The sequence below is a fragment of the Corvus hawaiiensis genome, chromosome 1 (genome assembly GCF_020740725.1).
Source record: "Corvus hawaiiensis isolate bCorHaw1 chromosome 1, bCorHaw1.pri.cur, whole genome shotgun sequence".
Lineage (NCBI taxonomy): Eukaryota > Metazoa > Chordata > Aves > Passeriformes > Corvidae > Corvus > Corvus hawaiiensis.
This window is the reverse complement of record NC_063213.1, coordinates 31,500,085-31,644,263: the sequence shown is the minus strand read 5'-3', so window position 1 is coordinate 31,644,263 and position 144,179 is coordinate 31,500,085. Positions and strand designations below refer to the sequence as shown.

The 144,179-nt window shown below is 41.1% G+C and overlaps 1 protein-coding gene across 2 annotated transcripts; it reads right to left on the bottom strand.

Annotated features, from left to right (window-relative positions):
• Window positions 1–50,910: 50,910 nt before the first annotated feature.
• STAC (SH3 and cysteine rich domain) lies at window positions 50,911–122,334 on the bottom strand. 2 transcript variants are annotated; one of them, XM_048298712.1, is made up of 11 exons: window positions 121,819–122,334; window positions 98,400–98,673; window positions 79,043–79,143; window positions 76,805–76,886; window positions 75,256–75,371; window positions 70,837–70,918; window positions 66,587–66,651; window positions 65,614–65,702; window positions 62,347–62,398; window positions 62,084–62,221; window positions 50,911–53,943 (listed from the first exon to the last, which is right to left on the bottom strand). In XM_048298712.1, the coding sequence occupies exons 1-11, from the start codon at window positions 121,933–121,935 to the stop codon at window positions 53,845–53,847; spliced, it is 1,215 nt and encodes a 404-aa protein (XP_048154669.1). In that variant the 5' UTR covers window positions 121,936–122,334; the 3' UTR covers window positions 50,911–53,844. The 2 variants fall into 2 exon arrangements, with proteins under 2 accessions (XP_048154669.1, XP_048154676.1); XM_048298719.1 differs by lacking the exon at window positions 121,819–122,334 and adding an exon at window positions 117,106–117,216.
• Between the last annotated feature and the right edge of the window lie 21,845 nt (window positions 122,335–144,179).

Here is a 144,179-nt window from a genome sequence, read left to right as displayed (position 1 = left end):
GGCATTGGCTTAATAAAAAATTGTGGGAATAAACAAATTTTTTTGCAGTTCATTACCTGGGGCCTGGTTACATCCTTGAAGAACACAGAGAAGCTTCAGAAGACAAACCAGACACTCCTGTGCTTTCTCAATATTTATCCCTGCCCCTGTGTTGCAGACATTGCTTTGAGCCATGTTTCTTCTGCAGTTTCCTACACAGAAAAACCTGCAAATATTACTGATTCCCAACCCGTTTCAAATCTTGGTGGATACTCAGTGGATACACTGCCTCATGTGTACAAATTTATATCTTCCTTCTTCTTTTTTTAATGTTAGTTTTATAAATCCTCTGGAAAAAATCCCAAAACCAGCCAAAGCACCCCAACAAAAACAAAATGGACAAAAAACCCCCACCCCAAAATATTGAGAGTAAGAAACTTTTTGAAGGAAAAAAGAAATCTCAACACATAGTTCTGAGGCTTGAGATCAGCCATACTCACAAGTTCACATGAATAAAACTTCAGGATTGGGTCATTTATGTGTGTTAAAAAAGGCTGCCAAGTAGTTTCTGTCAGAGAAAGAGCTGATTGCACAAGGTCAGCAAAGGTCTGAATGAGAGCAGTCTGTATGATCCAGGCGTATTTGGGTTTGGGACTTCATCTGTCTTGCAATGAATGGAGCATAAATGGTTTTGCTTGAAGCTCCAGAGACCCCTAAGTTTGTGTAGGTTTTAAAATTTGAGCTCTGGATTTATCTGCTCCCATTTGAAAAGACACCCGAATTTACATATCTAATCTGACTTCTTTCAGCTCTTAAAAAATAATTTTTAAAAAGGGTTTGAAAGGAATCAAATATAACATTAAAAACAAATCTTCTAGGTTGTTTCTGATTTTGCTCTGTCCTATTTGCTAGATAAGCACTTAAATTCTGATGGGGTTGACTCATAAGATAAAGTTGTAATATGTTATCTTGTATATCACTCTGATTATCCATTATGAGATGGAATGTCACACCTGCCAAAGTGTTAAACATAAAATATTTTTCTATGGCATTTTTCATCACAAAGCTCTCCATGAAGCACTGAAATGGTGCTCTAAACTTCCAGATGATGGGGACAATTACTGCTGGGTGAGTCATGTTTTCAGAGATGATTAAGGATTTGGGATTTGGACCCAGAAGCCTGTTCCTTCTCTTATGTTGTCCCCTGCAACGAGGAAAATTTCTCATGTGTTGCAGGGAACAACTGCTTGGCTCACATGGTTTAAATGAAATCAGGATCAAAGCACTTACAGGCAGATGCCTGTAAATTGTAAACCAACAATTGGTGACCATCAATATTAGCAGCACAACAGGTTAAAAATGGGACTGGATGGTTTCAAGATGATAGTTAGACTCTGTAAATGCCTAAACTTCCTCTTGTAACCAACCCTCCTAACTTTCTGGCAATATTGAACTGAGGTTCATCTGCTGCTGTTACCACTTCTCTCCCCAGTCCTGTAAATTTTCATGCATCTTTCACATTTGATTCCAAGCTGATGCCTTTCCTCAGGTCTCTACAGAATTGCCCATGCATGTCTGTTTGATCCATGTGATCGTTGTCTTAGGCAAACCCTGTTAACTCTTGTTGATTTTTTCCTGGCAATGTGAGTTTTGAGGCCGGCACACTCTCAGCACAGGGTTCTCAGGACTTCATTTGCAAGCACTGTTGACTCCTGCATCCCTTTCACATCACCCCTTGTTATCCAGGTGCAGGCACCCCCATGTTCATGTAATTTCTGCTTCTTCCTAGAACTGGAAGTAAAAAAAGATCTCTTGATGGAGAATTTTAAAGCACCTAAGTGGCCTAGACACACCGAAGCATGTCACTTTGTGAAACTGGGACTCAGGATCCCAAGATGCTATTGACACAGCTGCTCACTGTGATTTTTTTTTAAGCACTCTTTCAGCAAAGAGCACCTTGAGTGAAAAATGCTGTGAGCTCTTCAGCATACATGTAGAATGTGCAGTTTTGGGTCTTGTAATCCTAGCTGGAGGCCCGTCCACCCATTGCACACGTCAGATCCTAGAGCATTTTATGAAGGAATGTAAAGACATTGCCCTCAGAAGACAAACAGCTCAGCCTGGCCAGAGTGCTGCTGTTGGTTTGGGGTTAGTAGAATGATGTAGGGTCCATGTGCACTGTCCTGTGGCTAAAGCTGGGGATGGAGCTGCCTCTGCAAGCAATGATTCATGAAAACCACTAATGACTCATGGAAAACACTCATGGAAACCACTGTTTCAGGTGGCAGAATGACAACTTGTGCACACAGGGAGCCTTGGCCCACATTCCAGCAGGGATGAATTCCTCATGCTGGTGCCCAGTTAGTGGGTTAAGTGTCCTTGCATCTTCCTCAGTGCAGCAAGGAACTGTGAGTGAGATGGCTTCCTTGCAAAATCACTCATGCTCAGGCACAGTGTTTATGAAGCCTGAGGAACAATCAGGTTTAAGCAATCTCCTTACAATTGCTGTATTTTTGAGAGAGAAGTTAGTGTTTGCAGATTGTCTGTGCAGGTGTGCTTGTCTGCGTTTTCATTTCTAGACAGCATGAAGGACACTCTCCCTGCTCTGGGTTCAGGATGCTGTGCCAGAAAAAGCACTGAGCTTTGCAACTTCTTGGGAATATGGAAACAAACAAAATGAGGAGAATAAAAAATGAATTTCCTTTGAAATTCAAATGTCAGGGAAATAAGCACATCTGATATGTGTCAACTTGCTGTGCAGAATTGTTTTCTGACAGGATCCATGGATCCTTGCCTGGAAATTAAATCATAAAAGATACCTATTAAATACAGCCAGTATTGATAAAGCTGTTTAGACACTAGTTCAGTAAATATTAGGCCGCTCTTTTGGGAGTGTATGTTCCACTAATAAATATGCCTCAAACTCTTTAATTTTTGTGGTGCAGGTCAGACCTTCTAAGTTACCTATTTTCCTTGAAGCTACTTAGAATTTTGTTTGTGCTTGAGTAAATCTTTCATTGAATTTAATGCCTGAGATGACGATAAGAGTTCTTAATACCTTTACAAAGAAACTATACTTAAAATCATCCAGTTACTGTGGTTCAGAGAGCCAAGGCTATATTTATCCTGCAATAAACTACTCAGGGGTTATGTAGCTGTGACAAGGCCCTTCCTTGATGGATTTGCCTAATGTCTGTTCTGAGCTTGGGGGGAGGCTGCAGGGGATGAGACATCTCCCTGGTGTAAGCATTTTTCTGTCCTGCCTTGGACATGTGGACTCTCCCATGATGGGAGCTACTTGTGCTTTGTCTTCCACCAATTTTTCTAATTGCACAGGGAAATTCACAGCTTTGCTTCTTTCTTGGAAAAAATGAAGTTGAGATTCTGGAGAATGGCAAAGGAGCTGTTTTCCTCCAGCCTTAGCACCACAGCTGTGCAAAGTCCTCCATGTCCACCTCTTTCCTCCATGTGTTGCTCTCCTTCCACTGTGGGGTTTGTGGCATATGACCTGCTTGTGCAGCCTTCTGGGGTACACTTTGATCACAGTGCTGCAGGCAGGGGTGTCACACACTGTTGACACTGCTTCTTGGGAAATACAAAACTCACTGGCTAACTCTCTTGTATAGAAAAACCCCAGGAAAACTGTACATGGATGTGGAGAAGGAATACCAATTTGTGAGATACAGAACAAAGTCAGAAAGCAGACAACCTGTTTTTTCTAGATTAAGTAGGTTAGAACCTGTATGTCTGCCCCAAACTTGAACTGAACCTAAACATTGAGTGGCAGAGCAGTTCAAGTATTTGCCAGGCTTTGTGTTGCTAAAATGCTTTGCTGAGTTGCTTTGCAGTCCCCAGCTGAAGTTAGTAACAATTATGGGCCTAATCAATGAATGCTTTCTGTGACTAACCGAGAGGTCCTTTCAGAAGACTGTATCTACTTTTTCACTCACCAGTAGCCCAGCAGAAGTGTATGTTTGCATTGGAGGGAGACGTTACCTCTGGGATGCCTGATATCTTCCTGACCCAAGCAAAAGCCATCTCTGCCCATCTCCCTGCTTTCAGGACCTAAACAAACTGGCCTTGTGACTTTGTCCCTTTAATACAGGCTGGGGCATTTTGCAGAGCAGTGATAACATACTTTCCCTGAGGCTAAACTCAGGATGTGCTGTCCGCCCAGTCTTGCTGTATCCTTCTGGGGCTACTAAAGGATTTTAAGATGAGATGCCTAGAAAAAAATCAAAACCAAACACTCTCATTATATCTATGCTATAAGGTGAAAATTGCATCTGAGCACTGGTTGGAGTAGATTATTTGCTGGCTATATTTCCAGCTCAAAGCACATGCTCTGTAAGGAGGAAGAGCCAGACCTGGGGTTAGGCTACTCCTGTACCTGGTAAGGTTTAGTCACTTTGACCAATTTTTCCCCTCACTGGGACTGTTTCATAGGTGGGTTAAAGTAGCACAATCCCCTTTGCTCACCAGGACAGAGGTGAGCAGAGCCCAAAATCCTCAGTAAAAGGACTGGCAGAGCTGGAGATAAAACCCAAGAGTCAGACCTGCAGGACCAGAAAAGCATCCCTGCAGATGAAGACTCCTGTAAATCTGCCATACCTCTGTCTCTTAGGATGTTCAGCCATTACTAACACATTGCGAGGGCTTCTGTCTGCAGAGAGGCCAGTGTCCTGCCCATTGACAGAACAATTTAACTACTAGGGAAATCTGTATTTGATGGGTAGCTTACTTGTTCTGTTAAAATGAATACTTGCAGTACATACAATGACTTGAATTTTGACCTTGATATAAATGACAATTTATGACAATGTGTGTCATTCTGGAAAGTAAATCTGAGCTGGGGATGCTCCTTTACAATCAATTCACCCCTGGGATACAGGGATTTTCAACATATTCTTTTCATGGCAGTCGATACCCTATTAAGGTGATGGCAAACCTTAGCGAATGTAATTTAGTATCAAGTCTGAAGTGAGGTAACCGATTTGCTTACCTAATGATATAATCAATAGGCACTGAAATGGTGCAAGGGCAAGTCTGTGTTTTTCTGCTTGCTGCTGGCAAGACAAGCAGCAATGTAACTTAACGAATTACATGAACTGCCTGTTGTGTGACTTGAGAGTCATTAAAGATATAAGAAAAAAATCACACCTCTCTTGAGAAAGCCACCAAAGTGTTTTGGAGGGCAGAGTAATGTCTCCAGTCAATTACCATTGGCAAACTACTATGTTGGATTTCTTACGATATTTTTGTAAGACAGGTATATAATATATATACTTTTTTTTTTTTCTACCTACCAGTTTTGTTGTCAGTGAGAAACCTGCAGGAAGCTCTCACCTGGCTTTCGCAATGTTGAGAATCTTCCCTGTAGTAGCTAAGCTAGGAGTCAGGGCTTTTTACTTTACTCCCATCATTTTATCACCTATTTTGTAAATTTTATTTAGCAGTCTTGCCAATTGATTAGTGCTTCCACTTTCCATTGGTGCCACTTCTATGCCCAGGGAAGTGGGTGAGCTCACAATTCCAACAATATCATATCACAATAGCTGCAGTGCCTCTAACCCATGCGGAGTAAAATCCAGTCTGCTGCATTTGTCCTTGTCCAAATTAAATCAGTGGAGAGGCACATAAGATTTTGAGGACACCAGGAAAAGCCCAGACCTTTGACACTGAGTTCCCCAGTCCTCCCACAAATGACTCTCGGGTGAGAATGGTTCTGATGTGTTTGTACAAAGCCAGCCAGGTTGACTATGCTGAGGGCTTGCACTGTTTTGAAATATCTGCTGAACAAACTTAAATTAAAGCATCTTAAGCAGGTGCAGCTGTTTATCCTGGGAGTTACAACAGTGCAATTAACATGATATGAGATGGATTTGGGCACACTGATGCAAACTCTGTGACAGGTCATGCTTGAGTTTCTCTCTGTTTTGTCTCAGTTCAAAGGAGAAATATGCTGGTGAAACACTGTCATCACCTATCTTCTCCAGGGGCATCATAAGACTTCAATTAACTTTTTGGAGGCATTGGTTACAATGGCCTTTACCCCACCAGAGTGGAAGGTTGGCTGTAGCATCAATTATGCTGGTGCCCCAGTCCTCCTAAAGCCAACAGGCATCTGACCAGTTGATCCTCCTGAGATATTGACAACTGAATTAGACTCTGTCTGTCTGAAGACTAACAGCAGGGAAAGAATAATGTCAAAAACATGTGAGTATTAGCAAGAAGGAGTAATATTGCTTTAGTATCACATCTTCACAAAAGAGGTGGCAAAAATAGTTGGAAGATTCCATGTTCTATTCCTTCCTTTTATTCCCCCCTTTGTTGGGGGGCTTAGCAATGAATGGAGCAAAATATTTGTCTGGGATGCAGGCAATCACATGCAGTCTGCTTTGCACATCTTCCTAATCTCCTTTGTGGTTCCCTGTTAGCTATTGTGTTAGCCTTCACTTCTGTCTGGATAAACTTGATTGAGCCTGCAGCTATTTTTATAACACTCCCTTGAGGTACCCAGTTGGAAGCTGCCTGTTTGCCTTGTGTTAATGGAAGTCAGGCCCAATTATATGCATGTGGGGGATAAGTTGTTTCCTCTTACTCATAATGAATTCTGACCTTTCCCAGGATCTGTCTTGTCTGTTTATTCAATAACACACTACCCATCACACTAGGGAGAGAAATGGAAAAATCCCCAACCCAGCACAATAGCAGCCATCTGCCTTCTGTTTAAGCAGCTAATGATGATAAAGCACAGGTATGAAGCAAGCAAATGTGACTGTAGAAGTGGGTAGCTTTGACCCTTTGGCAGAAAGAGTATTTCAACTCCAGTATTGGATTGAAGTTCTCTCACATGCAGCCTGGGGAAGCAGCCATGGGCATGGGGTGTTAGTGCTTTTGTTCTGGTCACAGTGGTCTTTCCCTGTAGGGACCAGTCTCTGAGAAGAGCCCATACTCCTGGGCCAGTGTAGTGTGGTTATGGGTGGGGATGTCCCTATATCCTTTGTGCCTTGGGGCTGCAGTGCCAACAGGGGAACTGTACTTCTGCATGATAATTTTCCTAGAAAAGTGTCATGGAAATTCAAAAGTTGTGTTCTTGGGTAGGATGTGAGTTTGTAAACCATACAGAGTCTTTTGAAAATTTTACCCCCTAGCCTTTGTCCATGGTAGCTCTAAGCCCAATTTTTGTCTTGTTTTAATCCCTCTGTGTGTGTGTGTGTGCATGAAGATGAGGCAGCTGCCAGCTGCTAAATTACTGGAACAAAGGCAAGTTTTCTAAAGCATTTTATATAACACTTGTTCCCCTTCATTTGATGAATGATTCATTAATGTCTATGAGATAATTATTACAAAGGCTATAACCTTTTCAATTATTTGAATGAACACAAAACATATAAAATAAAAATTCTGGAAGGACCTAATTCATGTCTAGCAAAAGAGGTGCTGTTCTCAGCAAGTTGTCTATGTGTGCATTAGACAGCAAAATCATATTTACCACAAGAGCTGCAGAGCAACAAAACCTCCCTAAATGTTTGTTTAAGCTGATGCATTTTTATTGATGTTTAGGAAAAACCTTCATTGTTTTCCTTGGCTGCTCCTGGATCTGCCAGGCACAGCTCTGAATAAACCAATGCAGTTAAACCACTAGGAAAAGTCAGAGGCCTGTTCCAGTGTGTGACCATCAGAATCTGTATTTAGTTTCTGTAGTTTCCCCCTTCCTTGCTCTCCAGCCCTAGCAGTAAAAGTTTGCCCTGTGAAAGGCATGATATGTTATCCCCCAAAAACTGGTGAGTGGGAAGGGGCTGGCATGGCCCTACAGTCTGTAGCGGGGAGTGAAGAGGGACTGACCAGACACAAAAGAGGAGAGAGGGGAGAAAAAACAGGTCAAGAAAGAAGAGTAAAGTTACTTTGGTAGCTGAGTGTGTGCTGCAGCCTTCTTCCACTGCCCTGGGTGAAGCATGGTGCATGCAAAGTTCTTGAGGTACAAGACTGGTCCAGTGATACTACCCATAGCCAAAAGGTCATGACCGTCTAAAAGAGGATGATTTGCTCTACTTGTAATATCAGCAGTCAGCAAGAATATCATCTCTACTCTGTTAAACCTGGGCTGGGCCACTTTATTCTTTATCTTTGTTTTGTGTGTGGATTTTCTGCCCTCACAGGAATCTCAGGGAGAACACAGAAACTTGCTTTAAACACAGTTTTCCCAATGGTGTCCTGGATATTTCCTGACAGTTCAGTTTGAATGGTTAGAAATGTTTTGAAACATTCATATCCTAGCCAGTTGGAAAAATGTGAGATGGTGGCATCACTTTTCAAAACCTTATTTGAGGATAGCGCTTTCTAAACTGCAGCACAATTTTGCTTGTTTCCAATAAGTTTCTCAGCATCAGCTCTGATTAACAGATTGAAAGGACAGAAGGGCCATTGAATTGCCTAAAATAAGCCCAATTTCAATTTAATATTCCTTGAATTCATTATTTTTAAGTACTGAAGCCTGAGGATGACAACATCATTTTTCCAAAACCACAATTTCAAGAATTCTCACAGATAAACCTTGTGTCCATCAGGTTGTTTTTATCACTTCATAGAAAACACTGTTACTAAAGTGTAAGTAACTAATAGTTTAATAAGAGTTTGTCGCGAAAGCTAGTAATTTGATGGATTGCTTGTAAAGTTGCCTCATAACTGTGCAGTAATAACAGATAGGTATGTTACTGGCAACCCTCTAGCAAATCAGTAGGTGAGTTTAACAATGCATGGAGGGCAGTGTGAAGGCACTCCCCATCAAGCTGCAATGAAAGGACACTGTCACCTATCAACAAACTCCCTGGGTAAAACTTCATGGGCAGGATTAGTGTTCCCAGCCGTGGGAGCACTGGGTGTTTGCTCAGGCAATAGCTCTGAAGAGATCAGGCTCGGGAAAATACCTTCCTCTTTTTCCTTCTTAAGCATGATAGTTGTGTCTCTAACTGACAGCAGCTGAAGTTTCCTGATGCAACAGGATGTGGTGGGGAGGAGGAAGGGCACAACCCACTTTGTGAAAGGGTTCTGTAAAGAAACCGTAATCTGTCATCCCCTTTTTCTTCTTTCTTTTTTTTTTTTTTTTGACAGAAAAGTCATTGAAAGTACATTATCAAAAAATAATGATTTATTGCACATTTTTCTCCCTGCTGGATTGAAACTTTCCATGTATGCCTTTCAGCACCTTTTATTTACTCAAAAAATGGGAGCAACTGAAAGTTAAAATCACCCACGTGCACCTCTTGTTTCCAAACTGAAATGTTTCAGCCTAAACTCAAAGCATTTCTGGAACACCACTCATTGCTACATTACAGCCATCATAGCTCCAAACTCCTCGCCAGTGCCACAGTTATTCTCTGGCTCCCAAAGCTGCTGTGTCATTGCTATGATCTCAAGTCCCTTTAGACCAGCAAGAGATACTGTAGGGAACCTTGGGAGCTGTAGCTTGATCCAGCCAGCATAAGCTCTGAGAGAAAATAATGGTGCAAAACATCCAAACCACAGTTTCTCCTAGGCATCATGTGGTATTTCAGTTGGTGGTTTAAAAAAGCAAAAAGGGATTTATTTTGGATTGTTTTTTTCTTTGGTTTTTGTTTGTTTGTTTCAGGTTTGATTTATTTTTTTTCCTTAGCTAGTGGGTTTGTTAATTTATTTAATCTCTGTGAGTGTGGTTTTATATGGAGGTACTTGTGGAGAACTACCTTAATTAAGACATAAAAATATACATGTAGAACTTTGCATTTGCCGAAGGATGACAAAGATACTGGGGAAAAATGGGCAATGATTATCTTTGACCTTAATTCAATATAACTTTCCTCTGATGAAGGCTCCAGAAATCTCTATAGAAGGAAGAAGATCCCCATACACCTCTCAGAAGGGAAGGTTTGGAGACATCCTAGTGTATTTGCTGTCTGTACTTTCTTGTATCTTTTGGAACTGGATTTTGAATTGAAAAACTAATTATTAAAATAGTTTGGGAGCAAGAAAACTGAGAAATCGATTGTTTTTTAATGAGGAGCTATGTATAAAAATTATGTTTTTACCATTGTTCAAGCATAAAATGGAAGGAGACACAAGATGCAATCTGCCAGCTGATATTTTAATTCCTCCTTTGCACTGATTGGAAGTTAGCAAGTTCTGCCACTGCTAGTCTATAAGACAGGATTAGAAATGGGTGAACCACCATGCCTACACTGTGAACCAGTGTAGGTTGAGAATTATGAACAAAATTCTAAAATTTTCAAGTCATAGCAAAAAGAGGTTTGAGGTTTTCTTTCCTTTTAACAGTTTTTATTTCCCCCCCCCTCCCCCCCTCCTGCTTCTGTATGTAATGTGTGAATGGATAGGACCAAAACTGGGGAAATTTCACAAATACCTTGGATGTAGAGAGTTTCTTGTTTCCACTTTTATCTGAGCATGGGTAAGCCTGAGGAACTGGAACTATTTCCTAGAGGCTAGAGAGAGCAATTTCTATCCTTCCTTCATCTCTTCATGTGAGATAGATAAGGAGGAACAAAGGAATCTTCCAGCCTGCTCCTCACATGCAGGGAAAGATTAATTTTGATCTTGTGTAATAGAGAGGTGTTGATCCCATATTGTACTCTGGTTCAAAAATATTTCCATGTGCCCCAAGGATGGGATTGAGAACAGGGATGGTTCAAGTTTGTTCCTAGCTCTTTCAGAAGGGGAAATCAGACAACCTCATTTGATGTTTTTATGCCTCTTCAAAATGGGGAAAGATACATTATTTAGGATGAATAAAGATAATTTGTTAATATCTGAAAGGAGTTTAAGTTCTCTAGATGCGAAGTATTGTAGAAAATGTAAGAAAAACAGAAAAGAAACACTATTGTGCTTCAGTCAAATCCTTCCTTCACCCCATCAATCAGCTTACTTTGCACTAAAATGCCAGTGAAATGTATAGTACCTTAACAACTTTAAGCCTGAGTGAAATTTTAACTGGGCTAAGTCATCCTTGCAAATTGACCTGTGTTCTTTGGAACAGAGTGGCCAGTGAGAGACAGTGATGTATGGTGTGGAGTGATGCGTGCTTGGTGCCCTTGGGGAAAGGAAAGTTTCTTAGAATAGTCAAAAAGTTTTCTGGCTTGTTATTTCTCATCTGGAAAGAATGGAAGAGAAACATTGGTGACAGGGCTAACATAGAACATCCCTGCACACATTTCTGCCTCCTAGCATTATTCCCGGTCAGTTTTCACAGGCTTGGCTAAATACTGAAAGTTCCTGAGGAAGAAAGGGAAATGAATAAAAGCCTCACTTCCCTCACATGCTCACTGCAAATGCTGAGCATGTCTCTGTGCCTTGCAGAAGGGTAACAGACACAGGTCCCCATAACAGCTCTGCACAGACACGTGCAGTGTGTGTGCTTGGACACTCCCGGTCAACAGCTCTGTAAATCATCCATGGGAGCATCATAGAGGGCTGTGAACTGGCTTGCTGCTACTGGAGGAAACAAGCTGAAACAGCATGCAGACAGTGCCCTGATTTACAAACATTTCCTATCTTGGCCAAGGACACCTCCACCTCTACTCTACCTCTAACCTTACCTCTACCTCTAGAAGGAGCTGATTTCTTTTCTGTCTACTCTCTCTTGCCTGTAAAAGTGCCAGTCATTAGTAGCTCTCATTGCTCAGCTCCTGAAATTTGTTGTCATCTCTGTGATGCAGCAAACCCTGCAGACTTTTTCTACATATTCATGTCCTGAGCAAAGACAGAATGCACTGACACTTTCTGCTCAAGCTGTGTCTGCATCTGTACATGCACACAGTGTTTTCTGTGACTCCTCACTCACACCTGTTCCAAAGCTAACAGGAGTCACTGAGAAGTTTTTTTCAGTGAAGGGAAACATTGACTCAATTTTCTCAATCTTGTCTTACACAGCATTGCATTAAATAGAGCCCCAAACCTGCAAAATTATGATTTTAAGGGAACACTCCTTCTAGGACTGGCAGGTCCAGTGAAGGCAGGAGGTTCAAAACAAAAGGTTATTCTTGATGGCACAAACCTGTCTCTCCTCTGTGTTTTATGGGTCACATTTTTTTCTCCATTCTCTCTAATGTGAGCCCATCTGACACACTGATGCACAGTGAACATCTTCACTTTTGAGTACGTTTGCTCCAAACCAAGGTCCACTGCAGTATAGTTGCATTTTTGAGTGTTTTTCATCAGGACTGGTTTCCCATTTTCATACTGCTGGTTATATTGCAGGTATGGAGGTCATGATACTGCCCTGTAGTCTGGTATAAAGGGAGTCTTTTTAACCTTTGCTTTGTGTCAGAAATGCGGATGAATGAAGTAATCTTCTATAAAAAAAGACTTTTAGAAAAATCCACACACCAATTAAATCTACCTGAATGTACAAATGGACTGATGATCTGGTGCACACTGCCTGTATGGACAGGAAATTATACTATTGATGAATTAGCTATACAGAGAATCTGCACATGCTTTGATTAAAATGTCACTGATTCAATTCTGGTGAGACAAAAGGTACATAAAGAGGTACAACTGTGCTGAGGATAAAATGATGCTAGATGGTGGCTAGATAAATCAGCAAAATATCAAACTATATGATCCTGGTTTTTTTAAAAATTTGTGTGTCTGACCGTCTCATGGGGGAATTGTTAGATTCAGGATATGGTGTTAGCTAGACTTTTGGTCAGACCCAGTATCTTTGTTCTTCTGTTTTTAATAGCTCCAGCATAGTTGTTTGCACTTCTTGTTTGAAGAAGACTTGCAGAGTGTGAGCAGTCTCAGGCAAACAAAATGTCTGTTGCTCAAGAGCACAGTTGCATTGTTAAGTTAAATCATCTCAAACAGGGTGGGTGAATTTTTTTTCCTTCCTAAAGGTAAAAGGGAGGCACTTTTGAAGAACACTGGCAGAAATACATAAAAGGAGTGGCATGAATTGCATTATGGAGATGATTTTTTGTCAGCTATGGAAGGCAACCAGACAGCTGACTTAAAATAGCTGTCTAAATTTTAAATCATAAAACTTAAGAGAGATGATTCTTTTTTTTTGTAGTGACATTTGTCATCTACTCTCTTTTAATGGCAGGGAAAGATCCAGCACTTAGATCCAAGATCTAAGCTGTACCATGTTATAGATACAAGATGAAGAGTATGCCACTCAAATCATGGTTATCCTGTGTGTATCTGGGAAGTATTTCTGGTTAGTTTTTGCGTTATGTCAAGTATTGCTCTTGCCCCAAGGCTGAAATTTGCTGAACCGCAGTAAAGTGTCCTTGGATATATCTCATCTGTAATGCCATGCAGTGAACGTCAGTGAGAGGCTGATGGTTGTTTATTACCCTCTGGGAAATTGCTCAGGCTAATTTATGTGTGGAGCTTTGCTAGGTGGGTAAGAATGCAATCCCATCAGTCTCGGTGTGGAGGGGGAGAATTAAAAGACAGCCTCATCTGCCATGACAAAACTTCTCACTGACATCTGGACCATTAAAGTAAATGACAGTTTTTACTGCAGTGTCCATCTCTTGGAGGGACATTGACAATTTGCTGCTGAAAACCCAAGTCACAGCAGAGCACTTAGGTGACAACAGAGATCTTGGCATCAGCCAATATTGATAATATACAGCACAAACTCAACAGGAAAGGTGGAAAACGGCACAAGACATGCCTTGTTGGAGTAGATCAACAAATAATGCTTCCTTCTCTGCTGTCCTCCAGGGAGAGGACCTTTTTGCTCAGTGCGTGCTAAAGACAAGGAGGTACCAGCTTTGATTCTGTTTTTATTTATTCCTGACAAATGTGATTTATGAATTAGAATACTTGCTTCATTACTGAAAGGATCTATCTGCTCAGTGCCCTGACACAGTGATTTCCTTCTAAGATTTTCTGCCCATGCATTTCCTAGCCCCATTTGTACACTGTCTTGTCAGCTCAATAAATCATTACAGATAAGTAAATCCTTCTCTTAACCTTCTGGGTTGATAGCATTGCTAACGTTTTCTGAATGTATTAGCCCCAGCCTTTCTAAAAGTAAAGACATGTTGCTTTGTTGTGCAGCACAATAAATACAAAAGCACACTTGTTCCCCTTTTGGGTCAAATTGGTAGTTTTTAACCCTTTGCATTGCTTGTACACAAAGTCTTTTAAGTGCTCCACCAAAGCTTTGAAACTACTTTTGAAGTGTATGTGTGCATCATCATATCTGAGTTATTTTATCACTGAATACAGATATTGAACAGTGCATTAAGCTTCTTAGCAACTTCACAAACTGCAAAAAAAGAAAAAGGAGTCTGTATTTTTAAAGCCTTTGAACTCCTCTCTCTGCTAGCAGAGTAATTTGGTGTACAGTAACATGTCATTCAAATTGCTTTAGGTTTATCATAGTTCTTTTGCCAAAAAGCTACAGGTTTGCAATGTGATTCAATTAATTTGACTTAGAATAAGAAAATAAAGCCTGGAGGTTAATGGAGACTCATATGGAATGAAAATGGAAGTCAAACTGGACCGCAGAAAAATTGCAGCAGAGATGAAAACATTCTGTTTGGGAAAAAAAACCCCAAAAGAAACATCACATTGTCTAAATAACCTTTTCAATATTTCTCAAAGAAAAAAAAATGTTTTGGGGTTTAAAAGGATTTTTTCTTCCAAAATGCTCGAGTGCTCAAACAATGTTGTGATACAAGGATTCTATTTTCCTACCTCACTGAAAATAGGCACAACTTTCCTCCTCTGTTCAGAGAAAATATAACTTGTTTTAATTTCATTTTTATGACCATTTAGCAAATATGCAAGACAAATCTCTCTTGCCCACCTTTCACAGTGATCTCTCAGCCCCTCCCTTCAAAGTTTCATGTCTCCTTTGATGTCTGTGAGTAGCCAGCTAACCAAGCTGTGACATGAGTCTGTGACATGAATTTATTCATGGAGACAGAAACAAGTCAGGAATACAGACATTCCCTTAAGCATTAGTGCTTTATCAGAAAGCCAGCCATGAGTTTATCCCTGACAGTAAGCTGAAGTAAGGCCTTAGGTATGTTGATTACCTCTTCCTTTTTGTTAGGGACTCTTTTGCAGCTTTCTGGGCTCAGATGGCCCACTCAGAGATGTACTGCTGCAGCATTTTCCTTTACAGCAGGAAGCCCTTTCTAGTGGAAATCTGGGGGGACAGGATGGCTTCGTAGCTAACCAGGGGCCAGATTCTGCTATGCTTTGAAGGTGTGAGGACTTAGACTGAGGTGATTTAATTAATTTCCCTGGCTTGCTCCAGTAACAAGATACCACACATTGTGAGCACAGGTCACCCATAACGAGAGCAGTTGCTATAATTAGCTGTCATCATTCTGAAATATAAGCACTAAAAAAAGCTCTCCAGGCAGGATTTTTTTTCTCTTTCCTCCTTTTTTGGCCTCACCCTTCAGATGAATAGGTCTTCCCTGAAATACATCAAAAGACTGTCAAGCTTTTTTTTGTCAAGGTAATGCAGCAGGTCTCTGATAGCACTGGACTTTCCTAGCAGTGAATCTTTCAACCCAGTGCATTTTTTAAGGCTGTGACACATCACCTTATCTTTTCTCTTTCAAGGTATCCCATCCATATCTAATGTTTCCCGGTACTTCATTTGTGTCCAATTTCCTCTGCATGTCTTGGTCTAAGTAGTTGTCATGTAGCTGCCGTTCACAGGACTTTTATTCTGTTTCCTGGATTTTCTAGTGTTGGGTGTGCCAATGCTTACATCTGGGAGCGAAATTTACCCAGTGGTGTCCACAGAGGTTATGGAAATGATGTTTGATGTACCCCATCTCTATTAATCTAATTGACTGATGATGAGTGATGAATGTAAAATATGCGATGCTCGCATCTTAGAGATAATGGAGGATGAGTGTCTTGGTTTTGAAAGACAGGTGTCTGCTGAGGAAGGCAGAAGCCTCCCTTGAAGTGGCAGATATAACCCCTTTCCCTCTGAGTTATTATAATTTTGAAATCAAGGGCCTTTAGGCAAAGATGTGGGAAATAGGAATAACAGTTCTTTACTATATATATATATATATATATATATATATATATATATATATATATATATGTATATAACCGGTCAAACAAAACAACAACAACTATGGCAGTAACAGCAATCACAAACCCAGTGCCAGCCTTCTCAGCTGTCGGGCCCTTTCCCCTCGGGTGCAGTTCCGCTCGCAGCCGGCAGGGGCGCTGGCGGCTCCCGGTGAGCAGGGCAGGTGCGATGGTTCCCCCGCGGCTGCAGGGGGCGCTCCGGAGCGAGCTCGGGGAGCACGCGGCACCGGTGCCCTGGGATCCCGGGAAGGGATGGAACAAAGGCTTCACAAACCCCGGGGCAGCCGATCCCGGACTCTCGGGAACAGCAGGCTGGAACGGCAGGCTGGAGCGGCAGGCACAAACACAAATCCCGGGTGGCAGACGAGATGTATCCAAAAGGGGAACCCCCCGGAGGTCCAGGCAGGCAGGGAGAGCACGGCTACAACGCAGCGAAAGCTCGAAGCAGCAGCAGCGGGGCAGGGTGGCCACAGCCCGGCCTCCAGCAGGGCAGGGAAAGCGGCTTTTTTGGGATCCCGGCGTTGTTTCCAGCAGAAAGAAAAACGGCCGAAAAAAGGAACCAGCAGCTCCTTTCTCTCCAGCTTCTCTCTCTGGACGATGAGAGCGAACTGAACCCACACCCAGGTGAAACAAAAGAGTGGCCAGGCCCTTTTGTCTTCTCTTAAGCACCCAGCGATTTATCATCTTAGTAACAGAATAGGGGAAAATTCCTTTAACAGAAAAAAACCCTAGATCTCTTAAAACCCCAACAATGAGTATACTTACAAAAAACAAAAAAAAAAGAGCTAGATGTCTGATGCCCCACTGCATAGGCATCAGCCTGTTCCAGAGCTTGTTGGACTCTGGGGCAAGGAAACTTAGCATGTGGAAGCTGCTTGGACTGTGGTGTTGCTTTTGCCTGTGATCTGTCTACCAGGGAGAAATAAGCTTTGGGTGCTTGAGGTATGTGAATATGTTCATCTCCAATGGGATGCTGCCAGACAATGCTCCTGCTTGTCAGACAACTAGCTAGAGCAGAGAAGGTATTTGACTCTATGACCTGTAGCTTTGAGCAGTAAACATACATTTAACTTTCTGGTGGTGGATGAGATCAACCTCCATTGAAAACACAGGTATTTACAAACCTTAATGAAATTGCAGCAGACAGAAGTCTGAATGTAGTGTAAAAAGTGCTCTTTACAAGGAACAGCTATCCATTCTGCCATTACCCATAACTAATTATTGGTTGTATTTTTCCCTTTGAAGAGAAAAGATAAAATGAATGACAACAGTATCTGATTTTGTAATCTCTAATGCATGAAGATATCTGCATGTGAATCCTGCTGAATTTTACTGGAAAAACCCCAAAAGTTATATAAGGCAGAAGTAAATTTGGAGAAGCATTAAATCAATGACATCCAATGACAGTTACTGCATACTAGTTTCATTGCCCAAGGACAAATAAGAAATAGAGATCTGTTCTGCACTATCTGGGAAGGTCAAAGATGCACAAGGTTGCAGTTGTGCCAGCCACAGTCACAAGTCAAGAGATTGCTTGCCAGTGAGGTAGCAGAGGCATCTGGCAGGTGCCAGCAGAGTTAGAGAAGGGAATAAAGCTGCTCTGTGGAGGTAGGTACCCAGATGTTAGGCAGTGAGACCTGGATTCCCCTCCACAGCTAGAAGGAAAGAGGATGAAAGGATGAGCTGGCAAAAGAAACCTCCTGGTGTACAATGTGCCTGACACCTGTGTGTTTCTGAATGTGACTGATTTAACTGCCTGCTAGACACTCTCCACCTCCTTCCTCTGGGTAACAAATCAGGTTAAGACCTGGTTTGTACTGCCAAAGACTGGAGTGAGAGCATTTGATACTGGTACCAAGAAAAAGAGAGTTAAACACCATTTAAGTTACAGTGATGATTTTAGATGGTATATTTTTTTGATGGTGGTAACCCAGATGTCTATTAAAAAGTAGAATATAGTGCTCTCTAAAAATACCAAGTAGTCAAAACTATCACACTCACTGAATTACATTACTAGTAGCACCCCACACTACCATTACAATACTTGCCACGAAGCTGATCATACATACACTTTAATAACTATTATTATGTCTGCTACTGCAACTCTAGGCACACTGTGCTTACACTGGAGTTTTTTAATAAGGTTAAAGAATATTTGAGTCATTCAGAGCAGACATTCTGTACTAACTGCGGAGGAATTTCTAATGAACTGTTTCCTGATGAAACTTGAAGGCTTCTAACAAACAGACATTCACACTCTCTGACATAATTTTATAACTCCTCAAAACTTCTCTGTCATCTAGGCAATGGAGAACACGGATCTGGTAGTGTTTGTATTCTTTATTCCTCTCCTAACTGAATCTTCTGGTACCCATTTCATCTTATTCCAACTCTTTGCTTTTTTTTTTTCTTGATATGTGAATGGAACAGTCCAGGAAAGCCCCAAAGATGGATCTTGGGTCAGGCACATGCTCTGATAATTTTGGTACTGTCAGTAGTATTGTGAACATTTTATGCTTTTCCACTAATGCATCCTAATTTACTGCATGACTGACTTAAACTCCTACTCTCCACCCTCTGTTGAGGTCGTCAGTAGGACTCTTCTTTAGCACTGGTTTTATTCTTATTAGCTGGCAAAGTCTAAAGTTCAAGATTCCCTTTTGAAAGATTCCCTGATGTTTTGTAATGATAACAAAAGCCACTTGGGCTGTAGAACCAGAAGATTATGTGACAACGTACAACAACCCAGACCCAGACAAGACACTGGTCGTTGCTCTAACAACATCTGAGACTCTCTTCCACCTCTCCAGACTGACTGTGTGGTCTTACATAGCATTTGTTTCACTTATTCCTACTAAAGACCCAAAGTCAGATGTATTTCTCTCAAATGCAAAGCATTCAAAACCCTTGGGAGACTAAATCAGGGATCTAATTTGGACACTGAACACAGGCCAGTCAGTGTTGGGGTCTCCTCCCCCGCCGTGTAGCCCTGGGAGAGGGGCCCTGAGGGCACAGACACGGGGTTTCCCTGCCCTTGCTCAGCCTCGTTCCCATTGGTTGGTTTGTGTTCCCTGCGCGGGCAGAAGGACCCTTGGTCCCGTGACTGGAACAGTTCCTGGGCAGAGCTCCGGCCATGCAGCTGGAGAAATAAACATCTCTGAAACATCTAGCAAGAATCTGTCTGTCCATATATATTTCCTTTCCACGGGACTCCTGGTTTGATATATGCGTGTTGCAGGATCCCCACTGCAACATAATGGTGGTGAATGCGGGCAGAACGATCCCCGATCCCTAAGCGACTGATTTGTGTGAGTAAACCCTGGAAACTTTGGATTCCTCTTCTTGGTTTTGCTTTGCTATTCCATATCTAAACTATGGAGGAACCGTGGGAAGACTCTTGGCTCTCAGAGCCGCATATGGACATTTATCTTAAACTCAAAATGATTCTTGAACAACGATTTGTAAATTTTAGCTTGATTCAAGCTCAAAAAGAACTGAAACACTTCCTGGCATGGTTGTTTAAGAACTTTTTCTATGTTTCTTGGGATTTAATTCTTACCAAGGGCTTTTGGAAAACCGTTTGGACACAGTTAATACTGGAGTCAAAATATATGCCGATGGAAGAATATTTTCGTGAATATTATTTAGTTACCGAGACTGTTGAGCAATGTCAGCTGTGTCCTGGCGAAGGGAAGCCTGGCGCAGGGACCGTGCGGCCCAGGCCACGTGCACCGAGCGCTCTGCGAGCAGCAGCGAGGCAGTTCCCGCGCGTGGGCGGAGCCACGCGAGCCGCAGTGTCGGTGCCGGAGCGAGGAGCGGCGGGAGCGGCGGGACCCGGCGGTGCCCGCACGGCCCCACGCAGCGCGTGGTGGAGCGAGCCCCGTGAATGCCCGGCCGAGAGGGGCGGCGCGCGGGCGGCGGCTGGCGGCGGTGGCGGTGGAACGGAGCCGCGCCCAGCCGAGACGCGCGCTGGAGCAGGGCGCGGGGGAGTCGTCGCTCGGGGGCCCGGCCGAGACGTGGGTGCAGCGCCTGGCATCGGCAGCGAAGCTGCAACCAGAGGAGGCGACGCACGGAGAACTGAGCGGCGCGGCCCGGCCCGCACGGCCCCGAACGCGACCCCGGGAAGAGCGCGCAGGCACCAGCAGCTCCGACAATTCCAACACGAGAGCGACCGAAAGAGAGAGCAAAGACGCAGCGAGACAGAAAACAGCAGCCACTCGGAAAAAGGAAAAGATCATAGTAACTAAGACCTTAGGGATAGTAAAATGGTATAATGTTAAGCAAAATTATGGTTTTATAACAAGGTGTGACAACCAGCAAGACATATTCGTGCATAGAACTGCTATTAAGAAGAATAACCCTGAAAAATGCATCCCAAGCTTGGGAGATGGAGAAGTCGTGGAATTCAAAATTATACGAGGTAGAAAAGGGTTACAAGCATCGCAGGTCACTGGGCCTGATGGTGTTTCTGTGAAAGGCAGTATATATGCTAAAAATCGTAGTCATGTTAGACAATATCTCCATTGTAAGCCCCCCTACAGTCTCCCTTTCCTAATCCCACCTTTCCCTTTTTCCCTATGTCCTATTACCCCCAGTGTATTCCCAACCCGTTTTTTCACCCATGGTTTCCCTCACAAAACCATGCTTTTGCCAATTGTTTCCCCAAAAATCCCTTTCCAATGCCGAGTGGGGGATGAAAAGGGGGAGGGAAGAAGTTAAACCCTCTCCTGCCTCAGTTTCCCCACAAAGCATGCTCAGAGAGTCCTGTCTCCCTTCTGTCAGCCCTAAGATGTTCCACAGAATCTGATTGGACATTTAAAGACTCAGGAGGGTGGCTTGTTTTGTTTTGAAACTGTTCTTGTTATGTTTATCCAGTTGTTTTCATTCTCCTTTTATTAAAATAAAACGGGTGAGGTGTTGGGGTCCTTCCCCTGCCGTGTAGCCCTGGGAGAGGGGCCCTGAGGGCACAGACACGGGGCTTCCCTGCCCCTGCTCAGCCTCGTTCCCATTGGTTGGTTTGTGTTCCCTGCGCGGGCAGAAGGACCCTTGGTCCCGTGACTGGGACAGTTCCTGGGCAGAGCTCCGGCCATGCGGCTGGAGAAATAAACATCTCTGAAACATCTAGCAAGAATCTGTCTGTCCATATATATTTCCTTTCCACGGGACTCCTGGTTTGATATATGCGTGTTGCAGGATCCCCACTGCAACAAGTCAGAGGAACCATTAAGTAAATGTCTCCTCAGCACTCCATGGAACCAAAATCCAGCAAAGATGATGGAGAAAAAGTGTTAAAAAAAAAGTCTCTGTATTTCTTTTATTGGACCTAATTCAATGTCTACTTTTGTTTCCAAATTCTAGGTTAAGACAGAAGAAACAGTAATGTGGGTGTGGATAAAACTCCAGATTTCCCTTTGTTCCAGTGGGTACTCAAGCCTGTTTAAGACAAAGTTGTTTCCACAAAACACTTATTATATGCTCCAATAATGGAGCAAATACAGCTGCATTAGTGTGGTCCTTTGTCTGGGTGAAATAGTTCTGCCAAGATTAGCTTGGGATCATATAATTTCAGTGTTTACTGAACCTGGGATGAAGGTAGGAAATTGCCTCCATGCTGCTTCTTTGCCCTGTATGGCCTTTGAGTTGTGCTCTGTCTTCAAGCTGTAGCAGCTTCAGGCTCTAATTTCCCTTCCTGCCCTTGCTTGACTAAAGCTTGGCCCTGATTTAAACAAGGCAAGGTGCTGTCATTAATGCAGCTGCCTATTGATGTCGATGACATGGGTAGTTTATTCTGCAGATGGTATTCAGAGTGGCATTGACTTTTGGTTTGCTCTCAGCACCCCATCCATCAGCTGAGCACTGCATCAGCAATGCTCTGACACTTACTAAATTTAGAGCTGTTGGGATTTTTTAGACAACTTCATCTATTTTGGTGGCTTACAGAAAATATGCTTTTGTCTTACCGACAAAACAACTACTCTGTTTTTGTCTGCTTGAACATCTTTGGGAGGAGGAAAGGGCAGGACAGGATTGCATTCTTAGGCAGAAGTACACAGGCCAGGTGAGTGAGACAGAAGCCAGATTAGTGCACCCATCGGTGTTTGCCTGTCTTAAGGCAAGAGGATTGTGGGGTAAAACTTTTAGAAGGTCTGAATATATCTCTTGATGACTTGACTTCAAGGTGAAGAGAATTTTCTAAAAACTGAGGAATGGAAATAGATGAAACCAGGCAGATGCAGAGATGTAGTTTGCTAAGCAAGGAGAAGGGGAGCAGAGCATGAGAGCCTTTCCTGTAATTTGAGAGTGAGCTGAACTGGATCCTCTGTCTTAGGATGAAGCCTCCCAAGTTACTCAGTGACAGCTTTGCACTAGAGATGCTCTTCTTTCCATGACTCTTTCTTTCTTTATGTGCTTTCCTTATTTCAGTCAGAAATGACCAAAAGAACAACACAAGGTCCCAGGCAAGTAAACCCTTGAACAAATCTATGTGCAAGGCGGTACCTGCACCCCAGCCTGCCGTGGCACTCCTGGAGCTGCATCCATGCTGCTCCATCTGTTCAGCTGCCCTCTGACAGCCCTTCTCTCTTCTCATGCTCATCCTCCCTGCTGCTCAGTGGCCTCGCATCTGTGCTGTGTCGGTCCCGCTCTCACCAGCAGTCCCCCAACAGATGTTCCCTTTCCAGTTTGTTAGCTGGGGTGGGGAAAGGTCACTGGTGCAGCAAAGCAGGGAGGGAGACAAGGGATGTCATCTCTGACAGCTGTCCCTGCTTCTTTTCTCTGTGGGGTCTGGCCAGTCAGGACAATGGGGAGAGCTGTGCATCTGGGATCAGGCAGCCAATCCACCTGTCCCTTTCTCTGCCTTGAACATGGGTTAGCTGAGGTCTAGGAGACAAATATGCTGTTGGTGCAGGCACTGGGATTGCTGTGAACAAGGAGGTTTGTGGATTTCCTTGCATGTGCCAAAGCAGACAACTGAGTCATTTCTCATCCTGACTTCTCAGCCTTTTTCTGCCCCTTTATTACATATTTTGTAGGTTCTCCAAGCGGCCAACCTTCTTTGGATATACAGGTTGATGGGATGGCATCACATTCTGGCTGCAAGTGCCTCCTATCACAAAGATTTGCCCTCTTCAGTTTAGTCCCTATGGAAATGAGCCTGTGTGAGCACACTCTCAGAGGATGTGTCCACCTACCTAAAAATTCTGTGCCAGCATCAGTCATATCTGACAGAGGTGTATTTGTCTCAAAGATCAAAATGTCCTACAAGACTTACGAAAATGTCTTGTGGAGGAGAGTGATGCATTCACAGAGGAGAGGCTTGTGCTACACTGGCATCAGAGATACACTAAGGTAGAGACACTGGCAACACTGTTCATGGAAATTACTTCTAGAGTGGAGTCACTGCCATTTAGGCAAGAGGGGATATTTCCTGATAACATGCCTACTTTCCTCTGCATTTATTTATAATATTGTTTATAGTAGTTACTTTTGTTTTGGTGTTACAAGGTGGCAAAGATGGAAGAATGCATTTTCAGTGCTGTTCAAACACTAAAACCAAAGCACTCATGGGCTAAAGTAATACAGGCCTTGCATGCTTCCTGCAAAGGCAAGTTTGGTTTAATGGAACATTCAAACCATGTTTGGTGTGTTTTATCTAAATACAGGAGTTCTGCAAAGGAGCCCACAGACTAAAGCACGTGTATAACTGGGAACAGCTTGAACTCAGAAGCTTGTGGATAGCCCCCTCTTGCATCTGTCATCTGACCGCCAGTTCTATTTTTTCTGTAACATATAAGGTGACCTACTGCATTGTGGGTTAGCATCTCTTTGACTTTTCAGGTCATCAAAGACCTCTGCCAGCACCTTTGGATTATATAGATGAACCAGGGAGCACATGAGCCTCCTGGTGGCTGGTGCTACAGAGCAGTCATGCATTAAATAGGAGATTAATGGGGTTCCCATAGTCTGTACCAACATGCAAGAATGTAACACTGGCTTTCTCTGAGTGCTTTGTGCATTATGATCTGTTATTAATTTTTCCATCTGCCTGACTTACCCTCATGAGACCTCCGGCTCCCTGGCCCTCCTCCCTCCTGTACTGCTCTCTAGCCAAGCACTGACTCTCAGGCTGTGCCATGTGGGATCATGTCCACCATGAAATTGCAAGCATCTGGGCCCAGCACCAGGGTAGGAAGGTGAGGACTGAAGAGGAGAGCAGGACAGAAGGCTGTGTTTCACTCCTGGCACCGGTGCAGATGTGCTGTGCCTCCAGTGACACATTTTCTCCTTTGCCTTGCTGGGGAGACACAGTGCAGTGAGTACTGCTACTGTCTCTGGGAAGGAAGATGTGGCTCCAGGGATGTCTGATCCAGCTGGGGTGAGGATCCACAGGGAAAGTGAGAGCAATGGGGAAATGAACTGCAACTCCAGCAGTGCTCAGTAGCAGCTCAGAAGAAGCAGGTTTTCCTTCTCACATAAGCTGCATACGATGTGTGCCTTTCCTTTTGCTAATTGTAAAACAAACAGAGAAACAAACATTGGGGATTGCACTGATTCTCAGTTTGACAAATTCCCATTTTCCAATAGAAGCATATATAATTCCTAGAATTTGTAACCAGCTGCACTGCTGTCTGCTATTTTCAATTTCCTTCCCATGATGTGGAGGTGCACCCTGCAGATGTGCTTTCATCTATTCCTTAAAGTGGGTGAGTATATCTCACTGTAAATTAGCCAGACTTTTTGCAATTTGTCTTTTGGAAATGATCTTTAGTCTTTTATATGTGGCCCTTAGCTGCAAAACACTCTTAAATCTTTGTCAAATAGGTAATAATGAAGAGAATACATTTTTATGGAGCATGGACCTTCTGACTGCAGCACACAGTTATCTCTTACCCTCCAATGTTCCTGCAGTACATTGAGCTGTCAATCATCAAATGACCTGAAGAGAAAAAGGGAGACAAAGAAGCTGAGGAAAATTCTGATACATCAGTGAAAAATGTGCTTAATGGCAAACTAAATTAACAGTATATGCTTAATTTGGATCTACTAAAATTGATGTTTTCCAAAGACATAGCCCTGCATTGAAAAATTCACATGCAGTAGAATCTTCCTTTTTTTAGCTGTCTCTACAGGTGTACACCTACATCCTTATCCATCTCACAGCTTTAGTGTCCCCTTGGACATTGTGGATGCTGTGGTACCCGTGGAGAACAGCAGTGCACATCTCCACAGGGTCTGGGCACCTGTGTTGCCTTCACCTGAAGAAGGTGTTGCAGGTGGGAGAGGCACCAAAGGGGATGTACAGAAGTCAACAGCAATGAGAGCATTCATTGGTGTTGACCAGCTGGTGGCTGCTGAGGACTGCAGCAGCCAAAGTCAGCTGAGAGCTGCTACATGTGGGTGGGTATTGGGGCTTTGGCAAAAGCATGAGGCAGACAGATGCTGACAGAGATGTTGAGAACAAGCATGGATGTGCCTGTTTCTGACAGAACATAGATTTTTAGAGGTATTGCAACTGAGCTTCATTTCCAAGCACCAGACTCAAGGTAGTCTTATCTCCAAGTTGTCCAAGAAGGACTTTTGCAGGACTGATTTTGGCCAGTGAGTGGGGCAAATGAGGGGTGTTGAAACATCCCAGAACAGGTTGTTTGTTTTGGCTCACATTAAGGTGCCCTGCTGTTAATATGACGGGTCATCCCACACCTTTCATGTCCTACTGGGAATTTCACTGAAGAAGCTGTGTTTCTATGAAGATGAGCTGACCATAGAGCACTTCAGACCCTGTCTTGTGATGGATGCTCATTTTCTGAGTGTCCACAGAAGACAAAGAACCTCTTCATGCTCCACAAAAGTTCTGTGCTGGAATTACCCTCTTTCATCTAAACCAGTCTGATGCCCTCTTGACAGGCTCCAGAAACAACCTGAAGTCCGCATCTGGTCAGTGAAAAGGAAGATCAGCAGTTTCAGTCTCCAGGTCTCTCAGTAAGGTGCACAAGTGGGACTTATTTTTCTCTTCTCAAAGTGTCATATAAAATGTTTCTCATTCACATGCAGTATTTAATACATAACTCACAGTTTGTACATATGTCAGTAACCCTTTAGATTCCCAAAACTGAAATACATCTTCTTTTTCTGACAATGTGTGCTGTCGTCAGTACCCTATTTTAGTATTGTAGGATTCCTCTGAAGGATCAGGTCTGTGGAAAATCTGGTTTCTGTGTTTAAGAAATCACTGAAGCACATGCTGTGAACGTGCACACATTATTTCATGGGCAGGAAAACAGGGAAGGAAAATATTAGCTCACACTTTGAGTCTTGTAGAGAAGTCTGCCTGTGGTTTCCTTCTCTTTGCTCATGAACCTGACTCATCTGTAAGTACAAAGTTAATTACTGTCTTTATATGGACAAGCCTCAGATCAATCTCTCTGTTCCAGACCCATCTGCTTGTGTCCAAATGAAATTTCAGCCTGTCTGTCTGGCATTTCCTCTCGATGTGTCACCCCCGGCTCCAGTTCAAGAAAGCTAAAACTCAGCTGTTCATCCTTCATCACAACTCTTAGCTGTTATCAACAATCTCTCCCTCTTTTGGGGCAGCTCTGCTGTTTGATAGGTTGCCCATATCTTGTATTTTTCCAAATATTTTGAATTTTCTGCTTGTTCTTTCCATCTTCACATTTAGAAGATACTTCTTAAGCATCCAGAAAAGTGATCTTTAATCTTTTGTTGAATCTCCCAATAAAACTCTCTTTTGTAGGAGGCCAAAAAACTCCTCAAAAAACCAAACAACAAAAAAAGGCAAGCACCTCATGAATACCTACAATTACTAGTGCTTTCTTTCCTAAGCTGAGGCTCAAATTATTCAGATTTTTTCCTGAAATTTGCTAGTATTGCTGTTTGAGCAAGAAGCTGGCACTTTTAAAAGCAGTGTGGTTTGGAATGGAGAACAGTCCCATGATTTTTACTGTAAATCCAACTACTGTTTTGATAGCAAGAGATTTAATTCCTCTTCAAAGGCCTCCCATGGCAAGAGTTTTATGGCAACAAAACCACAAAATCAGAGTGCAGAAAACAACAGCTCCCCATCTGAAATCAGTCCTTCAGATCCCTGCACTGAGCTATGATTTGGCATCCTTCTCTAGCTGGGCAAGGGAGCTCTGCAGTTGTATTAGATCTGTGTCGCATGCCTCTGAATTTGTATGTTTTTTCCTTGTATGGGGCTTTGTGGCTACAGCTATAATTTGCAAAGATCAGTGTTTTCTAATTCACTAATTTGCTTGTTGCTGTTTCCATGGTGCTCTCATTTGGCAGGCAGGGAGCACTCTTAACAAGTGCACTGAAGTCAAGCTGGAATTAATTTCTGCTTCTCTCTGTTTCCTTTCCTTATCCCTCCAGTGGAGAGGTGTGGAAAGGGTCAGCAGAGTATTTATTCCAGTTTGATGGGAAGTAACTGAAGCTGGAAAAGGAGCACTCCTGCCTTCGCCAACACATCCTGTCTCCCATCCTACAGCAAGCATGTCCTGGGGTAAGAAGGAGGGTGAACCTTCCCACACTGACCTAATCCTGATGGATGAACTCTGGTGATGGAGAGGGAAGGCACAGCAGAGGTGGCAAGAAACATGTCGATGAGGCATAGCAGAAAGGTGTGGTGTTGACCTGGAAAACAAAGAGGTGCGCCTGTGAGCACTGACTCAGGGCAGGAAGCGGACACAAGCCCCTGCCCCCAGAATGTGTTTGTGCATCTTCTGGGTCTGAGGTGGTCCCCCATGAGTCTACGGAAAGGCAATTAGACAACCTGGTTAAGAAACCTGTTTCATTCCTACTGTTGATGTCAGAGCATTTACCCCTTGCAAAGGTTATTTTACTAAAATGGACATGAAAATAACTTTTTGCACACGAATCCTGAGTTTTCCAATTACAGAACAAAATAAGGTGTAATGCTGTCATACTGTCAGAACTAAAATACCCACTGGTAAGACAACTGCAACAGATCTAAATCCCTGTGCTTTCATTCTGACCAGTGTGTGTATTTCTCCTTAAGTACTCTTTGCTCTGTTTCCTCATTGACCTTTTTTCCTTTTCTCTAAATCTGCAAATACCATTTATTTTTTTTTCAATCAAACTTCTAAATTCACTTCTGTAGTACACTGCCACAGTGTCCTGGCTCTCAAAACATCAGATATGGGCAGAATCTGGCTGGAAATCTGTCTAATGGAAAAGAACAGCAGAGCCAGGGCAGCGATCATTCCCTTGCACTCAGAACTGGTGTGGCCTGACTTTGAATCCTGTGTCCAGTGCTGGGCCCTGACTACAAGAAAGACATTGAAGTGCTGGAGTGTGTCCAGAGAAGGGCAACAAAGCTGGGGAAGACTCTGGATAAAAAGTCTGATGAGTAGAGGTTGAGAGAGCTCGGGTTGCTTAGCCTGGAGAAAAGGAAACTCAGGGCGACCTTATTGCCCTCTGAAAATACTTGAAAGGAGGTGGTAGTGAGGTGAGGATCTGTCTCTTCTCCCAAGTAACAAGCAACAGGACAACAGGGCATGCAGCTTGAGGTCAAGCTGCACCAGGTTAAGATTGGATATTAGGAAAAATTTCTTCACTGAGAGGCTGCTCTGACATTGGAGCAAGCTGCCCAGGGAAGTGGTGGAATTGCCATTCCTGAAAGTGTTCAATAAATGTCTGTCTGTGGCACTTAGGGACATGGTTTAGTGGCGGACTTGGCAGTGCTGGGTTAATGGTTGACCTTGATGATCTTAGAGGACTTTTGCAACCTTAACAATTCTACAACTCTGCCATCTCTCAGCTTCATGTTTCTGCTTGCTGTCGTCACCCAGAACTCACAGCTGGTTTATCAAGTTTCTGTCCAGGTGACAGTGCTCACATCCAAAGAAATTTGAACTGACTTTAACAGTGAGATTTTGCGACATGGTATTAGATGCTTTGCAAAATCACTGGATATCAGAGTTGCTCTTCTGCCATCTTTCATACAATTTTTTTTAAATATTCCTTTTTATCTACTCTCTTCGTTATTCTATTTGCCTAGGGTCTTCCTTTCCTTCCTTTCATTTTTCTGAGACCTGCCTTGAGGTTTTTGTAAGTGTGGATTCTCTGCCCCTCCCTTCTGCCTCCCTCACTTGTTTTAAAAGAGTCAAATAATAATGACTGTGTTATGTTATAACATGTTTATTTGTTTAATAAATATATTAAGAGAATTTGTTAAATACACAGTACATGTTGCTAAGTCAACTGCACACCTTGTAGCACAATCCTTAATTATGTAAATAATCACCCCACAAATAGTCCCTTTGGGTTCAACAGCAGTACATGGACAACGGAGGATTTCTTATTAAACATTTAAAATTGGGTCCAATGCACAACATAATGAGACTGTATTATGGTAATGATGCCTGCCAAGGTAAAAATAGGAGAGGCAGATGGTAGAGGAGAGAAAAATGCTGAATATTTTTCCCATTAACAGTGTGAACCAGTTTGAGTCTTAAAATGAGGGCAGGGAGAAACAGCATTGTAAATCCTTTTCCTTGAGGGGATCAGTTTCAGGTTTTCTTGGTCATTAATGGTCATTAATTCCAATAGCAGCAGTATGTCCTCTTCTATTATGAATAATACCACATGAATGCTTACAGTTTCCTATTTTCAGTTTAGTTCCTATGATCAAATCTCTATTCCAATTCCATGTACTTATTTCTATTAAAAAAAGCAAATCAACAGTGCAGGTAACTGAAGCCTTCCATTAAGAAGCTAGCAGTATAGCCCTTTCTCTAGCAAATTTGATTTTCTTGATAGCAATCTCCATTCTGCTGCTCCCTTCTTGAACAGAATTCTTCTGGGAGGTGGAGAGGAGCCAGAGAATGACAACTCTGTTCAGGTTTTCACTTTAAGATCTCATTGAAATGGGATTTGTGAAGTTTATGAGATCCTCAGTTAATTTTCTGGGTTGACCAGTGTCACTCTGCAAGTAATGTGGTCTGTCTAGCCAAGGTAATTAGTTCTCTGTACAGGGAATGAATATAAAACTTTGAAACCCAAGCTCTAAGCGGAGTGCAGGATCACTGTGGAAAGGAGCAGTGGGGATATATCATTTCACTGGACTGTATTACTTTGACAGCATCGAATAAACTGATGGTGAGAAACACAAGACTGAAAATGGGGTAACCTCATGGTATCCAGATCTCAGATGGAGAAGAGCAAGAATCTTGCCTTGTTTTCTTTCATGTCTTCATGAACACTCAGACTCCTGGTTCTTCTTTCTGTTATCCCTTTTAAAGTGAGTATTTGTTGTAATGCTAGGTTTAGTTTAGCAAGCTGCAGCTTTCCCTGACAGCTCAGCAGAGCTGCTTAGAGCAGTGCGACCATTTTCGCCCTCCCGCAGTCCATTTCGGATGGCTCCACGGTTTTGCTCCAGCAGCTATCAGCCTTACAACACAGTGATGGCGAAGGAGGCGAGAAGGGTCTCCCCATGAGGGTTTCAGAGGATCTTTTAATAGTTACATCTTGTCCCAGAGACCCCCAGAGGCAGAGAGATCTCTTAGTCGGGGAGCAGGGGGGTTTTCTCAGGGCCCAAGGCTGGTGCATGGGCAGAGTTGGGGTACAGGAACCAATAGGGAGAGCTCAAGGGAGTGGCCAGGGCTAGGGGCAGGGGAAGGTGGTGGTGGGGGGGGAAATGTGAAAGGCATTTAATAAATTAATCAGTGTGAAATACAACACCACAAGTCTTCTCCCACCCTGTGATTATTGAAGAACTGCATTGCCTTGTGCTGCAAAACGGGGAAGATCTAACCTCTTCTGGTTTCTGCCCACCATTCCTGGTCAGTTCTTCCCTTTCAACAAGCCAAGTGGCTGCAGTGTGACAGAAGCCTCTGACAGAGCAACTTTCGAGTCTCCTTTTCCAATAGGACTGCTTGGTTACCTCTATAGAGTTTGTTCAAGGTCCAGCAGGTGCAAGACCTGTTAAAGACAGAGGATATTCACCACAGCACAGTGGTTTAAATCCAACAGTCACAATGCCTGAGAAGAATTGATGTGAAAGTTTTACCAGGATTTTGTCTGAGCTAAAGAATGTGAAATTGAAGGGGAGGACAATTAATAGGTGTTAGGAGCATTACAACAATAATTAGAAATATTAGAAGCCCTGTACAAAATAAATGAACTGACACTATATCAAAGATTGCTTTTTAATCAAACTGTTTCTGATTAACTATATTTTAAAATGTATCATATAGCAAAAAGTGTGAATCTGATTATTGTATAAGTGCCATAAATAACTTCCAGTTCTTGAAAGCTGCTCAGTTTCCTTAAGTGAAGTATTCCCACCTTATTTCAGGAAAATAACGGTTTCCACTTATTTTTTTATCTCTTGCTCTGTAAGCTAGATTTCCTTCTTATTTGTGCAGATGCAGGTCTACTGCAGTCAGAAAGGCTGCATTTTATTCAGAAGTATAAAACAGTTGCATTAAATGCACTTGATAGTAAAAGAAAGCTTCTGCCGTGCCCTGTCTGTTTCCATTATCTTACACTCTCCTCTCTATGGTAAAATAATTTCTTGACTGCACATAGATTATAAATATCTAATATATTCTGCACTAACTTATATTTTCAGGGATGTAATTTTTTTCCAAAAGCATTTTAGGGAAAGCAGGGATGCAATTAGGCATACAGTTTGATTGTGACTGAGTGACTTAAAGTGGTCAAATTTTACAGTACCAAATGTCTGTGTGAGGCCAATCAGCCCTAAATTAGTCCTTCTGTGGGACCTTTCATGCCAAGATTAGTCTTAGAGCAAGTATTTATTTGTTCCTGATCATCTAAAAGCTTACGTGCTTTCTCAGTAGAAGAGGCCAATAATGTTGTGGACCGCAGCAAGGCATGACGTTTGGCTCCCTGAAAGTGTCTGGGAAACTGGAGACTTGGAAACTTTAAGGTGAATTGCTGGTTTAGAATTTTTTTCAATGCCTTGGTCATTTGAGACATCACTTTATCTCCCTTGTTTTTTTTAAATTTCCTTTAGTCTCCCTCTCTTTCTCTTACATAAAAGCAAAGGAAAAGGGCCACAAAGGGCTATGGCTCAGTTTCTCGATGAGGCAGGTTGGATTAACAGGACAAATGAAAGAGCCTTGTACCTCGTTCCTCCTTTTCATAAACAGCTGAAAATTAAATCACACGTATTCTTGGTTTTCAATAGCCAAACCTGAATTGACAGATTTCCATCAGGCTTAGTTTGTTTACTGGTGCATAGACCACAATGTTTGGAGATCATGTTGTGAACAGACTTTGCCTTGAAACTGATGCGTATCTCACACTCACTGCTTCTTTACAGTGAAGAGATGGAAGATCAGCATTTGAATTGAACAATGTCTTGTATTTCAAGTAACCCTACCCTGCAGAGAGTTTCTTGTCTGTATTTCAATAGGCTGGTTATTATTATTGAAGGCTGCCAAGACAGTAAAGTTTGTGGATGTGCTCCTGCTTGTCAGAATGAAAGAAGAGGACCATGTTCCGCTTCCATTTTTCTAGGCTTGTTCTATGGCTCACAGTGACACGGACACAGTGACTGAGATATTTGGAATAATAAAATAAGAGGGTGTCAGCGCCAGGTCACTGGGGGTGGGAGACTGTGTTGCTGAGGGGTCTTATGTACAAATTCAAGCAAATGTTAAGATCTGAGGAGAGATGCAAATATGTACTCGAGATCTGTGTATGACCTGTGGCATGAACTGAGCACATAAAGAAAATTCATGTTATAGTTAAGATCCCAAACTCACTGTTTACCTACTACATGCCAGCATGCTAAATGTTTATTTGCTATTTGTATGCAAATATGTGATAGAACACAGTGGTGGAAGCCCATATGATCATGGTCTAATTGTTGTTAGTCCAGGGTCTCTAAATCTTGTGAATAAAACAGGTTAAGTATAATTTCTGTCTAATTGTTTTTGCTGTTGCCCCATGAAGTAGCCTCTAGCAGCATTAGGCTAATTTGTGCTATCTCCTATAATGGACAATGAAGTAAATTTATGGGTAGAAAAGCGGTCCTAGTTCGACTTCCCTTCCCTGAACGCAACATTCATTCTTCCTCCCTCTCAGGAGTGAAGAACAAAGCACTGTACAGCAGCTTCTTGCTGATGTCAGAGCTCACAACAGTTACATCTGCAGCCTAGTGAGGCAAGTTTTTTGTCCCATTTGCACAAAAAAAAGTAAATCCCAACTACTAAGGAAAGGTAAGATAATGCTTTAATTATTTTTATGTTATATTCAGAAACACCTCTGTTAATAGAAACATCAGTGTAGGTACTGCAAACTGAGCCAATGTGATGAGGGAGATACAAGACAAGATAAGCCTGGTAAGTCACAATGATCTTGTTTCTAGTCATGTTTCAAAGATTTCTGTCACTGTGAACCTGAAAAGACACATCTATGCTTTCAAAGGCTTTGGATAAAGGTCGGGTCATGATGTCAGAAATGTGTGGGTGTTTCAGGGAACCAATACAATTCAAACATTAAATTCATACATTAAAACACATTTTTAACCATGTGGGACCTGCTTCCCCATTCCCATATGTGTAGTAGATCAATATTAGCTCCTCTACAGTCAATAGAGCTCACTGATGTAAAACTGCTGTGTGCATGCTCTTAATGATTCATCGTTTTGAATCCTAGCCAGTTCTATAATTCAACTCTCGCAAAAGCAAACAACCTCCTGCCAATCTGCCCTTTCTTCTCTCATCTTGTTATTTGTTAGGCATCTGTAGCCCATTAGCTGGCTTACTATGGTATTAATAAGTGATATAATTATTCATAGCCAGATCTGCTGATAAGAAATCAAAAGCTCTGGTAAACAACTGACTATTTTTTTTCCGTGACATCAACAACAAAGTCAAACAGGGTAGTGGAAAAAGGATAATTCCCAGGACCATGCTAAAAGATTGCACAGTTATGTAGAGGAGGAGAAAAGCTGCTTTCAAAGCATTGATCAGGGATGTTCTGTGTCGTCTCCAGCAGAGACACGCCACTGTGTCTTCTGCTCCCACCAATGACATATAAACTCATATGGCTGATCACTCCATGTCAGGTCTGGCCAGCAAGGGAACCTGTCTGATCCCACCAGCTTTTCCTCCATAAAACCAGTGCCTCAGGGTATAGGAGAGTACAACTGTCTGCTGGATTAATTTCTGGTACTTCCTTCCAGTGCCAGTCTTTCAAGTGCTTGCTGCCCCTCCCTGGCTAGGAGAGTGCATTTTGGGGAAGCTCTTTGCATATTACAGGACTGGCTGAGCAGGTGTCTGTCAGCACCCAGGGCTGCTTCTTACAGCCACTGACTCATGTGCCAGTCATGGTGTCATGGACGCAATCCCCACAGTTAGAATATGTGTGGTTTGAAATATGTGTGTGTTTTACATCAGATGTGCTTTACATTATTGTGATTTCTCTGGTTTTGTTAGGGTTGTGTCACCAAACCCTTCCCCTCCTTCCCTTCCTTTCCCAATGACTGCCTGACTATTAACTGGTTGCAAGGATGAGATTAACTGTGGTTAGACAATTGAAAACTGTGGTTAATGCTGGTGTAGCGGGTCCAGTTCGTAAACTGGGCAGAAACACCAGTTAAGTGTAGTGGTTTGGTTCAAAATATCCATAACTTACTTATTTTCCTTCTGTGAGATAAGAATTAGGAGAAAGCAAAGCAGGCACAAAACTTAAAAGAATATAAAGTTAATTAACAGACTTAAAAGAGAAAAAAAAATCAGACCACACCTCCAGAACACCTCTCCTTGCCCCACCTTTCTCCCTTCTCCCACTGACAATGTAAAAAGACAACCCTTGAGATTTTCAGTCAGTTTACCACCTCTATAATAATATCTTTTTTCAGTTCACTTAGGGAGAGGAGTCTCTCTTGCTCATGCTATGGAGACATCTCCACAAGAAACAGTTCTCTCATGGCTTCAGTGTCACAATGAGACAGCCGCCTGGGTTGGTTCTCTGCTCGCATGTGAAAGTCCCTTCCCTTGACTTACAGCTTTTCCCACAACTGCTTTCAAGGGTCCAATCTTGAGCTAATGGGGTACCATTTTAAGGATGAGCTGTTCAGAAGCAAAAGGTTCTCTTCATCTATCTCTGGGAGCGTCTTCATCTCTAGGAACAGAGGTCTTCTCCTTCCCTGGGAGCAAGGGTCTTCATCACTTTCATCTCTCTCTGTTCAAGCTTCTCATCAAATCACAGCTACTTCAACATTTGCTTGTTTCAGCACAGTTACTTTTGATCACAATTGCAATTTGAATGCTCCACCCCCCCATGCTTTTATGATACTAAACGAGTACTCTGATGTATCATAGTCCATCACCATAGCTTTACAACAGAATTTCAGCTTCTAGGCTTGAAGCATCTCCTCTTTCTCCTCTCTCAGGGTTTCAGCTCTTCCTTCTTCACTGACTTTGGTGTCTTTATGGTGTTTTCTTCACGTGCCCTCACCCTTCCTTTTCTTTTGACTTGGGAGAGGATTGACGTCTGCAGGCTTCATCTGTTCTGGAGGAAATTTACAACACTAAAAGGGTTAATCTCACCCGGGCCCTGCAGCTGGAATTCCCTTATCGCTGTTGCTCACATGATCTTTGCAGGGCAGCGGCCTCAGATAAATTTCAGCCGCTCTGGGTGAGGGCCGGCCTGGCCGAGCTGCGCTGCTGGCCGTGCTGCCTGCATGGAGCAGGGCTGCGGGGGCCGGCCTGCACAGAGCAGGGCAGCAGATGGAACAGGGCTCCGAGGCTCCGGGGTGGCTGTCTCCCGGCCGGCCCGACCCGCACCGAGGGGGCTGCACCGGGTGTCCAGCGAGCAGAAGCGGCTGAGATCTTCAGCCAAGCCGCGCCATGGCCGACCTGGCCAGGCTGCCCCGAGCAGGGCCCGGCCTGGCCCCGCTGGGCTGCGCCGCGGGCCCCCCAGTTACTTGTCCAAAAGCTGGAAGCAAGAGAGCTTTTCCGGGCTCTGTTCATTCTTAAATGTGGATCACAGAGGCATGTCAAGCTTCTTAAGTGGCTTTAAAAAAGTTGCCAATATTCAAACTAGCCAGTTGATTGGTTCTATTGTGTCTAGAGGAAACTGTAAGCACCTCTTTGCAAAGAATCACTTCTGTGACTGATGGAGCCCTCTTTAACTAAAACCCCAAACTATGCTAAACCATGGCAGCTGGGCACTCTTGGGCAGCTTTTCTTGACAAAGTAAGTGCCATTTTTAACATTTAAAATCATTTAAACTCCTTGTTCCTTTTTGCTTCTTTGAATGCTCTGAATAGCTTAGTGCAAGGACACTTACAGGGAAACACCTCTCAGTGACTGACTCCCATTTTATGTTTCAGGTTAATAACAGTGATTTTCAATAATAGGTCAGAGGTTAAGTTCTGACATGACCCTTACACCATCTGTCACATTTCCTGGGTTATTCGTGGTCTTGCAGTGTTACTGTTTTTTTGAGGCTAGTAGCTTCTGTGCAGAATGAAGGTAGTTTTCTAAGTCTTCTCTTTGTCAAATTCTATCATTCTTCTGCCATCTTTTCCAATCAGTCAGTTACCCTTGCTCCTCAAAGCATAGGTCTGAATTTTTCTCATCTTTGAGTTCTTCGTGCTTTTTATGTCTTCTTTGGATGAAAGAACTTGTCACTGGCCTTGGCCTTGCTCTCTGAAAGCAATAACACCAGGTGAAAAAAATTACTTAGAAACCATCTTTTTGATGAGTTTCTGAGTAACTGTCTTGCTGAAAGTAATTTTTGATGTGTCTGGCATCATTTTTTATGCCTTTTCCAGCACTAGGTTTTTCAGCACCAAAATTGTAACTAGTTCTGTAGCTGGTATTCAACTTCTCTCTGTTGCCTGCACAGGTAGCACAATCTCCCTGACAGCAGGTCACATGCTTATTTTTCAAATGTGTCCTAGGATCTGTTATTAAATCCTTAGGGCTTCCTGCTCAAACTTCTGTTTTGCTAGGTGGGAAACCTGTAGAACTTACATTCTTTTCAGTGAGTTCTAGGATATGACTGTCCTGATCTGAAGGTCTGTGGTATCTCTAAAGGTATGTCTGGGAGACATCTTGTGTCTGTGGGCATGTTTGAATGGGTCTGTTTCCAGGTGATTCACCTCCTTGTGAGTATCTTTTGTCATGACTTTCCAAAAAGATTAGAGCTGTATTTGCCTAGTACTGAACTGGAACTTCAGCATCAACATTAGCAGTTCTTAATAAAACTTCTGTTGAACAGACGTACTCTGAAAACTCCTCTCTCCCAATCCTGACCATCCTAGATCTTAACCTGGTATCTTCAGCACAGAATTTTTATTTATAGAACATAAAAAATGAAAATCAAAGGATAAGGAGAAATCTAGAATAACTTTTTAGGTGTTGTAATTTGTTCCATGTCAGTTTCTACTAGTTTCTAGTTCTCCGTCTGTTAATATCAGCAAGTGCATCCTTTATTGGAGAACCAGAGGGAGTACTTAGCAAAGGATTGCTTTCACTTTGTTGCACTAGAGTACCTCCATAAACAGGGACAGGGATTTGATGGTGTCCTTGGGCTGGCATCCTTTTTCCCCAGAACATATCTTCTCCCATAGACCTGACTTGTAAACGCATTCTTCTCTAGTGACAATCTACATAGCATCACCCTCACCCTGGCTGTAACCTCTTAGGTGGACATATATGAACTTCATTGGGTACAATATGTTTTTCTTTCAGGAATACATACATATGCATTCACCTTAAACATTCTAATTATTAACGATGATGTTTCATTAATGTATCTCTTCTCGTCTTGAAATTTTAAGCTTTTTTGCAAATGCATGAATCTCCATCTCTTCCTTCTCTGCCTCTTCCATCGTACCTTCTTTGAAAAATAAATTTCTTAATCCATCTTGTTTAATTCTTGCTCTGCTCTTTAACTCTTTTCAATGCTATAACACAGGCAGTGAGAGGTCAGATTCTATTCTCTGTGAGTCTTTCAGCTGTCATCAACAGAAGCAGGATTAGGACCTGTTTAGTCTGAACCATGACAAGTAAAACTTTTGCCTACACAAAACCCCGATGGCACCTCTGGGACTTCACTCAATGGGGATGAAGGCCATCATATTAAAAGTAAGGATGGAGCACAAGTATTTAATTTATTCCTCTCGGATTCAACTCTTCAGGAAAATAGAGGGCATTGTCAGTGTTATTTTGCTCTCAGTTGTTTCAAGGGTGATCAAAGCTGAAGTGCTATATGCACTTGCTCAGAGAAAGATATAACTTGTTCTGTGGGCTTTTCTGTGGTATTGATTTAACAAAAGATGTCTGTCAAGTGGGAGGGTGAGTGGGTGGGCCAACACGAGATGACTTTCCTGGGCACATATATCCTAGCATTTCTGAGAAGAATTTTTGCAGCTCATTTCTGAGTATGGAAAACAAGGCAGAATGAAAGGGCATGTGGCATGCCCAGTGAAAGGCATATATGGCTAAGGATAACAAACAACATGTGAGTTGCCTGGATTTAGGCTTCAATGTTGTGGCAATTTGGGTGTGAAATCTTATCAGCTCTTACAATAACATCTGATTATTTTTTTCTAGAAGGACGCTTATGTTCTGGAAAAGCCATTATGAAGTTATTGTTTTATTTTAATTTAATTTAAAACTGTCCACCCTTTTATAAATCAGCCTCTGCATCTTACTACTGAGTGATAGTCATTTGGGAAAAAAAAAGAGGCCTGATAATTAACTTAGTTTTGTGTGTTTATCTACAGAGCCAGTACAGCAGCAAGAGATTTGAGAGGACTGTTCCTTCTGTTTGTTTGCCTTCCAATTGCCAAATGTGCCATCTCTTCTGTTCTCCAAAGGAAGCAGCAGAGGCGGTAAGTCATGCTCTGCTCAGCTCCTGCATTGTGCTCTGCATGTGTATTCCATTCAGTATGAAATACTGGAAGTAAGAAAAAGTCTTTTCCTTCAAACAGGGCAAAGTTTGCACAAATATTTATTAGTTGTAAGCAGTGCTTGAAGTCACGTGATGCCATAAGAGACCCCACCTGACAAATAGGAAGTTCATAGTAAGAACTTTGAGATATTCAGTAAAAAAACTCAAACAAAGAAACTATCAAAAAACAACATTAAAAAAGTTGTGGTACTTGTACCACAGATGTCTTTACTGTGGGGGCAAAGCTGGACTTTGGCTTTCCTGCCAAGGGAATGTGTGTGGCAGGGCTTGGACCCACTACATCCAGAGCAAACAGGAGGTTTTCTGGGTGGGAATGGGTTGCAGTGCTGAGGCCTGAATCATAGTGGAGTTGCAGTGGGTGTTTGTCCTTGCAGGATGCAGGTGGGCAGAGCTGGCTGGTAGTCTGGGACTGCTTATCAGAGGACTAAAGACAAGTGGATGGTGGAAAAAAAATACAAATCTTAGATCCTCAAGTACCAGCATACCTGCACTTAGTAGCAGGTGGCCTCATGCTGCTCTTTAATTATTTGACTCTTCCTTGAGGATGCTAGAAAGATAAAGCATGTCCACAGCCCACTGCCAGGGGTTAGACAACAGGCTGAAACTTACCCTGAGACATCTCATTTGTATGCTCCAGCCTTGTCTGTCTATTGCATTATTTATTCCTGTGGCTTTTCCCCTTTAATTTCACTTTTCAGAAGCTCAATTTTCTCTAGCTATCATTCTGTGTTGTGCTATATCATGAGTCATGCCCCATATACTGAGCAGTAATAGTGCATGTGTGTCACAGGTTAGCAAGCATAGTCCCGGAAGGGATGTCCTTGCTAAGGGGTGCTTACAGTTTCCTCTGGGAGCTGATAGAACCTATCAGCTGGCCAGTTTGAATATGGACAATTCTCTAAGCCACTTAAAGTTGTGACCACCTCTGTGATCCACATTTAAGAATAGGCAAACTCCCCTCCAAGCTCTCTCTCGTTTCCGGCGCTGGCACAGGTGGCTGCAGGGCCCGAGCAGGGCCCAGTGGGCCCGGCCAGGCCCTGCTTGGGCCAGGCTGGGCCAGGCCACGGCCATCCTGGAGCCGATGGATCTGTTCCAGCCATGGAACCCCCCCCACTGCCTTGCCGTGGGCAGCCGGAGCGGCTCGGCTCTCCCCCCTCTCCACTGCGATAAGAAAAATTCAACATTCCAGCTGCAAAGCTGCAAGGCCAAGGTGAGATTAACCCTTTTATTGCTGTGAAGAGCTGAAACCCTGAGGGAAGAGAGAGAGGAGATGCTTAAAGCTGAAATTCTGTTGTGAAGCTATGATATATCAGAGTATCCTGTTGTAATTTCATGAAGATATGGGGGGTGGAGTGTTCAACTCGTAAGCAGAAGCACCTGCGCTGAGATAGGCAGACGCTGACGCAGCTGTAATTTCATGAGGAGTTTGGACAGGGAGAGATGGACCAGATGAGGACTTTTGCTCCAAACAGGAAAGGAGAAAACCTCAGTCCCTAGAGATGCTCCCAGAGATAGTCCTAAAGATGAAGATGATGAAGACCCTTTGCTCCCAGGGAAGGAGAAGGGCCTCTGTTTTTGTTTCTGAACGGCTCAACCTTAAAATTGTACCCCAAAAAACTTCAAGAGTGGACCCTCGAAAGCAGTTGCGGGAAAAGCTGCAAGTCGGGGGAAAGGACTCACATGCAGGCAGAGAGACTCCTCTTCCTAAATGGACTGAACAATATTTGGAAGTGGGTGGCTGTCTCGTTGTGATACTGTTTTCATAGCATGAGCAAGAAGAGACTTCTCTTTCTAAATGGACTAAACAAGGTTATTATGGAAGTGGTAAACAGACTGAACATCTTAAGGGTTGTCTTTGAACATTGTCAGTGGGAGAAGGGAGGAAGGTGGGGGGAGGAGGAGAGTTCTGAAGGTGGTATAACTTTTTTTTCTTTTTTTCCCTCTTTTAGGTCTGTTAATAAACTGCTTTATATTCTTTCAAGTTTGGTGCCTGCTTTGCATTTCTCCTACTTCTTATCTCACAGCAGATAAACAGTAATGAGTATTTTGGACCAAACCACTACACTAAATTGGTGTTTCTGCCTGGTTACAAACCGAACCCGTGACAATGTGAAGAGAATTGTACCAGCCAACATATCCGAAGAAAACATCATTTTTGAAAAGTGGAATCTGCCATGTTGCAGCAGAGCTAGTTTCAAGCTCCCAATCTTAATGAAATTGCTACCTGAACTTTTTTTCCCTAGATTTATTTGCAGGTCTTTGAGATTTATTTCCAGTTCCTGAAAATGTGATACATGTGATTAGAGCAGCCTTAAAAGACATCACAGATCATTGCAGAACAATTCTTCTCTGAAGCCAGCAGGACTGTAATTTGTATAAGGTCCACTAAATGACAGCCCAGTGTGTGTGAACCTCAGTCACAGCTGTTTTGGGTGTTATCACTCTTTCAAGACTTAGAATGAGCCAAGTCATGCATAAATGGTGTTTATCCTTGCAGTGCAAATATGTCTGAGAGCTTATGATGAACTTCTCTAATTTCCTCAAGATGGATGCTTTAGATCAACCTGGCTCCACATGCTCTAGCCTAGGAGCTGAACAGGATATTTATGCAAAAAATGATTATTGCACCAAATACTGAACTTTGAATAGAAGTCATCAAAGATGGATCAAAATTGGTCTTTTGTTCAGCAGGAATTAAGAAGTCATAGCTGGATTCTTCACACATGTAGCAGAGGAACCTCTTGTCAGCTCCAAGAGGTGGGTGGATGCCTTTTTATTAAGCCATTCACAACTCAAAGGGGACCCTTTCAGTTGCCTTTTTTTTTTTAAATGAAGGTGAAAGGGAGAGTAATGACTAATTTACCTGGAAACCACCACTCTGGGACCAAAGTCTGCTCCAAGAGGTAACTTTCAATAGGCCCTAACCTTTGATGGTTGCATGCAAGGATTCACTTAGGGATGCACATTCAGGACACGATGAAGATGAAAAGATGAACACTTTGTCGTGGTTGCCTCTACCCTAGTTTAAAGACTGTGAGTTATTCAGTAACAGGCAGGAGAGAAATTCTGAAAATGTGGCTGCCTCTGAAATAAAATTTCAGTCCTGTTTCCTCCTTTCTTCTAGTTAGAAACAATTCATAGTCAGCCGATAATATTAGTGAATTTAATTTTTCCTCCTGGAAACCTTTCCCTTTCTCAAGTTTCCTCTGAGACCAAAGGGGTTTTTTTTGGCAGCTGCTTCAATGGAAAATTTGGATTGTGACTGCAGCATAGTGTGTTTTCCCTGTGTTGCACCAGACCGTGGCTGAAAATTCAAATAATCTTCACAGGAAAGAATAGCAGACCCTGCAAACATACACCACCTAACCCTGTAGCCCTACAGCATCTTTAAACATCTAAGTATATAAGAAGCAACATCCATTGCCATGTTAATTTTTTTTTAATGCCATGTTCTTACAGAAATGGCACTTTGTAGAAGCTGAAGTTGGGATTTTTTGAGCTTCCAACGGGAAATTTTTTGCATTTTGCAGGGGTATTGTACATCAAGTTTATGTAGTAGAGAATGTATTGAGCTTAATGAAGAGGTAGAAGTAAGCCACGTGAAAACTGATTGCAATTAAAATATTGTATGCTGGTCAAGTCTTATCTCCCAACGACTTTTATGAATGCAGGCTTTTAATTGGTGAACATGGTAAAAAGCATTTAATCCCCAGTTGTTCTTAACGTAAGATTTTTCAGAGGAAAGGCCTCACAGGAATCTTTCTGGTATTTTTAGATTGTGGGCAGGTTTTATTGTGTTGTGTTGGCTCTTCAAAGCAGTCTGTTTCCTCAGTTTTTTGGCACTTCCTTCAGAAAGGACATAAAAGCAGGAGGTGTTGCAGTCATTTTGCCTGCCCAGTAAAAACCTCACTTTGAGTCTGCAGCAAATCTGGGAGAGGTGAGTGGTCAGCAGGAGCTGCCCAGTGTGTCCTTTACACAGAGGAAAGCTTGTGTGAAGAGAAGGATGGTGGAATTGTTGGCAGCTGTGCCAAAAGCACAGGATGAATAAAATCAGCAAAAGATAAAATGAGAGCTCGTGCAAGTCAGCAGCTGCAGAATTCCAGGATATATACCTGCAGTGTCTCTGGAGTCTAACTGGAAGAGAAAACTTTGTCACAGACGTGCCTAATGCAATTGCTACCTGAAACATTCTTCTTCGGGAGCCTCAAAATGCTGCTGTTTGGCTCCCACTGCTTCACCTGTGTAGTACTGACACAGCTAACATAATTAGGAGGAAAGGCAGAGCCAGAGGTTTCCAGCTGAATGAAACAATAAATAAACTGGGATTATCACTATAAACTTTTTTCTCCATTCTTTTACTGTGTTTTCTTTTTAATTTATAACTAATTTTCTACTTTCCATCTTCATCAGCTAAGATTCCTCACTCAATTTTTCTTAATACCAGTCCAAATCTGTTGCCTATCACCTGCTACTTACTTTTGAATGAAGAGTCTGTCCTTATTTTACTCATTTCAATTAATTGTCATGCTTAAATGATCTTCTCCAATCCTCTCTAACCCCAAGGCAACTCCTATCTGCTGTCTTGATAGGTGATTAATGACTTTCCATTTCTGGAACCAATGTGAAAGACAAAAGAGAAATAAGACAACCAAGAAAAGACTCTCTTTTCTAACCTTTCTTTCACCTCAATCATTTCAGGAAGGAAGACAAGAAGGGTAATAAATGTTTCACTCTTCTTCAAGGAACATCAAATCTGTTGGTGCCCAGTGTTAATTAGTTGAAAAATATTTAAATGAGGGAACACAGCTTGGAAAGGTAAAGTTCTTTTCTCTTGTCAAGTTGGACTGGTGGCACAAAATAGATTTCTGTGCCTGTTGACACTGTTAACACCACCTTCTTTTAAGCTCTTATGTTGCTCCCCACAATCCAGACAAGCCTAAGAGCAAGAGCAACACTTTTTGTGGGTGTAATTTTAGAGACAATCTAATTCAGTCTACAGTGATTTATAGAGCACTAGTTGCTGCCCAGTCTCTGTCTTGTGGTAGCACTTTGGACTCTAGAGGTACAACACTCAAAGTGCTTTACAGTCTTAACTCACTTACCTTGTCCCATGTTCAATGGATTTCTTATCACCCTTGTCCACAGCCTTCAGTAGCATGGATGAACACAGATCCAAACATCACACAGAATACAACTGTTGTTGTGATATTCCACACAGGAAGCAGGGAATTAAATTGATCCATCAAGTCTTCTTGCTTCCCTTCATCTTCTCTAGGGCAAAATCAAGCACCCAAACAAATCCTGCCTATTTTAGTGATGACCTGTTATGTTGGGTATTTTTGCAAGTGCTTGACTGTGATTTGACAATCACCTGTGGCTTTTACACACTTGAAGGCTCCTTGTTCCGTTCCCTCTATGGTGAGAGCTGCCTACCTTCCTCAGCACCACATAATCTGATCGGCTGAATGTCAGCTGGGCCGTCCTTCCTACAATAAACTCAAACCCACGGTTAACTAGCTTATTTCTCGGCCTGCAGATGAGCAGAGAGTCACCATTCCCCAGCAGCTCTGTTGTCCTGGGGCGATGTTATGAAGCCACTTTATTCCTAAACCGCCCGCTCACCGCCCAAGGCCGCTGTGCCTTTAGATGGGCCCGGGGGGTGGGGCCGTGGGACCGAGTGCGGGGCACTTTAATGGCTCAGCCCAAGGGCTCGGGGGGCTCTGGGGCTCTGCGGGGCTCGGAGGGAGTGCGCCGGGAGCGCTGTGCTGCTCTTTGGGTTTCTTTTGTGTTCCGCATAGCTGGGAAAAGGTTCTGTTGGGTTTTTTTTTCTTGTTCTTTTTTCCCTTCTCTCTCCCTTGCCTCACTGCCTCCCTTCCCTCCTAGCCAGTCCGGGGAGCCTGCGGGGTGGCCCCGGCTGGTCCGAGCCTGTGTGTCTGTTCCCTCTCCGGGAATGTGTTGTATTTTGAAGTTTTATTTTTATCCTGTTCTACCCTGTTTTGTTTGTGTGTTAATAAACAGTTTGTTTTTTCCTACTTTCACTTGCTGTGACCCACTTGTCTTATTGGTGGAGGAAAAGGGTAGGCCCTTTTCCCTTCGGAGCAGTCACTCACTCTGGAGTGTTTCCTCCTGAAATTTTGTCTCCAAAACTAAGACATCTTTGCAAAACTGGTGATTCTGATTTGAGAATAAGGGACTTGTGGTGATGTAATATATTCAAGACAGATTCTCAGGAAGCCGGAATAACATACTTACTTTATTTAAGAGCCATTTATGTCCCTGTTTACAGTTCCTACCACTGTGTAAGGGAAGCCTCAAGCATGGCTTTGGTATCACCTACACTTATTTGATTTTACTCAAAACCGTTCTTTTAATATTAGTCTGTATCTGGTGTGCTAAGGGGTGGATGACATAAGCTAGTTAACAGGTGTCACTAATAGAAAAATGAACCCTAAAAGTAACATCTGTCTCATCCTACTCAGGCTCTCAGATGATAATTACATCACCTGCTACATATCTCATTAGCACTGTCAGCTCTTCCTTCCTTGGCTCCCAAGACAGTGGGGGTGGGGGGGAAGGCAAGGCATTTATCCCATCTGTGTTTGGATTTCCACTAAGCGGGTGCTGAGTCTTTATCTTTTTGTAGGGAGACTCAGAGGCTACATTACATTGTATGCTGCTCTGTCTAATTGTCAGGTCCTTGCTTGACTGGTCTGAGATTAAGACCACAGTGACGTTGCTTAGAAGAGGGTGAAATCTTACTTACAAAAGGGCAGTGTCTTTGAAAGCTGGCTATGAAGGGCCAGGGGGTATCATCCTGATCTTTAAGTTAAAACATGCAAAGACCACTACCTGCTGATGCCTGCTTTCAAAAAAGGACTTTCAGGGGCTGAGGATGATCTGGTTTAGTCTGGAGGTGGAACCACCATGAGAGCAAAAGTGACTATTCCTACTCCGTTTACCACCCAATGCTGCACTGATCTGGCAGGCAGAGTTCACTCACAGAGACAGCACTGAAGGCGAGAGGCTCCTTTGATGCCTCTGGCCTGCTGCAGATTGTTTCATTAATTGCTAGCATTAAATGTGACTAGTGAGCTAAATCTATGAGGGGTGTAATTGGAGCACTGAAGCAGGAAGACTTCTTAAAAAGCACTTAAAACAGAAGAAATTAAGGTGCTTCCTTCTCAGTTAACAGACTTCATGTAACTGAAGTTTGAGGGGTGAGTACAGTGCAGTCAGATAAAGAACTGTGTGTCTGCTCCAGCATCTGATCTCTCAGCTGATGTGTTATGGTAATTGGGTTTGTGTGTTGGGGGGTGCATTATGCAGAGAAGCAGACTGTTTTTACAACTTTTACTAATGTCACATGAGCTAACATAAAGGCCACTGGGATTTTTGAGAAACCAAGCTATAGCATCATGACCTGTGAATACAATATGGGCAAACCTGAGTGGGTGCTGCCTGACCCCAGACTGGGAAGTGGTGCTTTCTGCACAGCTAATTGACCCTGCACTCCAGCCCTGCTGCAAGGTAGCTGAGACCTAGCCTACAAACAAGGCTTTGCATGTAGATACAGGTAGGCCCAGCCTGCCAGCTTTTATTTGAACAAAATGCGGGTAAGAGTGCAGGATACAGAAGTTGTCCCAGTTAACATTGCATGCAGGCTTGCATGTCCCATTGCACTCCTGGTACTTGGGTGGAGAATCAGCATAGGTTCTTTGTGGTGTCTCTGGGGTCTTCAGAGGGCAGAGCCTTGCAAGTGATGTGGAGGATAGAAGTGCTTTTGGTGCTGCAGTCTTCAGGAAGAAATGTCTCTATTCCAGTCTGGGTATGTGGGAGCTTTTGCACTCCCAAGGAAAACTGTAAGAAATGCCTTAGCATCCAATGAAAATTTAAATACAGGAATGAAACTAATTTTCTGTTCTTTCCATAAAACACCTGTGAGTTAGTTTGGGATGTCAGTAAAGCAGATATGCCTGCCAGTTGTACTAATAATGTGTATTACAGTAACCTCTAGAAGCCACAGGACTGTATGCATCTCTACAGGAAAACTACAGCAGGCAGTTTAAAAGCTGCAGGTATAAGATGAGGGATACGAGTAAGCTATTAATTTTGTCTTGGACTATTTTTGTGTATTTACCATTATATTTTTGTGTATTTACCATTATATTTTACGTGGTAAAATGCTACAAACTATATAAATACCAATAACACTCCCCCCACCCCTCCCTGCTCCAGTGGGTTTTTCTAGACTGTCACACCACAGTAGTAGCTATCAGTTTAGCTAATAGTACTTGGATGAATTTGTCCATATGGCTGTGCTGGCCATATTCAGCCCTGGCTGAGATACAGGTACACCAATGGGGCTGGATGATGTCGCTGTACCTTGGGTAATATATGCAGACAGCATCACCTGTGGCAGGAGGAGAAAAGCCAGGAGGGGAGACCTTTGCGAGACTGAGCAGAAAAACACAAGGCAACAGCTGATTAGAATGTGGAGTGAGTGAAGGAGAAAGCGGGAGAGGTTTGCATTCACTTTGCATTTCTTGAGCCAAGATGTGGACATAAGTACTTTTTAAAGAATGAAGTACACATAAAGAATGTGGATGGGCTAAAAGCAGAAGTTGTTCTTCCGTGTTTACTATGACTCATGCAATGCTTCGGCTTAGAGACACAGACTTGTTCCAAAGGCTCAAAATAAGGTAGGTTTCTCCCTTCCATCCTTCATCATGTGGAAATGGACCCTGTCCATCCCCTGTGCTGGTGGGGATGGGGCTCACAGAAGGCCCACATCCCTTTGAAAGATGCTTTTTCAAACGGTTCATAGATGTCCATGTGGGAAGGCTGCTGAGCCAGGGCCAGTGCCAGACTTGCCTTTCTTGGGACAACTAGCTTGACAGCAAATATTTAACAGAGCAAATGCTTTGGATGGGCCTGACAAGTTTCTCCTGGCAGGACAGAGTGGGACTTGGTGGGTGTAAAATGAGGATGGCTGGTGAGAAAGGTGCTGCAACCTGCCCAGAAAGAGAAGGACCAGGAGCAGAAGAGGTGAGTGACACATCTCAGGGAGGCACAAAGAACCACCATTTTTTGCAGTGCAGTTTGCAATACAGTAGGGGTGTGCAGGAAGGCCAGACTCCAAGGTTTTGGAGACTGCTGCTTTGTTTGGCTCCTGTTTTCCTTGAGATTATTATTATTATTATTATTATTATTTTCTTCTGCCAGACACAAGGGCAAGCAGTTGCCAGACAGCAACTGAACTGGCTTGAAATGAAGAGTGGCTGGAAAGACAGTGGCTGAAATGAAGAGTGGCTGGCTCAGTTGGGGTGGATAGTCTGGAAAGAGCCCAGTGGTCTGCTTTGTAATTGTGCTCATGCACCTGCAGTGCTGCCCTTGGAAGAGAGCAAGGGGTGGGATCTGCTGCTGTGGCCACCCCGACTGGCCCTGCTGGGGAGAGAGGGCTACATGGAACAGACAACACGCATTGAAGGGTTTGCTTCAGTACCACTGCTGCACTGCTTCGGTTAAACATTGAATTTTACCTACAGCTATGTCTCATTCTTTCCTGTTTGTGATGCAAAACTGAAACAACTCTCACGGTCTCTCAGTTTTGTGTTGTCAGCCTCTGACCCCGTCAGCAGGCAAACTGCTGGTAGCATAGTAATTATCCAGACGTTGATTTACTTCATTCTAACAAAGGTAGATTTAGGCGTGCTTCTCACAGTGTGCATGTATGACTGATTAGCACTTTTTAAGGCCTCCTGGCTTCCTCTCCTTCAGGCATCCCAGGAGAAGTTATTCCTTATTTTCAATATCTCATTATTGTGAGGCACCTGGGTCAAAGCAGTATGATTTACATGATGTTCTGACAATGTTTTCAGGCTGCCACTTTGTACGTGATATGCAGTCCTCTCTTTGCCTGATGAACGACGTGCACTTCAGTGAGCATCTAGACTCTGCTCAATGTATTGCATTATTTCCAGTTCAGCTGCTGCAATTCTGGCTTTCTACATTATCTACGTTGTCTAAAACAGATAAAACTTCTAGACTTTGTCCATCTAGCTGCCTGTCTCAGTACTTACTGGGCACCATCCACCACTTTAACTTGGTGCTGAGCATAGTAAGATAAGGAAAAATTCATGACATATTTTTTAAGGGCATGTACTCTTGCAGTTGGGTTGATGTTAATGAACGTAAGATACACGTGTGTATTTACACATGCATGTGTTGGTTTTATGTGCATGAATAAAATAAGAAATTAATTTAATCTTATTTGATTGAGCAAATGACATTAATGTAGGCAAGTTCTGTGTGGAGTTTCTTGGGCCACTCAGGAGATGGACGTACATGCTGACCTGCAGCAGTCCTACTAAAGTTTTTCAGGGCCTCTTTTGTATCAACCCTGCCAAGTGTTCATTCTCTAGGCACATAACCGTTTTCTATATAAAGGATGGTTTTAAAAATAACTCTCATGTACCTCTTAGATCCAGCTGCTCTTTTTAGCCGTGGAAAACTCAACATTGTGATGACACATATTCCCACTGGGGAAAATATTTATTCTCCTTGCTTCGCAAAGCGTAGTGTGCAAAATATGGATGATAATTTGGGACCACATTTATTATGAAATGGCTCAAATATGAAATGAAACACTTGTGTTGGTCTGATCCTATTTGTAGTAGAGCAAAGTACAGAAGGAGTATGCATGGGAATATCATTCACACTCTTCCCTCCTTTTACTTTATGTGTGTTATTTAGGAAGCCACCCTTACCCACCAGCCAGTAAAGGAAATTCTATAGAAAGAAAAAGGGGGAAAAATGCACATCTTTTCTTATTTCTAATAGTAATCATGACCAGTAACTTCAGAGGTACTGTAAAAAATATGAGATATATGGTAGTCAGATGTTATCTGGTACAGATATATAACTAGATCAGACAAATTACATCATAGATTTTTGGGAGAACAGTAACATTGATGAACCTTTTGCGAGATAATGATCTTTAGTCCCTGTGGCATTCAAGGATTCTTTTTTCCTTTGGATTTTAATGGGATAAGATTGAGATGGCATACTCCATTTATTCAGCATCCTTTATGGAAAGAAAGATGTCTTTTAAATGCTCAATAAATCAGACTTGTCTGCACGTATTTAAAGTAAATGAGTTGGGTTCATTTTACAAAGACATCTGTCTAGTTCCATTTTAGAAAACCTACATGGTCTCCAGTGGCTTCTTTAGAAAGTTGCAGCTCTTCCAAATCTCCCATGTCACTTTCTGCTGACCCTGTGCAGGTTCCTCTGATGGCACCGAGTGCTATATCCAGTCAACTGAATCTCGACAAATAATTAGAGAAAAGGCCTGTAAGCAATTCTAAAGGTATCCAATGTTTGTAGGCATAAGTGTGGTAGTTCCTCTGGGGCAATGAATCCACAGCTGAATGGTGTTGTGCTGCAGCACTCATCTGCAGATGGAGTGACTGAGTCAAAATGGCCAGGTGTAGAAAGAGGTCATAGCAAACTGAGATACTGTGTTATTTACTGATGGGAGAAGATCATGATTCAGGCAGCTCATTCTCAGTTCACATTGGTCAACTGTTCCTAGCACTTATGAAAATGTTCTAGAGCCAGTTTTATGCTGTGATGAGATGTTGAATGGCTAAAACTACTTTCTGATATGCCAGAAACAAGTGTTCAGGGTGGCCCCCACCACACAACTTCCCTCTGAGTCTACACATGTTACATACAGTGCAGGAATACTTTAGAAATGGTTTGCTAAATGTGGCAAATGCAAGTGCTGTAAATTTTAAATGGAAATGCTCAGTAGCAGCTATTGCTGATGGGTTTAGTGAATGTTCTTCAAGGTGGGTAACTGAAGATTCTGTAGTCTGATGCAAGAAAGCTAAGACACATACACTTCTATTCTCCTTCCAACCATCACATAGTCTTTATTGAGCAGAATATTAAATTAAATCTGAGCAGCATTTATCTCCTAAAATTCAATTTTTCTGAGCATATGTCAGATAAAATCCATTCCATCTTCTGTCTGATTTTCAACTGCTTGCTAACACAGTACCTACTGCAAACTGCATATGGTAGTAAAAAAAGTGATGAGATACTTGTCTGGATTCAGAGTAAGGCATCCAAAATAAATTTGAGTAAAATGACCTTAATTTAGCAAAGTACTTCAGCTTTAAGCATGGAAATAGCCAATGAATCACATGCTTAAAGTAAGACTCATGTATGATATGTGCTTCTTGCTAAATTAGGCATAAATTACATCTACATATTGAACAGCAGCAAAAGCCCAGTAAAAAGACAAAACCAACCAACCAAAACCACAAAGAAAAGACAAACATGAAAGCTTTGGTTCAGAAGCAATAGTTCCTCAGATATAATGCAGTCCACATAAGGCCTGTTTTGTTTTTACTCAGTCACTTTATTATTTATTGCTCAGTATCAAAAGGAATCAAACTGACATTGATTAAAGGCCATCGTGATTTGTAGGTAATATTCATATAATTCTCTGAATAGTATGATGCACATTGTAGGAATAAATCAAAGTCATAGAAGACTGAAAAAGGGGGAATCACAGTATGATGCAATCATGTAAACAGTAGCACGTATGTATAGATTAAAATAGATTTTCTTTTGTCCACTTGACAGGCCTGATCAAAGATAGGAAATACTTTAATTGTAACAAACACTTGAGTTTTTCCTTTGAGCGGGTGAATATATAAAAAAAATAATCTTATAAAGCAGAGTGGATTAATACATCTCTCCTGCTTTTCCTCTTGATCCTTAAATCTTATCAGAATCCTCTCCCACTGAGTTTATTGGTTACTTAGGAAAATGAGCTGAGCAAATGTTGCTTGAAGTGGAAAAAAAGCCTACTGATATTCCCACAGAAGATATGAAATCAGATACTTTTGATCAGCCAGGAATTTGTCAATAATCGGTATGGACCAGTTACATTACAAAGGGCCATGTTTCAGGAGCTGACAGCCCTGCAACTTCTTCTGCAATTAAATCATACATACATAAGAGCTGCAAAACTTATCTTTAAGAGGCTGAAGACCAATCTGCTCTCAGAACTTCTGGTCAAGGGTAGAGTTCCCCTGGATTTTATAAGGCTTTGAGCAAGATCAGCTATTCAAATAGGGCAACTCAGCTACTGAGATCTGGATTATTCAACACAGATTCCAACTGCCTCAATATATGGGAAAAGGACCAGTAACTGCTTTTTTTAGAAAGAGCATCAACTTTGCAAAGGCCTATACTAGCCTGGCATGCAGTATCAGGATTTAGGACACCAATTTGTGGTTAATCACAGAAAAGACAGGCATTCAGTTTCAAGCTAGTCAAAGAAGGCATGAATTCAGCAGGGAGCTTTAGGATAGGGCTTAATCTCTACGTCATAATACATGCTAAGCTGTTTAAGTGTATTTGGTGCAATTACATCCAATTAAATACTTGGAAATTAGGTTCCCTGTCTTCAAATATCATAGGGTGCCTGCTCTACAGCAGAACTGGCACTGACTGACTTGTGTAATTTGGTCAAGACCCACAGGTCTCACAGACTGCTCCCCAGTACCAAAAGGTTCCTGCGCCCAAAACGCGTTTGAAAATGGGGGCTTATATGGACAAAACAGGGATGTCTGCACAGTCTCACTAGCATGGAAAAGACTCAAGGGATGATCATGGTGGTTTATGCCAAGGAAAAATTTATGTTGGTGTATTTACTGCTGAATATGCAAAACTTCTGTTTAGCAAATGGAGAAGGGAGCTCTGGTGTGTGAACACACCACAAAGACACTCAGAGCCTTTCTGTCAGGAGTTCTGCATTTTGATAATTACAGACTTCAGTCCTGTGTGCAGCCTAATGTCCTTTCCTAACATTTTCAGTCTTCCAGTGGGTTAGATAACTGTTTCATTTTTTATAAATAGGATTAGTATATAAAATGTTTTAAGTGCAATAAACACAGAAAAATATAAAATGTTTCAAGCTTGTGGCTGTCTCCCAGCACTTTGCCCATTTTCTGTATCACCAGATAAAGGTGAAGGAAACAGAGAGCGATGCTTCCAACCAGGCTTGTGAATCCAAGGACCAGCTATTTTTGTGACCTATGAGAGCAGCCAACACACACCCAACATACGCTGAGAGCTTTTGTTCATATACAGAGAAAACAAAGGACACACACGTTCGCTACTCTTTCCTATGGGAAGATTGCACAGAAAGTTGCCAGCTTCCAGGGCACAGTGCATTTCTCGAACTGACATTCACACGGTGTATCCAAACTGATTTGTTATGAGACTAAACACCAGGACTAAACGCTTAAACTCGGTTGGTATTGGGGACAAAACTGTAGAACCACAGCCACACTTTACTACAAGCATTGGACTGTAGTACGAGGACAGTTTGAACTGTATTTTCCCCCCTCCCCCAAAATACACACTTCAAACAAGAAAGCAGTCCAACAGTTTTCTAAGACACAAGAATAGGACGCAAGTTTAGTCCTTCAGAACGAGCTGTCTGTCTCCATCGGGGCTGTAGCAGCCATCTTGCACCAGAGATCAGCCCAGGCTTTTTTCCCCCCCTTACCTTATTCCTGTTAGTATCCAAGGACCTCTCATTTCCCTGGTGTTTTCTGACTACGTTTTCTTTCAAACATTCAACTTTTCTTATTTTTAGTGTTGCTGTGGCAGTCTAAATGTCTTTTTCTTCTTGTTGCTGCAGTTTTCTCACTATTTCCCTGAACATCTGCAAGACAGCCCATCTGGGTTGACACAGTGTGAGATGAGGCAGACAGGCATTGCCAACAAAGGGCTCCTACTGCAGTGAGTGGGCTGTTGGAATCAGATGTTTTCTAAGACATCTATGGGAACAAAGCCTTTTTTCTTCCCGCTGTATACTTTGATAAAGCCATCGTGTTCCTTTTCAGAAGTCACACAAATCTGAATACAAAAAAGATATGAAAATGTTAAACTCTTTGCCATGATCAAAGAGACAAATTATTCCAGGGTATTTATCAGGTAGGTTAGACATCCCGCTAGTTATTTCTGTAAGTAGAACAATCCCTGTTGGACTTTCACTACTTTGATAAGAATCTCAAACTCATATATTTAGAGAGTTACCTTTTCCCCGTCTCCCTGAAGTGCCACATATACATGAGAGACATTAAAATTGTAAAGAACTTCGTGGTGGATAAAAGATTTTGAAACTTGAATTATGACTTCAGCCTACTGTAATGATCATGCTTTAGTTTGTCTGTTTATGAGAGGAATGGGTTTTTCAGATCATGAGCTATCTGACTCCCTCAATACCTGGTGGCAAAAAGTAATTGTGTGTCACTTCCAGCAGCTGATCTGAATGCAGGCATATTCTCTTTTGCATGTTAAAGGCCTCGGCACTTCTCAAATGAGCAGAGGATTATGTTATTTACTCAGCCCTTGCGCCTACAGATGCCTGTTTTGGATACCAAAATGTGTGACCTGAATCCAGCTCTGTGAGCGTGTTTCCATAACACCTACTCCACAGGGAAGCAGTTGTGAAATCTTTATAATGTGGTCTTTATAATAGCACAAATATTACATTGTGGTAAAGGTTTACATTTCCTCATGACCTTTGTGATTTCAGGCATTTCCGCTTTAAGGCCCTTCTTGAAACATCTGGTAATGGCCGAACCATTTGGAAGCCTAGTGGCATAGGCACTTTAGACTGGGCACAGCACCACACCAAATAAAGAATTGTTTTCAAATGTCTGTGCCAAAGAACTATATATTTCCTACTAGTCAAACACGGTTAAAATATAGCTGGAAAACTGACAGTCCTATTGAGACCACTCCACAAACTGATTTCTCATGATGTCAGTGCCAGCCCTCTATCTGGACTAACACTCATCTCTGTCTGATAAGTATTTGCAATGTTTATTTACAATAATTCAGAGGATATGAAATGAACAAAAATAGCTCCAAAGTGTTCCTGGATAAATCCATTTCAGCATGACTATTATGGGTGACACCTAAATACCACATCTGAATTCTGGGCCAGCTTGTCCTGTTGTTGCGTACATAAAATTTATTAGCAACACTAGTGTTGCCAGAGGGAAATGAAATGTCATAAGAAGGAGGTGAAGCTGCTTCATATTTGTCACCTCCAGTATTTGGAAATAGAGAGGTTGATCTCTTTACCTGCAAAGAAAGTTTTGGAAAGTAAATGGACTCATTAATTTTCTTACTTAACCTGCCTACTCAACACTAACTGAACTGGATCCCTGGGGCAGAATGACTGAGCACACCAACAGGGCTGACATGCAATTAGAAAGAATAATGTATTGTTGTTTGGACTAAACCACATGGAAAGCGTGGGAGCGGTCTAGAATTGATGCTGTCTAGTTTAGGTTCTGTTGCAAAACAGCCCAACTCAGTTATGTCATGAATCCCCAGCACAGCATCTGCTTCCTCTGCAGTCACATCACCATTCAAAACAGAGAGGTGCAAAGCACATGGACATGGAACGGTGTTTCTAGCTACTGCTCCATGTTGGTCTCTGTCTCTGAGAAAGACACAATGAGAAAAGAAAGCCTGCAAAGAAGCACAAGACTAAGAATGGCCAAGTATGGAAGACTATCCAAGAGTGGGAAAGAGCACTAGTTGAAAAGTTCCCCTTCTCAGTTGATTCCTACTGCCGTGTGCCTTTGCACCTTCTCCTGCACCTAGACCTGGCTGGTTAATAGGAATGATTCACTCCACCACTGTGTTTTTCTCTTAACTGAAGATGTCTGCAAGATATCTAGCTTTTTGATAGGATCCAAAGAATAATCACATCTCCAGCAGGTCTACATTGCTCACTGACCCTGATGCATTTTTTTGCTTAACCTCTCTGGTGCTGTGCAGAACATATTGGAAGAACGGAGTGCTTTTCCCTGTTGTCTCATATTGTCAGCAGAATGATTTGTGGACAGAAGAAAAATACCGAGTTTTCTGAAAACTGTTTTTCTTTGTTTTTGTAGTGAAAATTTCTCCTTTTTTCAGTGGTGTGGGGTATTATTATTATTTTTTTTTTTTCTGTTGATGGTTTGAGTGCTCCTTGGATATCAATGAGGGTGCTTTGCTACAGCAATACATTTAGATTTTCACTGGGCATGAGGAGTACAATGCCTTTATGTAAGAACTCTCACTCTACATACCAATACATAGGTCTGAATTCTCCCAAATTCCAGCTGAAATTCTCTCATACTAAGACACGAAGCCTTTCATGTGCCAGATCCCAGATGGCAGAATTTTTTCCCCACTACTTTCCAAGGAAGGGGAGGGTTCAGGGGCAGAGTAAGCTTGGCCACAATATGCCACACTTTCATAATCCCATGTGACTCAGGAGGTCTCCTGGGTCTGTGACAGCTGCTGGAACTTTGCAAAGCCCTGGAGCTGCTCCAAATTCTGCAGTTTTCAGAGCAGACTGAATAAAACACCATCTATGGCCACTTTTGCTCTCATCCCTTTATGAGTGCTGCCAGGGATATCACCCACAAGTTGTAGCCTGGGGATTTGGCTCTTGAATTTCTTACATGGGTGTAAATCCAGAGTAATCCCAGATGAGGTATGGTAGCATCCAGAGTTTTGGATCCCACCCAATGAATCAGCTGTTGTTGAGGATCAGCCCTGATGAGAGATGGCAAAGATGATGGTTGTGAAGGCATGAGGTGCCACACGTACTGACAGGTATAAAGTTGGAAACTGCTTAAAATGGCAGCTACTCAGGCTGGCATGTTTTGTGGGGCAGGCCACTGGCCTGACTAGAAAAGTGAGCCAGAGCAGCCACTCTCCTGTGAATTTGGTAGGAACACAAAGGGGGAGAGTTGGGTTTTTATCCCTGCACTCTGGCTCAAGAGATTAGTAGTGGAGTAAGCCACAGGATAAGAAACCACAATTCAGGCTATTTCTCACTCAACAAGTTATCTTCAGAACTATCTGAAAGTGGGATCTAATATTATAAAGTTACTTCCCCATTCTTTAGTCTAATTTTCTTTAAAAAATACTCAAAACACTAAAAACAAACCAAACAGATGTTCAGATTATGGCTGTTGTCTGAACTTGTCAACATCTTCCCTGAGAATTTTTTATCTGTCAGTCAGCCTTGAAGCAGGTGGGGGAGATGAGCAATTAGGAAATTGTCTTTCAAGCTGTATGGTCATTAATACTTTCCTGTTCTTCTAAGTCCTGTGCTTTGAATTTGGGCTGAAGTGGCCAGTTCTCTTTTTCTGGGAGTAATTTTGAACTTGCTGTAACTTTTTGCAGCTGTCTTCTTTCCTCCACATAATTAACCTATCTGTCAGCCACAGACTGGTTCTGATGAAGCAGGACCTTGGTTATGAGGGCAGTACACTTTCAAGAGCTGTCCTGGAGCCCGCAGACAGTGCCAGGTTAAGAGGTCTGCAAGATCAAGTCTTCTGTTTGCAAGAATGACAGCACAGGGACACTGTGAGCTTCTACATCTGCTGCTGCCAGTGCACTGAAGTCCTTGCCTATGTGACCCTTGTGGATGGAAATGTTAAGCAGTTCAGTTTCCATACCCATTCATTTATAGTGAAAACGATGATGAACGGTTTTATGTCAGTTGTTTCACTGGCTTTTGGACCAAGAACACCGGTTTGTTTTACCTATGTCACTTAGGATTTTAAAGAAGACCTGGACTGAAGTGCATGCATAATGATCTGTGCCCTTGTTTTGGACTCTTGCAAATCTTGTGTGCCACTTAGCATCCCTGAATGAATGGAGACACCAATCCCTTCTCAGTAAGACTGATGTCAATAGAAATCAGACATAGCTGGAGAAAGACCCTGTTCCTTTTCATCCTGGCTGTGAAGTGCAGCACTTTGAGCTGGGGAGCACATGCAGAACTGCAACATCGCTTTCAGTGCTGAGTTTGCCTTTTAAGTGATTTAATTTGAATGCATAAGTCACTGTGATGAAACTGGTTTTCAAAGGCAGCTGAGTCATGCTCTTAGAATCTCAGCTTCTTTTACAATATCCCAAAAATATGGGGACATAAAGTAACTCCTAGAAGATGAGGTGAAAGGCCAGGTAGCAACAAAGCATCCAGGCTAATCAGAAAACCTGAGAGACGTGGATTTATGAGTCTGTAGACCTATTCTCCAATCCTACCTTATTAAGCCTAGTCTTGTGGATATGTGACATTTATAAAACACCCATCATGAAATGGATCTGTTGCACTGACTTTTATGTAAACTCACAGTGCATATCTGGATGAGGCAAAGAGTTCCTGATTCCCAGTTTGTTACAAATGCCACAGTTTGGGGTAATTTCTGTTGCCCATGATCACTTGTGCAATTTAAAATCAATTGTGTTTAATTACAAAAAGCCCATCTCTAAAGTAATTTGTATTAGTGGGACTGTAGATGTCAGATGCAGCCAGGAAAGGGTGTGAGTAGCTATTTTTTTCAAAGTAAAAGCAGACATTCAAACAGCAGATTATTCTGACTTCTTTAAAACTGATGAACAAATACCTTAAAGACATTTTAAGAGATGCTTTTCTAACTATTGATGATGTATTAGATATTGTGATTTTTTTCTTTTGTGAACAGAGGTCAAATCAGAGCCTGCTGTCATGCAAAGAAGTATTTGTATAATGTATGGTAATCAATTTGGGTAGTCTAGGGCAGAAGTTACAGGCTGGAGAAAATGTTATCTATACAAGTGATGGTAAATCAATCAGAGTTGGAAATTATGCAGTTCATATTGTTTTTGAGACAGCTTAAAAGTGTGGAAGGCCACAGAAATTGGCGGGGTTTGGTTTCCTTATTGATAATCTTGCTTTACTTATGTGAAGGACTATGCCTGCTTACCTCCTACAGATCCCTGATTGAGCCCTGTGGTGCCCAGTCATCTTCTGAATTGGTTTTAAGTCTCAAAAATCTGTCAGTGAACCCTAAACTCCAAGATGTTGGTGTCTCTGAAGCAGTACACTTTTTCTTCTCCAGGCTGGGTTTCATATTGCATAGTGAAATTTTCAAGGGATCCTTTGTGAAGACTAGCTCATGCACATTGCTCAAGATGGGTGAACAAATTGTGTGGTTATTCTTCAGCCCTCTCCTTGAATATTGGCTTTGCCAAAAAGGTTTACATGAAGCTGAAACTCCAAATGTTATTTCCAAGGCATGAAACTGCCAAACGATTCCAGAAAAAGTCTCACTCACTGTGCTTCAAACTTTGAAAATATCTCTGCTTGTCTGAAACGGCTTTTCTTCGGGTAGTCATGTGGCTTTGTTGGTTAATGTATTGCCTCTTGCCTTATGAGAGTAGCCACTCTACCCAGAAAAATTCATATAGGGCATAATGGGGACAGAGACCTGAAGGATAAACCATGGAAGGTATCAAGCAAAATAAAGAAAATTCATATTATTGTCACTGGATTAGTTTTTCTGTTAGTATATCATCCTTGTCTTCGTTGTCAGAATGGTTCTGTACTCTTGTTAGACCACACGGAAAGCGACTCAGTGAAGTGACTTTGCCATACTACCGTCACAGGAATTTATTAGACCAGTTAATGAGTTTTTCTAGCTAAAGAGAGATTTGACAGGAATTAGTAGTGACGAATAATCTCCCCTTCTTGCTGATCTGGAAGAAGTCAGTGTTTTGCACATAGTAGATACATTGCACTCACAGCACTCTGAACACTGTGCCCAGAGACAGGTAAAACGGCTGATGACATCCCACAGAAATTCCCAATAGAACAAAAGACAAACAAAAAATTCTGCCAAAGTTTTCCCACAACTCCCATTCAGATGACTTTTTCATTTCATGCCTTCCCCTATTGCACCTCTCTTTCTGCTTCACATGGAAAACAATGGAGAACTAAAGGATGGAAAATAAGAGAAATGGCTGAAGAAAGAAGAAAGGAAATTTGACTTTGGAAATATAAAATAAATTTTTAAAGTCAAAAATTCCCAATAATAATTAAAATGTTTTTCACAGCAAGAGTTTTTCCACAGTGAAGGCAGAGTTGTTCTCTTATAAGAAAAATACAAAAAATTATGCCCTATATGGAGAGACAGCAGGAAGCAGATGAATGCCCGTGGCCTCACTGTGGCCATCCCATCTGGAAATTACCCAAAATGGCCTTCGAGCTACTTAAATGTTCCCCTTTTGCATAATTTGTGTGAGAGTGGGGCAGGGTCTGTTTGCTGTGCTACTTTCCTCTCATGTCTCTGCATTCATGTGTTTGTGCAGTCTGGTCTCTGCCCCCTGTTTCACAACAAATATTTATTTCTTTCTTCCACTGTAGCCTCTCCCACATCAAATGAGCACCTGACAGCATTCATATTCAGCCTCAGCATTTCTGTGGGCTTGAGACAGAGATGAAAAAGTTTTCTAAAAAAAAGGAGATATTAGAGAGACAGGATAGATTCATCCCTTTCTTTACCTCCTGTCTTCCCAGAGACGATGACGCACCCCTGACTACGAGCTCCCTTTGTGAGGTTATTATGAAATAGGGACAATAGGAAGGTCCTTATGTTTAGATGAAGCTACCAGACCTGCCCACTTGGAAACTGTGGTTTTGTGAGAACTGAGGCAAGAAAATGGGCTCTCACTGCTTGCAGCAGTAGCCACGCTGACAGAAATGATCTGGTATGCCCACTAATGAGAAGTGGTGCAGATCTTGACCATTCCCTCATGCTGGCATGCCATATTCCAACACTACCATTTCCTACCTTTGCCCTTGTGTATTGCTTATTTTAGAACACAAAGCCTCCAAAGGCTCTTGTTCTACTTTGGTAATATTTCTTTTGTCTGTGTGCACAGACAGAAAAAAAATTAAAAGAGATGTTGGGTAAAAAGAATGTAAGAACTTTCTTTCTAGCAGCTGCAGGGCTGCCCAATGTACTGTGCGTACAGGGACAGCTAAAATATATTCTGGTCACTGTTTTTGTGTGCCTTCCTTAAAAACTGTGTGTGTGCACCCAAGGATTGTTAGCACTTGTATGTTTTGCTATGCCACAAATCAGCAGCAGCAAAGCTGTAAGTTAATCTTATCCTCCAATGGAGTGAAGTGTTAAAGAAGTTCTGCATGGAAAAATCCATGGCCCTGAAGTCCACACTGGTTCTGGCTTCTTCTCTACTTTATTAAAATCAGTGGCTGTCCAGGCACTGTAAGGCAAACCATTTCTGGTGATATGACACAGTTGTCACAGGAAAGGAAAGACCTAATGATGTGGAAGAACATTAGGCCTCACAAGATGCCTTGAAAAAAATCTTTTTACTGCATCCAGGTGTCAGAGAACTCAAGCTGTGCATCACCCTTAGAATGTCATCCTCCTATTTACATTAGCTTATGCCACAAATCTGTCCCTTAATGCATGTTTTGAGTCTTGGCTTGTGCCTAGTGAACCCACCTGAAGGACACAAAGTAGAAGGAGCTGCTCTAAATACACCAGGGTGAATGGACCCTGCAAGTCCTCATTGTATGTGGTGTCCTTTAGCTCACAGGAGCACTTATAGTTTAGGATGTAATATGGCCTGTAGAGAGGGTATGGAAGTGGTGGCACAAAAAATTAAGGATTAAATATACCTTGCAACTGGCGAAGAAGAGTTACAGTTAGGATTTACAGCTTTGTGTGATGCTGTCTTAACTCTGTTCCTGTTGAAGCAAAGACAACGGGCTGTGTTTAGATCTTTAGGTAAGTTAAGGTCTGAGGAGGGAGCCAGTGTCTTTTATTAGATTAGCTCTAATAGTGAGGAGAAAACCAGATCATTTTTCAGGCACACAAGGTCTACTGCTAAGACTCTTGTGTTAATCGCTTTTGAAGTCAGGAAGAGAGTGTGAAATATGTAAAGTATCACTATGAATGTCCGTGACACTGGAAATTCAGGCTGTGTTAGGAATTGAGTATGTGTTTGCACAAGGCGACCACTGCTCTTAACTGGCTACTAGACACTGTTACCATACAAATAATAAATCTTGCAAAATTGCAGTGAAAAAATCTGCCTGTCCTCATCTTGCACAATTTTCCCTCCAGTTATTGGTAAGACTGCTGGATGCTCTAGTCCAGTGAGGGTCCAGCACAGAGGATCTTACCTGATTCTCTTTCAGAGTTATCTGTCCCTGTTCCTTGCAGCCAATGAATGTCCTGATACACCTGTAAATCTTCTCATTTTGTTGCACTCTCTGAACAAAGTTAGCAGGAAAAAATCCAATTCTGTCATCAATTCTCCCCTGTGAAGGAAACATATTGATAGTAAAAGATTGTTAACTGTAGCAGCTTTAATACAAATTCAGTATTGAAAACAAGATATTTTTCCATGTGGAAAGAAAACAGATAGAAAATGACTAGCACATACCTTCCACCAATCTTCATTAGAGTCTTCCAGAAGAGTGATCATATCCCCTGGCCTGTAATTAGAAGAGGAATAGTATGTAAGTTGACTCTTAATTGTCATGTTGAATCAGCTTCCAAAATTCCCTTCTAATAGGAAGGCAGTCCTTCCATGGTTATTTTGTCTGAGCATTCACGGCAGGTAGGCTCAATAAGGTGGCAAGGTGTACTTCAGTCACACATGGTAATGTAGAAAGAGAGCCTCTGTGTCTTGGGGCTGGATCTTTATTTTGAGACGACATCTGTGAACTGGAAGTTTTGCTGCTTGTTTATTAAGAGGCTGTTTAAAATACAGTCCCTACTTGTTAAAGGCATTATGGCTTGGCTTTAAGACATTTCACACTTTTGGGACACACTACTTCATCATCTGTGTTTTCAAGCTGTGATTGCAGAAGGAAGGCAGCAGGAAAATATTTTACTGACAAAGGCAATTAGTCAGCAGGGATATAATTCTGCCCAAGAATGTATTTTTGATTTGAATGGGACATATTTACCTTTATAATGTGTGGTGCTGGGTTGTAATTGCTAAGTATCAGCATCCAGCTGACTAGTTCCAAAGCAGACCTAGGAGGATAATTAGACTGGAAACACTAATAGCAAAATTTGCTAAGCTGATTTTGTGCAGGTAGTTGAACAGTTATTTGACCTTTTTCCCCCACTGCTGGCACTTCATCAACTTTCCTATGTAATTATTATAGTGGTATGTTGTAGAAAGTAAGTGGGAGACCATTTCCAAAGGGATTAACTCCAGAAAGGTCTGTCTATTTGATAACAGACATTTCTTGGATCTTAATAAAATTAATTGACCCCTATTTATTCAGCTTTCCCTGTTAGGCTCACTGTAGTGTTAAGGTATCAGCAGAAGAGCCTGAAAACACATCTGAAGCATATGATGGATAACAGGTCTAATTTAACATGCTCTTTAAGAACATGCATAGAAAACGTGGCTCTTTCTAGGACATCATTGGAGCCCTTAGACTGAAAGGAAAACCACTTTCAACAAGAAGGATTAAGAGAGCCTTGTCCACCCAGTACTCTTCAGCCTGGTTGTTAGAAAAATAACCCAGAAAATATAAATTCATTTGGCTGTCAGAGAAAGATGGCAACTGAACCTAAAGTCTCTCCCTCTCACTTGTCTGAGCACTGAGAACTGTAGATTGAAGACCTGCTGATTTTGCTGATTTTTTTTTTTCTAGGAGAGAGCTGATATTGATGTCTTTATCAAAATAGAAATCCAAGCTGGACCTGTTATTCTTGCTGCCTAGATTTAGGCTACTAATCCACTTGATTCTTTCTATTGGTTGAAATCAGTCAGGTCTCATCTTTTTCTTCTGTAAATCACAACCCTGGATAAATTGTCTGCTCTGCCTCAGTGATCTAGATTTGAGGAGGTGGCAAGATAGGTGCTTGTGTAGGTCCTTTCCAACTGTTCTGTTCTGTTCTGTCCTATTCTATTCATTGCAGTGTCTGAAACATGGGGTTGCTTGTCTTCAGGATTCTCTATTGTAATAATAGGCCATCTCTTAGAATAAGTGTATTACTGCAATGCCCTACTTTACTTATGCCAGAGCATTGGAAAATCTGACTGGCTCCTCCTGCTGTTAGGGAAGAAATCCAGGTTGTGGTAAATTCGAATTTCAGCTGAAATCAGGGCTACACACCTCCGCTGCAGTAATCTGACACTCACGGTATCCTCTCAGAGATGAGCCGGGAACTGCAGAAATCTGCCCTAACTCTTCCTCTCAACTCAGGTCCTTCCCCTGCTATTTGCCTTTGTTATGATGGAGCTGATCAATGCCTGGCTGGTTACCAGCTCAGGTTCCCAGGACAGTACTTGTCAGTCTTGACAATACTGCTCTGCAGAACCCACCTCCAGCACCTCAGCTATGTTAGATGGGAACTCCTGCAACTGAGCTGAATCCTGCCTCGCTCTGCAGTAACAAAACAGCGTTACCAGCTATTGGGCATCCCTTATGGAACAGTGTTAACACGTACATTACTGAATTTCTGACCATGGGACGACAAACAGTGGTGCTGTGGCTGAGTAATGCCAGTTTAAAACCTAGCTGGTATCCCCGGAAAGAGCCTGGTATCTCCTGAAACAGCACATTTCAGACCACAGGCTGCTTTTTCCCCTAAAATGAGGGACAGGAGAATTTTGAAGGATGATGTATTCTCTGGATTTCTGTGTCTGGATGAGGATGGTAGTCCAGTTCAGGCTTGTCTGAGAGGTGTTCTATTTAATAGAAGAAATGTGCAAGATGGAATACACTCCTAAAGAGCAGGATGCAAAATGGAATCCCTCAAGCAGAATAGCTGGCAAGTTGCACTAAAGGTTACCATATACTGTGGTTATTTCCTGAGGAGCTGACATTCCTGAAATAATGATCAGGAAATGCCAGCAAAGCAGAATGATAGGAGAACTTGTAATTTCTTACATCGCACCCTTTAGTTCCAGAGCAGTGAGAAGGCACAGCTGGGAACAGGAAAAGGACTTTCAGTGTTGCAGATGCTGAGGAGAGGAGCATTTCTCTGGCAATTCCCTAAATTTTGTGGCACACACATGATTATTTTGATAGAGAGGATGCCTTGAAGATAGCTGACGTTTCACAGTAAGAACGCTAGAAAGACCATTCAAAATGTGAGTAGCATGAGCAAAATAATTTCAGTGAAAGAAAAGCTGTCATTTTCCTTCAGTGGGCTTGGATTAAACCTTGTAATGAATGCAAGCAACTGATGCAGAATGGAGGAAGTAAGTGCTAAAAATAGCAATTAACAAGTTTATTTTGCAAAACTCTCATGTGAAAACACTGCCATCCAGCAGCTGGACATCATTCTTTTTTTTCAGACATAATTGAATAAGAGGGAGGATCAAACAGGACTGGTAAATCTTTTAGCAATAGCATGAGACCTGGTGGAGAATTCCTAGCTGAAAACTTCTGATTGAAAAACAAAGCAACTGAAAGCCAGAACATTTTATAGCTGAAAGCCATCTTGCTCCTAAAGTGATATAAGTGTTTTTGAAACTTTCAATCTATTGTATCCTTGCCAAAAGAATTGGTCATCAGTTTTTTTAAACTGTGAGAATATCTTTTTATCTGTAAGTGGTTACCTCTATAAAAATGTGTATTGAAAGTGTCAGAAGAAACCCTCCCTTCCCCAAAGTCATATATAACCATATGACCATCAGTGCAAATGGGTCAAATCAACTAACAAATATTTTGGGATTTACCTCATCTCCAAGTCTTCATTTTCTTGTGGTACAAATTTGTACAAGGCAACATAGGTGTTCATTTGTAACGTGCTTTTATAAAATGGTCCCTTTAAGAAAAAAGAGAAAGAGAAAATTTAAGTATTTGCTCTGTAAAGGAATTTGGTTCTGAACCTGATCTTACAATAAATTAGCCAGAATCATCTCACTGTTTCACAGCTTGGAGGACCATGGCCCAGGTACATTGCAGGCCATTAAGGCAGTAACTATCTTAATTTAGAAATAAGATTATTTGAACTCCAAGATCAAATTCCAGGCTTCCAAGGAACACAAGCAGAAATTTGCATAGGCTGGTCTTTGGGATGAGGTATTAAAAATGAGTCTGCCTTTTCTCTCTCTGTGGTATGTATGGCTCTTATGAGCCCAGTAGTGTATTATTGGCATTATATAAGGTGTCTAGTCTACAGTCCTCATTATGGATGGAGTTAGAATTGTACAGTGCACAGGTCCAAATTCAGAGCAGGAGAATCACTTTCTTAAAGTGATTTTAATGTGTGAAAACTTTTTTGTGCTGGGTTTTCAACGGAGAAGACTGGCTACTGTTTCTCCTCGCTTTTTCCACTATTAATCTGGGGGAAAAAAAGAAAAAGCAGCTAAAACAAATACTAAATAATTTTCCAAATGAAGTCTGTGATTTTTGCATTACAGCAGTTCTATTGTAATTACTTGGCCTGCACACTGGATCTTTTGTATTCCCAAATCAATTTGCAATAAGCAGAAAAACATAAAAGTGACCACAAAGGATAAACCAAAAGCCATCTAGTACTGTATATTGTGCTCAGCTGTGGCCAGTGTCCCAGAAATGGTATAAGAACACAACAGTCAGGTATCAGTGGTCCAACAGACCTACTCAAGGTCCTCAGCCAGCCATAAAAACAAGAATTTTACATGACTTCCCATTACCATTGCATCTTCACAAAATGTATGCTCATACCGGGGAATGTATGCTTTTTGGTTCTTCTCCAAAGTGCTCTGTTCCATTTTCGGAGTACGTAAACACTGAAATAAACAAAACACATGACATTTTAGGAGTAGTTAAAGACTCTTCACCTTAACAGGATCCCCTTGATTTTGTTGATCTCTTCCCTTTCTCCCTTATTTTCTTTGATTTCTTGTGGTCTCCTCTGAACCCTTCCACACCCAAAAAAACCACGTATGCCTTTGGCACGTGACACAATCTCTGTCCTCAAGAATTTAAAAGTGTAACAAATAAACCCTTTTGATCAGATGAATATACACAAGTACAGCACTACAAACAGAACTTAGGTACTAGAAGTGCATTACTATTTAAAGTCCAGCTATTTAAAATGTGTTGTTCTCACACTGAGTACTGTATTTTCATGTTTAGGATAAGCAGTATTTCCATGTTAAAGCACCTGAAAAAGCTGATGATCATATATGAGCAATACTGGGGAAGTTTGTATGCAAAACCCCTTCCTTCCCCTCTTTATCTCTAAGTGTTTGATAGCGTTCTTTGGTCCCTCTCTCCGATAGTCCATGCCTGGGGTGCGCTGGATACACTGCTTCTCTCTCTGAATTTACAGGAGGTACCTGAATTGCTTTTAAATCAGGATGGGTTAACTCAGACACAGGCCTGTAGACGCTGAAATTTGTTTTTAAGTTACTAAATCAGAAACTCATGGAATGAGACAACAGTTACAGCACCTAACACACCTGATAGATAACCAGTTACCCGCTATTGTAATTGATTCATGAGCTGACTGATACCTGTCCTCAGTTATCTCCCAAGAAAAAACACAGTGGCTTTATCATTTTGACTGAATTCCCCCTTCACATTTTAAGAATTGCCCAGTGTTATTTGCTTCTGGGTAAAGTCTGAATATGATTTTAATAGCTGGAGTCTTTGAGCAGCTAGAACCATCAGTGTCTTCTCCTACCATTTACCTCTGTAGGTGTTTTGAGCAGAAGCTGGACTTTGTAATGTCTAACAATTTGGAAATCTCCAAAGTGGTAGTATCAGGCTGACTGGGGGCATTTTCTTTTTGTTTATCTGTCATGCAGTTACATGCATTCAGGGGAAAAATATCCAGGGAAAACCAAACTGCTGAATTTTGCTCCTCTGCTCTTTCACTTGCTCATCCTTTCTTTCATTAACACGTATTTCTGGGACTAGTCTACATGGTAGTTGACAACCTAACAGTCTGTGGAGAAGCTTTTTGAGGGAAATAGTAAGGTTCTTTGATAGTAGAGAGTTGTACCTGGATATTGAAAAACAAGACACTGTTCTTGTAACAGATAAAAGACAAGTGAAATGGCAGCTGCAACACACATGAGAAAGATTTTGTACAAAGTGACAGGCATTCATGGGCACACACATCTTCTCTGACAAAATATAAGATAATCTTGTAGTCATAAAGTTCAATGTGTGAATGTGAAGGGAGCATGTGAGCTGATACCTGCCACATTTAACCTGAAAATGTCACAAGCTCTGTCTGGCTGTCCTGACTGCAGTGGACCTGGGGCCTCAGTATACTCCTCACCAGCTCCTGTTGCAGAGGGGCTCTCACCCTGCAGACTGTCAGATGTACCAGAAGGAAAAACTTAGAAATAAACCTAATTTCCTGTATCATTAATGTAGGGGTATATATATGTCTAGCATCGGTATGAAGGGCTTTAAAGTGGTGCTATTACAGCTTGGCAGTGTTCAAATCCTACTCAAATCACTATGCTTTGTTTTTCATGTCCAGAGGAAAAGGAGTTAGGAGGCAAATTGAAGACATTCTGGTGAATACTGAGTTGGGTAATTAGGAATCTTTTGGACTTGCAAAAAGTCATTCACCAAATGAAGTAAAAGTACTTCAGCATCATGTCTGGAGTAATTCCTGTTTGGTGACAGAAAATAAAGCAAGTTTCTAATGTGCAGCCTCATGAACTGTGGAGCTGACCCAGCACATGTGGATGGAGCTGAACTGTACCCTTTTGTGGCTGAGAAGTGCTCACCAAAACTGGGTTTGCAGGGAGGACATCCCATATTTGACTCAAGGGGAAAGTGCTCAAATCATTGTTGATAATAGGCTCATAGATGTCACCTAAAGTGCATTTTGGCTTTTGGGACTTCTGTTACAGATGGCAATTCATAGCAGTGAAAGAGTGTAACTGGCTTAGAGGAGGCTGAAGGGCTGGAAATTAGGTATGCCATCTCACAGTTGTAAACTGGGAAGCTTTGCTTCATAGGATTTACACCAGGGCCTGAATGAAAGTGTCTCCCCTTGAAGTTGTTGTCATAGGAGTTCTACATGGGCAATTACATGGGCACACATGTGCTGGGTCCTTTCACCCTTCTGCAAGCTGTCTTTTCTGCTGTTCCCCTTTACTGAAGAGCATCAGACATACATTTTCCTAAATAGTTATTTGCAGAGGACAGTATTTTAATAGGAAAAAACCCAAAGAACACAAACCCAACTGGAATGGACCTGAGTCATCAAAGCATTAATGTGAAACTTCCTGATAAAAAGGCAGTGGACAACTGAGGAGAAAGGAGTCATGAGTCACTCTAACAATATTTTGAATGTACTTTGTTAAATTTTTAATCTATGTTTAGTTCATGGTCTCTGGATGTTAATAGGAAGCACTTGAATCTGAAAGCCATAGAGGTATGTCGTTCATATCTCCACACAACAGGAATCCATCTATTTTCATATTTGTTTGTCCTAGCAGCAGCAGACAAAAAAAAAAAGTAAAAACCAGGGGTTTTTACACTCTGAAAAGGATTTTACCATTTCCATAGCTTGTGCAAACAGTGCAGGCAGTTTATTAAAAATCTACCAAGAGGAAATTTTTGGAGTGACTGATGCATAATTTATAGCCTGAGCCTCTGAAGGATGGATTGTAAAAAAGCCAGTGCTGATCAAAGGAATCGTTAATGTGCCGCAGAAGTTATTTGGTGGTTTGACACATGCCAAGTTTTTAAACTAATCTCTTTAAGTAAGTTCCTTGAATGCCTTTCTGTGCATTCAGTGAATACAGATCTCAGAGAAAAAAAGTTTCTTTGGGTTTCAGAAATGAAACTATTGACTTCCAAAGAAATAAAAACTTATCTGAACACTCAAACAGGGTCGATTTAATCTCAGGTGGGTGGGATTAAACAATGTGGTACAGACTGAATTTTCTTTAACCAGGTCAGGTCAACTTGCACTTGCAAGACAGAAAACCTAACAAAATTTTCAGGAGAAATCAGATAACATGGATGAGATATTCACAAAATGAGAGGAAGGAAATGACTGAACACAGTGAGGAGAGGTGATAGGACCAAGAGGGGAGGAAAGCAATAAGGAGTTAACATAATATGTAAACAGAGAGCTGAAGCTGGCATTTCACCTACATGAATTGGTAGCAGTACGTAAGGAGCACGGGGGGTGGCACGAAGAAGATAGGTATGCTCAGTGTGGTTTGTTTTTGTTCTGTATATCTTGTGAGATTCAGCAAAGCAGATTTCAAGTGCTGCTAGAGAAGCTGCTCTGATGGTTTGGGCCTGAAGTTGTGCTTAGCAATAATATTTTTGTTTATGACTTCCTCCACCATGACTGAATTCAAGAACAGGGTAACAAACACCAACTCTTAGTGGCGGAGATTTCATTACTAAGATCTCGATGCTATGATGGTTTTCAAATCTCATCATGCCAATGCTGTAAGAAACATTACTTTTGTACTGCAAATCAAACAAAGGAATTGGGCCATTAACATTACTGGGCACATACTACAGTTGTACTGAGAAGTTGCAATTACAGTCAAAATTCATTGTGTTGTATATTTTACAGACACACAGATCTTTTATGATTTTTCTCCCAAAGAGATTGTGATATACAAAATCAAGTAGAAAAATCAAACATATGGAAAAGAAAGTATTACTTTTGTTCCACTTTGCCAATGTGGAAGTGAAACATGTTAAGTCTAGAGTTACAATCATGAAGTAAAGACAGGAGATAGGGAATGGACCTGAACCTTGTGCAGTGGCAGCTCTGGACACAGCAAATTAAGAAAAGTGGTGGCTTCAATTTCATCTGAATGGCAAAAAGCATTCCCCAAATTCTTGCACCAACTCACCTCCTGCTTTGAAAACCAGAATGGCTGCTACAACATGGACATGCCAAAACCCCCCACGTGAAACAGGCAGTACACAGGCCTTTACACCTGAAGGTGCTGTTCTGGCTCGGCATCACTCACCGCTGTTGCTGCGTTTCCTGCTCATGTCAAGGCTGCCTGCAGAACTATTGCCTTCCTCCGGAACTTCTACCAGGTCAGCTGTCTGCAGGGACAGAAACAGCAAATGAGATGGGATAAGCCAGAAAAAGGGACTGATGAAGTGAAATAAAACTACAGCAAGGGTCTTTGGGAAATGTGGTACTTGAGTGGTGTCAGAGCAGAGCAGAGTCAGCCTGATGGGACGGAAGGAAACATTGCGTCTGGTGATGCACAGGACATATCTACTGCACAGGGAGCAGAGAAAGCCCAGAAAAAACCACCAGACCAAGTTTACAGTCTGGAGCACAAAAGATTTCTGCAGTATAAAATAAAGTGAAAGTTAAGGAAAAAAGGATTATGCTAAGCAATGTGGTTCTCTGTACAAAACAGAGAGGGCATGAGGGAATTTGCAGGTTCTGCAGGTATACTAAATAGCTATCTACCAAGGAGACTGAACATTAGTTGAAACTACTGACTTTTAATATATTAGTCCTGAATACATTATTCAGTAAGATAACTGTAATGTAAGGATCATTTTCATTTTGTTAAAAAGCTGTAAAAGAAAGAGCTGGAGTGCAATGGAGTTGATGAAGTGAATCTTTAAATATCTGTCCTCACTTTCTTTTTAAACAGTCATCTGGCCAGTATGGTTAGGGAAATTGAAACCTAAGTGTTGCTTTTAGAATTAGTATGATTTCTTCTTTGTACCATATTAATGTCAATCATGATTAGGGACCCAGTGTTCTAGGGTATAGGAAAACATGGGATGACATAATCTTAAGCCTCAGAAGTATATCCTGCATATGGCACCAGATTCCTAGGCTGGGTAGTCAGCTTCTCCTTGTATAGCCCAACAGGAATGAGGAGCTGCTCCAACAACTCTGTGTGAGTCTGACCTTAGCAAAACTTCAGTTACTGAACTCTCTACGTTTTTGATAATGAGAAAAAACCCAAAGATTGAACTCGAGTCAGGTGCTTTCTCTAATTTGAAGAACTGTGAATACTTACATTTCTCCTAATCTTTATTTATTTCTAGTTATAACTAGTAATATCTAGTTAAATCTAGTTATTTCTAGATTTGAAGTAATAAGAAGGATTTAATGTTATTGTATGACACTTTACAATTGTACTGTACACATAGCTCATTCTATTGTTTTGCAGAGCTTTGCCTGCATCACAGGAACATTCACTGTTTTTGTTCAGGGAGCAGAATCTGAATTGCTTTACAGATTTTATACGTTGGGGTTTTTTCCTTTTACTAGCGTTGACAAAAAGTTGTTTTTAGAAAGTACTTCCACAGTTTTATTTCTCCTATCTAGTACTTTCCTCGCTGCTTCTCCATCCAAGGAAACTAATGAACAAAGAGGTTGAAAGTAGATTTGTACCATAGGTATCTTGTGGCTGTCTTGCTTCCCTTGCTATTTTAAGAACCCTCTACTTTGCTGCTCTGTTGCTCCTTGTTTTTAGACCCTGCCTTTTGCAGCAGGTCATGTTTGTCTTACATCTTGCCCAAATAGGTCACCCAAGGATGAGAAGGTACTGCAGTAGCAAAGTTTACACAGAGACAGTGTAGAGCATATCTATGGATTCTGGTTGCTGGGTGGAGAAGAGAAAGACTGGCTTTGTTGAAAAATTAAGTCCCAGCTATGTTTCAGCTCATTGCTACAACATATTCCTCGGTTTTCATGGACTAGCTTCGTTATTGCTGATTAGCAGCTAATGTCATTTTGTTAGGTTCTAGTGCATATGGGATGCGTTCTGACTGTCTCTTCAGTATATACCTCATCCAAAACCTTCTGAGGTAACCTCAGTTACCCTTAATGATTTTTCACTCAAGGGCTACGTGACAAATGGTCTAATAGAAACGATAGAGGTGCAAAGGTGCTTTTGAGAGGAGCTGATCCACAAAAAGCTAACAAGAACTAGATTCACATTTACATCACCTCAAGTGCCTTTTTGTTTAAATGTGGGTTGCAAAAGCACAGTTTTGAAGCAAGCAGTAGGTAGTAAATCTGGAGCATATGGCCACTTTCTTTTATGGGAAATGCAGAATCCGGGCGGAAAAATCAGTGAGTACGTCCACACAGCTCAGTCGTGTTAAAAATACTTTGGCTAGTTTAGAGGAAGGTGGTTGTCTCTACTCTCTGCAGAGACATGAACTGAGTGCAGTATGGAAGCTTCATGGCTTCCTAGGCCAGTCACCTATGCTTTTCACCACCTTCAGCAGGAGCAGCTCTGCTGTGCTGACCTGGAGCAAAGCCTCCGACAGCTTGGACACCACCTGCAAGGTGAAGTGGTATCCCACGTGTCCCTGTGTCCCTGGTGTTCCTGGTTAGGTGATATGGCAGAACCTTGAAGCACACACCATCTCCCAGGCCTGGGACGCAGCACAGCCTCACAGCTGCATTGCTGCTTCTTCTTGGAGGGGAGCAGAGCAGCCCAGAAGTGAGGATCACTGGGGAAAGGCCTCAGTCCCTCTGAGTTACTAACTACACGTGCTTCTCAGGCCCCTGTGCCACATCCCTGTGGCAGCCACTGGTCAGTACCCATTCCCAGGTCACAAGTCAATTTTAAACCACCACGGCCCCATAATTTTGTTCAGGGTTGTGTCTAAGCTGTTTTTTATCCCTGTCTCAATCCACAGTCTTGTGCTGGCAAAATTTATGGTTTCTCAAGTCTGTTTATTCAATTCTATAATGTTTTCTATTTCCTGTATGCTGACACATTATATTCTCTCTCAGCTTCAATACCCTGGAGAAATTCCTGTAATGAACTTGCATTCTTAAATTCTACACCCACACCTCACCTAGTTATGATCAGCTCCTTAGGGTAAAATGACACAGCATTAGTGATTTCTATGCTTGAGTTGTCATTTATAATTCAACATAAAATTTATTGATTTAGAAAGCAATAATTACATTTGTAGAAATTTTGTTTCAAAGGAAATTAAATAATTGAAAGAAATAAATGTAATAACAATGAGGCAGGTGGTAGAGTCACTTTGGGTTTTAAAAAAGAATGAGAATTAGCAAATTCCTTTTAAGGCACAAATAGGGGTGGATAGAGGACATGTGCCTTAATAAATCCCTTGCAGATTTCACTTAGTTCTTGCTTAAATTAATTTGTCTTCTTTCCCATCTGACATGAATTGATGTCTGTTTAGAGTCCACCTATACCACCTGAGATTATAGGTCAGCAGTGTGAGTGAGAATGCATTTAAATGCCAGGGAAATGTGGTAACAAACATACACAGATATTAGCATGACTTGATATTAAGCATATAAGTATTTGCTTTGAGACCTGGAGACCAAGTCTTGTCATGTCTCTGTGCCTAGTGATTTTTATTCTGAGATGAGTGCAGAAGAGATTGTCAGATACTATGGGTCTGATTTTTAGAGATGACAATCAGCTTTAGCCTCCAGTGGATTCAGGTGTGATTTTCTTTTTTTGGTTATTATTTTTTGGGGGTGGAGGAGTGGTGGAGTGGGGAGGATCTCTTGGGAATGGAAGAGAACCCCAAACATAGGCATAAGTGCCTGTTTATGAGAGGCTGAGAGGGTGGGAAATGTTCTTTCAACACCATGAAGGAGCTCCTGATCTCACGGATCCCAATACTGAGATAAATAACCATTTCTGTAAGGATGAAATTGGCAATTGTTACTATTGAACAGGGTATGGATATAGCAAATGCAGGATATAGCTTCCCTTGTTCTTCTCCACTTCTCCTGTCATGGTCCTGAAGAAAGTGACTTATGATTGGAGAGAGCGAATGACAAACATTAGCGTGAAGGCTAAAACATCCCTGTCTGCATACAACAACCTGAGCACACCTGTCTGTATTTGGGGTTTGGAGAGAGAAGCCCCCATCTGTAATACCTCCCTCATGATTTTGCGCTGGACGGGGGGGAGGTCCCACTCTATTGCCTTATGGCAGTAGCAGTGTCTTAATTTTGTCTGGGCTTGTACTGGGGTCATGCACTTTTAAATCTAGGCTCTGAGGACTCCTAACTCATCATTATCACTTCTGTGAAGGGCAAATGGCCACCATCAACAACAGGCGCTATGCATCTACTCCAGCCTGACAGTTCCATATCTCTGTTACACTTCTCTATGGATATGCAAAAAAAAAAGATTACTATTTCCTTTCCCAATCTGATGAAAACGGCTTACTAATTTAATTAGTACTCTTCTCTTTTTTCCAAGAGTCATCTAAAAGATACATAAAACTTGAATTTGCAAAAATAACAAGTTTCTGGTCTCTGTATGGAAGCTGAGAGTAAGATTTTAGGGTTTATTTTACAGTTTTAAATACAAATTTTGTGAACTCTGATACACACTCATGTGAATGAGTATCCGTTGCTCCTCCAGAAAGAAAATAGAAGAAAGATGTGGGATACTTACAGAGTTTCTGTTGGGAGAGTCAGAGCCACTGCCAGAACTTCCCTTTTTGGTTTTCTGGGCTAAAGAAGTCCCAAAGCGGAGAGTTTCATACACGGGGTCAACCTTATTTCCACAGGCTGCAACAGAAGGAGCAAAACATGCATCAGTCAATACCCTTGAGGGTATTTCTTTTCATGTTCCTGCATAACTTGGAGCAACACCTGCCTCTACCAACATGTACGTATGCTTAGACACAAGTTGAAAGACTATCCTGATAAAAAGTGAGTGTGGAACTTAGTGGAATTGCTATCAATTTTCTGTTGCCTCTCTACTCCCATAAAGATCATCCTCTTCTCATACTGGCTCTTGAATTCTTGGCCATCACCTTGTCTCTCTTCATCTGTCATTCTCTTTCCCTAATCATCACTTGTGCTGCCTGTGTGGAGGTAGGAAGACAAAGTACCAGGAGGTTCTAATCCATGTTTGTCTCTACAAGTGACTTCTTGGATTGCTCTCAAAAGCGGGTCTCCCTCATAGCTAGCCACAAAAATCATCTCCCATGGAAGAGAAATGGATGTCTTCAAAGGGCATACGCAAATTCAGTCCAAACTGTCTTCTATATCTTGCATTCTTAGACCTCAACCTCTCTTGTGACACAAGGCAGTGGGCATGTAGAATACGGTACCTTTGTAGCACTATGTAGGAGAGAAGTTTTATCCAAAATCTGAGAAAATACAAGAGATTTTGGATTTTGATTAGAGCAAAGCACACCTTATCTTTTAGCCAGAGTTTATTCAAAATGTTTCTATTCTGATAAAAATGATGGGTGTTTTTTAGAAAGAGAAACTTAGATGAAATCCTTATAATCAGTTTTTTTTAAACTGCTGACAGTAACAATGCAAATGTTATCAGACAAGTAGTTTTAAACTGCCTGCCTAGTTTTAGCTTTCATTTTTTGTACTTCCAGCTTTGCCTGGTTAGAGTACTGGTGGGTAAAAATATTTACAAGAATAAACTTAACTTCTCCATTTCAAAATGTTTATTTTCAGAAGTTTGGTATTACAGTGAGGAAAAAGTGGTCTCTCAAGTTCTTAGACAATGTGTAGACATGATAAATAAGGAAAAATATGAGGAAAGTAAAAAGTGTGGATGAAAAAGGACAGGAACCTAGCAGCATCCCTCAAAAGCCAGACCAGTGATTTGAATGCCCCCTGCTGTTTTGATCTCCCCGTCTTTTATTGATTTCTTCCCAGCTCTGACCTTCATCTCAATATTCCAGTGTTTCTCCCCTTCCAAGTTCCTACCTTGATCTCAGGTAGTTGTTATTATAAACAGTATAATTGCTAAAAGGTATGTGTACAGGGTTTTGAGTGAAAGATACAATAGACACACCCTCTCCTCTTCCAGCTTTGTATCTTTGAGGTGGTCCTTTCCTGAGATGGAAGAAGGGCATCCAGTCACCGAAAGGAGCTGGAAGGCTGCTGAGGGTAAAGACCAAGGTTGGAGTCTGCTGCTGCTGTTGCAGAGCCCTGCCAAAAGAACACTGAATGGAAAAGCAATCAAAACCTACCAATAGGCATCACTTCTTTGATGCAGCCGAACTGTTCATGAATGAGTAGTGGTGAGCTGTAGTACCGTCGAAATCCCTTTGGCTGGAGGGAGAAAAAACAAAACCAAGTGAAGTGCATTGCATGCCTTGATTGATGAAGTAGAAATAGCCTCAGCTCTTTGGTTAATGGTGGAACATTGTGGTCAGGCTGGAAATTTGCCTCCTGTTGTTCAGTCACTGTGAGGTTTAGAGATCAGAGATTTATTTGATTTTTCTCCTAGAAAAAACACAATTACCCATATTTATCTGGGAGGAGGGGCTCATTTTCAGCTCCCCTTTTTCTTTTGTCTTACACAAAAGCAGCACTCATTAATTACAGCAGAAGTGCTGAATCATTAGAGGTTCTGGGAAGCTTCCCTCTCCCTATCTTCTTATATAACGTGAATTTCATTGTGTTGTATTAGACATGTGATTATCCTTCCCCACCCTAACTCCAAATCCTCATGTTCCCACACAAGCACTTGTGAAACCCAAGGAATTTAGAACCTTTCTATAGGCTTTTCTAAGGTTTACTGCTGTGTGACTGCAACTTCCACTGCTTTATTTTTTTTCTGTCTTCTAAGGTCAAAAAACTCTCCAAGCTGTTACCAGATATCCCCACAGTGTCCACTTGTAGAGAAATGCACTGTAACAACTCAAGCTATACCATTAAAGAATACCAAAATATGGCAAATAATAGTGGCCCATATCACTCTAAAAACATATCTCAATTCAGGCAAATGCTCAGTATTCAAAATGAATGCCTTTGAGGCACTGGAGCTTCACAAATGGTCTCTCTGATTTCTAATGTCTGCAGGCTGTGAGAACTTCTAGTCACAGTGAGAAGCGGGGAAGATTCACAGAGATACGCGTATTTTCCATATCCTCATTCCAGTGTACGTCAAAACCTGATAGACAACTAGTTCTTTAGGTAATGAGCTGCAGAAAAGACTAAAAAAGAATGAGATGACTGATAAACTTGGAGTCTTAGAGGAATAAGTTCCAGATTCTTTGGCCTTGGTTTACCTCCAAGCTAGATTGAGACAGAGTATGAGCATGAGCTCACAAAACTTCTGACTTTGCTGACAACTTCCTGATGTAAATTTGGTCTCTACTCTTCTGTTTTTGTAAACTGGTAACCACAAGAGCTGAGGCTGGAATCAAGAAATGCATGAATCGATTAACATGATGTAATATTTGCCTTGTCCAGGGCTTGTCATTCAGCTCTTCACAGACCAACTGTTTATACCAGAATGCCTCACACTAGAACTATGATTATGGTTTAGATACCTAAAGACTTGCCTCAGGGATATAAACAACAGTAGCTTTCAGTGAACACTCTTGGAGAGAAAAGATCTTTCCAGTGAAAGGTGGGGTTTGTAGCCCTTTTGAAGTCAATGCCTGCGTTTTCCCATCACTTAACATAGTGAAACTCTTTGGTTTTAGCTCATAGTTGTCTCAAGTGTCTTCAAGTTGCAACAAATCTGAGAACATCTGCAACATGAATATATGTATTCAGTTTTCACATTCCAGCTGGTATTTTTCCAAGTTCCTTTTCCAAAAGTAACCAAAAAGAACCATATTCCCATAACAGTCAACACGGTGGGTTAGAATTATCTCAGACACAATGTGCTGCCATTGCCAGTCATGAGATTTTGCTGCTCAGAAGGCAACCCAGGCACTAATGTGCTGTGTCCATACAGAGGCAGGCTCCTCCCAGCCCCTCCTGCTGAGAGATTACTTCAAACTCTGTAGTGTCTTACTGTGAAATATCCTTTGGTTTTCTTTTTAAGGTGAATTATGTTTTTTTATTCAAGCTCTAGCAGTGGAGAAGACAATAAAACATAATTTGAAGGATTTTTGATTTGTTAAACCCCACTGAAATACTATGATTAATTTATAGCATTCTTTGAGAGGTTTGCAGCAAGCACAGTTGAAATCAAGGTAATTAATTCTGTTAGCTAGCTAAATTTGTATTCTGTAACTGTATTTTCACATCCACAAAGCAGACCAGATTTGTGCTTTGGTTTTGTTTGTGTTCTTGTGCAGCAGCAATTGCCCAAATTCACAACAGGGCACCCACCACCTGTCTTCACTTTTCCCACCTCAGTAGAGTGATCTGGTGTGGGTTCTGTTAATGCGGCAGCTAAAGGCACACGTGGAATTCAGGCACACACAGGAAGTGGCTCCAACACAAGCTGCCCTGAGCTGCTCACTTACCAGCTTGCCCATGCAACGCTGCTGTCCAATACTGTCTGCACACTTGTGGTGGATGCTCATCTTACAAGCCTTACAGCGCAGTCCGTGCTTAGCGTTCATCCCTGGGAAATGCACGGGAATGATTGAGTTAGACAAAATCAATAGTTTCCATCCATTTAAGCAAGTGACCTGAAAGAACTGATGAGGTCAGTTGCAGTAGAGCAAATATTGACAGCATTCTTTGCCTTACCTACTTTTTAAAGTGCACATTTGTACACGCATTTTCTTTACAGCCTCTCCATTTTAGCCATTTGTCCCCCAGGCTCTTTCCCAGGCTGTTGGTGCCTTTAGATACGTATTAGATTATGCTCTGCTATATGATAATCTGACCAACAGTGTCTCTGCCTCATGAACACCAAGCAAAACCCCTTTGTTCTTTTGAAAGATCTTGGCATGGCTGTGCATGCCTGAGGGAGCCACTGAAGGAGCACCCAGGCTCTGGGGAGCCAAGCCATCAGTGGAGGCCCAGGTTGTGTGGGTGAGAGGTAGCTCCAGGGGTATGTGAGAGGGTTAAGCCAGCTCCCTTGCCATTGCCCACCCACAGGCTAACACATTCCTGTTTGTGTGGTTTCTTTTTCCTGTGTGGTTACACTGGATTAGTGTGCTGTGAGGATTTTTTTCAGTTCTAGTTTCTTCTCAATTACACATGCTCAAAACAATACTGACAATTGCTCCCAGGGACTGCTTCTCTCACCATCCTCTACTCAGAGGATGCAGGAAGGGCTCCTTGCATGTCCCTGAGTGGGGCAGTGAGGGTGCCATGAGTTTGACCGTGCTCTCCTTCCTTGCCAGTGGAAAAATTATTTGTCACGGGTAGGGGAGCTACAGGAGAAATTTTGCCTTACAGATGCAGATTTCTTCCACTTGGCCAACAGAAGTTCTGCATTATCTTCAGTATGGACCTACTTCTAAACGACAGACCCAAGACTGCTTGCTTGCAGTCAGGAACAGTCACTTTTATTCATACAGCCAGTGATGCTGCAGTAGCTCTTAAATCCCTACAGGACTGTGTAAACAGAACAAGTAAACAGCAGATCTGTTCATTAATATCTAATGTGAGAGTGAGTATGAAACAAAGTAGTAAAAAACCCCCAAAAACTCTCAACATTTTAACCAGCCCTCATTAGTCAGACATGATAGGAATATTAGTCAGAAGGATCCTGCATCTGAAAGTACTCATGTAGCTCATTGGTTATTTGAGTAGTCAACACCACGTACATGCTGCCAGTTTCATTCAGTGAAGTGCTACCTTCAAAGACAAAGAAGCCCTTCAGGGAAGGTTTCATCAAGTTGGTGCCAAACCCCAAGCCTTAAGTTCCACTTTCAGAGGAAGGGGTGTCTGAAGTGGCCACTTTCAATCCAGATAAGGCAGGCTGAGGTAGCCATAGGTGGTTTCAGTGAACCAGGCTCAGGTGTTTCACTTGTGTGCTTCCTGTAGGGTAGGGAACCGAGATCCTCCCCACCTTCTTATAGAGACTGCTGGAGAGATAGGGACTGAATGGGGTTGAGTGTGGGGTGTGCCCTAGGGACTTCCATAGACTGGGGTCAGTGCCTACTCCCCACTTGTTGCGCCTTTCAGCCACCTCTCAGTGTGTGCAGACATCCTTTCTAGCCTCTTTTCTGGGGTCTTTTTTCCAAGCTTTCTTAGAAGAACACATGCGTGTTCGTTTGGTTTCTTTTTCAGCATGGTTGCACTTGGATTAGTGTGCTGTGAGGATTTTTTCAGTTATAGTTTCTTTTCAATTACACATGCCCAAACCAATATTGACTTCTGTGGCTTTGTGCTTTTGTTACTGATGATGAAATGATGAATCACCCTTCCTGGTGATCAACAATTGGCACTAAGAAAAGAGTAGTTCCCTCACAGTTTTTCATTATAATTATAGGGCAGAATGAAAAAACGGAAAATGACATCACAGTTGGCCCAGTGCTTACACTGGGTCTAATTCTCCTCTCATGATGGTCTGTAGTAGCATAACTCTTACTTGCTGTACCAAAAGACTCTTAAGATTTAGCTGTGTAAAGGCAGACAGTCTCACAGTCCTTCCTGCTGACTGTGTTATGCTCTTCCAGCCATTTTAGTGTTAACTTTACAAGGTGCATATTGGTCCTTACATGTAATAACCATGTGATCACAGAATATACACATTTGTCAAAACAATTGTGTGTCCAAATGATGAGCAAAATGAATGTGAAGCATCTGTGCTGCTTTCAAAAATCAGACCCCAACTTCTTCAGAATAATCTGTGGTCATGTGAAAATGAGTAAGAGAATTACAAAAGAGCAATACTGTATTTCCATTGCTGAATGCCATATTTTTTATGTGAGTAGCTAAGTAGTGGCTTCAAAGAGAAGAAAAGTATTTCAGTCACACACTTGAGTCTACAAGAAGTTTTTGTAAATCAAATTGAAATCCCTGTAACTACCAAAAGCTCCAATATTCAATCCATTTTCACTTCTAACTACTTGGCTTATGGTGGGACTAGCTTGGAAAAAAATTTCCTTGTGTCTCCCTGCCTCTCACTGAGGAATAACTAAGGAGCTTGGAGAAGAAGCATTTATGCTGTGTTTACACTTCACCACCATATCTCAAGCTCTGAAAATGGCATTTCTACAAGACACATCTTTTTTTTCCACAGAATAATTTTTTCTTCCATTTCTTATCCCCATTACACTAAATAAAACCACCTCAGAGAACCATGGCTAAGCCAGTGTCGAGACCAGTGCATGCCAGGAATCAGACAAATACATACTGGCAGTGTATCTGACCCAAAAGCTCCTGAGATTCAGAACCGAGGCACAGTCACAGCTCACATCATGGAGAAGAGATCACATTCAGTACAGGTGCAAATGAGACCAGGGCTTGACTCATTGAACCAATTTCTGGCCTCCCATTTATGCAGATGTCTGAATGGGGCTGGTTTTGGGAGACATCTGGGTAGTTTGAAATAGGAGAAAAGCAGACAGAACATGGATCTTGCAAGGAAGTTATTTAAAGCTGAGTGCATATAGTGAGGGTTCTACAGTCATGCACCAGTATAAGAGAGTTATTTCATTATGTGTAAAGTAATGGCACAGGATATAGCAATGTGTTGAAACATTATTTTCCAATAAATTCCCCCAGAGAGCATAAGAAAGTTAGGAATTTGGTCTGAAACATACATTAAATAATAGAAAATAAGTGGCATTAATGACTCATAAAGGTAAAAAAAAAAGGCAATGACAAAGATAGTAATAATAATAGCAATAGCTACAACAGCACAATAGGGCAGACTATTTGAGGATAATTTCACTTCACTGCCATAGGGTACCAAGCCTTGTTTGAAGTTGAAAGCCTTTCTGTGGCATGCTTATTCCCACGGGGTTAATCTTCCCGTGTATTGAAGCATGGGGCAGAGGAAGGGTAAGGAGAGAGTTCGTATTTAAGCTGGTCACAGGACTGTCTGGAAGGTGCAGTGTTCCAATTAGTGAAGTCTCAGACACTAACAAAGTCTCCTCAGGGACTTCTGCTGAACACACACTGACAACCTGCAAGGCTGACCATCAGTCTCTAGGTTGCTTCCTGACCCCCTAAATAGCTGATGGCTTGATTGCAGCCTACTGTTTATTCCCACCAGCAGGTATTCCCCTATGCCAACCTTAAAGCAAAGCTGGAAGCTACTGATACTCACATACTGTACTCACTGCTATGTCTTAGCCCACCTGGAATAATTTCCGTCACTGGTAGATCAGAAATACAGGAACTAAAGGCTTAACAATTAAGCTCCACTTGGAGTAACCTAACTACTTTTGTGTCTGGTTTTCATTCAAAGGGGGAATAGACTAACAGCTTTGATGGACTTTTTGCTATTACCTTCAAAAAGTAATCCCTCCTACCCTCTTTTCCAAAGACCCTGACTAAGGTTGCTTAAGCCAGTTGTTAAATACTGAGCAGGACAGAGCAAAGTTCTGCTCAGTCACTTTTTGGTTGCTGTCTGGGGATGTGATTTTCACTATTTTAATTCAAGGCACAATACCTTCATTCACCAAACAGGACAGACAGTGTTTGGTGAATGGGCAGTTCTATTCAACATTTCTTTTTTACTTTCCTCAGTCAGTGTGTGTCTTTAAGCAACATCTCTTGAGTACCACATTAGCCTTATTCTAAATACAAAGTAATTAAAAACCTCATGAGCTTTCTTTTGGGCTCACTGTCTTTGTCTCTTGCCAAAAGTTGTATGAGATGGTTCTCCTTTGAGGGACTAAGGGGTAAAACTGTCAGAGGTTGCACTAATACTATTTTGGCCCACGTGCCAATGTTTAAGTTGTAAAAATTGCAAACTCCAAAAGTGAGGGTTTAGAATGGAAAGTACTAGATATGTTTAGATGACTTATAGTGTCCATGAACACTAAACATGTCCTGTTCAGTGAATGAAGTAGTGTCAATGTAGTAATGAAATTCACATAGGGAAAAAACCACACAGATGTTTGAACAAATGTCCTCTGTGTTCTATTCATTAATGTATTATTTATCTCCCAGTCTGTAGAGGCTGATATTTCTTTCTCAAACAAAAAAAGCCAAAACTGACAAAAGAAACAGTATTTCACTGGAAAAAAGAAAAAAAAAAAGAGGAAATTTCATGTCAGAATACCCAAGTAGCTCTTAAATAAACTTACAAATGAGGCTCTCCCCAGTCATTTTCTTCAGATATCAGCTAATGTATCCAGGCACCTAGGTCTGGAATGATGCATTGTTTTGAGAAGCAGGTCATGTTTAATAACACCTTGCCAGAAATACTCTATGACTAGGTTAGCTCCCATTTGAATATCTAAACCAGTGGCTAGGTTTTCCAGAAGAGTCATGGAAAATTGAATCTTAAACTGTTCTGATAATATGACCTTAAATACCACTAAAAGGACACACTGCATCACTTTTTGTAAATCTAAGTCTTTTTTGGAGGAAGCCAAAATGGAAACAGAACACCTCAATATAGGTGAATGGAAATATTTGAAGGCAGAGAAAGGCAGAGGGAACAGGGCAGAATTTGATTCCAACTCTTTATGTCTGTGTTTCCTACAAAAGCAATTTAGTAACTACTGTGCATTTCAGGAAAGTCACATTTTTCCTAAGGAGTGCAAATGAGAATCTGCTTGTCACACACATGCAAAGGGAACCTGTATCATCCTCTTGGCCAGCACAGCTATGGTCCCAGCACTGTTGGATGATGCTTTTTGCCTGTTGTTTCAAGTCTCAACATAAGATTAATAGCTGGAGAGGGAGAACAAGGCCTACAGCCTGGAGAAATTTCAAAGAAAACTGCAAATGTTGGTAACAACATGATGTTATACTGGCTGTATAAACATAACTATATTAGGCACTTACGCCAAAGTGGGGAAAAAACAAAAAGGAGAGGATTAAAAGGTTCAAGTCTATAAAAGAGAGAAAGAGGAAGGGAAAGAGACACAGAGAGACTGTCACCTCCAGCTAATCCAGCTGTGACCACTATTTTTTATCATTCCACCTGAGAGGAACATACCAGTCAGAAATTGTTTTAATTTAAAACTTTCAAAACCAAATACATTTAAAATTACATAATTTCCATAAAACTTCAACTTCTGCTGTGGAAGGCTGATAAAAATAACAAGTGTCTTGCCCCTTTCTCCCTAAATGCATGTACAGTTGTCACCAGAAACCTGCATCCATGCCAAAATTTATGGGAAATGGAGAATTTTAAGCAAGCTGGGCCAGTATTGCAGAAGTGAAGGGTTTAGGATGTGACCTTAAAAAGAGGAAATCCCCAAAATGGGACTGGTGCCTCTGCAGTTATCTCTAAGCCTTTGTGCAGTCTCCTCTCATGCCCCCTTTTTAGTTTTTAATTAACTGGTTTTGCATAAAAGCTCTGATGCTGAAAGTGATGACTATTTTTAAAAATTCCTCTGTAGCTGCTTCCTGCCCCTGTGGCTGGCTGCTGCTGGACAAGCGCTCCTCCTTCCCCTGCTCTATCTCAATCAGAGCTGTGAGAAGATCAGAAAATGGCATTTTCTACGTGAGACATCCAGATCTTTCAAATAAAAATCTTGAGCCTAATTCATCCAAACCACTAGGTTTGTAAGAATGAGCTGGGAAGTCCTTTTCTCACCCCTCCTTGGCCTCCAGCCTCCCCAAGTGTTTCCTGCCACCTTGGGAACTACCCTCTGTCCTAATGCCTGGCACCCTTCTGATTATTTTTTTTTTAACTGATGCTGTCTCATCACTTGCCCCAACTGACATTTTGGAGAGTACAGAGGTGCAGATCCTCAGCTGGTCATCAGGTGAGCTATAGATCAAGGGCTAAACACGGATTTCCCCAGCCACCCTAGAGGGCTGAACACTGGAAGTCATTGCTGCCTGATGCCTGATGGAGAATTCAAATTGATGGACACAGAGTTACTCTTTAGTAATGAGATTTTTTCTTTATTAAGGTTTGGGTTGTGTTGTTTTTTACAGTTAAATCTGCTAGTTCAAAATGTACAGAGTTCTGGGTGTGTTAAATCAATAATTTCTTGGGATGGGCTATACTGTACAGGGACATCCAACAACATGTTGGAGCTAGAGGAAGAACATCTGAACTTGGGCCCAAGCTGCCAGGTCTTGACCTGATGCCTTGACTGCCTGAAGTGTCCTGTTCCCTTGAGTCCACCTTGTGTCACTCTAAACCAAATGGGGTGTGGAGAGAAGCTGGAACTTGTATATTTACGTTCCGTAGAGTAGGACTTGATATCCAAACGTGGTACCTATTCTGTCAAATGAATAAATTTTAGATTATATGTCACTGAGAGGTGTGGGTCCATTTGAGTGCCTACCCCAGTTTCTCCATAACAATATCCAATGTTTAAATAGCAAGAAAAGTTGCCTTGCATGTAGGCAGGCTACAAAACAGTGCATAAAATTAGAACTGACTTCCTAGTGACATAGTTTTCTTTAGAAATGACATGCTGAGAAAAAAATGAGGCAGTAATGGGCAGGTTTTTCTGCAAGACTGTTATAGAGATGAAAAATATCCCTGCTAAAATAAAGTCTTTTAAAAATTTGGCCACAAGAAGTTTTTTCAAAATGCACTTTTCACATATTCAGCAGCTTTGCTATAAAAGTCTATCCCTGAAAGGAAATATCCACCTCCGCACTTCTTAAAATATCATCTCAGGTTTTTGATCATCTAAATGTTAATTAGGATGCTGGAACGCCATGGTAAATAAACTAACAGCTATTATTGAAAGAAAAAGTCCCAGTGCTCTAAACACACTAAATCATGTCTAACGTTCTTTGCTCTGAACTAACTGACACTGATATATCAACATCTACTTTTCTAGATAATTTTCAAAATTGATGAGCCTGTGCTTATAGGTCTTTGCACTGGGCTGCTTTGCTGAGAAGGAAAATAGTTCAGGGAAGATAGGCATAGACTTGCCTATGGGAGGTGTTGGTGCCAGAGCAGAACAGGACAAGGGAACATGGAGAAATTAGGCTTTATGCATTATCTCAAATGAGGACAAGCAGAGATGAATGCCTGATCTTGGTCTCTGCAGTATTAGTAAACATAGCATCTTAAGTAACTCTTCTTGAGATGAATGAAGATGATGAAAGTCAGATTTCAAACAAGATCTTGGTTTTGACAGGCTCAGGTTATCTGCACCTGTGTTCTTACATGTGTTGAAATGAAAAGTTGCCCAGTTGCAGCCTTTTTTTTCCTGTGTTTTGAAATGCTTTGAAAAAGCAGTTGAAATTAGTAGGGCTGCTCACATGTGCCAAAGCATTTATCTTCCAAAGGCCTTGCACCATTACAGAGGAGTTGGAAAACAGAAACCAGAAATCCGAGCAAAAACTGTGATGTGAAATGAAGACCAGGACTTTGAGCTTGCTGAAAATGTGGGAAAAGAATTACAGAACAAAAGAACAGTCTGTCCTCAGCAAAGGGATTTAATGTCCTCTCTGCTCTGCTAATGGATTTTCAACATAGCCTGTTGCTTATGTGGCTCCATCGTCATCAGTGGGCTTGAAATGAGAGACTGCTATTTGCCAGAAGATCAGGAAAATCAATTAGAACTATAAAATGTTTAGTTAAAAAGCCCAAAAAGCCCCATGGTATATATATAGCCAGTTGTTCACTGGCCTTCTGTTATTTCAGACTTACTGAGGGTTTTGGCTCTTTCCTCCTGCAGTAAAACCACTCCCTCACCAGCGCAGCCTCCCAGTGTTGTTGCAGGTCTGTGTTAGCACAAACTGACTGGCAGTGCCTGCGGTAATGGGGCAAAATACTGAAGGGTGACTTACCAGGACCACTCTTCCTCCCTCTTTTTTTCCATTTTACAGTAACTAGTGATGGACATGGGAAGTGGAACAACAGAAGATAACTACATGTGGCTAAAATCTAGTGCTTGGTCAGGATTTGGCCACATGGACAGATTTCTGTTCCAAACCCATTTCTTCCCTTGGATCACACATAGCTAAGGAGGACCTCATCAGAAGCTACAGGTGTAATCAACAGCATGATTTGCTTGGACTAGAGGGAGTTCACCATAAGTAACTGGGTAGTTATACCAGTTTGGTGGGATCAGTTTTCAGGGAAGTTGTTTCTACAGTTAGCCACAGTGTGCTTCTACCTTTCATAATTTTACAACCACATTTTATAGCAAAATGTGTTTCAGTTTCTTTTCCATGTGGGAAATATGGAATCACAGAATAACAGAATCAATTAGTTTGGGAAAGACCTCTGAGATCATCAAGTCCAACCTATGACCTAACACCACCCCGTCAACCAGACCATGACACTGAGTGCCACATCCAGGCTTTCCTTAAACACTTCCAGGGACAGTGGCTCCACCACTTCCCTGGGCAGCCCCTTCCAATATCTAATCATGTTTTCTGTGAATTCTTCCCAATTTCCAACCAATGGAAAAACATTCAAGTGAAACCTTTCACACCAAGTGCCAGTTGGGGTGGGGTGGGGGGAGGGTGGGTGGGGGTGGTGGGGGGGGTGTGTGTGTGTGGAGGAAATGAATATTTCTTTTCCAGAAATAGTTACTGATTTCAGTGAAATCACACAGGTTGGGCAGTAAAAACACTTCATTAACTACTGTCATCTTCTCAAAGAGGCAGTCTCAGCCTTCACTGTTATGGTCTGAAAGAATTCATTACTTGACACATAGCAGTACTGGCCTAAAGCACACCTACAGGTACACTTCCATGTGGCATCAATTACTAATTAAATGAGTAAGAAAAACTTCTGTCAAATGATTGTACAGAAGTTTATGTAGCTCAGCAAAGCAAAAAGAACATTACCTACCCAAGGTTCAATCTGGGGTGTGAAAAAACCAGGGACATTAAGCTGGAGCTTCACTCTATGTCTAAGTATTTATATCATTAAATCAAAACCACCAAAAATCTTCTTTTTAGGATTTTGTCTATCAACAGAAATAATTCAGTGCATTACCTATAAGCTGTCCAAGGCTAGACAGTATTTGCATTACCTGAATTCACCCTGGATTCCCATAGGAACAAGCCAAACCAACACAAGCCATACATTTTCTCATCTACAAATGTGTTTTGCACCAGCATGGATACATGGTTTGTTGTCCAAAAACCTTAATTAACATCAACCACAATTGTGCTACCACTATCAGGGGTAAGGAAACCCACAGGAGTAGCAAAAGTCTCGGCAGCTGTATCAGTCTGTTGCACAGTTGTGCAGCATACAAAGCTATAACGTATACCAAAAGTCCAGCAAAAAGCAGATCAGTGTGCCAGAAGGTACTGGCACAAAGCTAAATGTCAATACAGATACTAAGATTTAGGAGCTGTCATAAGTAAAGAACTGCTGAAATTGTGAACACGAGCAGGCAGCAGGTAACTGCTGTGTAAGTGTGTGGGTGAATGTATGAAACGGAACCCCTGAAACTGAACCCCTGAACTCTCAGGCAGAAGGCTGCTACTTGCAAGCTGCAACCACTCTTGGCTGCTGGAAATGTTGATGATACGTAGACTAAAAAAAGCGGTGTATCCCAAATCCTCCAGTTAATAAAGAGACAGGAGACCAGAGCACTAGTTAAAAGGCTGATCATGTGCTGTTCTTATGCCCATATATTATTTAGACTGGAGGAACTGGGAACGTGGTTTCCAGAAAGAAGATTTGGTCCCAGGAGATGAATTCCTGAAAGGAAGAAGTGGTCTCAGAAAGCAGAAGGAGGCCGAAGAAGAAGGTGAAGATCCTGGCCTTGGGAGGCATCTGGGAAATGCAGGAAGATCCTGAAGATGATGGATATCAATGTTGTACATCAGTGATGGACATCAATGCCAGGGGATGCCGAGGGACTGTGTCTGAGATGGGCAACTGCAAGCGGCATCACAGCAGGAACAAACGTGACTTTCTGTCCAATGCCACTAGTAGTGACGCCCCCTGCAGGGAAGGGGAAACTTAGGGAATGAAAGGGTGGTGGGGAGGGAGCGAGTTAGTGTGAGAAAAAATAAATAGGGTAAAGTCTGTAATGTCATTGTTTCTTCAATAAAACCTGGTACCCAGATGCTCCCCACGTTGGAATTTATTACAGTGTAATAAACACTGCAAGACAGACAACATCTCACCTTGCTGCTGTAAACAGACGTGCGGATAAACACAGATCACTCCCTGCATATTATAAAGGAAACTACAATGAAATCATAATTTTCAACTGCATGTCATTTTTAACAGACCATGTCTTCAGAATTAGAAGTCAGGCCATGTGTTTGCAGCATCCTTCAGTGTACAAGATAAACTTATGTCGAAGAGGAAAACAGCTCTGGGTTGTGTATACCTGGAAAACTAAAATTTTGGCAGTTCAGAGAAGAGCATTGGTGAAGTTGCAGTTACTTGCATTCCTATTACCAAAGCAGCAAAACATGCGATGCTCCATGTGAGCCACAAGGATCACTGCTCTCTGAGACATCCTTCTATATTAAGGACAGCAACAAGCAAATGTGGGTAGGCATTTTACTCTACATGATGGCAGTGCTCTACTTCTTGCAAAAGCATTTCTGTTGAGCGCCTCATTTTAAGACTTCTGCAACTCATAGTAAGGTAAAGCTTCTAATAATTTTGCTTCTAGATAATGCTTTTGTCGGCTATTCAGCATTATAATTATCCACATAACAGTGACACTCTGATAGACAAGGGCTCTAAAGAGAAAAATAATGTTCTTACAAGAAGGTCAGCTCTAAAGAAGATGCACTTAATTTCCTTATCTGTAAACACCTCATGTCCCATGTGAGCTCTGGAAAAGTACATAGCAGGACATTAAAACCCCACTTGCATTCTGCTTCATTACTTGGCCTTTAAAAAACCTTGAGCTTTCCATTATGTTATTCACTAGAGTTGATACCAGGAGCAATGGTACCAGGAGCCTGCTCACTACTGAGTAGGGTGTTTGGTGGTTTTTTAATGTACTTTTTGGTTAAAAACCACCATGGCTAACATCACATTTAAATACTAATTGTAGATGTTCTAGAAATGTTTATTGTTTTCCACCTAATTAAACAGCAAATGTTGGTCAACATTTTTTAAAGTCTCTTTTGACTAAGGATTAACTGCAGTTTCATATTAATAGCAATTTCCCCCAAATTAAAGTGAGCTTGAAAATTATCTAGTAACAAATGTGAAACATGTTTGATGCTGTTCAAGGACAAATTAGAATTTAAAATATATTTCCACCCTCTTTTCTCAGCTAAGCAGTTCTTGATTATCCAATTTACTGATAACATTTTTGCCTCATCTCAGAGGAGGAAGCCCTCCCAGAGGATAAAGAAACTAAATATTTGCTTTTCAATATTTGCTTTAAAGTGTGTTTAACTCCTTGTTAACAAAGCAAAATAATTTAATGCAGGGATAATGTGTAGCCCCCTGTAGCTTCTCTACAAATGTGGGGCTGTGCGAATTGGATACTTTTTGTCATGTTTATCAAAAATAGGAGTAGAAGTAGATGGAGTACACCTGTACTGCGCATACCATATGTGTTTCTGCATCTTTATATCTGTTTATTACCATTTTATTTATTTTAACAGACAAACTATCCACTGTTTGGAAATTTTGGAGAGTCCAGATGACCATGTTTTTGTTTGCCCTAAACCTTAATACAGCAGGTCAGAGATTACTTAAGCAATTCTCACTCATATTGACTCTGAAAAGAGTAAGAAGAAGATTTACGTGCCCAGAGCTATGCATTGTCATATACTGAAATGAAGTCTCCTAAATACAGGAGTAAATTTAGTGGAGGGAATGAGGAGGTAGAGACAGGGATTGTGGATCATTTAGTAATATATGGGATGGCACCTGGTACCAGTTATTGAAAAGGTTATACAGTGGCGCTTTTTCAATGAATCAGGCTGACTGGGATTGGAAGTGACATCTGGAGATCATCTAGTGCAATTCCCTGCTGAATCAGGTTCTACTAGAGCAGGTTGCACAGGATAATGGCCAGATGAGTGCCTGTTGCCCCTTGTCCTCTCCCTGGGCACCACTGAGCCTGGCTTCATCCTCTTGAACACCCCCTTTCAGGTACGTATAGACATTGATGAGATCCCCTCTTAGCTGCCTTTACTCCTGGCTGAACAGACACATCTCCCTTAGCCTGTCCTCTAAGGGAGGTGCTCCAGGTCCCCAGTCATCTTTGTAGCCCTCCAGCAGACCTGCTCTAGGAGGTCCATGTATCTCTTGCCCAAGGAGCCCAGAACTGGACACAGCATACGTGGCCTCACCAGGGCTGAGTGGAGGGGCAGGATCACCTCTCTTGCACTGTTGGCAATGTTCTTCCTAATGCACCCCAGGATGCCATTGGCCTTCCGGGCCACAAGGGCACTGCTGGCTCGTGGACAGCTTGTTTTCCGCTGGGACCCACAAATCGTTCTTGGCAGAACTGCTTTCCAGCAGGTCAGCTCCCAGTCTGTGCTGGTGTCTGGGATTATTCCTCCGCAGGTGCAGGACCCTGCATTTGCCTTTGCTCAATTTCTGGAGCTTCCCCTCCGTACAACTCTCCAGGTTGTCCAGGTCTCACTAGGTGGCAGCACAGGACTCTGGGGTACTGGCCACTCCTCGTGGTTTTGTAATGCCAGTGAACTTGCTGAGGATGCATCAGCCTCTTCATCCAGGTCATTGATGAATAATTTGCACAAGACTGGACCTGGTACCAACCCCTGGAGAACACCACTAGCAGTGAGTGTCCATCTAGACTCTCTGTCTCTGCCATTCAACCAGTTCTCAATCCACATAAATGTCCACTCATCTAACACTTCCTCAGTTTGCCTATGAGGATGTTAGGGGAGACAATGTCAAAAGTCTTGCTGAAGTCAAGGTAGTCAACATCCACCACTCTCCCCTCATCTACCCAGCCAGTCATGCCATCACAGAAGGCAGTCAGATTGGTCAGGCATAATTTCATGGATTTTCCTCACAAGCAAAACAAAAGGAGTCTGCTTTTGAAAGCCTCTTTCCATGGGAAAAGTCTTAATAACAAACACCATTCACACAGAAATTGATATAGTAGTAGCAGTAGTTTGTCATCCGGAAAGTAGATGTGGGAAGGCTCGGCTGTGACTACACAAGTCCTGCTCCAGGAGTATGTCCTCCTCACTGGAAGTTCTTTACCCTTCCCTGCAACTCCCATACTGATGAAGCTCTTCCCTCAAGATCATCTGTGTTGGGAGACGCTAGAGAGACTGGGAAGAGTGGAGGGCAGGACTGAATAAATAACATTATTTTTTCCTTCATCCTGCAAGATAAATAAAAATGCCCTTTTTTGGTTTTGGTTTTTCCAAGATCTCTGTCCAAAGAATCTTCCAAACCACCATAGCCTTGGGAAAGCAGTCAGTTAGAGTCACGCTTCCAAGAGTACTTCTACTTTGTCTAGCTGCCAAGAAGTGGTGATCCATCTGTGACTGTTTACTGCACCTTTGTCTACCTGGATAATGCTGCATATAGGCAGGTTTGGACCAAACCAGAATGCCTACTTAATGAAGTGAGGCAGCAAGCTTAAAAAAATTCAAGCGTATTTTTTAGGAGTGAGCTGATCAGACTGGAGGCAGAAAGCACTGTGTCATAGTTCCTGTGAAATTTTTCTATATTTAATAAACATCCACATAAATTACAGTTATATAAACACTTCCTCTAACCATGGAGTTTTTCCAGTACTTATTAGTCGCAGTTACTGATAGTCTAAGAGAAGAAATTCAAATGCAGGATCTAATACAAAAGGGGAACCATGGCTTCAATCCAGACCTCTTTCTTTCCTTTATTCCTGCATTTGAAAACCTTGCCAATTTATCAGCTTTGAGCCTAACTTTCTGGAGGATGTTTCAATACAGCTTTGGGGATAAAAGTGGTTGAAAGTTCTAGCAGCCACAACTGCACAGAGAAATAAAGAAATACAGGCGGCTTTTAAAAGATGAAGTGAGAAAGAATTATTCATGGTACTTTTTTGGCTGTCTGAAACTCCAGAATGACTGGCTAAACCGGAACAGACGGGTGATAGGAGTGAGTCAATACTGAAGGGATAACAAAATTTCACTGCTTAAGCACTATTGATTAATAGACTGAAAGGAAATTATGCTACAGCTATATTTTGGTTTTATCTTTTTTACTAGCTTATTTGTTTTCCACAGGTTTCTCTAAGTGGAATTTGGTTAGTTCCCTGAGAAGGCAGGTACTGAGTTATTTACCTCCAGAGCTGCAAAGGTCCAGAGAATCTGCATCCAAACCAGAAACCTGGTTGCCCTGAGAACATCTATACATGCATATATCTCAGGTACCTAAGCCAGGGGTGGCATGATCCAGAAGGACCTGGTTTTGACTATTACTGGGCATTGCAGACCACAGTTTTTTCTGGTCTTTCTGCAAGTTTGTTCCAGGCAAACATGCTCTGACAGGTATGCCAAAACACCAGGTGTCTGGTTAAAATTCTGTACCATAGTTAAGGTTAAGAATGGAGTGAAACAGCTAAGTACACTTTAGAAACACAAAGAAACGTGTGATGTTATAAATGAGCATCTATTTCTTTAAAACACAGCTTTAAAAGATTGACTTTAAAGCAATATATTCTTAAAAGCAAGGCGCCTTACTTTTTTTCTGCATTACTTATATTTGACCAAGATGGGAATATATTAATTACATGTAATATTCTTGGAATATGTGGAAAATAACATTTTTTCCATGTGAATCAGCACAGGAAATGATCTGGAAATGAGTAAAACGTTGAGAAGTCTACAGATGGAGGTTTTTCTTAAAAAATACACAATGTTTTTCAACTATAGAGTACTGACATCATGTTTTCTTCAACAGTGAAGTGTCACAGAGATGATTGATGACACACCAGAAACTGAAGAAGAGCAAGAACTTGCTTCTGATCAGCACAGTTTAAGACTGTAATCTGATGTAACATTAATTTAACAGTATCTATTTTTGCTGGTGCCAGGCAATTTTCCTCCCCTAACTTGCCATTGCCAAAGCTTACCACATTCTTGCTAAACACAGAAAGTGGTAGATAACATGAAGCAAACTCAGAGGTATTCTGACTTGGTTTTCTTTTCGCTGTGATGTGAAATAAAAACCCCATAAATCCAGTGCCTCCTAAATGATGATCTAGTAATGCATTCCACAAGACACTTTGATTATCAAAATTTTCCCTTGCTGGGGTTAGATATTAAAATAGTAATAAATACTACTACTAAACCCAGTAAATTAATGGTTTTCTAAGAGACATACTGTGAGAGGATGTTCAAAGGTGGATATGTTTAGGAAAATATGTAGCCCTCCATGGAGCTGAAACCTCAGTCCTAAACTAACTGATGCTAGGCACTCACGGCAGCAAAACAGTGAGTGGGAGAGAGGAGTACAGAGTCTGCTCCAACACACTATTGATTTGGTCTGAAATTATGTGAATTATTACTGTTGAATTCATTATTAGAACTGATGATTTTACTGGAGTATTAGATGCTGTAAAATGGATTCTGCATGCACTCTTCAAAGCTCCCTCAAATGGGAAATTTCCTCATTATTTAATTTGTCAGAAAATTACTGCTTCTGTATCAAATTTTTCTTCTGTTTACTGAGGTGGAACTTGAGTTCCAGTCTAGTACAGTTAGTAGGAACACTCTGACTCCTGCCTCTGAAGTGAGGTATGAAGCACACTATTAATACTCTTTTTTCTTTTTTGAAATCAAATCAATAAACAGATTTTCTTGTGAATATGTTGCATTGCACTCTGGGATGCATGAAAAACATTTGAAAGAGTAAATTTACTGATATATATATATATATACTGATTATACTGCATCCCAAAGGCAATATTTGGCTCACAGTATCCAGGAATCAAAGACGGTGCACGTATTTTTTTGTAGTAAGATAATGTTTCAAATTCTTTCATTTGGCTGGGAAAAGAGCAGCATAGGGAACCTGCTGCCTGTGCTCCAAGTGTCCTGTTCACTCTGAAGCTACAGAGAGATTCTGTCGCACGAGTGAGACTGAAGCAGTTGGTGCACATTCATGCTGTGCACTGTTCATTACACTGCCGCGTACCAAACAGAGCTGCTTAGTTCATAGATCAGAGAGCCATTTAAGGTGAACCTGGAAACATTCTTGGTGGCAAAATTGAAACCATCTAAAGTCAAGACACAATTTTCCTGGACTCTTTCCTCCAGTCTTCAAAACATGTATCTGTCTTTGCCTTTATTCTCATCAATGAGGAATTTAAAGTCATAGACTCATTGTTCTTAAATGTCACTGTCTGTGAAAAATAAAAATGGAGAGAACAAATAGGCTCCATGTTTCAAGCATAAATTCAGAGTCCCTGAACAGAAGTGAGGCTTTTTCAGTCTGTCTTTGGGAGCAGGCTTGACAGGGTTTCCTGAAAGCTGCCTGTTTCGTTTCACTATTCCTATAACCACAGTTGCACAACTTATATGGATTAATTGAACAGCAAACAGTAATATCTAAATCTACCATGCTGCTTAAAATACAATACAGCAAAACTACACATGACTGCAGTAAGGATCAAAGAGAGAAGATTGCAGGAATAGAGAAGACATTTGTCTATGAAAATCAGGGCATCTATACTCTAAGGCATTACAAGGTAAAACTCTCAACATCTTCTCTGCCTTACCTCCAAGCAAAGATGAGCTGGAGGAGGTCAGAGCAATTCACCTGACTCAGACTGCTACCACACAAAATAGGTCACATTAGTTTCTGCAGCAATTATAAAAGGCCTCTTTAGCTATCGAAGTGGCTGAGATACAGAAGAGAAAAGCGAAGCCCTCAGCAGAGAGAACAGAAAAAATTTCAGAAAGCATGGGGGGTTAAAGCTGATGTTTTGAAGCTTAGGGCTGTGCTTCAGGACTTTCCTATTCCAGGCGGACACAGATTGCCCAGCAAAGGAGAAGGGCATGGGTGTTTATGAACTGGATTTACTCTCTGCAAAGTTTTCTGCCAGCAATAATCTGTCATGAGCAGCAGTATTTTGAAACAGTACTGCTGAGTCATGCAGATTTGTGATGATATTAATCTCTATACAACTTCACAAGAAGCTGCCAGAAATTCAAAGAACTTATATTTGCAGGATATATTTGTGAAAATAAGCTTTGATAGAACATCCATCCACATTACTGAAGGAGACAAATTCTGGGCCTTTTTCCATATATAAACTAACTGCTCTTCCAGACTTCCTGTCAATCTCTGGACTGTGAACTTCCCTGATACTGATACTTTACTGCTTCTGTCTTTCATTTATTTTACCACTTCAAGTAGAAAAAAACCTTAAAAGACTGGAAAATTACATGAAAAATTTGGGATTAAAATTCCTCGGTTTCCTTGGATTCAGTACAGCTGTGGTGCAGTGAGAATATAAGTTAATTTATGGAAGCAAGATTGTCTTGCATGAGATGTAATGTTCTGTAGACAGCTGCCTTTTCCAAAGAACACAAATTCCTCACCCATGTGGGGAACACTGAGCACCCTCATCTGAAAAATCTTGAGCAGTCCGTTCAGCATCTTTCAAGAACTTACCATATTGTTACCTAAAAGGCAATGACTTCCATGCTAAGGGACATAAGTTTCTTACAGTAAGCTGTAGAAATTACTGGCAATATTTTATACCCAAAGACCTGTACTACTTCTACATGAAGCTAAATCAGTGTTTAACTCCTCGTCCTGCCTAAAAGCTTGGAAATCGTGTCACTCACTTTCACATTGGTAAACTGCCATTGAATTTATTCCTGCTCTACTGTGCTGGGACAAATAGATGGTAAGTAAGCAAGAAGACCAAATCACGTGCACAGCACTATCCATGAGGATGTGAGTTTCTAGGATCAGATTTCTGAATAGCAACTCCTGCAGCTTCCCACTGTGGTGGCCATGCACATTCTACACCTCCAGGCGCTTGCACTTCTCTCTTGACATCTCCTTGCACAGCCCCATAGGTTATCTGCATGAAGGCTGGCTTTTTAGATCTTCACACTGCACTGAAAATTACCTTACAAGAGGGGCTCAGCATGAAGTTTTTTTCTGCACACTGGAGACAATAACAAAATTAGCTCCTCTGTGTCTGTCACTCAGTCCCTGGCAGGAACTTACATACTCATGGACAGTTTCAGTGAGCAGAGAGGCCTGTCTTTCAAGGGTATAAAGTTAATATGAGGTTTTGTGCAGAGCAGGCATCAGGTAGAAGAATCCCAAGAAAGTTTGCAGTGTAAATTCAGCTGTTACATTTGGGTTTTGACCCGGTGTCCCAAAATATTCCCCCTAGACAGCCAACGCGTGCGCACACACACACACTCTCAGATAAGAGCCTACCACCCCGAAGATGCTACTTCTTGTCCCTTAGGTCATATGTGGGACAGCTTAGGAAGGTAGGCATGGTCACCACAGTGAAAGGGAATTGGGGGCCATGTGGGCTATGAGGGCAGACACGAGGAGCAAGAGAGTTTAAATTACTGGTGTGGAAAAGAGTGAGGATAGTGGACATATTTGCAATATGGATTTCTGCTGCTTCTAGTGTAGCATAAAACAGAACTTGTGCTTGGTGCTCAGTATAACCTGAATGACAGAGGAGTTTGATTCCAGCTGAATCCCTCACCTGTAATTTGTGATAACAATATGTGTCTACAAGGCAAGACATCGGTCAACCAATATAGAACTTGTGCTAGCCTGTGGCAGATATGATGTAAGTCCAGAACTTCTCTGCACGAATATTCTCAAGTAGACATCTGGGCTCACAGAAGTTAGAGAAAGGTCACCCTGCAAGTTCTAGCATGGACACACAATGAGATTTAAAAAAAAAGGTTTCTTACCAACAATCATATGATTGCAGATATCACAGAAGGTTGGTTTTTTGAAGATGTGCTCCTGGAAGATGTGAGTCTTGTTTTCTGGCAGCTGCTGGACTCTGGTGGGTGAAGACACATGGGTCTCTGAGTTGGGGAGCTGCCCAGTGCTTGTGCTCACCTCAGGCATCAAGTCTACTTGCAATTTCACATCACTATTAGTCCTCTGGAAGAAATTGTCCGCACTTTTACTCCGCAAGCCTTTAGTCTTGAAGGAGAGGGATCGTTTCAGTTTCTGCAGCTGCAGCAAATAAAACAGTTATAATCACAATTTTTTTCTACTTTAAAAGCAATGCAAGGTTGCTGGTTTTGGGGTGTGTTGTTGCCAAGTGAACCTGGGAGCTACCATCAGGCCTTGAACCACCTGAACAATAAAATTTAGAATTTAAATTCTAATTTAATAAAGTTTAGAATTTAACCAGCAATTTCTGAGCAAAAAAAGACATCCCAATCAGAAAACAACCTACCCTACATATATTTTCTGATGGACAATAAACTTGATAGCACTAATGAATGCTTCTTTTGGTCTCTATTTGCAGGTATGAAGCAAAGAAGCATTGCTGAAAGTTGTATGCATTGGAGAATATATCCTTTGTATTCAAACATATGGGAACTTAGAGTATTATTCACCCTCTAACAGTACTTAAGCAGTCTGTAAAACCATTACAGGAACAGCTGTTATACGGTGGTACACGCCAACTGAATTCAGTAAATATATTTGATATACTTAATTTTTTTGAATTTGGCAGAAACAAAGATTATATGCATTTGATTAGCTTTGGCTAAGAAATTCTACTTTCATTTATTTTTTTTAAAGGAAAGAAGTCTTAACAGCAGTAAGAGTGTAATTAGCTGTCCAATTGATAGCTAATGCATTAATTAATACTAGTTAACACACATTCACATATGTTCTTGTTTATTGTATTGTGTGTTGATTGTCAGATGATCAAGCACCACAATAAAGCATTACTAACTTAGAGCTGTTAGCTCGAACTCTTTATCTGTAAACTCTCTTGTGCCATATTAGCCATCCTCTCATCCATCCTCCTCCCCAGTTTGGTATAAGGCTGCAAAGGGCACTGGATGAGGCAAAGAAAAGATTAGGAAATTAGCCACACAAATCAGTGGGTTTGTCAGCTCCGACATCCCACAGGGAGAGGCCAGGTAAAAGGAAAGCCAGCTCTGAGTCTGCTTCTTCTGAGTCTGCTATTGCCCTCTCTGAAGTGCAATAATTCTGTATCACCTTTCACTCAGCATTATTCAAACCACTGCAAAATAATTTCAATCACCACTGCTATTCTCTGGGTGACTGTGATGTGACAACTGAAATTTTCCATGCCTCTCAGGCTGTCTGTGGTAACCAGCAGGAATGGTTTATATTAGAAACTGTTTATGTTAGAAGCAATGATTATTTGGAATCATAATTCACACTAATATAAAGGGAAGGAGTTCACATGCTTTCCCAAAAAAGCATAGAACTGGTACGTCACACTGACTTAGTGGCCTCAGAGCACTTGCTCTCCCTAGATTCTGTTCCTGATCCATCTGTTTTCTTTATGATGTGGCTGACAGCATGCTGTTGGAGAGGAGAGTCAAGACACTCTGGGGGGAAGCCGCTCTTCCACCTTCAGAAACAAGTAGCTTGTTCCTGGAGAGGGAGACAACAGCTCTCTACCCAATGTTTCACAATAAAATCCCAGAGTCAAATAAATGGGCAAGGAGCTGCCATTGCCTCCAGTTAACAATGTTTGGGTTTGCTACATGGAAGTAAACTGCATTCTACTTCCTGAGTTGTTCCTCCACAGTGACTTTGGGAGTAGGGAGGCATCAGAGCCTGGAGCCCATCCCACATGCACCTACCTCACCCACAACTCACTCTGGATTCAGGGGAGGAGCCCTGGATCCAAATGAAGGAAATACCTATTTGCAGGAAACTCTCAGTCTCTAGGGCAATGCGAAAATAAGAGCAATTAAGTAATTAAATGCTAGCTATGAGGTAAGTGCAGTTTATGGTTTCTGATGCTCTTTGATCTGGAGTCTGAGACATGGACTGATTGAGCCCAAAACTCACTGTAAAATGCACCATCAGAATGTGAGATCTTCCCTCTTCCTCTTGAATGTTAAGTTACAGGCTCTTGAAATCACTGAGGTTATTCAGTTCTGAGATTACTTCATCTCCCCAGTGACAGCCAGGACACAGCAATAATTCACCCCCTTGCTCCTGAAATGTTTCTCATTGAAGTCAGACCTAATTAGTGCAGCAAAACACAGAGAATTACAACACCACGAGGTGACTGAAATGGCATCCATTATTGATTTGCCATCCATTTCTACAGTCCCACATGAAGCTATTTAAATTTCAAAATGCTGCTCCTGCCAGAGAAGGAAACCTAAGCTGTGCAATATTTGTTTTATCATGAAACAACAGTCCTGCTAGTTTGGACCATGTATATAGTACATTCTAAGAAGCTTTGCATTTACTGTCCTTATCCCATTCTCCTGTGCACAGCTATTTACCAGTTGAGGAATCTACTAGCAGCCTTTCCTCCCCCAAGCAGAAAAGTCAAGTTTTCCAAGGAAGAACAGTCCAGAATTCAGGCCATACATGCCCAAACATGAACTCTACGCATAAACTCTACGGTGAGCATGAAACTGTGCATATTCTGTACATTCCCTCACAGAATGTACATAGGACACATATCCAAGAATGAGTTGAGAAAGTTACCTTCACAGATTTGGCAGGCATCTCTGCACAAGCTGATAGCCCTCTCTGAAATTCTTTGAGAACCATCCTGTTTTCATGCAGTTCAATAATTCCCAGACAAGATGGGCATCCTTGTCTTTAGCCAAACACAGATTTCATGCCCATTTGCATTCAGACTGGAAGACACCTACATGTTTGGCTTGCATTGCATACTTAAAACACCAGTGGAAGTCTGGGACTATTACATCCCAAATAGGTTATTTGTATACAGAAGTGACTCTGAGAAAATGAAGAATATTGGCAATATTTAGCATTTTGCACTGCTGATTACACACTTACTGTTAAAAATACCTCTCAGATCAGCATGTTTTGTGCCCTTCATGCGTAAGAGAGAGTATACAGGGCCATAGAAGATTGGCATCAGGTTTTAAAATCGGATCCAACTTTCCTTTCTCATATTAGGCTCATGAAAGAATTTGAAATAGGGTAATGGTATGTGATTGTTTACTTAGGAAAAGTTGGCCCAAGCAAGCGCAAGGGCTGGTTGTTATACATATTGTATAAACAATAAAACCATAAAAGCTTAAGTAATTATTAGGCTATAGCTGAGCAAGCATCACTTCCCTTACTTAAATAGTACCATCTCCTCATTTTGAAATTTGGTGTGGATTATCCCCATTCTTTTATTGCAAGATTTCAAATGTATGTAATAGGCATGTAATATAAATGTCTGATTTTGGTCTGCTGTAAACTGAGTTAATGCACTTGTGATGCCACAACTCCTAATAGAGCGTTCACCTGAGGTGGAAATCAAATCTTTCAATAAAGAGGAATGTATGCAAATTTTATTACTTATACTTTATTTCTGCAGAGTGAATGATTTCAAAGTTAAACCTTATGAAGAAACACTACAAAACTTTGGAAAAAAACCCTGCAGCTAAGGTTGTCCTACACTCAATACTTCAACTCTTCAGTGAAAAATCATGTATTGAGACTGAAACAACCCCTAAGCCAAGCACAAAAAGGCTTTAAGAAACATATTTGAAATAAATCTCTTAAGACTTTCACATTTTCTCCACTGTAAGCAAGGCTGCAATTTAGCTTTCACTTAAATAAAAATAACATTCGCAGAAGCACAGGAGGTTTTCTAGACTTGTGGTAGCATCAGGAGTCTTCACAATGTTGACACTTCAGAAACATGAATCCTTGATATTAAAGCCAGGATGTTCCTGTGGTTTGAAATTAGAGTAAGGGGAAAATCTTTTTTTCTAGTTAAAGGCTTTTTATCAGTCACACAGACTCTCAGTGACTGCACATACTAACCCCACAGGCAAGGTAGAGATAAGTGCAATAGCTCAATCTCAGAGCTTGATTAACCTTTTTTCCTGTATCTTGCAGCACAATCTCAATTTTCCTCCAAGTCACTGAATGTTCAAGCTTCAAGGGATCTGGAAGCTCTGTTATCAGCACTCCTCCATTCCTAATTCCCCTATACTACAACTCTTTAGCTGCTATAAGCAGAAAACAGGAGGCAGCAAAAGAACAGTTATTCAAATTCATTCTGCCTTTTCTGTGAGTGGCAATTGCACCTGCCCTCACCAGGACTTTATTTGATAAGCACCCAATGCTTTTCTACAATTTCTGTTTAAGAACTTCCCATGAAAATCAGAAAGATGTAAGTGATTTGAGCTGTTTTATAATCCCTAGCTTTGCAATTACAAAGACATGTGTCCTAGTTGCAGAGTACTGTATTCAGGCTCCTAAGTGCTCCCTGGTATCCAGGAACAATTTTCCCCTTGATTCTCCAGCTTGTCTACATTGGCAGTCAGCAGGGCTCAGTAGAAGCGGATGGGAAGAATGAAGCAGGGGCTGCTGAGCCCCCAGAATGCACACATCAGGTAATTTCCCAACATGCTTGGTCTTGGTGCTTTCTCAGACACTATTAACCATCCCTGACAGCAGCAGAGGCTCCTGTGGGGCCGATGAGGAGATTGGTTCTGTACCTTCCCACTCTTAACTATTTTCCAGGAGAAATGAACAAGTGAGACACACTTCTCAACCCTAATTCACTGACCGACCATATAACCAAGCCCTCATTTTCAGGCATCAGTTGTTTGCTATATTGTTACTGTGCTAGCAATAAACAAAAAAAATATTGCTTGCTGTTCTCTATCCCTTTTTTTACACTGGTGTTAACGATATTATTAGATCTACTACAAGTAATACAGGGTATTAACAGAGTTGGAATGAGCCATCAAGCCAGTTTGAATCCCGCAAGCCTTATAAAATGTAGCTATTTTGTTTAGTATGCAGAGTAAAACTGCTCTGTCAACAGATTTCACTCTGCTGTGAGATAAACATCCACCTTCTGTAAGGAGCCACTTCTTTTTCCTTGCAGTTTCTTATAGCAAATTTCCAAATTATTTGACTCTAACATTTCTGTAAAAGAAGGACTTCAACACACCTAGCTCAGATGATGTGTAGATTGGCTAGAGAAAATGTCAGGTACAGGGGATATTACCAAAAGGGACTCAGACCAAAAGCATTTCAAATAAGGGAGAGAACAAAGCCTTGATGAATGGCATCTCCTCTACTGAGTACAGTCCATTTTCTGGGTCAAAGAACATTCAATTTGTATTAGCAACTCTCAGAACATACTTCAGTTGTTTACTAGCATTGTTGAAGGACTGGATGTTACCAGGGTGTAAGATACCCTGGCGGTATTTCTGGGCTCCAGCTAGCTGTGCTGGTCCAGAGCCAACAGGGAACCAGCTCAAATAGGAGTGCTTACTTTTTGTGAGCGTGAAGGCTAATGATTTTCTTCTTAAAACTGAGAGATACAAAAGCAAGTGAATTTTGAGGACAGACAAGAGTGGGTTTTTTACTTATTTTGAGTTGAAAATGGTCTGCCTTGGCATTTTAATGAGCAAAAATAAGATTATAACATGCCTAAAGGCAGTATGCAATTTCATAAACAATATATGTGTTTGCCTGTTGATGAGAGGAGTACCATGTCTTATAACATTAACAAGATAAAAGGATCTTTCTAATACTTAAGGAGTTGTATTGTTTATTGGCAAAGCACCCATGATAAAATTTGTAAACAAAGCTGATTTCTACCATCTTCTTTCTAAATAATAAATAGTCAGAATACTCTGCTAGTACAATTAGCTAAACTGACTTCAATTGCAGATGATTTATACAGTCTGAGAATCTGGCCCTATCATGCAGTTGTGTTTGCTCTAGTCAGCTCTCTTGGAAGCTGTATCCTTTTAATCCACTACAGACAAAGAGGGAGTGTTCATTATTGCAGAATCTGCTACGTATTATATTTGTGTATTTTCCCAAAGAAGATTGCATAGCTGGCGTTAGAACAAATATGTTTTTTATTGTTGTAAAAAGCAAATAATTCAAACTTTCTGGTTGAATATTTTACTGAAATAGTCAAAGAGGAGACATTTTCCGTAATATCTACCAATAATATTATTAGTGATTCATTGGGTACCTACAACTACTCTGTTTGGCTCTTGCAGCTCTGATCATCGTCCTCAGATTCTCCTCCCTGTCTTATATTACTTTTTAAATCCACTCACGGATTCTCAGGCCTATTTAGAATATAATCCTTTCCAGGCAAGGCTCTTTCTGTGATTTTGCTTCACACACAGAGTCCTAAACTACAATGAAATGCTCTGATTGACATGACAGAGTGTAGCAGCAAAAATCCTTGAAAGAGCCTCAGGGTCTGAAAGCATGAAATCTGAAGGGATACCCAGGTGTCACTGCTCCCACAAATGTCTCTGTGAATCCCATGTCCTCAGCCCTCTCCTGATGCACTACATCCTTGCCACCTGTGTGTTTGCATCTCTAGTTAGCGACCTCTGAATTGTCAAGAGGTCAGCCTGCAGCCAAACTGCTTAGCAGAGCTGTTCACTCTCTATGACTCTGGTTTGGTTTAAGCCAAGCTAAAAATGCACATGGTTCTCAACAATTTATCCTGCAGTTGGTTTGAACTTATCCTAAGGTGAGTCATCTTCTAACACTGAAAGGAACCAGGATTGGCAAATATGTGAGACAAACATGAAATAAAGTACACAAAGTTCTAAGGCTTGAAAGTATGAAAAGTCTTTTTATATATCTTCAAAATTCAGTATCAGATATGACAGAATAAAGTAATGCAGTACAGGGAGTGATAGATTTGAGGAAACAAAATTTATTAAGTGTATCAATTGCCATCACATCTCAGGGAAATCCTTTTTTCTCTCTATTATGGTCAAAACTGTCTACTTAGTCCTAAGGCATAAAAAGAGAAGACACTCTATTAGATTTTAGGAAATTGTAACTTACCCTGTGCTCATGTTTCCTTCCCTGCTAAATTATATTTTCATAGTAACTTCAAAAGACTAACAGTCATTTAAACAGTTTAAAATATCTTATAAAAAGAAGGAAACATATGCAAAATAAATACTTGTATGAATGAAAATGAAGAAAAATGTAAGGCTTTTTTTATCAAAAACTGAGTAAAATCCACACCCAAACTCTCAAATTTTGTATCTAACACTATTTTTGCTTCTGTGTTTTTGAACAGCTCTATTTTGATGTATTCCTTTGATTTCTTTTAATCAAGCTGTGTTAGAAAGAGTAATCTAGAAAAAAAAGAGTGCATGCTACATTATCTTCATGAGATCTCAGTATTTCTTCAAACTTCCTAACAGGTTTGATTCAAGTTTATTTTTTGTGTGGAAAATGCTTATAATATCACTCAACCATGGTGTGCCTCCAGCCTGCTTCTAGGAGAGAATCTTTCTCAAATTTGCAGTATTTCAAGATAACAAGTCACAATATCTTTCAGAGAATCTGTACTGTAGCTTTCCTAAATTTGTAATCCAATTGACGAAAATCAGATTAACAGTCCCAAAGTAAGATCTACTGGGTTCATTGTGTTGAGCTCAATGATCATCAATTCTCCCTCCTTTGTCAACATGTGCATAAATCAGAACACTTTGCAAATCAAACTAAGGAACACTCCAGTCATTATCAAATATCAGTGTTGCAAAATATTTTGTCTCTTTGATCTCCTCTGCTGCCTCACCTAACAAAAGACAGGCTGCTTCTCTCAGGAGCAGAGGCAAAGACTACAAATCCTGTACCTATATCCAGGATTCTGTTCTCCCTGCTGCTAAATAACTGTTCCCACATGAGTGGCAAAAGCTGCAGGACATCCTTTATAATTCAGGTTACGAAAGGTGTCTGGTGCAGACCTCTGTGTAAGTCCTGTCTCCCTTTTGTGGTCTGACAATTGAACTGTCTCCAAATTTTCCTCCTGAAACCAAAATGCATGGTTAGGAATAGTCCTTCCATTTTTTTAAAAATCAGCCTGTACTTTCAATTTCAAGACAGGTAGGTGTTTACAACGTCTTGTTTTATACTTTGGGGTTCACCTCAGGCACCTGGTTGCTAAGCAGCCAGTCATCTCCATACTTTGCCTCTATCAGGATGTTGTTATCTCTTGCCCCTTGGTGTAGAAGGCATTTGGACTGTTATCTCTGAGGTCCCTTCTGGGAATCTCATCTTTTGCATCTCTTTTTGGATAGCTCTTTTCCATTTCAGCTTCTAAATGGAACACTGATTCCCCTTTGGTAACTCCTGATTCAGTCATTTACTAATCTTTGGTGAGGTGGAAGTGGCACAATGAAATTTGGAGATTAAAAGGCTGGGTTTCAGAGTGATGTAAATCTAGGCAGCCCTGATGAGGTGAAAGAAGCTACTCTGGTAACTACCTGCTGAGAGTCTTCAAGATTGACAATAACAGGATGTGAGTTTTGCTTCTTTTCCTTCTCATGAATAATCTGGAGCAAATGTGATTGTGAATGTAAAATTAATCATCCTTGACGGTATCTCATGTCTGTACCTCTATGAAATGTGCATCTCCCCTATCGATCTTGTGCCTCAGTATAACACCCTTGGACCTCTAAAAAAAACCCAAACCACGACAGTGTTCTGCTAAAAAAATGCTGGGCTACCTACAGCAGTAGTTTCCCCTAATATATTGTATCCATTTTCTTTTTTTTTTTTTTCCTTTTATTTTTGTTAACAGAGCTGTTTCATAATACTTTAAATGGTAGTATATCTCTTGAAGCAAATATGGAAATACATCTGGCAGAGAGGCTGATACTAACTGAGGGCAAATTAACGTGAACACCACAACCCACATACTGAATTATCACATTTGTGTCATCTTAAAACAAAAAGGAAGTGTGAGATCTACTGGGAGTTGTTATAGTTAATATTCTGTCAGTGTTTCCACTCTTACTTCTGGGGCTCAGAACTTACACTGTTAAAATTGCTTTGCAACAAAAACATGTAAGTACTCAGCTCTACAAAAAAGTTATTGTCACTGGTCCAAATCCTAAGGTCTTTGCTTACTGCTAACTCCCACTGACTTCATTGAGCATGTATCCTGAGTAATGGCTCAGGGTTGGAGGGGTCGTTTTGTTGTTTGTATATTTTGAAATAAAACTTTTTATGTTTCTTTTTATGTTTCATGCAGCATGAAAAAACACCTGGCCCCATTTGACATTCTATTACCTGGCTGATTCTATCTGACTTTTAAATTCCCTCCTCTTTTTCTTAAACCACCTTTGTCTTCTGCTGCTCCACAACCAAATATAGATAGATCCAGGAGACATTACACTTCTGCTTCTTCTGTCTTTCCTAGTCACTTGTATCAATTCATACTTTGTGTGAATAAATTCTGTCCAATTCTTGCTTAGCTACTGTGCTTTAACTTTGAGATTATATTACTCTGGTTTTCAGTCAAAGAAAGAAAACAATGCCAGAACTTGGGTGCTGTATGGCCTATTGGCTTAAGAGAAGCCTACAAGCAGATATTTTGTCTCACTTGATCCCACAGGTTTCTCACTACCTTCTTTGCTCCCTGTTCACAAACAGAGATTCAGATCCAAATCCTATAACTCGTTTCCATGTTTCCATTTCAAGCCCTTCTCAGTGAGATACGGCATAGGAACTTATACACAGAATATTAGCAGTGTTTGTTGGTTCCCTTCCAATTTTTCTTTTTCATGGTTCCCTTCCTCTTCTTGTGTATACTTTTGCAACCTGCTAGCAAATTTGCTGCCTTTTATCCCTCCTGAACGCTTGCATGTCTCATCATGTGAACGCTGCTTCTTGCCAGCCACTCAGAAGGCCAGGACACTTGGCCACCCTGGCAATGCTGGTTTAGACACCACAAGTCTAACAGGATCCACATGGTCCTGGTGCACATTGCTGCCCTGACACCATGCTGGCATGAAGTCCTGGATCTGGGGGCAGGGCTGATAGCATAGGAGGAGCAAAGTTAGTTAATCCCTCTGGGCTTCTCCATGCTTTTCCTGGGTACCCACAGGGTTTCCTTCATCTTGTATTTTCAATTCTAAAGTTCTATGGCAGCTACCTCATACATAAAAAATGCTGTGTCAATTAAAAGTTTTTTCTACCTTGATAACATTTTCCTTGTCATTTGTTCTGCAGCCAGTTATCTTAATGTCCATCATGACAAAGATCGTTTATTTTCAGACCTGGTCCAGATCTGGTACATTTTCCATTATAGCTCTTCTCAAAGTGCAAAATACAGCATGCATTTATCCCTTTAAGCAAATATACTCTAGCATCTCTCTGATTTTCAAAAAGCATTTCCAAAAACTTTTGGGAAAATTGTGCTTGTAGTACCAGTTTCCAAGGAATCTGTTACTGCTACAGAAAGTTTCCATCTCACTCTGTCTTTTGTCTTTTTGTTATTACTTTTTAGTCATGTCCAGCAAAAACTGCATTCAATGTCCTACATAAAGAATAGGCCAATTCTCCACATGGAAAATCTCTTTAACTTGATGATGATACTGTCATACAGATGACACACAGTTACTTGGCACTTTATGGAGACATTTGAAGGCCTAAACACTGCTTCAAGAAGTTGACAATGTAAATACGTATGTTTGGAGATGTTAGCAGGAGTTGTTAAGTATGAGATTTATGATCTATTTTTGACTCCTTTTGCCTCAGGCTAATCCATTTCTTTTATATTTTTTCCTAAGCCTCCAAGCTGCTGAACATATCTTTAGCCAGCTACTGTTTCAAGATCAACCCTGCAAAACAAAAACATTTTATTTTTATCCTCACCAGCTGCACAACTTTCCTTCTCAAATTACCTCTATCAAAATTTCAAGATTGACTGAACTGTAAAAATGTGGTTTCATACTGAGATAGCTGGTTTTGTGTAAAAAGATAGTTGCATACAGAATGCCATATGAAAAAAGAGAATTTAAGACTATAAGTTCTTCTTTCTGAAGAACTAAATTTTTTTTTCTGAATGTTAAGAATCTTTTTTAAGTTCATCAAAATTTTCTAAAGTCAAACTGTTGCTAATGAAATCCTGCACACAAACACCTAATAATAGTAATAATGTTTTTGAAAAAAAGCTTGTAATACTGTCATGATGTTGTGCTCACCTAATAAATGGAGCTTCATAATTTTGGTGTTGCAAGAGAAAAGAGCTGTTGTCATTGACATAAGTTATCAGTTATTTAATGTAATAGGAGTTACTGCTTTGATAGGAAAGTCAGGGATCTTGGACCAGTAAAACTGTGAAGCCTTGTCTGACAAAAATAATATCAGTGACTTTAACAGGAACAGCATATTGCATGGGGCTGCAGGAGGGATTCAGGCAGGGAGGAAAGCAGGGACATAGAAGGAAGAAGAAAGGAAAGTCAAGTTAAAAGAGAGTTTTAAAGAATGTGAATATGAATCCTGCAAAAGAGGGGGGACTTCCAGGAAGAGTTTAGCTTTGTCTCATTTATTCTACAGTCAGAGTAGGTAAAATTCTTGATGTTAGCTGAGTAACACTGACTTATAAGGCATGTGAAATATTACAGCAGAAATAGTTACTGCCTACTGCTGAACTAAAGATCAAGTGTATTGCTAAATTCTGAGATTTATATCAATTTTCTCCCATTAGTTTTTTGTTTGTTTTTTTTTTTTTTTTAAATATATGCAGCAGAGGCTATGAGTGTGACTGTACTGGAAGGATATTAACTCATGGAAAGGAGATTTTTTTTTTTTCCTGGAATTTAGTAGCTGGTAGTAAAGATGAAATGACATTACCTCTATTGCTACTTCAGGAATATTGTATTTATTACAGTGTGTTCCCTACAATGCCAGAAAAAAAATAGGCTAGCTTTCTCATCTTGTTTAAAAAAGAACTGATGCTTCTTTGAGCAGACTGAGTGGCTACTTCTGGCCAGCATCTAGTCATAGTTGCATTATCCTCAAAGGAAAATCACTCTATTAAGATTTTTCATTTAAGGTTTGACTGTCATTTTTTTGGACCTTTATGAAACGCTTTCAATTTGTTTACATTCTTGCAGGACTCAGGTAGGTCTATTACAGCTGTTGGCATTCATGTTAGCTTTGATAATATCTAAGGAAGATGTCCAGAGCATTTTTCTTGGATGCCAGGCAGGAACTGTTAAAAAAGCCAGTGTTGTTGAAGGGCAGAATTGCAGCCTGGGGAAGTCTGTGGGAGCCTAAGCTTCTGGGGTAGGCAGGAGCTCAAAAGCCCTTCACCAGCACTGCACTTGAAAAGGGATCTTCTGAGTAGCATTGGTCCCCAGCTACCTACCCAGAAAGGAGGGGACAAGATGGAAAAACTAGGAAGAAGGCTTTATTTCTTCTCCTTAAGGAATGTTTTGTATTACCTCATTGTCCACATTTTAAATTTGTGTATAGTTTCCTGTATCTACATACAAAGGCACGATGAGGTTACATCAAGAGATAAATAGGCATCCACACACGAGGAACAGACTACGTAAAACCAGAAAATGTGAGGAAATTAAATGCAACTGAATAATGCAAGTACAGCTGAAGTATAGGTGAAAGGGAAAGTACAAACAGTGGGTTTGCTTTTTTCCCAAGTGTACTTATGGCATGAGTGTCTGCATCCACACAATGTTTATAAAAAGGCCTTTTCCCTAACAGAAGAACCACCATCCATTTTCTTAACAGAAATCTCTAAACTTGGCTAAGCTTGGAAATATGGAAGTTTTTCCTGTAAAGACTCATTGTATCAGAGAGCCTCGTCATGGTTTACAGCATTTGAGAATAGGAACAGAGAGGGAAGAAAGAAAGGCAGAGAGTGACTTGGTGAGGTAGCAAAAAAGGTAACTGTTTGCCTGGATGTGTAACGGTCAGGAGGATGAAATCCATTTATCATTACAACTAACTACAGGAGGTAGATCTAACTGCTGTGAACCTGCCAAAGACTCCTGCGTGCCCATACTTCACGAAACTGGTACATGATTCATCTTGTGGCTACAGTTTAACAGCAGCACTTCACATTCTGGAGCCTGGATAGGCTCACACTTTTCTCTCTTTTTGTCATAGGTGCGTAGCTTTCCATTACAGGACCGGCTAGAAAACAGCAGTTCTGCTTAGCAAAAATATTCAAAGTTTGAATGATTTTGTTCCATGTATGCATAAAAAACAACTGCAGCTTTTCAGAATGTCTTTGAGAGAGCTGTGGGCCAGAGAGAGGAAAGTCAGACAGACTAGCCATGCAGGGGAACAGACAGCTGACCAGTCTTTGTAGGCAAGGTTCAAGACCTCGCTCTGACAGAATCCCAGTGGTTTTCACCTCACTTAAATCTGAGCTTTTAACTCAGCTGTAGCTGCCTGCTATGGTCAATGGAAAAAGATTTCTGCTCAGAGAGGCTAATTTAGATCACACAAAGCAGGCTTTTCCTCTAAATCACCTTTGATAAAACAGTTTTGGTCTGTGTTCCATTTATAACATAGGGGAACTGAACTACTAACTTACCTGCCTATAGCTGGTCTCTAATTACAGGTGAGGCTGTACAACATAACCTAGGATGCAATTTTTTTTCTCTTTTCTCTGGAAATTTCACCTGCTGTCAGGGAAACCTCCCCAGCAAAAATTTATACAATCAAGAAACTGAACAATTCCTCAAGATCAGATGTTTTGACATTGAAAAATAAACACTAAGTGCTTTTATTTAAAGCACGCATTTCACTGGAATGCTCCTTACCAGAAATGTCTGGAAAATAAGTTGCCTTGTGTTTATTTGTAAATTATTCCTTGATTAGATAATTTAAATTAAAAGAGGATGTGTGAACATAAGTGAGAAATTATCTAATAACACTTACAAATAATATAAATAAGTACACTAAGAGGTACAACAAAAATGGTATATACTGGGTCCTTGAGTTGACTGATACTAGCTGATAACAGTAGGTGCATTTTAAAAATGCATATGAGGCTGAAACATCTGAACAACTGGATTCTCAATTTAATTGCACAGAAGTTTACCATGCTGAATTTTGCCTGGAAGGTTTACTATTTGTGATCATGGAGATACCCAGTCCAAGGCCATTTCTCACCCTTTGTATGCACAAAGGCTGGGTAAGGGCTTTTAGACTCTCATTTCAGTCTCAAGATAGTTTGATTTTGGGAACCACAGCATTTAAACTGGCAGGGAAAACACTGTTAAATCAATGATGAATAGTGCACCTATATAAGTGACATTTTAGAAGGTGACTTTTTTGCATCATGCCAGAAATCTGACCCTTGGTTGACAAAAGCTGATGCCTCCCTTCACTAAGAATGAGCAATTTTGGAAAAAAAAAAAAAAGAAGTCAAATACTGTGGTAATGGCATCTGTCTGTAAGATCGTATTTAACAGTATTTGCTATAATAATCTGTCAGGTTGACTTTGCCCTCTAACCTGTAGCTGTGCTTCCAAAACACACATTTCTTTGTCTTACTCTGATGAATAAGTGAAAAAAAATATTCTAAATGCAGATTTTAATAGCTTTGTGAATACAAGTTTATAATATCTTGCTCCTTTCTTCGTTAAGCCTAATCATTGGTTACTATAGGTCAGCTTCATTTTCCTTTTCTATTCAGAATACTAGACTGCTAAAATGATCTTTATTAATAAAGCAGTGCATGTGTGGCATTTTAATAAAGCTTTTAAATGGCACTCAGAGATGGAGCATATTATGTCTACAGAAAAGAAAAGCATTAAAGTTGTTGCTGTTACTTGCCTAAAGGACTGCAGTTCCATACTGAACTTGCAGCCTCCTGTGCTGGGAAATACCTCTCTCTCACAATTATTCATGCTATGATATTTTTAACACCACTGCAGCCCCTAAACAGTAATGCTTCCATTTGACAGTACTTAGCAAACTACTCTCATCACTTAGAAACAGGTCAGCTAAGAAATGCTGACCTGTCAGGGAGAAATATTCCATGAGCCTCTAGCATGTTTATGTGAGACTACAGACATGAAACTCATTTCATTTTAATAAATAAGAAGATGTGCAAGCCATTTGTCGTATTTAACTGCTGATGTCAGAGACTCCAGAAAACTCTTTTTCAGACATCCATTGTAAATACGTTTTACAGGATTCCTGAGTTAAATTCCCTGACAAGGAGCATTTACTCTATCAATTGGTCTACTGAATTAAAGGGAGTTTCCTCCAACTGAGGTGTATGTCAAAGGAAAACAAAGTCAAGTCAGTTGCTCACACATAGATTTTTCATTTTCACAGCTGGTCCTCCTTGCTAACGAACGTGCAAAGTTTGCTTAAGCTTCAGCACTTGCCTTGGAAGTGCTCATTTAACACTGAATGACTGAATGACTGCTTGCCTATGCAACTGGAAGTTGTGCAGGACTGAGTACTGTGTTAAGAATATTCAACTCATGCTCACATCTGAAAGCCTAGTCCTCTGCCTGACAAACATGAGTATAAATTTATCAAATATGCAAACTTCTACCCATCAGGAGTATACAGCAATGGCTCCTAGGCAATAGGCAAAATGCCTGTCATACAAAGAATTACAGTTTTCTATCAAGTTGTTATGATTTACTTGCATTTAAATTAAATAAAATGCATGGGAAAAATGAACCTTTAAGCCAGGTTTTGGATTTCAAAAATCCAAAATTGATGTTCTCCATTCCCTTGTAGAAAGTTCAAGCCTTCAGCACTCTCAGATACCTAGAGGTATATTTTAGACTCCATCACTCTTTGGAGCATGGCACAGAAGGACCTGAACTAGTATCAGTAGGAAGGTATGAATGTCTCAGCAGTGGTCTGGAAAGCAGCAGAGCTGTCTTGAATGTGCTTGGATGTGTAAGGGATATATAATTTCTTCAAAGCTGTAATACTAATACTAATGCTATGAAATGAAGATAAATAAAAAGGCTCTGTGAATGGGTGCTCTTGGAAAACTGCATGAAAATAGTTACCTCAAAAAGGAAATTTGGACTAAGAAAAGAGTCTGCAAAGAATGGTGGGGAGGGGAACAAGAGAAAGAAAATAGTAAAACAAATGGTATGGAAAAAAACCCTGGATGTTTCAAGCACAGTTCCTTAGGTCAAATGATATTAATTATCAAGAAAAGCTGAGTGAGTTCTTTGAAAAAGTATTTAAGGAAATGTCAATGAACAGATTTGGGCTACAGAACGAAAAAGAAGAAAAAGGCTGTGGTACAGTAAAGACAGGGTAAAAGACTGGTTTGGAACTTCAGCAAACACTTCAGCTTACCTTCTTCTCAGAACCATGATGCTGGGGAAAAACAAAAGGAATAATAGGAAAGAGATTACAGAAATTTATGGCATGACATTAAAAAAGCAGTTTAATGTGTCTGTTGAGGTGAAAGGGAGAAAAGAAACTAGTTAAACTCTGTTATAAAATTTTACTTTGAAAGTCTAGAAACAAGTTTCCTTAACAAGCTTTATCAAGACAGAAATGATGTAAAGTGAAATGGAGGTCTCTGTCAAGAGGCAGAAAATGTGATCCCAGCAAATACAGATTTGTAGATCTGACCTCAAGAGAATTTGACAAAACCAAATCAAAATGAAACAATAAAAATAAGATAAATCCTCCTAGATCAGTTGTAATGAATAAGATGAACAATTTTCTAGACAATTTTCTGGAAAATGTTTTAGGTCAAAGGTAGATTGTGTCTACTTGGATTTTGTTTAAATTATTGAATATGCTGCTGAAAGGAAATCTGTTAGCCAAGACAGAAAAGAAGGAAAATAGTAAATAAGTTTTATGGAAAGTTCAGTGGGAGATGGTTACTGTTGAAAGGAGAAGTTGAGGGTTGGTTATTGGCAGAGTTCTTCAGAGAACAGCACTGACGTAGTCTTAGGGTCAATATCGCTCTCTCTACTCTTATTACTGGATTTTTTGCAAAGATTACACATGTCATAAGGCCATTTCCCTCTGGCATTGTTGAGGAATACATTTAGTGCAGACAGCTCTGTGTGCAGCTGCAGACTGAGCTCTGGGTGGCAGGACCCCAGGCAAGACTGTGAACTGCTGACCCTTTGCATAACAAAGGGTGTGGGGACCTGTGGCACAGCCTGGTGGCACTCAGAGACACGGCAAGAGCCGAGGACTCCAGACTCTCCCACGCTTACCTGTAAAGGTATAAACCCCCAGGGTTTCCTTGGTTTGGGGTCCCTCCTTGGAGGCATCCACCTCAAGCTGTTGTTTTGCTATTGTACAGTGATTAAATTGTGTTAAGGATTGAAATGGCTGAGAATGTGCTATGGGAAATCTGGGATCAAGTGGGTAAGGAAACCTGGTGTGACTGTATGAGTATGGGATGTGCAGCTGGGAAGGGGCCTCGGTCCCAGCTTGGATGGTCCAAGAGTGACTGTGCCAGAGTGGCTCCTGGATGGTTGGACAGGGAAGTTTCTTTAACATGAGGTGGGAGGCATTTGTCACATGTGGGGAGGCCTGGATCTTGAGGGATGGGCTCAGGGAAATGTGATGAAGTTCAGCAGCGGAAATCCAAACTTCTGTGCCTGAGACCTGATTCAAACCACTGTAGATGAGGACAGACAAATGTATCCTGCCTGGATCCCCTGGAAATTGCAGAAAAATAGAATGAAGACCTCTGGTTCACCAAGGAGTGACTAGGAGACACAACATTAGAGGCAAGGTTTCTGGGAGTTAGTGATACTGTACAAGCTCTCGTAGAGAATGCCATGCACAAATTCAGTCACCCTTTTCCAAGAAAGATTATTCAATACCGAAATGGGGGCACAGCTCTGCTACTAGAATGAGATGAAGAATGGAGAGTTTATTTTATGTCAGTCCAGATTATTTAGTATAGAAAATAAAAGGCTGGTAAGAGAGATGAAAGTCTATTCTTATGTGATGGAAACCTTCACCAAGAATGGAAAAGAGATGTTTAAGCTAAAGCAATATTATTAAAATTACAATGCCACACAAGCTGGCAAAAAATAAACATAGACGGAAATTACAAGAGGGTGAAGGCTAGAGGACATCCCCATGCCATTATTAGACCATACAGGTGTTGGAAAGGCTTTTTAAAAGTAGCGGTAAAAGCTGAATTCAACAGAATGACTTTCTGAAGAAGAATACAGCTTAAGAGACTGAGACTGTGGACTGAACTCTCTTCCATCTGTGTAAACAACTTGTTTTCTTTCAGTGAAAATTTGCACTTCTTTAAAATCCTTTTTTTTTTTTTTATTTTTACCACACTAGATTTCAGTCAAGTCATTTTTAGTTGTTGAAGGATAATAGATGTCTTCTCCATTTTGGCACCATTGAAAGTGTGGATAGAAGAGAATGAACTGATCACATTTCTATTTTGTCTTAGATATCTCAAAGTGCCTAGAAATTTATCTGACATATATATCAAAGTAAAAACAATACCAGAGAGTTTCAATCAGAATGAGAGTAAGAAAGAAAATTCAAAATAAGTGTAAACACAAGAATGAGTCTGCTGAAGAGACATTGATAGGTTAGAGTATTACTTTCCTGCTTTAAGGAAACCTTCCTTTACATAATTTGTTGCAAAACACATAAAAATACTTAATCTAATTTCTTTCCCTTAGTCTTACCTTCACAGCATGTACTCACCATTTTACACAGAGGCATGGAAGTAACACTCAGAAGGAGAACTGTTCTTTCTTCCCCTTTCACGGGATGTTTTTAAGCTGTTTGGTATTCCTTTGAAGACTACAGCAGTAGTTTACATGCTGCATATTTATCACTGGTGTGGAGAGTGAAACACTAACTGCACACCATACTCCCTGCCCTTTTAAAATATTGATGAGTAACCATCTATGGAGCCTCATAAAGTATTAACTCTTTAAGTGGGGAAGATCTCTGCTTAACAGCATAGCACAAGTCCTATGTGATTTAAATCCCACACAATCCAAAGAGTTTCAAGCTGTTTATGTTTGTTCAATATCCAATATTAACTCCTGGTTTTGAAACCTCATGTAAGCAATATTGCTCTACTGATCCAGCAGGTCTGTAAGTTCAATCTTCTTGATCGATGTGGGGGATATTAATAAATGAAGTCTACATCTTGAACTTCAATGCTAAATCCTTTTATTGGCTTCCTATTCTTTTTAACTTCCATTTTATGTACTGCTTATCAGGTTAGCTCATGTTGGAACAACTGTGCTGCATCTCCTGAATTGCCATACCTGAATTTGAAGATAATGGTCTGCATTTCCCTGAATATTGCCCACTAGGTGGTCAGTGTGTGAAAGTGTCAGACTGAGACTGACTCATTTATTTTTTGAAATACATAGTCCAGATACCATATTTATTTGGAGATCCAATTTATCTTTTTTTCTTCAGTTTTTTAGCTGTTCAAATTACCTAGCTGACCTGAGTGTAAGCAATTTCTTAGACGCACAAATTTGCGGTTCAGAGGAAAATTTTGAATCCTTCCAAAGATGCGTGACTACAGTACAACCCAATTATAGTTGTATTTTATTAAATAAAGTAGGTGGAAATGGAAAAACTGTGAGAAATAAAATTTGGTCTTCACAGAAATCCATCAATATTTTTAAATAAGTAACTTTTACGTGATTGCCTAAAATGGTAGAAGCAGGACTTGATACCCCTTCTGAGGTGTATGAGAAAGCCTGAAAGACATTTAACATATTGACATGAAACTAATAGCTTGAAGATCAGCAGTGCTAATCCACCCTAGTGGTACTAGCTCAAACATTGTAGATGCTCAGGTGTCCCCTAAAACGTAAAAGTGCTAGGGGAATTTTCAAAGATAGACCCTGTTTTCCAGGAATACCCCAGCCATTGCTCACAGAAGAGTGATAACAACTTGATTCATACTAAAGAAATGAGCAGATGGGTTCTTTCCTCTTCATATACAAATGTCAGTGAAATAAAACAAGTACAAAGTTAAAATTATGTGCCAGCTACACCAAAACATAAAGAAATCATGCCATGTGTAGGACTCCTTTCTTTGGACACATATTCCTTCAAATTTTAGTTTTCTTTATTAAATTCCAAGGTACATTTAGATAAAAGACATCAGAAATATGATCTCTGATTGCTGCTACTAGATTTCTGCTTATATTGCTAAGTTAGTGATTCAACAAGTGTGCAGTGTGTCTTTAATTGCTACCACCAGGAAGAAATTTTCCCTCAGGATTCATTAAATGATGACTTCCTCCCTTGCTGAGTTGTAAATTAAAAAAAGTCTTTGGCAAACTAGTAATTTGCCATCTTGAAAACCAGATGTAAAGGACCCAAACAGGTGGGAGCCATAACCACAAACACATGAATGTAATAAATTTAGCAATTACATGCATTTTTGTGGTACTCTCCTGAAGTCATTCTCCTAGTGAACTTTAAGTATTCACTCAAGTCATACTAAGGTGTGAAATGAATGTTTTCAAGAGCCAATAAATTAATTTAATAAATTAATTTTTAGTTTTGCAACATTCTTAGCCGTTCAGGTTCTAGTGTTTTTAGCACAATAGTTGTACCCATAGTACCACAGGATGGCTCTTTCAGCAGCCAGGGTATTCTCACCTGCAACTATGCTCCTAATCCATAGGAAAAGGTGGTGGGAGGCTTTTACATGAGTTTAAGAGTGAGCTGCTTTCCTGTAACAGAGGTGTGTGACTAACACATGAGAGTCATCCTTCCAAATTTTGGCTGCTTGTAGCAGCCTGAAGTTCTGCCTCTCAAACTCAGCGCTAGTCAGAAGTTGCAGTACCTGTTCCCTGACATCTTCTAAGTACAGTTTGGAGGGTGCAAGATAAAACTGATTTCTGGGCTTTATTATGACAAGGGATTATGTGCCACCAATGTCTATGATTCAGTTGGACTGGACACAAGCTTGCAGCTATTAGTTCTACGTTATTTTTTCAAAATTGCTTTTCTGCTGAAGTGTTATCAAATGCATTTTGAAGGTTGCTATTATCCGTGTTGGTTCTGTTTGTATATTTGGAATCATAATAAGTGGAGTGTTTTGCCACACAAAAAAATTGTCAAGGTTGGAGTGTTTTGCCACACAAAAAAGTCATTGTGGGGTAATTAGATACTGCACAAACTGTTCTGCAGTAAATGCAGCAGATGAACTTGTTAACCTAAGCAGCAGAGAGTACCTGAAGAAAGCTTAGTTTTCTGTGAATGACAGGCTAGCTCCCTCAGCATGGGACACCACAGGATAAAAGCACTGACCAATGCTTCTGTCAGTCTCTAGTTTTTGAAGTATATCAATTATCCTAGAAAATAAGAAAAAACCCCAAGCACACACAACATCTTTATGAAATCACAGAATTTTTTCCATCTTCCTGTTTCCTTGGACCAAACAATGAAAGCTTATTACCCCAGTGATCAGAAGACTCTTTTGACTCTATCTATTGAAATGACAGTACATCATGCTATCTGATCATATTTGCAGCTCTAAAATGTGAACACACAGATAATTTGTTTACTAAGAATATCTCTATCCAAGTAATGGCATCAACTGCATGGTTATAGCTTTTGCCTATTCCAGTGTATTGCTTCAAATGCTCAAAAGACAATAGATGATGATAATGTTTGATTATAAACTAGTTTGTAGCCTATTTGTTCCCTGGCCAGATGTGCCTAATTCCTGTTGTCATCCTTGGAAGCACAAACAGCAAGAAGGAACCCTCTGTGAAGCTCTTCACTTTCTCTCAGTTTTGGATCCATGCCAGTCAGTTTGTTTTGGGAACAGCATTCTGTGATCCAGCGGGAAAGTCCCTCAAGCACCATTGTTATCAAGTGGCACATGGAGCTCCTTAACCATTCTGGCACAGGGCGAGGAGCATAGCTGGGATCACGGGGAGCACACAGCCCACCGGGCCCTGTGCACAGCCCAGAGCACTGGAGCAGCTGGTGCTGGCAGTGCAGTGAAGGCTGCAGTTACTTTTGGGACCTCACTAGGGGCAAAGCTTCCCACTGCTGTGTAACAGTTCAGCAGTTCCAGAGAAGTGGACTCAGGGGAGTGGGATTTAGGTACCATATCCTTTTACAGCCTGGGCTTATACCAATAATCCATTTGCTTTACATTTTCCATGAATCATGGAGACTCCAGTTGAGCTAAATGTGTATAGTGAATATTGTATGCTATTGTTGCTGGAAGAGCTCTTTTCTTTTAAAGAGGGTGTATTACACAGGGAATACCTTAGCTCTCCTCCTTGGAGTATAGCATCTAAATAAATACATAAAATAAAAAATCCCCAAGCCCACGTCAAAACTCTACCCACACAGACAGATAATTTCAACTCACTCTCCAGAAAGTGGAGAGCTATAACTGCAGAATAATGTAGCAGTCTTTCCATATCAAAGCCAGGAAGACACTGCCTTTAAACTCAGGCCAGCACAAACCTTCCCTGTCTAGCAGCTGTTTTCCTCACACAGTACCTCCTGAGGCTTTACCCACCTGTAAGCCCCTAGTGACAAGGACCTCCCTATTTTTACATGTTTACACAGCATCACTATGAAGTTCACAGAAAGATCTGTCAGGTGCTATCATGGAATCAATCATAAGTAACAGAGGATCAGTAAAAGCACATTATCCAATGCACAGAACTTTCATTATGTAAGGTTATTGCTTTACCTTTTACCTCTCTGTCTTCCGAGTAACATCCTGGCAGTCTGAAAAACTTTTCATATGCGAGTCAATTAAAATTTCAGAGGCTATGCCATTTAAGCTAAAAGTTGATTTTCAGTAAGGTAAATTGAACCACATTGAAAAACTCAGAAAAAAGGCTGTGAAAACAAAAATCCTTTTCTGGGTGGTGTACATAACGTTCATTGTGATAAAACTGTCACTTATCTCCTGTTTTAACAGACTCATTAAACAGTGAAAGTTCACTTATGAGTCTGCCAGAGAAGGAAAGTCAGGTGAAATACCCCAAGCCCCCAGACAAAATTATTTTCCCTGAACCTTTGAGAAAAATCAATTTTTCCAACCAAACCCTTTCAGTGATACTTAATGTGAAAATAACTAACAATATCCATTGACAGTGATCCCCTCCCTGAGCTCTGTCACTACCCCAGGACGTTACTGTAATGAGGAGGAGAAAACACAGGCAAAAATCCACAAACCCAAACATCTCAAAAGGCAGGTATTTTCCCAGTGCAGACTCCTGAGGTGACAGGGAGAATTCAGAAGCAGGAGTGTCGGAGCAGGCACCGCAGTCAGAGGTGGCTCATAGCACTCTGCCGCTGATCCTGGCACAGGGCTCCAAATGAAAATCAAAGCAATGCATCTCTTTTCAAAACAAAGAAAGACGGAAAAAAAACCCCCAACAAATCTCGTTCTCTGAGTACCTTTGATTCCTGGCTGGTAGTTGATGCTGGAGAGGGGGGCTGCTCTGTGCTCTCCACTTCATTCTCTTTCTCCACACTATCCACGCTGACTTCAGTCGTGCTGCTCGGAGGAATCATTTTACCTCTAAAACACTGCTACTATCAGGAAAAAAAGCTACAGATGGTTCTTGCTTTTTTCATTTAACGTCCTCTTTCTTCTCTGGTCTTCTAGAGCAAATGAACTCCGACCGCTTGGTTTCACTATATTTGCCAGACTAGAATTCTCTGGATTTTCTTTTTTTTCCCCCCTTCTCCTCCTCCTTCCCCTCCTTCCTCCCTCCCCTTTCCTATGCAATTGTGCTGCGAGGGAGTAAGTTATCGATGGTTCTGTAGGTCAGTTGTGTGCCTGCTTTTCCCCGGTACTCCTCCCCTCCATATGAAGCCTGGAGGTGTGGAGCAGAGTCGTGACCGCCAGCCTCACAATCTGAGAGGAGTGAGCTGAAGCAGCAAGCCCAAGCCACGCACACACGCACACACACACACGGGGCACTGGAGGGAGGAGTTGTATTTCTAATGCTGTGAATAGCTTCGGAGAAGCATGTGCTGTCATAGTAGTGAAACAAAGTAATGCGCGCATGCACACACACACACACACGCATGCACACACAGAGGCAGGCAGTGTATATGAAGTTTGGAAGCATTTTACCTTTTAACAGGCTGGAGAAGACAGAGTTGAAGGGTGCCCTTATATTCTTTCATGTCTTTTACTGAAGAAAAAAAGCCCAGGAAAAGGGCACTAGAAAGAGGAGAAAAATGAGTCTTCCCGTTCTTCGTTTCAGAGCAGATTATTTAAAATCCTAGCTACTAAGTGTCTCTAAGGCTCCTACCTTGCCCACAACCCAAACTTGCTAGCAAATGATAGGACAGAGTCAAGGGAGAGTTACCTGTGGATCCACGTGTTCCTTGCTCCCTCCCAGGCAGGGAAGCCCAGCTCTCAGCCATGCACACGCAATCTGGGTCATCCGGAGCTCCCACTATCGTGCACATCCCATACCTGTAGGTTGTCATAGTGATAACACTCCATCAGGCAGCAGCAGAGCAGAGGCAGCCATTGGGAAGAGCTTGGTGGCTTCCCCAGTGCTGTCATTCCTGAGGATGCAGAACCCGAAGTCACGCTTGGGCCTGCAGTACTACCGGCAGAAGGTCAGCATGACTTTGCTGTCTGGCTCAGATTGCTTTATATTGCTTGAGGTTTTGCCTCTGATTTAAATCTGCTGCAAAGGTGCCTGTCAGCTCTCTTCCCTGCTGAATTAAGGTCTGTACTGTGAAAGGTTGAATGGATGTGCTTCCCACCAGATATGCTTTGCTGAGCGGGAGCCACTCCATATGGCTGGTGGAGATGACTCTTTCATTTAAAGAAAACAAAAAAACCCCAACCCAAACGTGTTCCTAATAGCAATACTTACATCCTGGAAAGTGAGAAGAAAAAAAAGAGTTGCTTAGTGGGTCTATACAGGTGTTTGGAGGTCTGAGTCAGAGATTATCTTTAGTACTTTGTAGCTCTGGGAGAGGACACCCGATTCTGCTCTGGCCCCATCCTTTAGAAACACAACTGCTACTTGGAGCTGCCTTGCAGGCCCACTTCACCTCAAATAATCAGTGTGTGAAAGTGAAAGCAAGTTTACAAGATGGTAGGGGTTATACAGATGAAAGCCAGAGCAGAAATTGCCCTGCAGCCTCTCTATTCTTAATAACTATGCAGAAGTCAGAAAAAAAAATTAGCTTCTCTTTGAATCCCCAGTGAATCTTCAGGAGTAGAACTTAGATGGGGAAAAGATCTTTATGTTTTTGAAACAGAGCATATAAGATACCAAAATCCTTAGCAGACAATAAAGATGAAATGCTGCAATGCTATTTGTACAGCTACTTCAGAACAAAAGAGTGTCTTAAGGGTCTGCCAGCAGAACCTATTATTTGGCCTGTAGTCACTAACACGATTACAGGGATCTAAACGACAACACTGCTTGCTCTTGAGGCAGTGGCAGTGACAACTGAGATTGAAGCAAGGAAATACAGAGCTCAGAGGGGCAGATTTGGCAGGTAAGTAGAAGAATTTATTTCCAAGGGTTTGCTTTCTAAAATGCAGCAGTGTCTTAGACCACTCCCTTCAGAGCCAGAGGAATTCTCCAGGTACAAAGGTCATTCATTCACTCAACAAGTAAGAGTTGGGCTTTGCTATAAAATCATCCTCTTAGTAATGAGCAGCGACTGCTCAGAGCCACAGTTTGGGAGAATTAGGGCAGCTGTGGTCAATGGAAATTTTGGCAGGGCATCAGCAATTGAATGCTCCAGCTCTGGCAGTAGCATCCTTCCCTGATGGTCCAGCCTAGAACAGCCAAGCCATATCCAGTGCATGGCATCTTCCCCCTGCAAGGACTGTTCTGTGTGCCCAGCAACCTGACAGGTGAGAATCATAAAACTAAATTTTGTCTGGTTCCCCACTAGTGTTGTGATCTGGTCTTTCCCATTAAGAGGTTCACAAACACAGCGAACTTGCAGGTTACCTTTGAAATGGATGTGGAGTGGCCGGTTAATGGTTAATTCTCTAAGTGTTGTAAAATCCTGCATGCATTTTGTATGAAGAGCTTGTAACGTCATGACTGTGTAAGTGACTATCATACCACTCTTTACTCTAATTGTTTTACCAAATTAGTACTAACACCTGCTGCACTCCCTCTCTTCTCCCAATTACTCACTTGTCAACCACGATGGATTTGTCAGTTTCTTGACAATTAGCTTGGGAAAGATGACTCAAACATAAAATTTTACCAAAAAAGCAAAAAGGAAAAGAAACTGGATTTGTAACATTTTTATTTCCTTCCACAGGAGCTGGCTATCAAAAATCTAATATTCAGTATAACAAAACAGACTGATCAAGTTAGACGAACCTACATCTCTCACCCACACTTTACTCCTGAGAAGCTGGACTTGTGATTACTGCCGATCAGTCTCTACATGAGGGTACTCAGTGGAAATGGGAGCACTGCAGCACAGTGCTAAACAAGAGGAAATTGAACAGCTTCTGTAGTGTAGAGAGGAGTAGATTTCTGGAGTGGGGAAAAGCAATTTGGATGAATAAAACATGAGCACCAATTTTCAGCCCCCAGCTGAAGTTGTTTCGCTGTGTAAAGGCTGTTGAGCGTTGCCTGGAGTCCCTGCCAAGCATTCCTCTGCTGGTGGTCTGGTGCTGGCTGCATGGGTGCTGCGTCTTGTCTGCTCTCCTTCACTCCCACTCTCTGGTCCCTCACACAAAGGTGACAGGGTGTGGTGTGGCATAGCCCTCTACGCTGGGACTCCAGCAGTTATTCCTAAGATCTGGCTGAAGCCAGCATGGTAAGAGCATCCCTGAGGCTCCTGACTCCAGGAATATATAAATACACACTTGCTGTACCCCCACGTCCTACCTGCTGGAGACCTCCACAGTGGCAAGGTTAAGCTGATGGGATTTGGCCCATGTTGTGTATTTTACCTCCCTTTTTTTTTGCTTTTTTGGTATGGACATTCCTTTGAAATATTTGAGAACCTCTCTGCCATAAATATACATGCACAGTGCTGGATTTCACTAAAAGAATGATAAGAAATCAGTACTTATCAAATATTTTATTTCTGTTTAGACTCCCATGTTACTAGAGAAAAAATAAGTTAAAAAGAAAGCGGGAGATATAATTATCAGCATTCACAGCTTGGTGCATGAACCATCCTGTGCTTCTGAGCAAAGAGGGTCTAAGGAAACATATAGGGATGATATTGCTTATAGATGCCTCTGGTTTAAATCACTATGTGCCACTCTAGAAATTCACAAAGCAATGAGGAATCAGTCTGGTTGCTGCAGCCTGGATTCCTCTAAAGCAGACTCTTGAAAGAAAGCAGAATTAAGTCCACCGAGAGTCAAACTTTCAAGAGGATGCAGACTGAGAGCCACAGAAATCTATTAGACACAAAAAACCTAGTTGTAGTTCTGGCACTTGCAGTGAAACTTGATCAGCCTCACCCCAAGTCCCTCAGTCCAATTTCTGAGCATTCCAGGTGAGAAATAATTCTGTTTCTTTGTTGAATAGACTTTGTCATTGTGGAAACTGGCAACAGGATACCCATCTAGTGCCATCTGTGATGGGAATTTTACTTTTGGCATGGTGCTTTTGGCCAGATGTACTGCTTGATATCTTCACTGGACTCTTCTCTCAAATATCTGCTTCACCCACAGCTGGCTACTAGACTGCAAGGACCATTGCCCAGAGTATCTTTCATGTTTCCAAATGACAGGCTAGTGGGCTCTTCTCTCCAGCAAACACTGTACCCACAGGGAAAACAAGAATAAAATAGTATCACGTGGCTGGGATTTTTTTGTTTATAATCACACACCCCTTGTGCTTACTATACAGTCTTGGCAGTTCATTGAGCAGCTAACATACTAACAAATCCCTGTGGATTCTGCTTATCTAAATGCCATCCCAGGGCTACAATCATCAGCTCATCAAGCTGGAAGCAAAAGCTGGTCAATGCTCTGAAAGCATTCCCAGTACTAATGGAACACTGGTGGTTTGCATTTTGACTAAATAATCTCAAAGTATTTTTTAGAGGTAAAGTATTAAGCCTCCCACTGCTCCAGGGAGTGTAGCGAATGAGTAACTGTGGAGGAAGCCGAACCAACAGATTTGTGCTTGTACTTAAGCGGGAAAAAACCGTAATCTCTGCCTGAGTATTAATTTCAAAGCCCTCTCTCCCTCCATCCACACAATGCCACAGGGAGTGATGCAGAGATCACGCTGCATCTTGGGTAGCTTGAATATATCTTTTAGGGAGGTCATGATGAGATTGAAACACTGCTACACAGCATCTAGACTAGGAAAATGAAGAATGCTGCATCCTCTTGTGACAGCGAGAAATGTTTGAGAAGGGGAGAAGAGGATGTAATTATAAAAGATGGAATTTAGCCAAGATACAGCGTGTAATATGTTCAGTCTTACAAAAAGCATGGCAATACCTTTAAATAACCAGCGACAGTCCCGACCTGATTTTACATCTCTGCTGGCAATAAGATTCCTTCTCACTTTTTATAGGAATGTGATATAAAAAGAAGAATCAGTAGCAACATTTCCTGCAACTCACAGATGCTCCTAGAAATTCCTGCCTTTTAATAGCCATTTACTGATTTGATCCAATATGACTATAACAGGAATGACCTGAACCAGTTCAATGGGTTGAGGGAGTGCTGTTTTAGCCATGTACTAAGCCCTTTCAGAGTATCCATGCCACAAAAAATCGAAGGAGATAATAGGGTTATGATAAATAACATAATCTCCTCTACTCTTTCTAGACTCTTGCTTCACTTCTGTTTCCTGGGATAGTCATTAAGACTCTTCCTCGTGACTCTCAGTAGCAGTCAAAATGGTCTCACAAAATCATACCGTCTCAGCCAGGTCTATGTCTCTTTTATCCTCAGCATTTTCCAGGATGTGGTGGGAGGAAGCCCCAACAGGTTAACCATGCTGGATCTCAGGCTTTTTTTTTTTTTTTTTCCTGAAAGGTTTTTAATAGAAGGGGGCTTCAATCACTTCTTTCTTCCCTAGACCTTCCTTGACCTTAATTGCTCCTTAAATTCCTTTGTCTGGTTGTTATTCTTTCCAGGCATGAGCTGGGTATTACAGCTTGCAGAGTTTTACTGGATTTGTTTCAGGTTCCTGTTCTTTCCATTTGCTCTGGTATTGAATACCATCATCATGAGCTATTTCTTAACTAATGTCAGTGAAAACGCATTGAGAGCAATGTTTTGCTTAGACTGTAAATAGAATCCAAAATAAGGTCTGGCAAACATTCCCAGCATAACTGGTGGTGAACACAAGGATCTATATCTATATCTATATCCATATCTATATCGTTTGCTTTTTTTTTTTCTTTAGATATCTTACGGGTATGCACCAATTTTTAACAGGCTGTGCATGCACAGTATTTCCTGTCTTAGGTAGTTAGAGCACGCTTATCATTGTAATATTTAGGCACAAATATGCATGCTGAATGCAAAACGAACCTCACTGTTGACTGCAAACCTGCAACTGCTGTACTAACGTATTTTGCTTTGGAAGAAAAAAAGATTTCTCAATGTGCTGATGACCTTGGTCAGGACAGGGTGCTTTTCTACAGGGTTTGTAGAACTCAGTAGTGCACAGCAAATCTTTCAAATGCCTTTGGACATTAAAGAATGAAAAGCTTTGTAGAAATAGAAGAAATTATTATCAAGATTAACATTTCACTCTATCAGATTAGTGCATGTGTCGACTGGAATAGAAGTGTGTATGATGAGGGTTGCCCACAATTATGTAACTTACTATAAAGATCTATCACAGCTCTCAAACAAGAATCAAGAAAGTAATTGTTCAGTCCCTTATAAATTAGATGAAAAGGTGAATATCTTGCAGACCAAGTATATTTGGTTTATTCCATGATTCTTGATAAGATGCAAAATTTGAAAGATATTGATGGTAGCTGGGTTTTTAGCTCTGCATATATTTACCACTTCAAAATAGAAACGGAAATAAAATCTTAATTGAGCAAAACATAAACTTTAAAAACACTGCAAGAGATTATCTATAATGATTTGTATTGTTTTATTTGAAGCAGTAAAAAGTCTTAGAGCTCAGTGAAAACTGATAATAGGAAGGTAAGTTTGTCTTCTTAATAAAGACAAGACTATCACAATCCCATGAGCCTATGAAATATACCATTTTATAGTATTCAGGTCAATTTACATAGAAAAAATCAGATCTTACTATTAAGAATACAAGCTGTACTTAAACTACTAAGTATTGTAGTTGAGAACCTTTAAAACCTGGTTTCTTCATAGAAATAACACCTACTTTTATTGTTCTTCATTTCAAACCATTGTTTCATCTTGATGTTTAAAGCAATAGGAGAGGATTTGATCACTGATGTCCATTTGAAATCTCAACACAGAGCATCCGGGAGCCACCACTTCTTTTGAGAGTTACATATCACAGCCTCTTATTATTCAAAGGGTCAAGCTCAGCTGCAAGAGCAAATGATTTTACTAGCAAAGATATTCAGGATTTTAGAAGTGCAAATGTCATAAAAAAGGAGAAATAAAAGAAAAATGAGGGGGAAATTGTCCAAAGTATGTCTTTACCTTCCTCATTCATAACTATTTATATTTTCATTGGAATCAAGAAAGACTCGCTCAAGGTTTCCTTATGTTTGTTAGTCATACCACCTGCTGTAAAACCTGTCAATAATTGTCATTCTGATGTCTCAGAAGCTGTCTGAATTCTTCAGGCAGAATGGCATTGCACACCGGACACAGTAAGAGCTGGATCTCTCCTGCTGTTTCCATGGAAAGGGGTATCTCAAATTCACATGCCTAATAACTGAGGTCCATGATTTCAGACTTTGAATAAGCAGGGTACTGAAGTAGGTTGGAGATTTATCCATATAATTGGACAAAATGATTTTGGTAAGATAACTGAGACACTTAAAGTTACATGAATGATGATTTAAGTAATATATCTCCATAATTTTAAAATTCTATTTTAATTTTTAATCCATAATACTTCTGTCCCTTATTAGCCTCTTTACCTGGACCATGAGGAAAGAAAAGACTACTGAGAAATGAGCATCAGGATGGTTGAAATTTAGCCAAAAGCAGAACTAACAGAAATGAGTGCAGGTTGTCGGACTTTCGTGAACTCAATAGACCAACAACTAAAGAAAGCAGAATTTTATAGCAGAAGGGATACCCATCATCTCCTAATGTAAGGGATTGTTTCAAACTAGGGCCTTCCTCTGGAAGGCCAGACACCAGGAAATCTAGCTGACTCTGCATTCCACATTCAACATTCAAGAGATGAGACACAGGATATTTTCTGTCAGAAAAAGGGTTTGATTCACAGGAAAATATGAAAAGGAAAGTTCTAGCAATCAAACTGGAATATAGAGGAGGTAATGTGATCAGCCCTCTGATATGAACTTCTGCAAACACAGAAAATTTGTATGTAAATTGCGAGCTCTTCCAGCTACGTATTGTTCTATTTTGAGCTTGTACAGCAACTAGTAGATAGTTTGAGATTCTGTCTGGTCTTAAATTTTACAGAAAACAAACAAACATTTTAAAAAGTGGATATGCGTTTACTCAATGCCAGTGGCACTGTAAACCTAACTTGTGCAATAAAATGACCGTAGTTCAAATATTTTATCACCAAAATTCTCCCATTGCTGCTCCCCTCCTCTCAGTTTGATATGATGAACAGAATTCTGTTCTGCACTGGTTACTAGAAACTGGAGGAAGAAGTAGAAAACCATTTTTCTTTTTAGAAAGAAGCCCACTGCTGTTTTCAAACCTGATATCTTAAGCAAAGGCATAGAAATGAAAAGATGGAACCTAATCAGTAATTATATATACACACCCATCCACATACATTCACAGGCTGCATATTTATCACAGTAGTGGCTTCATGTATTGAAGACGTTGAATGATAGGGAGTTATGCTCAGGAGAGATGGGGGAAAAGAATCACTGCACTGAGGACTCCATACATCAAAAGTAGAGAACAATCTGATTTAGAAAAAAAATTCTGCTCTGTATTTGTTGACCCTCTTATGTGATCTTTGTGTAGGAAATATGTTTTTATCTCCCACATAGAAAAACAAAGGATGCAGAGTGATGTGGATGACATGCTTTAGCTGCAGATAGCTGGTAAAGGTTTTGAATTCTTTGTGATCTATTTTTTTAATCCATTGCACCCAGTGGAATTATAAGGGTGCTTGGAACATATCTTAACAGCCATTTCTCCATGAACTGTAATAATGTACTCAGATCATCCCAGGATTTTTCAAAAATGCTTAATGGACCTTTCTCTTATGCCACAGATGTGAAACCTGCCTTCCTGTGGCCTAGACCAAAAAAGTTGGACCATAATCAAGCACTCAGCTGAAAATTCTACCACCACTTTGCTCCAAAACACTTTAGGCCTATTTTTCTGGCTGTTTTTTTTTTTTTTTTTTGTTTTGGTGGGGTTTTTGTTTGTTTGTTTGTTTTGGTTTTTTTAAATTTTTATTATTAGTCGCCTAAAAATTTCTCCTAGACCTCATGCTCAGAAACAAAAATAAAAAGTAATATGGTGCTGGCTTCACTCACCTCATAGCCATATTTTTTACTCCTTGAAAAATCAGGAGTGAAAGCTTTATTTTTGTGAACCAAAACTTTATCTGATCTAAATGCAAAAAAGTAAGTTGTAAGTAGCATAAAAGACATAGAAACAAGCAGCTGAAAACATTTTTTTCCAGTCCTTTATTGTCAGGTGTTGTTTATTTAGCAGTTGGTAAATAGGCTATTAAAAAAGACTTGGGGACAATTTTCCAAAAGACGTGAATGACACTCAAGTCCTGAACTTTGGTTAACAACAGACAGATAAAGCTAATATTTTAGTTTAAAGAGAACACATTTCCCTCGCACCCAGAGAGGCACATTTTGAAAATTACAGTAAAAGCTTCTGTGACAATTTTAAGAAACATCTCTGAGCAATGCTTTGCACATGAAGTTTCAGTCCTATTATTCTATTGACATGGGGGAGTCATTCACATTCAACTGGCAAAAAAATGAATATTTTGAAGGATTATCTTAAAAGGAAATTTTCAGGATGCCTGCAAAATCCTGGGACCACTGAAATCAGTAAAAGGTCCCAGGATTTGATCCTTTCAAACAAATTGAAGTGGTTCCACTTAGGCATGTCTGCTGCTATCTGTGGGAATAAAATGATTCCAAAAAACCAGGTCATAACAGTTATCTGGCAAACAGATCAGACAGTGCTATTATAGTCAGCATGCAAGCCATTTTCCCTGTTAATTATATGCGTCTAATGTCAGAGATCTAATTATCCAAGAAAAATTAAAATTCCTAAAAGAGCACAGAACTGAAAAAAACTGGAATACAGCCAAACATCCCTGAAGTTTTAACTCATTGAGATGTTAGCCAGAGTGATCAGCATCAATTCTATGTTTTAACTATGTTGTTGTTTTTTTTTCCCACGTGGAATGAAAAAATAGAAAAGAAAATCCTTAGATTTATTACTCTCAAGTGCTTACCTCTTCCCAGTTCTTTTTGTACCATCTGATTGTACCAAATTATGCTAATTATATTTTTCTTTCCATCCTTGTGAGAGAAGCATCTCCTGAAACATACAACATTATTTTGTGAAACAGAGTTTTACACCAGTGTTCATTTTATCTCTGACAAGACCTCTCAAAAATTCCTAAAGGGATGGAAGAATACAAATAACTGCTCTGTTGAATAGTTAAGCTCATCAATTGTGATTAATGCTTAAAAATATATTTAAAGTTAAGGTGAAATTTCTCCCTGAAAGCATACATTTTCTCTGCATAGATGTCCAGCTTGTTTCAAGAAATGAGTTAGATATTCTCATGATGAGTATTACTTCTTTCCATCTTCCGCCTAGAGGCTCCCTGGGCTGAGGACCAGGCCCCTTGGGAAGCATTATCCATGTCAACAGCACGTTTGCATTTGGCAACTTTGTCCCACTGTCTCCAGCTGAAATACCTTGTCATCCTCTTTAGTCGAGATGCTGTGGGACTGTGCTCTTCACACAGAAAATGGAAACAAAAGTGAAGAAGAGGGAAAATTCTGTGAAATGTCCAGGCATTGGGTTGGCCCCCCCACTGGAAAGCAGGGGAGCCATAACCCAACTTGCATTTGAAGACATATGTGGAAGTTTCATTTTTTTAGATCTTATAAATTTTATTTTAGATCAAGCCTAAAATCTCTGTTCCCAAGTTTCAACTTCTCTACTAGCAGAGGGTATAATATGAGCTGAGGGCAAGTTTGTAGAAGAATTCACCAAAAGGAGGAACAAGTATTAACTTGACATTACAGAAGCTATATTAACTACATCACCTGGGACCACAGATGAGACACAAATTAATGGAATCATTGCTCTCATTTTGTAAGAATCTATCCACAAGGGAACAACTTCACAAAATATCTGTCACTATTTTAAACGACAAAGCCAAACCAGTTTGTTTTAGCTGTCAGACATTCCAGTGCAGAAAGGACAGTCCCTGTTTTTAGCACACACATTCCTATTTTCTGTATTTTTCTATATAGTCTGTCTCACAAAGAAGTGTAACTATTCCAGTGCATTTCAGCACAGTTTAAAAGCCATGTCCCTATTTCAGCCTCAGGGGTTCCTATTAATTCCATTCAAATGTTATATGTTAATTCAGGAAGCAAGGGTTTTCTGCTTTAATTAGTCACCTTAGTTATCAGCTCTTACTGCACTATCTGTCCTGGACATGTAAATATTTTATATATTCCCCACAACAGCAGCTTTGATATTGGGCGCCTTATCTAACAAATGGTTTGCCAGGTCTCTCCAACAAATTTAACCTACTATTTTTTCACTCAGATTATACTACAAGTACAAATCTCTATTGGGATTTATTGGCAGATGTAAAGCAGCATGGTTGCCATCTTAGATAACCAGCAGGATAAGTTTTCCCAGTGTGGAGGAGGTGAATTGCTGCTCAGCAAGTGCACTGCTGGTATCCTGGCCTTTGTTAAGGACTCACTGGAGATCTGGAAGAAATCCATCAACTATAAGCCTTCTTGGGGGACAGTTTCTAAAGGCATGTGAGCACGTCCGTCTGAGCTGCTGCTTGAGGGTTTTCCCATTTTCCCCAAGTGGGGAAGGAAACACCATGGAGTTACAGGGTGATTTGTCTATCAATGTGTTTGACAGAACCTATGTGTCTGTGTTCACACCATGTGGACTCAGGAACGGACTGCAGGCAGATTTATAAACATGTTTAGGAGAAAGCTAGGGTTTGGTCAGTGATTAGCTGATGGAGGTGAGAGGAAAAACTGCTTCCTATTTATTAGAAAGGAACACCTATGCACCATAGGCTCATTGGCTGTTTCAGCTTGATGCAAGCATGAAGATCTGTTATTCAGACTGAAGAGGTGTTTTTTTATTCCTTGAAATTCTAATTCAACAATGTAACATATCCTATTAGACTGTTGAGCCTTCCCTAAGCCCAGATATTCAGCTGTAATGGCCTTAAGCCATGTAGGCATGAAAACCAATACCTATAATACTTATTGAGACACCAAACACAGCTCCTAACTCCCTCACTCTCAGACCAGTGCAAACTACCCTCTCCCAGCCACAATCTACCTTGGCCTTTGACTGCAATAGTTGTGCACAATTTATCTCATCTCTTCAGACAAATCTCTTCAGTGTTTAACATTTATGATGTGGACAAGCCCTTTCAAACCTGAGTCATTACAACTTCGTCAAGTCTTGTGGGTGCATGACAGGAAGAAGGAGTGTGCTTGTGGCAATGCTTTGATTTCTTATCTGACATGTGTCTGAAGTAAGACTTTTTCTAGACAACTACTCATGAGTAGTGGTCTTTCTATAAAAGGAGGTAATGCACTGAGAATACTGTGTTCAAATGAGCTTTTAATTCTCAATGCAAAATTCTTCGTGGATGTCAGCTGTACATACCAACGTATATTTGAAACGGAAAATGGATCAAATGTTGCACAGTGCTTCAGCTGTAACATCTTCCTTCTCTTCCAAAATGAAACAATTTGATTTTTTTTTTTTGGATCCCTTAAGAATAAACAAAGTTAAAAGAGCAGAATATTAACAACTCAGTTTCTGAAAAGGAATGTGGAGTTTAGTTTTGCTGGGTCAGATACATGGATGGTGGATTTACTGCAATGCTTTCAAAGCTAATGGCAGCACTCTAAATTTGCACAGCAGAACATCGGATTATGAAACACTCTCGCATGCAATCAAATGAAACTGCAAAAAGTGCCTGTGATTTTGATGTAAATCTGTCAGGTGGTTCATCTGTTTTAGAGGAACATGATTTCTGCAAATTTTGATGCACTTGACATTAACTGTTACTTAACCGTAGCAGAACTTGAACCCAGTAGAGCACTTGATAGTTTCAGGTTTAGAGATATTTAGAGACATTTGCATCACAAGGTTCAACAAAAAGGAACATTTGCCCATATTAAATTCACAGCCCATATTAAATAGCACAGCATTCCTGTGACTGCTTGTCAAAGTCAATGGATAACTTGAAGGCAGTAATGTAGGAGCTATAGATTCTTTGAGAGTAGAGCAATTGCACATTTAGGAGAGTTCAAAATCCAATTTGACACACATATATATATATGAATGCTGCAAGTGCTTTTCTAGGCATTGTGTGCTGAAATAATTATTTTGATTACAAAAATTACAGGCAACAGAGAGTTAGCTCCTGGTCCACCACTATGGGGTGAATAAATCTCATGAATCTAAACATCTCTAAGTTTAGGATGTAAAAGATTAACCAACATCTGAATTCTGCTTCACACTATGCAGCCTCCTTCTCTCCCGTTTCCCTCTTGGTCTTGCAGCACAGAAGTCAGACAGCTCGTTCCAGGCACAGCCCTGTCTCATGCTTCTTGCTGCTCCCGTGTAACTCATCATCAGCCTCCTCGTGTTCTCATGATACTCCTACTAGAAAAATCTATTTCTCATGCAACACTGGAAGCTGCGTTTCTGTGGTCAATGGTCCTAAGCAAATGTCTCTGGCCCTGTGGAGGAGAATTGAACAGGATCGCTGGGTTATGAAAGGGCTGCAAGAATTGGGGCCTAAAACTATATCAGCTGTAGGCTTACAGCCCCTAAAACAAGGACAGTGGGTTTTTTGTTTATACCTTCTACAATACAGATTTAAAGCAATCTGGGATGGCCAAACTACCTTTAAGTGGAAAAGGGGTGAATTCAGCCTGCACTAATCTCCATGTTTAGATCCCTGTTTTGTGAATGTCTCTCCAAATCCTTAATCTTTGAACTCCATTCAAAGGCTGTTTTTTTCTCTCAATGCAGCCACAACTTAAAACTAAGACCTTGAAGTATTTGTAGCATAGCTCACCCACACCTAATCAGCAGGATAGGTTTTACTTCTTCAGCATTACACTGGTCATGCATCTTTGCTTCAAGCTGACAGAGTGGCTCACAAAGGGCCTCAGCAAAGGTTCATTTAACACAAAAAAAGGCAGTTAGAAATAAGGACACTGAGCCAAGCACACCTTTCAATCAGGTTGGCTCTGCACTGTGAACCAATCAGCCTAATTAGATAGACGTGATGAGAAGCTACTGTCCTCTTTAGAAAGACCCAACTGTGCACAGAGCTGGCAACAGTAATCAGCCTTTTGTTGGAGAAAAGAAACAAAACACTAGTTCCACAATTACCATGGACTGACACTCAGGTGCAGAAACTTGTCTGTCTGTGTGTGTGTGGCACTGGGGAATTTTTAGCCTGTGGTGAAACTCTGCTCCAGTAGCTAGACTTACAGAGAAAAAAAGAGTAAGAAGAACGAAGGATGTATATTAAGTTCCAGTGGAATTAATTGAAAACTGTCAAAACTGTGAGATGTTGAAAAAAAAATCCAAAGGAGGCAATTATATACCTGCAGTTTTATGAAGTTATTTCTGCGTTAATACAAAAAAATTGAACAAAACTTATTTTAAAATGTTGAAATGAGACAGAATTTCTTTTCATGCTGTTGTAGCTGCACACTTTTTTGAAAAATTATAGTTTCCAGTCCTTATGATTGTGACTATAATTTAGAAAACATTAATTGGAACACTATACAGAGTAGAAGTGTCTGCAGTTACTGCCTGAAACAATAGCTTGGATGGATATGAATTAGTTCGTTCATCTTAGTATATATTAACTCTGAAGACATATAAGAACAATACAATTACCATTTTACTGCTATTCATTTAATTTGAAATATCTAGCTAAAGCACACATCTCAAAAAGTCTAAGCATAAACCCAAGAATTGTCTCTATGCATAAAACCCTCCTGGACTATATTCTGTGTAATCAAGCATGAACATATATTCTTCTTCCAACCTGTTGCGTTTTTGGAGTTCCTCTGACAGAAATGTTTTCTTCAGGCAAATGATTTCTTTCAGTGCCTTTAAAAGGGTCCATTTTCAACAAAATATGAACTTTCAATAAAGCTGAAATATTTTTTCTGGAGCTGAAGTTGACAAAGTCTGAATTGGAAGATGCAATTCCTTTCATATTTGGGTTACATTCCTTGCCTGAGACTCCAAGGACCTAGAAAGCTGTGGGTCACGTTTGCAAAATAGGTTTTATTTAAGCTTTGCTTTAAACGGTCTTCACGTTCCTTCAGGATCTGGTTAACCTAGTTACAAGCTGCACCACGTTAGGCAAAAGACAGAAAGCAGAAATGCCAGAAAACTTTTTCGCATTTTTTTTTCTCCCAGTAAAAGAAGGAACCAAAGTGAAAGACTTTGTTTTCTTCCAGTCTAATTCCTCTTAGATCTCATCTACTAACTATCGTTAATTTTTTTCCCCTCACTTACATTTTCTTTCTGATGCAGATCTGGAAAGCAATTCCCTATTTCTAAATTTGTGTCACGGGCACAATGAGCCAGTGGGAGATGAAGGCCGAGGAATTCCACAGGCCCCCCCACGGACACCAATTAAAATGAGGCCCAGAAAGCAATTACTCCGTGAAAGTATATATATCTGCAGCCACCCGGGAGGGATGGCATTAATAAAGAGTTTTAATGCTGTTACCTAATTAGGAGGAGGAGAGCTAAGGTTAGCAGTTTTGCATGTTGCAGTGATTCAAAAAATGACAAAGAGGAGTGAGAAATAGTACTTCTAAGGTAAAGAAAGTTTCACTTTCAAGCTCCAGGCAACTATCCTTTCATCTGATAACTGCATGACAGATGGAAGGAAAGAGTCTAAGAATCACAGAATTGTCTGAGTTGGAAAAGACCTCTGGGATCATCCAGTGTAGCTGTTAAGAGTGCATTACAGATTCTGGAAAGCTGCATCTTCAAGAAAAAGGAAATTCAACCCCATTATTCCTATTAGGAAAGGAGTCATCTTAATTAATCTATTTCTTTTGAACCACACTGCTATCCCATAATACCCTTCCTCTCTCGTCGTGTCCCATATTTGGGCAAATGCCAACTCAGTGAGGGTGACTCTTCAGACTCTGGGTGATCTTTAAATTTGCTGGTGCTTTTGTTCCTTTCATCACTAAGTAGCAAGAAGTTCAGGGGCTATCTTTGTTAATCTTACCTGGACCACTGTAAATTAATTTAAAAGGGGTCATCATCCTACTCTTGACAGTCAGCTCTCCCTCCTGGCACTCAGAGAGTGAACTTTATTGGTGGCCTGCCAGGCAGGTAGACTCCAGTCTCCATCCCCTCCTCTCAATAACACCTGTATGAAAAGCCAGATCCTCACCTCTTCTCGAGGAGGTCAAAGGAGGGTTAGAGACCAACTGTTCAGCCAAATCGAGCTGTGTTACAGGGTTTACTAGGAAACTTTTTCTAAGGGTGCTGCACTGCCTCCTCTGCTAAACTAGACTACCTTTTCCTGTGTGACAAGCTGGTCTGCACCAGTTTACACAGACAGGTTCACTGGATCATGTTCAGTCTGCCTGGAAGAAGAACTTGAGACAGACATTATTGCAATCATCCTTACTAGAATGGATAGGAAATTCCACTCTCATGGCAGGGCATATGAGACTATGCTCTGCCTACTGTTCTTCAGAGCCTTTGTTTTGAATGTTATTAATCTGGCAGCACATCCAGAGGCAGAGAATCCCCTACAGCTAATTGGATCAATGGTGAATTTGAGGTAGAAGCACAACTCTAGAATCATCTCTTCCTCCAAGGTTCCAGATTTCCAGCCACTTAGCAACCACCCTTATCCTATCTGTATCAGAATTCTTGAGGCCATGGCCCCAATGACTATATGTGCTGCCTAGGCATACAGATCCAACAGGTTTATGTTGGACAATCTGGCACTGTAGGCCATTTATTAAAAATAACTACTTCTCATGTGCTAATTATTCACTTTGCTACTGGGGAATATGCAACCCCAATATCAATATAGAGCAGACAGCACATAACATTTACACTGAACTTTGAGTCCTTTCAGGTACTGCTGGGACATTTAAGAATGGGAATCATAGAAACAACTACTACTCTCATATACATAGAGTATGACCAGAACAAGTTCAATTGCTCTCTAATGATAGGATCTCCTTATATATGACAAGCGGGGTTAAAGGTGGTAAAGGTAGGTATTTATATATATTTTTTCCTCCTTTGCTGCACAATTAAAACAATGTACACAGTAAGACTGTACAAGTCCTTCTCCCCAGGGCTAATATAATTCAGAAAGATATATGCTCAAGTGTTATTATGCCTCTATACTTCCAATCAAAAAAGAAAAACCACCTCATCTACTCTTCTGACATCTCTCAGTTGCACAGTTTTCCTCCTTTGAACCAGCCAGTTGGGGAGGTCAGACAAGAGCAGTTCCTGTATTTTAGGTCATTCAGAAACTATTCTTTTACTGTTTCTGTCATGAAGGGGAAGCAGGAAGCTTATGGAAATCTGGAGAAGTGACAGGCCTTTCTTCCCTTTTCACCACCCACTCAACAGGTCCACACCCAGGACAAGGAGAGCGCTTTTGATGGAGATTAAAAGCTTACCCTCCCACTGCCTGTGAGGAATTAGACACCAGGTCTCTGGCTTAAAAGCCACCATCCAGTTCACAGGCTCCTAAGCGCATGCCAGGATTCCTGTTGTTATGAAAAGTCCTCTTATTAATTTCAGCTGGAGCTCAGCATGCTTCACCTGTGTTACCTTGCTGTAACAAGCTGTCTACCTCTGTAGAAAACTCCTATAGCCAGTAGTTTAGGTTAAAAACAAAGAGGAGAGAGAAACAAAGCAGTGGGACTTTAAAATAAATAAAAAAAAAATTAAAAATCTTACTGAAATCAGAAAGATAGTGAGTATATACAATGTGGGCATATTAAATGATGAGTCTTTCTGAGTGGCTTTCTATTATGTGTACCAGGATGATAGTGGGGGAGCCCTGAGCCAGTACAGGGTGTCAGTCTGCCATGAGAGAGTAGAGAACGGTAGTGCTGCATAGCTCATGCTTTTTTTTTACATTACATTATGAAGTGGGGACGATTTTATGATAAAATAACAATGCTACATGTACTCAGCATGTGTCTGCACCATGTGATTGTTTTAGTTCTAGTCTACCTGGCTTATTTTAGCTCGAGGCAAATGTTTCGCTGCAGCTTTGACTCCATTTTGAAATGCTTGCCTTCTGTGCTGCTTGATAATTCTCGCCTGAGCAGCAGACTTCTTACAGTGTTTCTGTGAGGATGTCACTACAGAAAGATTCCTGACAAACGGCTGTTAATGTCACCTATAAGAATGAAAGGCAGGGGTCCTGAATGTGCCAGAGACTACAAAGAAACAGAACAAAGTTCCTAACAGGGCATGCAAGACAGAGTGATTCTTCTAAAGAGGAAAAGGGGAAAGATTAAAAGAAATTAGGGATTTCAAAATCATCTCTTTAATTGGCTGAAAAGGGAAAAAATATGGTGCTCAGTTCTGGTCTTAAATCTCCTGACTCAATTTTCTACATTTCCTCTCCATTTCTCCAGTCCTCATTCTTTCCCAGCTGCATACAGGGCATTTTAGATGCTTGATGGAGACCTTTCCTTAATGCTACCACTTTGTGGAAGTAACATATTTCCTCAATACACAGCTGAAACCTTCCCCTCTGTAAGTGGAATTGAAGAACCATTCTCTCAATTTTTATCTTAAGGTTGGCATAATACCCATGGGTCTCTCAGGAAGTGCTGCAGATCACATCAGACTGTGGTGCATCATGCTTGGAAAGAAGTGAGTCATTATCTCCAGCCAGCATCAGTAGTAGCACAGCTTTTCCTTACCCATGTAGCCCACTACCAGGACCCTTTTGGCCTATGATCCAAGTGCAAACCTAATCCAGTACCTTGGGCATGGCTTATGCTAAAGCCCTGCCCTCACAGGGATGAGTTAGAGATCTGTATGACCTTGTAGGGCCAACCTCACTGTTTCTGTATCCACTCAACACCAGCAGCTATTTAGCACAAGCAGAATACTTGCAGAGAGAAGGGGACTTTGAAGACAAAATGAAAAGATAGGAAGCAGAAGCTGGTGACTTGGTTACATAGCAGTATTGATTGTTGCTCATTACCAATAGTCACTGACTCCTTTATGTAACTTTATAATAGAATAACAAGGCCTGGGAAAAAGCTGGCTGTGCCTTTACTTACAAGTAAAAGACATCACAAACCACTGTAACTTCAAGGAACTGAAAAATCCATCAAACAAAGCCAACCAGACATGCTCGCCTCCAATTAAACTAGAAGTGAAAATGCATTTGCCTGAACATTATTTTGGATTGAAAAACAAGTTTTACTCAAGTTCTGAAAAATAAAATCTAGAAAACTTGATAACAAAGGCAGATAAACTTTATCTGCCAGCAGAATACACAAGACTTGCAATTCTGTATTACTGATAGGAAGAATTGGGTTTTCACTGAATATATTGAACAATCAATCCAGGAGTATTTGCAGTGCAACTTCCAGGAATTAGTGTCTGCAAATATAGGATGATTTTTCCAATTCTCTCTTCTTTTACCAAGACAAATAACTTTTTTTTTGTGTATGTTGTTTTGAAAACTAGAGAACTCTCAACATCTTACTGCTGTATCATTTGTGGTGGAATTTTAAGCATCTACACAGTCTAGCTTCTTGAGCTCTTTTGAAAATCCAGCCTCTTAGCCTGGTACGTAAATACTTACTGTGAATTAAACAAATTTGCAGAATCTGGCCTGGAACATGAGGACCACCTAACTTGTGCTCAGATTAGATTCACAAACATCTAAAGAACCACTAAAACATGCAAGAGATACAAGCACTTTAAAAATTAATTAATATGTCATAAAACCAATAAAAGGAAAAATAAAAACAGTCTGCCAGTTTAGATAAAGAGGGACTGCTTGCATTTCAGGGAAGACCATAATGATTAAACTTTTCTGTAGCTCTTTGCCAGAAGGAAAACTGCTTGAAACTGTTAAGATTCCGTGGTTTGGGCTCGGCTGATGAGGATGAGAAGGGCAGGGTTCAGGTGTCCCAAGTGGTTGTGACATGTTTGTTCTGTGGTAAGGGCAGTAGGAAAAGTACCTGCAAAAGGCACAGCTCTAGCAGTGTTGCCCTGGTGTTGCCACAGTGCCAGGGATGCCCAGTAAGGCAAAGGGTGGTTGTCAGAGACTGAAATATTACAATTTATGACTTAAACATTTTCTTGAAGGACTTTTAAAACTGTATTACAAAAGCTGCAAAGACTATGGCACCCTGAATGGGGCCCTGACTGAGGCCTTACACTGCTCGCTGACAAAGATAAGATAACAATTCAAGGCTGGGGACATTCACAGAGCACCGGCTTAACACCTCCAAGGTGGAGACCACAGCCCCAGGGCAATCAGCTGCCAGGCTGGCACAGACCCCCTGCACCAAAGGGGGGAGGGAGGAGAGGCTTTGGGTGCGTGCTGGAAACGCCTCTGGTGAGAGGCGCAGTGACCGCCCATCCTCCCCTGTGCAGAGGAGCCCAGCTGAGGGACCCTCACCCAGGGGGGGAAGCTCATCCACAGCAGAAGGGGTGACATGGCCCATCACAGGGGCCCCCCAAAGGGGTCCCCAGACCCTGCACCAGAGATGAGGCAACAGAGCCTCAGTGTTGCAAGGGACAGTGTGTCAAGCCAGCCCCTGCAAGAGGAGGCACGTGGCCATTCCCACCTGGCCCACAGCGTACATTAATCCACGGGATTCTGCACTCTCTGGTGTGTGGTGTGGTGGCGAGTGGCGGCGTGGCCACGGTGGCGACAGGAGACCCTCACCACCAGCAGACCAGATGGAGGGGAGCAACGAGACCTTGTTGGGACCCTCGGATGGGTGATATGCTTCCACCTAACCCCTGTCACCTCTCCCTGTCCCCCCACCCCCCATACACACTTCTTTTTTTCATTTCTTTCTTTCTTTTCTCTTCTCTTTGCCTCTTTTACTATTAAATAAAATACATCAATTTTTTGGCATCAACATCTAGCCTCGTTTGGTTTTAATCTCGTTTCTGGGAATATTTTGAAACTTCTAAATTCTTTCTGGTTTATGCACAGAGACTTAGCTTGCTTTGCTTTTCTGGGTTTAAACCAGATTGTATCAGTGGTACAGCCCAGGGTTTCTCCAGGAACAAGGTCTGTACTCCATGGCTGTGCTCCATGAGCGCACAGCCCTAGGAGGGAGGAGTTTCACAGATCACGGCATAATCTGAGTTGGAAGGGAGCCACAAGGACCATCAGGGGCCTTTCGCATCTGTCTTCAGCCATGCTGTTCACACCAGTTCCTATTTCCAGCACAACAGGGGCAGGTGCACCAAAAATATCCTCTGTGGACTCCCAGCATGCCAGGTGATGTGCTTGCCTGACAGTTCCCAGAATTTCACAGCAGGCAGACATCTGAGGCATTCGGCCTTGAACATGCTGCTGGAGATGTCTTCACAGGACTACATAGACACCATCGCTACCATGAAATGTCAAAGTGCTTTTCACTTCTACAGATTTACAGCCACAAGGATATAAACAGCAAAGTCCCAGATAAGCTCTTCCAGTGTTTTGTTTTGTTACTTTTCTTGGGGGTTTTTTTGTCCCATTGTGAATGCACATTGTATTTTTTTCCATTGGTTGGTTGGGGTTTGTTTGTTTGTTTGTTTGCTTGTTTGTGGGTTTTTTTTGTTTGTTTTTTGTTTGTTTCTTTTGTTTTTAACCTGACAGCTAATTTCTGAGTAGATTGACGAGGAAATTATATGATGAACTCCTGTTATTGATTTTTTCTCTCTCTCTTCTTTCCAGTGGCCAAAACAATGTATTTAGTTGGACAAAAACACAAAAAGAAGATTAAAGAAACAGACTTCCTATTATAGCATTTTTAAAATCACTTCAGAATCAAGAACCAAGAACACTTTCTAAAATGGCATTTGTTTTCCTGAGGAATGTGATAAAACACATAGAATAATTAACCTGAACTTCCTGCCAAGAAAACCCAACATAAAACAACCTAACACTTTATATTCTGCCCTACAGGTGATTCTTCTTGGGAGAGGTAGACAGGAGGAGATTCTTTCTGCTCAAGTGAAACAAATTCATCAAAGGTGGCAGAATCTTAACAGCTGGGAAGCTCAGGAATCAGTTATAGCAGGATGAGGCCTTTTGAATATTTCTCTGAAGGTCTTGCAATGTTTTGGGTTTGGGGTGGGTTTTTTTTGTGTTGGTGGTGTTGATGGCTCTTTTTTTTTATTTTGGTCAGCTTTGACAAGTTCTCTGTGTCTAGTAAAA

Bases quoted from the DNA above. Each gene is read 5' to 3' on its own strand.
- STAC (XM_048298712.1), bottom strand. From the start codon at position 121,935: ATGATTCCTCCGAGCAGCACGACTGAAGTCAGCGTGGATAGTGTGGAG. The intron at 98,674-121,818 runs GTACTCAGAGAA...TATTTGCTGCAG, and splicing joins CTACCAGCCAGGAATCAAAG to CTGCAGAAACTGAAACGATC. The intron at 66,652-70,836 runs GTGAGTGATGCC...TGTTTATTTCAG, and splicing joins CAGGAAACGCAGCAACAGCG to TGTTTACGTACTCCGAAAAT.